This window comes from Phyllobates terribilis, unplaced genomic scaffold (genome assembly GCF_046119375.1).
Source record: "Phyllobates terribilis strain yellow unplaced genomic scaffold, ASM4611937v1 Scaffold_4__5_contigs__length_816908805, whole genome shotgun sequence".
Lineage (NCBI taxonomy): Eukaryota > Metazoa > Chordata > Amphibia > Anura > Dendrobatidae > Phyllobates > Phyllobates terribilis.
In genome coordinates this window covers 264376489-264520667 of record NW_027362764.1, presented here as the reverse complement: position 1 = coordinate 264520667, position 144179 = coordinate 264376489, and positions in this window count along the sequence as shown.

Genomic DNA, 144179 nt, shown 5'->3' with positions numbered 1-144179 from the left:
GGGAGTATAAAAGGTGGGCACCATCTTAGTTCAGTGCAGAGAAGTCTGAGCAGAAGTGGCAGGGAGCAGGGGCTCTGCATGAGCTCTGCTCCGGAGGCGGGCCTAGTAACAGAGGCCCAGGCCTGCAAGAGGGAGAAGGAAGGAAGAGGAGCGGAGAAGGCTCCAGGAACGAGGAATGAAGGGATCCCAGGGGTGCGGACGGGCGAGTCGCCACCGCACGCCCGAATCCACCTGCGTGGAGGGGTCAGGCCAAAGGGGGAGACCGGTCCCCGAACTAGTGGAGGCAGGAAACGACCCTCAGCTAGAAACCGGAGGCTCTGACATTTTATGTGGCGCAGCCCCTTGCTCCACCCGCTAGGAAGGCACCACATAGGGTCAGGGAAACTGGCGCTAAGTTTACCAAGAGGAGGCCCGAGGCAGCCGGACAGAAGTGTTGGTAAGAAAGGCCAGACAAAGGACACACAAAGGGGGTCCTGTGAAGCGCTCCAAAGTTATCTGGGAGTTGTCTGAGCCCCTCACCTGGTGAGCACAGTACGACGTGGGCAGCCGTTACCTGCAGACGTGGTCTGGATAATAAGAACTGTGAGTAAAGGCCCTGAACTGCATCACTGACTCCGTGTCGTTACTGCTGCTGCCCTGCACCATCACCCCCATCCTCCGCATACACTGCCCTGAGGCTATACTCCTCCTGTGGGGAGTTATGCTACGCTCTGCTGCACCCACAACACCAGCCTTAGCGGTCTGCCCTGTAGCGGCGGTTCACTCTGACCGCAATCCACGGGTGGCGTAGTCGGACATTTAAACATCAAAACCACATAAATAGTTCCGCCACTGGTTTGACCGCCCTGAGCCACGGAACCGGATCGCCGCCACGAAGACTACAACCACCAGCATCCACCAAAAAGGGTCCGGCTCCGGGTGTCCCAAGGCCCAGGGGGTGCGTCAGAACATTTTCATCACCTTTCACAATCACCAATGGGACAAGGCAGGGATGTCCTCTGTCCCCTCTCTTATACATCCTAGTGACGGAGCACCTGCTCTCATCAATTCGCCATAACCCCAATATTAGGTGGATTGAGGTGGGAGGCACCGAGTACAAGTGCTCTCTATTTGCTGATGATGTCCTAGTATATATCACTCAATCACATATATCCATCCCTGCTGTTATGGCTGAAATAGATCACTTTGTTACATGGTAAAATTTTAAAATCAATGCAGCGAAGTCTGAGGCCCTCGATGTCTCCCTCCCTAAATCCATATAGGATTCCATCCAGTCCAACTTTCCCTTTGCCTGGCCCTCACAGGGTATCAAATACTTAGGATTTCCTATTCATAGAGACCTCTCCCATCTATGTTATCTTAATTTTGGGCCCTTTATTGAACAATTCCATACAGACCACGGTTGGCAAGTTAGAACTGTAAGATTCACTACGTGAACCACTGGTGTTTTGTGGAAAAGCACATGTACACCGCGTTCCAAATTATTATGCAAAAAGTGTTTAGGAGTGATAAGGGAAGAATTTGTTTGTTTGTCAGTTAAACTCATTGATGGTGATGTGTGTCAGGGCTCTTTATATCACTGTAAGCAATTGCAGACACCTGTGCTAATTAGTTTGGCAGGTGTGTCCAATGAAAGGCAAGACTACTTAAGAAGGCTCTCTCACATTATTAAGCAGCCTACATTTTCTGCCAAAATGGGAAAGAAAAAGGATGTGTCGGCTGCTGAGAAGCAACAAATTGTGGAGTGTTTAGGTCAAGGCATGACTACAATCAACATTGTGCGATGATCAGGATGAAGTGTCTTGGCAATCAAGAAGTATGTAGCTGATTCACAGTACACACGTGTGCGTGCTGATAAGGACAAATTGAGGACTCTTTCCTACAGGCAATTACGTCAGGTTGAAAGAGCAGCGGCAAAAAAGCCTTGTCATAGCAGCAGACAAGTTTTTGAAGTTGCTTGTGCCTCCAACGTCCCCCGAACAACAAGATGCAGGGTCCTTCAGAGGTTTGCAGCTGTGCATACGCCATCCTGTCGACCTCCTCTATCCACTTCACACAAGCAGAAACGGCTCCAGTGGGCCAAACATTACATGAAGACTGATTTCAAAACTGTTTTGTTCACGGATGAGTGCCGTGCAGCGCTCGATGGTCCAGATGAATGGAGTGGAGGATGGCTGGTTGATGGACACCCCACGCAAACACGGCTACAGCGCCAACAAGGAGGAGGTGGAGTAATGTTTTGGGCTGGAATCATGGGGAGAGAGATTGTCGGCCCCTTTAGGATCCCTGAAGGCGCTAAAGATGAACTCCATAATGTATGTGGATTTTCTCAAACAGCACTTCCTGCCATGGTTCAAGAAGAAGAACCGTGTATTTCACAGCAAGATCATTTTTCTGCATGATAATGCACCATCTCATGCTGCACATAAAACATCTGCATCTCTGGCTGATATGGGCATAAAAGGGGACAAACTTATGGTGTGACCCCCATGCTCCCCTGACCTCTACCCCATTCAGAACCTTTGGAGCATCATTAAAAGGAGTGTCTATGATGGCGGGAGGCAGTTCACATCTAAGCAACAGCTCTGGGAGGGTATTCTGTCCTCATGCAAAACAATTGAAGCAGAAACCATCCAAAACCTGACAAATTCAATGGACGAGAGAGTTCAGAAGCTCCTTTCGAACAAGGGGTCCTATGTGAAAATGTAACATCACCTAGAATAAAGTTTTGAGTTGAAAACTGTTTGATTTCAGTTTCTAACAACCTGCTAATGCTTATAATTTCAAAAATGACCATTTTTTTGGTCTTTATTAAAATGAAAAGGTTGATCGAAAAGTTTGGGGGATCTAAGAGTGTGGCAACCCAGTAGTCATGATTACTTCGAATTCTGACAATATGAGGGTCATGCTGCAGGTAGTGCAGCAAGAAGGCACTTATGTGTCTTGCGCATCTCGGAGCCCCAAAATTATTTTCCGGGCTAGATGCAGCTAAAAATTATTTTTAATTTTAAATCTGGTGAAGCTTATTATAGATGGCCTAATAGGATCAGTGCTGCACACTGCTACAAAGCCCAAATTATTTTCCAGTCAAGATACAGATAAACACGATTAGTAATTTGAAAGCTTAAAACGGTTGGTAGGGTGATTTTAACCAATCATCAAGCTTTTACTCTCCCCAGGATGACACAGGGGTAGAAAAGTCGTTTCGGATCCATGATTTGTTCATCTTTATGAACGTGAGTCTGTCTACATTATCAGTGGAGAGCCGCGTGCGCTTATCTGTCAGCACACCACCAGCAGCGCTGAACACACGTTCAGACAGAACGCTGGCTGCGGGGCATGACAAGATCTCCAAGGCGTAAGTGGCTAGCTCCGGCCATTTATCCAGATTGGAAGCCCAAAAAGAGCAAGGGTCCAGTGACACAGTCGTGGCTTCAATGTTTACTTGGAGATACTCCTGTACCATCGTCTCTAGGCGTTGACTATGTGTCAGACTTCTTGTCTCCTGTGGCCTTGCAAAGGATGGGCTAAAAAAGTGGTGAAATGATTCCGCAAAATTGATGTTACCAGCAGATACTGTGGTTCTGTTACGGTTTGAGTGCTGAACACTTGACGGTCCCACGGTTGGCAAGTTGGAACTGTGAGATTCACTACGTGCACCACTGGTATTTTGTGGAAAAGCACATGTAAGATTCTGCAACAGTCTCTGCTGATACTCCTGCATGCGTGCATCCCTTTCTATGGCAGGAATAATTTCTGCAAATTTACTTTTGTACCGGGGATCTAACAGTGTGGCAACCCAGTAGTCAGGATTATTTCTAATTCTCACAATTCGAGGGTCATGTTGCAGGTAGTGCAGCAAGAAGGCACTCATGTGTGTTGCGCATCCAGGAGCACCAAGTCCCTGTTGTGTTGGTGGCGAGGTAACAATCATGCTTCCTTCCTCTGTCCTCTCCCCCCAACCTCGCACAACAGAAATGTGATCAAGGTCTCCCTCATCTGATGAGTCTTCCATCAGTTCGTCCTCCACTTCTTCCTGGGCTCCTGCACCTTCCTCACTAGTTTGGCTGCTACCATGCGCCCTGGTAAAATCATCTCCCCCACCCTCACATGCCTGCCGCCTTGGTGCTGCCGACCGTCTGGACCTTGCAGATGTTAGCCCTTCCGCATACAACTCCTCCTCCTCTACTTCCTCCACCTCCTCTTGTGCCACCACCTGACTCCGAATTCTGTTTAACATGTGCTCCAGCATGTAAATCACCGGAATAGTCATGCCGATAATGGCATCGTCAGCACTAAACATCTTCGTCGCCATTTCAAAACTGTGCAGAAGGGTGCATAGGTCCCTGATCTGAGACCACTCCTCCAGCGTGATTTGCCCCACCTCTGAATCTCGTTGGCCCAGGCTATACGTCAGAACGTATTGCACCAGGGCTTGTCGGTGCTGCCACAGTCGCTGCAACATGTGCAGAGTTGAATTCCACCGGGTAGGCACATCGCATTTTAGCCGGTGAAGTGGCAGGCCCAACGACTTCTGTAGAGATGTAAGTCGCTGAGCTGCGGGATGCGAACGGCGGAAGTGAGCACACAGCGACCGTGCCCTCTGCAGAAGGCCATCTAGTCTGGGATAGTGGGCTAAAAATTGCTGGACAACCAGGTTCAACACGTGAGCCATACAAGGCACGTGTGTGACATTGCCCCGGCGAAGGGCCGCACCCAGGTTTGCAGCATTGTCGCACACGGCCTTCCCTGGTTTCAGGTCCAGTGGAGACAACCATTCATGAAATTGGTTCTCCAGAGCTGACCACAACTCCTCAGCTGTGTGACTCACATTTCCCAGACATTTCAATGTAAAAACCGCCTGATGACGTTGAGCCCTACTGCCAGCATAGTAAGGAGGTGTGCAGGATCCCTTCTGCGCAGTTAGAAAGCTTGTGGCATGACCAGACAGGCTTTGAGTGCAGGTGGAAGACCGAGAGAAGGTTGAGGAGGCAGAAGCAGTGGAGGAACTTTGACATAAAGAGGATTGACGCACAACTCGTGGGGACGGCAAGACTTGGACAGCAGCCCCTTGTCCTGCTGTCACCATAGTTACCCAGTGCCCAGTCAGCGACATGTAACGCCCCTGTCCATGCCTACTCGTCCAAGTATCTGTGGTGAAATGCACCCTGTCACACACAGAGTTTCTCAAAGAAGCGGTGATGTTGTGTGCGACATGCTGGTGGAGCGCAGGCACACCTTTCTTTGAGAAGTAGTGCCGACTGGGCATCTGGTACTGGGGCACTGCGACGGACATAAGGTCTCGAAAATCCTCTGTGTCCACCAGGCGGAAAGGCAGCATTTCTGTAGCCAAGAGCTTGCAGATGGTGAAATTCAACCTCTTAGCTTTCTCATGGTTAGGAGGAAATGGTCTTTTACTTGTACACATCTGAGGGACCGAGGGCTGGCTATTGTGCTTAGACGGGGTTGATAAGGGTGTTCCCGGCAAACTGCCGGTCTGTGAGGAAGATGCAGGCGGACATGTTAGGTTGCCTTGATCCAAAGGTGGTGCTATCGATGTCGGACAGCGCTCAAGACCAGCTGGTGTTACCACCTCCAAAGAAAATGATGACCTGCCAATCACGCTGGCTGTTGCGGGTAAAGAGGTGGCAGGTCTGCGCCCCAAAACAGGTGTGACTGCTGTCCCCCCAGTCACAGAGGATGAAGAGGCCGCGGATGCACAAGATATGGCAGACGGTGGTTGGCCCGGCCGGCTAAGCCGCATTGTAGCACAGTGAGCTTCCCACTGCAACTTATGCTTCATGTCCATGTGCCGGTTCATGCATGAAGTACTCAAACTATGTATTTTTTGGCCTCTACTTAGCTTTTGCTGACAAATGTTACAGATAACACGAGTTGGGTCATCTTTATCGATCTGAAAAAATGCCCAGGCTATGCAAGGCTTAGCACCCATGCGACCTGAAGAGCCACCACGACTTGTGGTGAGAGGCAGAGTTGTGTTTGAGGATGCAGTTGTTGACGTGCTTCCAGTACTACGTCTCTGTCCAGGAAGGCGCAACCTGACCTCGTCGTCACTAGCATCTTCCTCCACCTCCTCTGCTGACCTCATCTCTTGGCTGACTGTGGGTTGACAGTAAGTGGGATCTCCGACCTCATCATCATCACCCTGTGCGTTATCACACCCGTCGTCCTCAGAGCCAACCTGTTCCTGCCCTGACAAAAAACTAAAGTTGTCGCTCCAATCAGGTATTTGAGTCTTATCATCGTCTTCCTCATTCTCTCCACCAACAGGAGTTACAGTTTGGGAATGAGGGTCTACATTATGGTCAGAACCTTCTGCGTCTGGTCCTGGATCCGACTCATAAAGATTCTGGGCATCAGTGCAGATCATTTCCTCGTCTGGATTCACAGAAGCGCTGGAGTCGACCTCTGATTCCCAGGCTATAGTATGAGTAAACAGCTCTGCAGACTCAACCATCTGTTCTACCTCATACTCAGACAGGCAGCTGGAGATTTGGGAGCTGTGAGGAAGCAAGTGCGATTTGGGTGACACCTTTGAGGACTGGAGTATTTGTGATGTTGAAGTTGATGTGGAGGAGAGCCCACTTAAAGGAGCACTTGATATCCGTTGAAGCACCTGCTGTTTTTGTGCCTCATCTGGAATTTGTAGCGATTGGCGTGGCCGTAAGAAAGGGATCTTATCACATTGTCCGCTAAAAGAAGTAGACATTTTAGTTTGGCTGGAAGATGGTCTTTCTTCTGCACCTACCCCACGGACACAACCTTTTTTCCCCTTCCCAACACGCCTATTCCCCTTTCCACCAGCAGCAGGCCTTTTTCCACTCATTTTGGTGGTTAACTAATTCACAACTCTGGAGTTGTTTGCACAAAAAAACAATGGATGGTAACCGAGCAGAGCTGAGTGGCCAAACTGTGGTATTAGGCCAAAACTATTGGCTGGGTTAGATGCAGAAAAAAATTATTTTTAATTTGCAACCTGATGGAGGTCAGTATAGATGGACTAATAGACCAAGTCCCACACACCGCTAGAAGCCCAAATATTTTTTCAGAGCTAGATGCAGAAAATTTTTTTATTCAATTTGCAACCTGATGGAGGTCAGTATAGATGGACTAATAGACCAAGTCCCACACACTGCTAGAAGCCCAAATATTTTTTCAGAGCTAGATGCAGAAAATTTTTTTATTCAATTTGCAACCTGATGGAGGTCAGTATAGAAGGACTAATAGACCAAGTCCCACACACTGCTAGAAGCCCAAATATTTTTTCAGAGCTAGATGCAGAAAAAAATTATTTTTAATTTGCAACCTGATGGAGGTCAGTATAGATGGACTAATAGACCAAGTCCCACACACCGCTAGAAGCCCAAATATTTTTTCAGAGCTAGATGCAGAAAAAAATTATATTCAATTTGCAACCTGCTGGAGGTCAGTATAGAAGGACTAATAGAACAAGTCCCACACACTGCTAGAAGCCCAAATATTTTTTCAGAGCTAAATGAAGAAAAAAATTATTTTTAATTTGCAACCTGATGGAGGTCAGTATAGATGAACTAATAGACCAAGTCCCACACACTGCTAGAAGCCCAAATATTTTTTCAGAGCTAGATGCAGAAAAAAATTATTTTTAATTTGCAACCTGATGGAGGTCAGTATAGATGGACTAATAGAACAAGTCCCACACGCTGCTAGAAGCCCAAATATTTTTTCAGAGATAAATGAAGAAAAAAATTATTTTTAATTTGCAACCTGATGGAGGTCAGTATAGATGGACTAATAGACCAAGTCCCACACACTGCTAGAAGCCCAAATATTTTTTCAGAGCTAGATGCAGAAAAAAATTATTTTTAATTTGCAACCTGATGGAGGTCAGTATAGATGGACTAATAGACCAAGTCCCACACACCGCTAGAAGCCCAAATATTTTTTCAGAGCTAGATGCAGAAAATTTTTTTATTCAATTTGCAACCTGATGGAGGTCAGTATAGATGGACTAATAGACCAAGTCCCACACACTGCTAGAAGCCCAAATATTTTTTCAGAGCTAGATGCAGAAAAAAATTATTTTTAATTTGCAACCTGATGGAGGTCAGTATAGATGGACTAATAGACCAAGTCCCACACACTGCTAGAAGCCCAAATATTTTTTCAGAGCTAGATGCAGAAAAAAATTATTTTTAATTTGCAACCTGATGGAGGTCAGTATAGATGGACTAATAGACCAAGTCCCACACACCGCTAGAAGCCCAAATATTTTTTCAGAGCTAGATGCAGAAAAAAATTATATTCAATTTGCAACCTGCTGGAGGTCAGTATAGAAGGACTAATAGAACAAGTCCCACACACTGCTAGAAGCCCAAATATTTTTTCAGAGCTAAATGAAGAAAAAAATTATTTTTAATTTGCAACCTGATGGAGGTCAGTATAGATGGACTAATAGACCAAGTCCCACACACTGCTAGAAGCCCAAATATTTTTTCAGAGCTAGATGCAGAAAAAAATTATTTTTAATTTGCAACCTGATGGAGGTCAGTATAGATGGACTAATAGAACAAGTCCCACACGCTGCTAGAAGCCCAAATATTTTTTCAGAGATAAATGAAGAAAAAAATTATTTTTAATTTGCAACCTGATGGAGGTCAGTATAGATGGACTAATAGACCAAGTCCCACACACTGCTAGAAGCCCAAATATTTTTTCAGAGCTAGATGCAGAAAAAAATTATTTTTAATTTGCAACCTGATGGAGGTCAGTATAGATGGACTAATAGACCAAGTCCCACACACCGCTAGAAGCCCAAATATTTTTTCAGAGCTAGATGCAGAAATTTTTTTTATTCAATTTGCAACCTGATGGAGGTCAGTATAGATGGACTAATAGACCAAGTCCCACACACTGCTAGAAGCCCAAATATTTTTTCAGAGCTAGATGCAGAAAAAAAATATTTTTAATTTGCAACCTGATGGAGGTCAGTATAGATGGACTAATAGACCAAGTCCCACACACTGCTAGAAGCCCAAATATTTTTTCAGAGCTAGATGCAGAAAAAAAATATTTTTAATTTGCAACCTGATGGAGGTCAGTATAGATGGACTAATAGACCAAGTCCCACACACCGCTAGAAGCCCAAATATTTTTTCAGAGCTAGATGCAGAAAAAAATTATATTCAATTTGCAACCTGCTGGAGGTCAGTATAGAAGGACTAATAGAACAAGTCCCACACACTGCTAGAAGCCCAAATATTTTTTCAGAGCTAAATGAAGAAAAAAATTATTTTTAATTTGCAACCTGATGGAGGTCAGTATAGATGAACTAATAGACCAAGTCCCACACACTGCTAGAAGCCCAAATATTTTTTCAGAGCTAGATGCAGAAAAAAATTATTTTTAATTTGCAACCTGATGGAGGTCAGTATAGATGGACTAATAGAACAAGTCCCACACGCTGCTAGAAGCCCAAATATTTTTTCAGAGATAAATGAAGAAAAAAATTATTTTTAATTTGCAACCTGATGGAGGTCAGTATAGATGGACTAATAGACCAAGTCCCACACACTGCTAGAAGCCCAAATATTTTTTCAGAGCTAGATGCAGAAAAAAATTATTTTTAATTTGCAACCTGATGGAGGTCAGTATAGATGGACTAATAGACCAAGTCCCACACACTGCTAGAAGCCCAAATATTTTTTCAGAGCTAGATGCAGAAAAAAAATATTTTTAATTTGCAACCTGATGGAGGTCAGTATAGATGGACTAATAGACCAAGTCCCACACACTGCTAGAAGCCCAAATATTTTTTCAGAGCTAGATGCAGAAAAAAATTATATTCAATTTGCAACCTGCTGGAGGTCAGTATAGAAGGACTAATAGAACAAGTCCCACACACTGCTAGAAGCCCAAATATTTTTTCAGAGCTAAATGAAGGAAAAAATTATTTTTAATTTGCAACCTGATGGAGGTCAGTATAGATGGACTAATAGACCAAGTCCCACACACTGCTAGAAGCCCAAATATTTTTTCAGAGCTAGATGCAGAAAAAAATTATATTCAGTTTGCAACCTGATGGAGGTCAGTATAGATGGACTAATAGAATGATGCTATGCCCAAAAGATTTTACTTCACTAGGTGCAGTAAAAAAATTGGTATTCTATACACAGGTGGTATATCTTGCAACACAGATAGGCTACTCCACTGACTAACACACTCTGCAATAGGCCAAAAAGGATTAGCTTTGCTAGATTCAGCCAAATGCTGTGAAAAAAACTTGCACAGCACTGGCACAGACCTGCCTGGCAAAAACTGATAGGAACTGATGTAACCTAGTCCTGAAAAGGACTCCAATTACAATTAGTCTTTACTCCCACAATATATCTATTTAAGAGCACAGACCTGCTTGATAAAAGTCGTAGGAAATGCTGTAACCTAGTCCTTAAAAGGACTGCAATCACAACTATTCCCTACTCCCAAGCTATCTGTATATTTGTGCGAAAATTGGCTTGAAATTAACAAGGTATAGCGCACACAGCAACAGCGGTGCCGTCTAACACGCAGCTGCAGCAGTGAGAAAATGGTGGCGACGGGGAAAATGGCTTGGTCTTATAGGGCAAGGACATGTGACATACACTGCCAATCACACATGCCCTTGCTTGTGTGAAAAAAAGCACTTCGCTCCGTGTGTGCGCTGCTGATAGGCTGACAGATTGCACCTCCCCACTGCAAATGCGGGAAAGAGAAAAAAAAATGGAGATCTTCATTGTTCCTGCAGAGATCCATCCCCTGCCCCTCCCCCCGCCCCGCTGTACACTCAAACTGCGTATTAACATTAATTTTCATCATTACTGAGAAAAAATCCAGTTATGATTTTGGTGCACGAACAGTTATCGAACATAACCTCGAACAGCCGAATTTTTCTCAAATTGTTCGTGTTCGCCGACCGGCTCGAACACCGCCCAAAACAGCTCGAATTTGAGATTGGCGAACAGTTCGAGTAGAACAACGCTCATCTCTAGTGCATTCCTCATGCCAAAGGGCATGATGAGGGATTCATACAGCCTGAACGTTGTAATGAAGGTGGACCTCTCCTGGGCCCCCTGGGCCAGAGGAATCTGCCAGTATCCTCAACTCAGGTCCATAATTGTCAAGTACCGAGCCCTAGCTAAGCAATCCGGCAGCTCATCGATTGGGTACGCATCGGGAGCTGTGATGGCATTTAGACTCCTGTTGTCCATGCAGAACTGGGTGGTCCAGTCCTTTTTTGGGACCAGGATGACAGGCGAGGCCTACGCACTTTTTGACCTTTGGATCACCCCCAGGAACAGCATCTCATCTATCTCCACCTTAATGTCTTTCTGCACCTCTAGAGGGACACGGTAAGCGGATTGACGGACTGGGGGGTGACTCCCTGTGTCCACCTGGTGGGTGGCTAGCTGCATCCTCCCTGGTACACCCGTGAAGAGGGTCAGGTAATGCCAGAACACCTCTCGCAGCTGGGACTTCTGGTCCATAGATAGCTGCTGGTTGAATTCCGGGTCCTCAATAGACCCTCCGTCCCGGACTGCGGCCTGTAAATCCACCAGGACTTCTGTTTCACCTTCTTCGGGGACACTACACACAGGAAGGGCACAGGCCTCCCGGTCATGATGAGCTTTCATCATGTTGACGTGGAAGACCTTCTGCCTCTTCTTGGCATGGTCAATGGTGACCATGTAGTTCACATCACTGAGGCGCTGGCATATGGGGTATGGGCCTTCCCAGTCTGCTTGAAGCTTCTTTTGGATCATTGGGACTAAGACCCACATCTTCTGACCCACAGTGTACACCTGTTCCCGGGCTTTCTGGTCGTACCAAAGCTTCTGGCTGGCCTGGACCTGCACCATATTCAGTAAAGACTCCTGTAATGTCAGGTCCCAGTCCCCAGAAAATCTGCTCAGATGGCGGAGAACCGATGGAGGTTGGGGCGATGTCACTCCGCTCTCAGGAAAGAGACCGGAGGTTCGCTGAGGGATTGTGTCTTTATTGTGGTAAAGATGACCATTTGATTAAGTATTGTGAGCTTCGTTTAAGTAAATTAAAAAAAAGGTCAAGTACTCCCGTATTGCTTGTTTACGCTCTGCAGGAGTATTTCTTTCTGGGAGTACTACTTTGCAGGGAGATTTGATTGAATTTCAGGTATTTGTGGATTGTGGTTCAACACTTAATGTGACTGATAAAGGGTTTTTCCCTCCACTTGTACTGAACCTTATGTTGTTTTAATACATCTGCTCAGGTTTGACAATGTATCTATGTGCTAGATGGATAATAATCATATGTACCTACAGTACAGACCAAAAGTTTGGACACACCTTCTCATTTAAAGATTTTTCTGTATTTTCATGACTTTGAAAATTGTACATTCACACTGCAGGCATCAAAACTATGAATTAACACATGTGGAATTATATACTTAACAAAAAAGTGTGAAACAACTGAAAATATGTCTGATATTCTAGGTTCTTCAAAGTAGCCACCTTTTGCTTTGATGACTGCTTTGCACACTCTTGGCATTCTCTTGATGAGCTTCAAGAGGTAGTCACCAGAAATGGTTTTCACTTCACAGGTGTGCCCTATCAGGTTTAATAAGTGGGATTTCTTGCCTTATAAATGGGGTTGGGACCATCAGTTGTGTTGTGCAGAAGTCAGGTGGATACACAGCTGATAGTCCTACAGAATAGACTGTTAGAATTTGTATTATGGCAAGAAAAAAGCAGCTAAGTAAAGAAAAACGAGTGGCCATCATTACTTTAAGAAATGAAGGTCAGTCAGTCCAAAAAATTGGGAAAACTTTGAAAGTGTCCCCAAGTGCAATTGCAAAAACCATCAAGCGCTACAAAGAAACTGGCTCACATGAGGACCGCCACAGGAAAGGAAGATTAAGAGTCACCTCTGCTTCTGAAGATAAGTTTATCCGAGTCACCAGCCTCAGAAATGGCAGGTTAACAGCAGCTCAGATTAGAGACCAAGTCAATGCCACACAGAGTTCTAGCAGCAGACACATCTCTTCAACAACTGTTAAGAGGAGACTTTGTGCAGCAGGCCTTCATGGTAAAATAGCTGCTAGGAAACAACTGCTAAGGACAGGCAACAAGCAGAAGAGACTTGTTTGGGCTAAAGAACACAAGGAATGGACATTAGATCAGTGGAAATCTGTGCTTTGGTCTGATGAGTCCAAATTTGAGATCTTTGGTTCCAACCACCGTGTCTTTGTGCGATGCAGAAAAGGTGAACGGATGGACTCTACATGCCTGGTTCCCACCGTGAAGCATGGAGGAGGAGGTGTGATTGACTAGCCCAGGGGATGGGGATGACTCGGTACCCGGGCCTTTAGCCTTAAGGATGTCGCGGTGGTCGGCTCCCGGGCCCGTACCCTGGGGTCCCTCTTTAAAAGCGTTAATAGTTGTTTATTTTTATAATAGTTTGTGACGCCACCTATGGCTTCTGGTGAGGATCACCAGCGCTGCGCAGTCCACTGAGGCCGGTGATAAGGCAGCTCGATGATATAGCTCCCCACAGGTGGAGCTAGGCCTCAGGGCTGTGTATGATGGGGTATGCAGGACAGGCGAGACCCAGCCGGGTCAGAGCAAGAACAGGGACAGACACGATAGTCACTTCAGTACCTTTTACTGATGGAAATTCAGGCACGTCCCGGAGCACTGTAGGGTGAAGGGTGCATGTCAGGATCATCCCCAATGAGCGGGTTTTGGGCCTCCTGTTTCTTGCTTCTGCGTAGTAAGTTTCTGACCTGCCTGGAGCTAGGCCTAACTTTGTCTCTGTCCTGCGCTGGCTGACCTTGTGGTAGGGCCTTTTCTTGGAGTACACGCACCTTAGCTGCGGGCCTATGTGTCTCCTGGCTCTGTTACGTATCAGCACTTTAGCGATCCTGGAACTTGTAGTTCTCCAGAGATTCCGGTTATATCTTACTGGGTCGTGGAGATCCTGGTAAGCTTCGGACCCGGTGTCCGGTATATTCTTCGGGGTGAGCCAGTTAAGCTCCTCTGCCCCCTACGTACTAACTCTCCATTCGCCTTCGGCCTACTCGGGCCCTCACTAGGCTATACATACTAATGACAGCTTGCCACGCTTCACCGATCTTATGGCACCGGCACACCTAAAGCTCACTAAAGCTACGACTCAACTTAACTCAACTCTGTATTCAGATTTGCACTAACTGAACTCTCCAGAGGAACTGCTGAATCACTGAGCTCCACTGCAGACTGACCTGTTTCTGTGTCTCACTCTGCAGGAACTGAACTGCCTGGCTCCAACTTCCCTATTTATCTATCCCTAACGGGCTACCTCTGCTGGTCTGAGGTGGAAGGTGGAGATGTGAATGGTTATGGGGACCTCTTGTGGAGGAATCCATCAATACACCCTTTTAGGATCTGTGATACCAAGCGCAGCTGGGCGTCACATGATGGTGTGGGGGTGCTTTTCTGGTGACACTGTTGGGGATTTATTCAAAATTGAAGGCATACTGAACCAGCAAGGCTACCACAGCATCTTGCAGCGGCATGTTATTCCATCCGGTTTGTGTTTAGTTGGACCATCATTTATTTTTCAACAGGACAATGACCCCAAACACACCTCCAGGCTGTGTAAGGGCTATTTGACCAAGAAGGAGAGTGATGGGGTGCTACGCCAGATGACCTGGCCTCCACAGTCACCAGACCTGAACCCAATCGAGATGGTTTGGGGTGAGCTGGACCGCAGAGTGAAGGCAAAAAGGCCAACAAGTGCTAAGCATCTTTGGGAACTCCTTCAAGATTGGTGGAAGACCATTTCCAGTGACTACCTCTTGAAGCTCATCAAGAGAATGCCAAGAGTGTGCAAAGCAGTCATCAAAGCAAAAGGTGGCTACTTTGAAGAACCTAGAATATAAGACATATTTTAAGTTGTTTCACATTTTTTTGTTAAGTATATAATTCCACATGTGTTAATTCATAATTTTGATGCCTTCAGTGTGAATGTATAATTTTCATAGTTATGAAAATACAGAAAAATCTTTAAATGAGAAGTTGTGTCCAAACTTTTGGTCTCTACTGTATATATGCCTATTATCAGTCTAAATGATCATATTTCTTATATCATTCTTCAGATAATCTGTATTTAACATTCTAACAAGGAATATGTTGGCATTGAAATTTTCATTATACATATGCCTATTATGGGTCTAAATGATCATATTTCTTATATCATTCTTCAGTAATCTGTACTTAACCCATTATCTACCAATGTCCTTTTTTGGGACGCCTAATTTTTTGCTTCTAGCAACTAAGATTTTCTAATTAGGTCCAATCAGGTCCAAAAAAGAAAATTGCTACTTTGGCAAGTAATGGGTTAACACTATAACAAGGAATTGTCATTGGTTATATACTTGGGATATAAAGTATTCTCAGCATAGATTTCTTCAATCTCCTTTTTTTCTGCTGCTAAATTGGACTGATCAGAGCAGCTTATATTTTTTTCCCTACCATTTGCCAATGGTTCTGAAATATTTCTACCTCTAGTTTTTGCACCTTGCACTTTAATTTTTTGTCACTATAGGGTAATATAGGGAAAGCAGGGTGAGTCCTCGGTGAGCGGGGGCGCCATTGCGCAGGATACAGGGTGCCAACCTCCGCAGCAAGGTAGAGTAAGGTAGTGCCATAATAAGGAAAGGCACTCCCCTTCTTTTATTCATTTGCACTGATAATGTGGTTTGTTGTTTTTATGGTATCTAATGGTGTCTAATTTTAAGATATACAGTACAGACCAAAAGTTTGGACACACCTTCTCATTTAGAGATTTTTCTGTATTTTCATGACTTTGAAAATTGTACATTCACACTGAAGACATCAAAACTATGAATTAACACATGTGGATTTATATACTGAACAAAAAAGTGTGAAACAACTGAAAATATGTCTTATATTCTAGGTTCTTCAAAGTAGCCACCTTTTGCTTTGATGACTGCTTTGCACACTCTTGGCATTCTCTTGATGAGCTTCAAGAGGTAGTCACCGGAAATGGTTTTCACTTTACAGGTGTGCCCTGTCAGGTTTAATAAGTGGGATTTATTGCCTTATAAATGGGGTTGGGACCATCAGTTGTGTTGTGCAGAAGTCAGGTGGATACACAGCTGATAGTCCTACTGAATAGACTGTTAGAATTTGTATCATGGCAAGAAAAAATCAGCTAAGTAAAGAAACATGAGTGGCCATCATTACTTTAAGAAATGAAGGTCAGTCAGTCCAAAAAATTGGGCAAACTTTGAATGTGTCCCCAAGTGCAGTTGCAAAAATCATCAAGTGCTACAAAGAAACTGGCTCACATGAGGACCGCCCCAGGAAAGGAAGACCAAGAGTCACCTCTGCTTCTGAGGATAAGTTTATCCAAGTCACCAGCCTCAGAAATCGCAGGTTAACAGCAGCTCAGATTAGAGACCAGGTCAATGCCACACAGAGTTCTAGCAGCAGACACATCTCTACAACAACTGTTTAGAGGAGACTTTGTGCAGCAAGCCTTCATGGTAAAATAGCTGCTAGGAAACCACTGCTAAGGACAGGCAACAAGAAGAAGAGACTTGTTTGGGCTAAAGAACACAAGGAATGGACATTAGACCAGTGGAAATCTGTGCTTTGGTCTGATGAGTCCAAATTTGAGATCTTTGGTTCCAACCACCGTGTCTTTGTGCGACGAAGAAAAGGTGAACGGATGGATGCTACATGCCTGGTTCCCACCGTGGAGCATGGAGGAGGAGGTGTAATGGTGTGGGGGTGCTTTGCTGGTGACACTGTTGGGGATTTATTCAAAATTGAAGGCATACTGAACCAGCATGGCTACCACAGCATCTTGCAGCGGCATGCTATTCCATGCGGTTTGCGTTTCGTTGGACCATCATTTATTTTTCAACAGGACAATGACCCCAAACACACCTCCAGGCTGTGTAAGGGCTATTTGACCAAGAAGGAGAGTGATGGGGTGCTATGCCAGATGACCTGGCCTCTATTCACCAGACCTGAACCCAATCGAGATGGTTTGGGGTGAGCTGGACTGCAGAGTGAAGGCAAAAGGGCCAACAAGTGCTAAGCATCTCTGGGAACTCCTTCAAGATTGTTGGAAGACCATTTCCGGTGACTACCTCTTGAAGCTCATCAAGAGAATTCCAAGAGTGTGCAAAGCAGTCATCAAAGCAAAAGGTGGCTACTTTGAAGAACCTAGAATATAAGACATATTTTCAGTTGTTTGACACTTTTTTGTTAAGTATATAATTCCACATGTGTTAATTCATAGTTTTTATGCCTTCAGTGTGAATGTACAATTTTCAAAGTCATGAAAATACAGAAAAATCTTTAAATGAGAAGGTGTGTCCAAACTTTTGGTCTGTACTGTACATATTAAAGGTTAATTTTTAAATATAAGTATAGGGCACCAAATCGGTGAGTTCTCATACATTAGCACCAACCATATTCGTGCATGTCGCCCCTGCCTCCGGGTCCCGCTTTCATCTGGATTCGGCACTCATTTCCGGCGTGCGTTGAGGGAAATGCCCCCATGACGTCATTGCACACGTTGGAAATAATAAGAGGCCTTCTCTGATGTCCGGCCCACGGGCGCAGTGCGCATGCGCGAATCGGCGCCATTTTCATGTAGTCCACTAAGCAGCGCCATTAAAGCGGGTACCGGAACAAGGTTAGTGACAATTCAATAATCATCAATACCATCAGCTCTGTGTATACGATTACCCCCCACACTTAATAGAAACAACAAAAAAATAACAACAGAATACATAATATGCACGAGGGAAAGGGGAAAGGCAAGGGCAAATTAATTCTACATATTACATATATATAGAATAAAAGTACATTTCTTTAGACCATGAACTAGATCCCATTCATCAAAAGTATTTACCCCACATTATAGTAACTATTCAAGAAGGATCCTGCACTCATACAGACTGCACGCATCCTATGTCACTCAAAATGTGGACCAAGTCATGGTCTTAAATAAATTCTCATTCCCATCCCACTGGGAAGTATAAATATAATTCACACTAAATCAAGTATTCATTTCATGCAGATTTCTTGAATTCAATGCTTCACTCAGTTATTATACTTTAATTAGTCCAATTCATGAGCCGTATTGATGGGGTATCCTGGATTCAAAGTGATGGAAAAGCAATAGGTGGATTACTGCAATCCAAGTGAAAAAGGAAAAAATGAAAAACACACAAACATCACATAAAAATTAAAATACCGAGCACAGAGTATTTCTATAAAAAAGGAGCAAAGCTTATCTTTTCATTCAAGCCATCAGGGGACATTGTTCCCAGGTCTATAATCCACCTTAACTCTAACTGGGCGAAGGTCTTCTTTATGTCCCCACCTCTGATACCACTGTGGACCCTGTCTATACCCCTCACCTGAAAACCTTGTGAGTCAGATTTATGATAAATTTTATAATGTTTGAGCAAGGTTTTTAATACGGAAAGGTCATCCACCTCCCCTGCCGCAACAAATCCTGTAGATTATGAGCCCTCGCTGGCAGGGTCCTCTCTCCTCCTGTACCAGTCGCTGACTCATTTTGTTCAGATTATTGTAAGTGTTTTTTGCTATGTACAGCATACCCCCTTTTTCACATATAAAGTGTCATGGACTAAATGGCGCTATAATAATAAATAATAATAATAATAATGTCACTCACATGCTCCCTTGTCCTAATTCTTAATTCCTGGGAAGTAAGCCCAACATATATTTTGTTACAAGGACATACCACGTAGTATGTAACATACAATGTACTGCACGATATGTGGTTGGTGATAGTGAACTGCTGAGTCCCATCAGCCGACGAGAAGGATTTTGTCCTAATGATGTTCTTCCTGTTACAGGCTAAACAACTACCGCAAAGGAAGCATCCCCATCTCTGTTTTGTATTACCCAAAAAAGTTTTAGATTTTGCAACATAATGACTCTTGACTAAATGGTCTTTGAGATTTTTACATCATCTAGCTGTCATCAACGGGACCGTAGAAATCTCTTTCCTAAGTACTGGTCGGTCATCAGTATAGGCCAATGTTTGCTTAGAATCATGCGTATAGATTGCCATTCGCAATTAAAGGTGGAGATAAATCTTGTTTTGAGGTCTCCATCCTTCTTTTTCTTGGAAGGGATGAGGAGCTTCTCCCACGGTGTTGTACTAGCCCTATTGTATCCATGTTTGATCACTGGATGGCTATAACCCCTCTCAAGAAATCTATCCCTCAAATCCCTAACCTGTTGCTCAAAGCGCACTTCGGTTGAGCATGTGCATTTGTCCCTCAAAAACTGGCCTGTGGGGATAGCTTTAATTGTAGAATATATACAGTACAGACCAAAAGTTTGGACACACCTTCTCATTTAAAGATTTTTCTGTATTTTCATGACTTTTAAAATTGTACATTCACACTGAAGGCATCAAAACTATGAATTAACACATGTGGAATTATATACTTAACAAAAAAGTGTGAAACAACTGAAAATATGTCTTATATTCTAGGTTCTTCAAAGTAGCCACCTTTTACTTTGATGACTGCTTTGCACACTCTTGGCATTCTCTTGATGAGCTTCAAGAGGTAGTCACCGGAAATGGTTTTCATTTCACAGGTGTGCCCTGTCAGGTTTAATAAGTGGGATTTCTTGCCTTATAAATGGGGTTGGGACCATCAGTTGTGTTGTGCAGTAGTCTGGTGGATACACAGCTGATAGTCCTACTAAATAGACTATTAGAATTTGTATTATGGCAAGAAAAAAGCAGCTAAGTAAAGAAAAACGAGTGGCCATCATTACTTTAAGAAATGAAGGTCAGTCAGTGCGAAAAGTTGGGAAAACTTTGAAAGTTTCCCCAAGTGCAGTTGCAAAAACCATCAAGCGCTACAAAGAAACTGGCTCACATGAGGACCGCCCCAGGAAAGGAAGACCAAGAGTCACCTCTGCTTCTGAGGATAAGTTTATCCGAGTCACCAGCCTCAGAAATCACAGGTTAACAGCAGCTCAGATTAGAGACCAGGTCAATGCCACACAGAGTTCTAGCAGCAGACACATCTCTACAAGAACTGTTAAGAGGAGACTTTGTGCAGCAGGCCTTCATGGTAAAATAGCTGCTAGGAAACCACTGCTAAGGACAGGCAACAAGCAGAAGAGACTTGTTTGGGCTAAAGAACGCAAGGAATGGACATTAGACCAGTGGAAATCTGTGCTTTGGCCTGATGAGTCCAAATTTGAGATCCTTGGTTCCAACCACCGTGTCTTTGTGCGACGCAGAAAAGGTGAACGGATGGACTCTACATGCCTGATTCCCACCGTGTAGCATGGAGGAGGAGGTGTGATGGTGTGGGGGAACTTTGCTGGTGACACTTGGGGATTTATTCAAAATTGAAGGCATACTGAACCAGCATGGCTACCATAGCATCTTCCAGCGGCATGCTATTCCATCGGGTTTGCGTTTAGTTGGATCATCATTTATTTTTCAACAGGACAATGACCCCAAACACACCTCCAGGCTGTGTAAGGGCTATTTGACCAAGAAGTAGAGTGATGGGTTGCTACACCAGATGACCTGGCCTCCACAGTCACCAGACATGAACCCAATCGAGATGGTTTGGGGTGAGCTGGACCGCAGAGTGAAGGCAAAAGGGCCAACAAGTGCTAAGCATCTCTGGGAACTTCTTCAAGATTGTTGGAAGACCATTTCCGGTGACTACCTCTTGAAGCTCATCAAGAGAATGCCAAGAGTGTGCAAAGCAGTCATCAAAGCAAAAGGTGGCTACTTTGAAGAACCTAGAATATAAGACATATTTTCAGGTGTTTCACACTTTTTTGGTAAGTATATAATTCAACATGTGTTAATTCATAGTTTTGATGCCTTCAGTGTGAATGTGCAATTTTAAAAGTCATGAAAATGCAGAAAAATCTTTAAATGAGAAGGTGTGTCCAAACTTTTGGTCTGTACTGTATGTGCTGATGAGTGCAGCAGGAATTAACCAAGGTCTCCTTTCGGAAGATGTCAGTCTGGATGGCCCCCCCAACAGATATAGCAATATCCAAAAAAATCAATAGCTTGTTTGCTATATTTATGAGTGAGTCTGATGTAAGGATTGTTGTTAAGACCATGCATGAACTCATTCAGCAACTCCTCCGACCCTTGCCAGATGATCAGCAGGTCATCAATATAGCGAAACCAGCACTGCACATGGTCGGCAGGCGCCCGCCCCATCGCCATGGAAAATCTTCCTCTCCCAAAGTCAGAGAAAAAGATTTGCATAAGACGGGGCGCACGCTGCCCCCATGCCAGTGCCACGCTTTTGGATGAAAAATCTATCTTTAAAAGTAAAAAAATTATGTCTCAAAATAAATTCCATTAAATCCAAGATCATTTCAATCATGGGACCATCCAGACCACCCATCCCCAGAAAAAAACAACCTCATGTCCAATGCACGTATACAAGGACTCGACGTCCGCCGTTACCAACCACATATCGGCCTCAAGAATGATACCATCAATTCTCACCTGGACGTCTGAAGAGTCCCTGACATAGGAGGGCAGCGTCTCCACCAAACACTTCAAGTAATGGTCAATAAATTTGCAAATAGGGTCGCATAGCCCTTCCATGCCAGAGACTATCGGACGCCCCAGGGGGTTCACAGGGTCTTTGTGAATTTTTGGGAACAGGTAAAAGGTGAGAATTTTGAGGTACTTGACAGTCAGACCATCAAACACCTTTTTGGGAATCAGATCTTCTTCAAAAGGAGCACATAAAATAGACTGCAATTCACCTGTAAAGGTGTGTACTGGTTTACCTGATAGAGCAAGATAGATTTTGTGATTACATAGCAGTCCTTCAAAAGTAAGTTAACTTGTGAGAGTTATTTGATTACCCTTTAATTCTGACCAGATTGGGAGACCCCCCATGGATCACTCAAAAAACCCTTTAGAAGTGCACAGCCCAGGACATGAGTTTATAGCCTCTGCCTGAGCTCATACACAGTAGAATACAGATGTAGTAGAAAGTCTATGACTTTCTATAACATCTGTACTCTGCTGGGGGCGCAGTCAGGCAGGAACTGTGGGCTCCTGTCTGGTGAGCTGCGCACTTATAAAAGGTCTTTTGAGCAATTGATGAGGGTCTCTGAACCCACACCTCCGCCAACCTACAGGAATTTAAAAACCTAAAATATATTAAAAACTATCAAAGTTTATGCTTTCAATTGTGACATGTCATGCTACATGGCTATGTTCTTAAGATATTTTTGACTCACCAAGTGGGGTATGGGGGACTCGGTACCCGGGCCTTTACCTTCTTGGGAGGTCACGGCAGTCGGCTCCCGGGCCCGTACTCTGGGGTCACTCTTTAAAAGGGGCTTGTTACTTGAAGGGATGAATAACAGTTTTGTCTCGTGACGCCACTTGTGGTTCCTGGTAATGGGTACCAGCGCTGCTGCAGACCTCCGGGGATAATCGGACGGCAGCTGGGATGCTTCGGCTCCCCACAGGCGGAGCGGGCCCCCCGGGGCAGGGTTGATGGAAGGGATGCAGGTGAGAGGTGGCCCGGTCGGGTCAGGGGGAATGATGGACACGCACACAAGGGATTTGCTTCAGTACCTTTACTGGTGTAACAGCAGGTATGGTCCAGGGTACTCAGTAGGAAGGGTGCACTTCTGGACTCTCCCCAGTGAGCGGGTAGTAGGCCTTCTGATCCGTTTCTTCCTCTCTCTAAAGCTCCTGGCCAGCCTGGAACTAGGCCTAGCTTCTGTACTGTTTCACTCTCTCACCTGTCTGCTTGGTAGTAGAACTTTTCTCTGGCAACCACTATCCCTGGACGCTGGGGACTTCGTGGTTCCTAGTTCTGTAAATGATTATAGCTTCAGGTTGACCTGGGGTCTGTAATCCTCCTTGTATTCCGGTTATCCCTACTGGGTGCAGAGGACCCAAAGGCGCGGACCCGGTGTCTGGCTTGTGTTCTGGGGTGAGCTTAAGGTGCTCCTGTGCCCCCTTAGCTCCTCTCTCCTCTCCTTGCCTCCGGCCACACTCTAGGCCCTCAGGCTTCAGCACGTGCTTTGGGCCCTGGCTTGCCCTCAGCACAGCAGCACAACAGGTGCTGCCTCTTCACTGATCTCTAGTGCCAGCACACTCTGCCTACCTAACTCCACCCTCCAGTATATATATCCTGAACAGACTCCCTCTGGTGGTATGAGGTGGAAGGGTGGAGGTGTCTGTGTGTACTAAGGGCCTCTTGTGGAGAAGTCCGTCCATGCACCCTTTTGGGTCCTGTGGTACCTGTAGGTAGCAGGGTGCCACATTCCCCCCTAGTACAACTCAGTACTCCTGGACTGAAGCATTTCTGTAAACAGATAACAACAACAATTACAATTATATTAACAATAACACATATCAAAGTTACAGTGAGTCCCATAACCAGGTGTCCATCTCATTGGTGAAGGTACAACATGAGTAGCATGAGGGACCCGTCCGAAAACCCTCAACGTAGGCCCTGGGCGTGGCTACAGGGCATAAGTTATCCAGGTGTTGGACCACGTCTTCGGCCATGCCAAACGGGTTTTGTTCAGTGGTCTCTTAATATAAAACCAATAGGGGGCACTTTAATAAGTGCAACTATTTACAATGGACAGTTTTTGGCTGCTCACAGTCCTCAGCCTGCAAGTCTTTATACCCTTTATGGGTAACTAAATGCACACATATAACTTTTTCAGTTCACACAAACAATGTTATACCCTCCCGGGTAGCTATTTACTCTGTAGGCATTTTGTACCTTATTCCCTATACCTGGTAGGGATTTGGCTTTGTGTGCTTCGTGCGGATCTACAGTACAGACCAAAAGTTTGGACACACCTTCTCATTTAAAGATTTTTCTGTATTTTCATGACTATGAAAATTGTACATTCACACTGAAGGCATCAAAACTATGAAATAACACATGTGGAATTATATACTTAACAAAAAAGTGTGAAACAACTGAAAATATGTCTTATTTTCTACGTTCTTCAAAGTAGCCACCTTTTGCTTTAATGACTGCTTAGCACACTCTTGGCATTCTCTTGATGAGCTTCAAGAGGTAGTCACCGGAAATGGTTTTCACTTCACAGGTGTGCCCTGCCAGGTTTAATAAGTGGGAATTCTTGCCTTATAAATGGGGTTGGGACCATCAGTTGTGTTGTGCGGAAGTCTGGTGGATACAGAGCTGATAGTCCTACAGAATAGACTGTTAGAATTTGTATTATGGCAAGAAAAAAGCAGCTAAGTAAAGAAAAACGAGTGGCCATCATTACTTTAGGAAATGATGGTCAGTCAGTGCGAAAAATTGGGAAAACTTTGAAAGTGTCCCCAAGTGCAGTTGCAAAAACCATCAAGCGCTACAAAGAAACTGGCTCACATGAGGACCGCCCCAGGAAAGGAAGACCAAGAGTCACCTCTGCTTCTGAGGATAAGTTTATCCGAGTCACCAGCCTCAGAAATTGCAGGTTAACAGCAGCTCAGATTAGAGACCAGGTCAATGCCACACAGAGTTCTAGCAGCAGACACATCTCTTCAACAACTGTTAAGAGGAGACTTTGTGCAGCAGGCCTTCATGGTAAAATAGCTGCTAGGAAACCACTGCTAAGGACAGGCAACAAGCAGAAGAGACTTGTTTGGGTTAAAGAACACAAAGAATGGACATTAGACCAGTGGAAATCTGTGCTTTGCTCTGATGAGTCCAAATTTGAGATCTTTGGTTCCAACCACCGTGTCTATGTGCGATGCAGAAAAGGTGAACGGATGGACTCTACATGCCTGGTTCCCACCGTGAAGCATGGAGGAGGAGGTGTGATGGTGTTGGGGTGCTTTGCTGGTAACACTGTTGTGGATTTATTCAAAATTGAAGGCATACTGAACCAGCATGGCTACCACAGCATCTTGCAGCGGCATGCTATTCCATCCGGTTTACGTTTAGTTGGACCATCATTTATTTTTCAACAGGACAATGACCCCAAACACACCTCCAGGCTGTGTAAGGGCTATTTGACCAAGAAGGAGGGTGTTGGAGTGCTACGTCAGATGACCTGGCCTCCAGAGTCACCAGACCTGAACCCAATCGAGATGGTTTGGGGTGAGCTGGACCGCACAGTGAAGGCAAAAGGGCCAACAAGTGCTAAGCATCTCTGGGAACTCCTTCAAGATTGTTGGAAGACCATTTCCGGTGACTACCTCTTGAAGCTCATCAAGAGAATGCCAAGAGTGTGCAAAGCAGTCATCAAAGCAAAAGGTGGCTACTTTGAAGAACCTAGAATATAAGACATATTTTCAGTTGTCTCACACTTTTTTGTTAAGTATATAATTCCACATGTGTTAATTCATAGTTTTGATGCCTTCAGTGTGAATGTACAATTTTCATAGTCATGAAAATACAGAAAAATCTTTAAATGAGAAGGTGTGTCCAAACTTTTGGTCTGTACTGTACGTAGCACTGGGGTGGCATTGTCCTCCTTCTTCTCCTCATCCAGGGGACATCCTCAGCACTGTCAGCGAGTAGGATCCTTCCATCCGGTTCTGGCTCCGTCTGTAGCTGTAGGGCTCGCAGGACAGTGGTCAGGGTTTTACTTAGCTGACGCACTTCAGAGCGCAGGCTGTCCATCTCGCTAGGGGACGCTGTTTGCACTTTTGCCTCACCCGCTAATGAAGGGGCACTGAGTGCTGTGGGCATTGGGGTGGCCCCACCCTGGTAATGCTGGATAGCAGTGTCTGATGTTTCCAGGGGCTGAAGGCCCTTAATAGCCATGTCCTTCAGGGCGTCAAAGGTGGCATTTGGATGATCTAAGGCCCACCACCGTACAGTTCTGCTCTCCTCCTGGGACCTTAACCCCCGGATGAATTGTTCTATCACCATTTTGTCCTCATCATGTATGCTGGCTGGACTAACCTGTTTCAGGGCCCGCAGGGCCTCTTGTAAATGCCAGGCGTAGTCCCGGATACTGTCCTCAGGTTTCTGGGTACAGTGCTAGAACCTCATCCGAAGATCTGTCTCAGTGCGATTTTCAAAGACAGTTTGCAGTCTCTTAAATATAATAGATATTGATACCTGGTCTGCGGCTGGCCAGGTTTTAACTTCCCGCTCTGCGGCACCAGCCAATTGTCCCAGCACAACAGCGGCTCTCTGTTTACCAGTCATTGAGTAGATGTCCAATACACCACATATTTTTCTTTTGAACCCAGACAGGGTGTCTGGTTTGTCGTCATACTGGGGAAGCCATTTCGCTCCGGGGACGTACGGCAGGGTCATGGGTATCACTGGAGTCACGACCCCTGCTGGTGGGGCGGCCGCTCTGGCCTGAGCATCGCCTGGCGCGAGTTGAGCATCGGGAGCGTTAACCGGTGCTCTAGCGTTTTGCTGGTCGTCGGTCATGGTTGCGCCCCCCTAGTAAACCATAGCCTACATTCTTTACTTTTATCAGGTAGGCCGCAGCTCCGCAGATCACGGTCTCCTTCCAGGACCTGATGCTTCCTAGTGCTGCGTCAGAGCGCGAGGCGGGCTTGGGTGTCTCGCGCTACCAACGGTCACGCCTCTCTTGTTCCCGCGGTTACGCCCCTCTTCTTCCCGCGCGGCGACGCGGTAATGGCGGCGATGTTAACCACAGTTCAAACATAGTTCAAATACGGCACACAGTACCCGGTGGCAACGGGCACGAAATCCTGTTTGTGATGCCAGCAAGAGATGACTCGCCCAGGGGGATATGGGGGACTCGGTACCCGGGCCTTTACCTTCTTGGGAGGTCACGGCAGTCGGCTCCCGGGCCCGTACTTGTTATTACTTGAAGGGATGAATAACAGTTTTGTCTCGTGACGCCACCTGTGGTTTTTGGTAATGGGTACCAGCACTGCTGCAGACCTCCGGGGGTGATGGGACAGCAGCTGGGATGCTTCGGCTCCCCACAGGCGGAGCGGGCCCCCCGGGGCAGGGTTGATGGAAGAGATGCAGGTGAGAGGTGGCCCGGTCGGGTCAGGGGGAATGATGGACACGCACACAGGGGATTCGCTTCAGTACTTTTACTGGTGTAACAGCAGGTATGGTCCAGGGTACTCAGTAGGAAGGGTGCACTTCTGGACTCTCCTCAGTGAGTGGGTAGTAGGCCTCCTGATCCATTTATTCCTCTCTCTAAAGCTCCTGGCCAGCCTGGAACTAGGCCTAGCTTCTGTACTGTTTCATTCTCTCACCTGTTTGCTTGGTAGTAGAAATTTTCTCTGGCAACCACTATCCCTGGACGCTGGGGCCTTCATAGTTCCTAGTTCTGTAAATATTTATAGCTTCAGGTTGACCAGGGGTCTGTAATCCTCCTGGTATGCCGGTTATCCCTACTGGGTGTAGAGGACCCTGTAGGCACGGACACGGTGTCCGGCTTGTGTTCTGGGGTGAGCTTAAGGTGCTCCTCTGCCCCCTTAACTCCTCTCTCCTCTCCTTGCCTCCGGCCACACTCTAGGCCCTCAGGCTTCAGCACGTGCTTTGGGCCCTGGCTTGCCCTCAGCACAGCAGCACAACAGGTGCTGCCTCTTCACTTATCTCTAGTGCCAGCACACTCTGCCTATCTAACTCCACCTTCCAGTATATATATCCCTAACAGACTCCCTCTGGTGGTATGAGGTGGAAGGGTGGAGGTGTCTGTGTGTACTAAGGGCCTCTTGTGGAGAAATCCGTCCATGCACCCTTTTGGGTCCTGTGGTACCTGTAGGTAGCAGGGTGCCACATTGTTCCATCTGACAAGTTAAGAATTGCACTTTCTGCATTTCTGTTAGGAACAATAAACTTTTGTACTGGCAAGCATGATGGCAGAAAGATGGCTGTGCTGCGCACATCCCACAAGTCTACTCTTTACAAGGTGCACAATCAAACACACGCCTGCGGTGCTCAATGTAAACAATATAGATTTATCAGTTTAGAGTAATCATAATGGAGTTGGGGTGTATGGGTTTGAATACATTTTTGGAAATTAATGTTACATAAAATAATATTTATTAATGTTGTCATGACAGAAGGGAACCTGAATTTGAATATCTTCCGTGGATACATTTGAAAGGGTGAATGTTAATTTTCTTTGGCAGCGAGTCCAGCAATCACATTCATGTACATTAATTCAGAGCGCATAAACCTAGCTTCAGATATGTAATGTGTGCGTGTCAGTAAGCATCAAATGCCTGACATCCCAATGATGCAATAAATACCACTGCTGGCTGAGTATTACTTGAAGAGAGCACCTTCATGCTGTCAGCTAAATAGTGTAAACATATCCAGCCTTCCAGGGTTGCTTGAAGATATTTAAAGAATAGTTTGAACCAGGGTCGGACTGGGACTGAATTTCAGCCCTGGCATTTGAAAGCACACAGGGCTAGTGAATGTGATATATGTTTGTCGATTTTGTGGATCGCTCGAGATGTATATCACATTAACAGAATACAAACTGCTGTGAAGCCAGAATAACTCTATGGGAAATTTAAAGGGAGCCTCTCATGTCAGATAACTCTATTTACCTGGAGATATAGGGTTAATCTGCAGGTTAATAGCATTATGAATGTGCCCAGCTGCTGTACTGAAAGTGCAACACCTGGAACAAAATAAACTTGATTTCTCCCAGGAGCCACCAGCTTTCAGTCATGCAGGCGTGCCCGAAGCAATTACAGCTGCAAACACGCCCGAGCACTTTGACTGACAGCCGGCTGTGCACTGATGCACAGCCGGTATTCAGTCAAGGAAGGAATGCAGCAATCAAGGACCAGCCCCACCCACGAAAGTGACCTCACTATCTGGGGCAGGGACAGTCTCTGCTCTACCCATTCTCTACTTACAGTGCGCAATAATAGTGCGCTCTCTTTCCAGTTTGTCACTTCTCATTAGAGCCGGCAAGATTGCGCACTGTCACTGTGAATAAGAAGAATATTGCACAGTGACAAGATCCTACTGAGCATACGTTGGAATTGTCAACCGACTCACGCTCAGTAGAGCAGGGACTAGCCCAGCTCCTGAAATGGACACCATTGATGATGCCCTTTGAAGTCCAATAGCTCATCATAATGCATAATTTCAACTGTTTTGTAGATGGCAATGAGTCCCCATACCTCTTAGGCCCCTGTGCGGCCCAAGGACAACGTCAGCACCCGGCACACCCGGGCAAGTGCTGGGGCCATAGGGCCCGGGCCGCTCTGCCAGCATCTTTGCAGGGCCGCAGCTGCTGTTTGATTGCTGTCACTTTACCAGACATGACCGCGTGCAGTGCGCTGTGCAGCTGTGTCTGGTAGTAATGACACGGCAGGGTCGGCACTGAGCCTTTAATTTTGATTGTGTGTTGCCCCTGCCCCGTCATTACTAGCAGACACAGCCGCACAGCGCACTGCGTGCGGCCATGTCTGGTAAAGTGACAGCACTCAAACAGCGCCAGTGGTCCTGCACAGATGCTGGAGGAGCGGCCCGGGCCCTGACGGCGAGTGGGCCCCCCCTGATGGTCCATGGCTATGTTTGTGACGCCCATCAAACACATGCCGGCGGCCCTGCAAAGCCACATGCCTGAGGAGCTGAACGGAAGACAGGCTGGGGGCAGGTGAACAAGGCTTGTTGCCCGCTTCCCCAATCCCCATATTAAAAATATTTCTAATGTGTCTGTGTGTGTGTGCATGTATGATGTGAATGTCTGTGTATGTCAGTGTGTATGACTGTGTATATATATAGTTATGTCTGTAATATTGGTTTTTAAGAATTTGTGTTCAAATATGTACAGTATGTATGTCTGTATGTGTACGTATCTGTATATATGTTTGCGTATGTGCGTGTCTGTGTATTGTAAGTGTGCATATCTGTGTACCATGTGCATGTGTGTGTATGTGTGTGACGCGCCCCTGGGCCTGTGTCGCGCTGCGCTGCGCATGCGGGAGCTTACCCGGAGCCGGATCTGTGGAGGGTTGTAGTCTCGTGGCGGTGACCCGGTCCGTGCCCAGGGAGTCAAACTAGACGGCAGTCCATTAGTAGTAAATGGTTGATGACTACGCCACCCGTTGAGTGCAGCCAGGGGGCTGCTGCTGCAGGGCAGACCGCTGAGGCCGATGGTGGGATTGTGCAGCGTGATAGTATAACCCCCAACGGGAGGGGTATGGCCTCAGGGCAGCCGACGTGGATGATGGGGGTAGCAGGAACCACTCAGAGACGGTACGGTGTAGTTCAGGGTCTTTACTGGTAACAACAAAAGACCCTCCCGGAGTACTTGCTAGCGGATGGGGCCTGGTCAGTCCTTGAGCAGATGGGATCTCCCCTGGCCAGGCGTAGTTGTAGGCCTCCCAAACTGACTGTACTCTTCTGGCTACCTTGCTAGGAGCTGATGTAAGTAGCCCACGTCCCTGAGTGTACCGTGTGGTGCTCACCCGTATGGCCGGTGACTCGGGGCCTTCTAATGGCTTCCGCTCCACGATGGCGGTGCTGGTCCCACGCGTGTGACCGTGCCTTCGGGCTTCTGGGCCAGAGGACCTGAAATCCCCTGCCTGACGGATTCTGCTGCTGGGCAGGAATTAGTCCCCACAGCCTCGGACTCCGGGTCCGGTAAAAAGTCTTCTTAGTCAGGGCGAACTCTGCAGCTGCCAGCCCCTGACTCCTTGTAACTGCTGTTTCTTCCTATGCTGTCTCTACTTCTTCTCTTCTTCTACTCACTCACCCTGCCTCAGCCCCAGGTTTATATAGGGGAAGTTCTTCCCCTCCCAAGACTGGGCAGGAGGTGTGGCATGCACAGGATCCCTGACTAAAGGACCTCCCACCTGCTCTCAGACATAACATTACGTTACTGTGACAACCAGACCCCTGGGGTGTCACATTCCCCCCTAGTAAAATTTAGTACTCCGGGACTAAACACATTTAGAAAACATAACAAGGCAAAACATTAATAATACAATAAGAAAACACATAAAGATGGTTACGGCGTGTCCGCAACCGGGTGCAGTCTCTGAAGAAAGCAAGGTGTCCATTTCACCAACACAGGGAGACGTAACCAGGTAGGGGTCTGTTCTACCCCGAGTCCTTGACAGTCTTTAGTCCATCCTGGGTTACGCTCCAACTATATACAAGGATTCCCGGTAAATCCACCAAGGATTCCTAAAAACAACTAGAAATACAAAATTACACACAAGCAACTATAGACAGGTAAACATTATAAAATAGCTTAAACATTTAGATCCTCCAACGTGCGGGTAACTGGCCTCTAGTGGCCCTAGTGGACCTACGGAGCTGACTGTCTGGCCCTGAACTACAGGGTGTAGGAGCTGTCAAGGGTAAACTGGGCAGCTGTCTACCGGCTCTTTGTCTCACTAGGGGTACGGCAGGCTCACTATAAGCAGAGGGTTGATTCTCCTGTTCTACTTGTGTGGAGTCTTCTGCCTCCTGGACCGGCTGTTCTTCCAGCTCTACCCGTTGCTCCGTAGGTTCTTGGGATGATGGTTGGAGGAAGGTGAGTACGGGTACCACAACTGCACCATTGACTTGAGTCCAAGACCGAGGGAAGTCCCCGAGCACGGTACTAACCATATCTTCCCTTTCTCCCACGGGTCGATGGTCTTCTTGTTCCTCTTCAGGGTTCCTCAGTTGTTCGGGACACTTCTTCAGGTGGTCCCGGGATACAATGGCTGTGGTTTCCCCTCCGTCTTTACTGATGGTACAGACCTTCGGGTTCTCGTGGCTTGAGGGCAGTACGGTGTACGGGTCCTCCTCCCACTGGTCATCCAACTTGTGGAGCCGTCTTTTCCTCTTCAAGACCTGCTCTCCGGGTACCAGGGGAACAGCGGGAGCATACTGGTTGTAAGTCTTCTCTTGTCTTTCCCTAGCCTGACAGAGACTTCGCTCCACGCTCTCTTGTACTCTCCGGTACTGCTGCTGCCTCTCTGTGTCCCAGTCTGTTTCTGGTGAAGTGTCCTCAGGTGTCAGGACTCCCATTTCCAGGTCAACAGGTAACTTACCAGGTCTCGCCCTCATTAGGTAAGCCGGGGTACAGTTGGTGGAACCTACCGGGATGTGGTTGTATAGGTCCACCAGATCGGGCAACTTCTCAGGCCACAGACTGCGTTCTTCCAGGGGCAATGTTTTTAGAAGATCCATTACCACCTGGTTCATTTTTTCACAAAGTCCATTAGTTTGCGGATGGTAGGGTGTCGTCCTTATCTTCCGGCAGCCATACAGATTGCAGAATTCCTGGAAGACCTCCGCTTCAAAGGCAGGTCCCTGGTCCGTCAGCACTTGGTCCGGGTACCCGTGTGGACGGCAGAAGTGCTGCTGGAAGGCTCTAGCTGCTGTTTGAGCCGTTAAGTCCTTGACGGGGACGACAACCAAGAACCGGGAGTAATGATCCACGATGGTTAACGCGTAGACGTAGCCACTTCTGCTTGGGGTCAGTTTTACATGATCCAAGGCTACCAGTTCCAACGGTTGCCGGGTGACGATGGACTGCAGGGGAGTCTTCTGGCTGGCCCGGTCCTTCCTTCTCAGATTGCACGGGCCACAGTCTCTGCACCACTTCTCGATGGTTCCCCTCATGCCTACCCAGTGGAACCGCTCGCGCAGCAGGAACTCCAGCTTTTTCCACCCAAAGTGTCCAGCTCCGTCGTGGTATGCCTCCATCACCATGGCTGCGTCTCTTCGTGGCACCACTACTTGCCAGAGTAGTTCATGCGTCCGGGAGTTGACCATTCTGCGGCACAACTTCCCCTTGTAAAGGAATAGTCGACTCTTATCCGCCCATAGTTGTTTGGCTTCCTCCGGAGCGTCTGGTTCAAGTCGGGCCTCCGGCCGAGTCAGCATCTCCTTCACCAGTCGGACGGCAGGGTCGCTGTCTTGCGTTTCCGCCCAGTTGTAGTGGGGTAAGGGGTTCAACGTAGCAGCCTGTTTACCCCTTACCCGGTGGGAATACTGGATAGTCCCATGACGGTGGAACGCAGGGAGTTCAACTTCTTCCAGTCCCTCCGGATCTTCTCCTTCGTCCGGCAGGTTGGGCATCCTGGACAGGGCATCCGCGTTAGTATTGGAGCGTCCTGCCCGGTATTTGATTGTGAACTCGTAGTTGGACAGACGGGCCATCCACCTCTGCTCCAGGGCACCGAGTCTTGCCGTGTCCAGGTGTATCAACGGGTTGTTATCCGTGTATACGGTGAACCGGGAAGAAGCGAGGTAATGCCTAAAGCGCTCGGTGACTGCCCATACCACGGCCAGGAACTCTAGCTTAAATGAGCTGTAATTCTCGGGGTTCCTTTCGGTGGGTCGCAGTTTTCGGCTGGCATAGGAGATCACTCGTTCTCTCCCCTGCTGAATCTGGGACAGTACGGCTCCTAGCCCGATGTTACTGGCGTCGGTGTAGAGGATGAAGGGCTGGCTATAGTCTGGGTACGCCAAGATTTCATCCCCCGTGAGGGCCATCTTCAGCTGGCGGAAGGACTCTTCTTCTAGCTCTTCCCATTTGAAGGGCGGCTTCTGGTTCTTGGCCTTCCGGGACTGGCCTATCAGGAGGTCCTGCATAGGCGCTGCCTTTTTGGTGAAACCGGGAATAAACCTTCGGTAGTAGCCTACCAACCCTAGGAACTGCCGCACTTCTTTTACGCTGGAGGGGCTTGGCCATCCCTTAATTGCGGTGATCTTATCGGGGTCGGGAGCCACTCCGTCAGCGCTCACCACGTGTCCCAGGTATTGCACCTTTGGTTTCAGGAGGTGACACTTGGAGGGTTTCACCTTTAGGCCGTAACTCGCCAGAGCTTCGAACACCTCCGCCAGGTGTTTCAGGTGGTCCTCATAAGTTTTGGAGTATACGATGACATCGTCCAGGTACAACAGGACCGTCTCGAAGTTTCTGTGGCCCAGACAGCACTCCATTAATCGTTGGAAGGTTCCTGGGGCGTTGCAGAGTCCGAACGGCATGCAGGTGAACTCGCTAAGTCCCATCGGGGTGGTGAATGCGGTCTTCTCCCGGTCCGCCTCTGCTACAGGAACCTGCCAGTACCCGCTAGTGAGATCCAAGGTAGAGAAGAAGTTAGCAGATCTTAAAGCAGCCAATGACTCCTCTATCCTTGGTAAGGGGTACGCATCCTTGTGTGTGATACGGTTGATTTTCCGGTAATCTACACACATCCTCATGGTGTTGTCTTTCTTTTTGACTAAAACTAGTGGGGCTGCCCAGGGGCTACAGCTATCCCGGATTACCCCAGCCTCCTTCATGTCTCTAAGCATCCCCTTGGCGTGTTGGTAATGTGCAGGGGGTACGGGTCGATACCTCTCTTTTATGGGAGGATGATCTCCCGTGGGGATGCGGTGTTCTACCCCCTTGACTCGCCCGAAGTCTAACGGGTGTTTACTAAACACTCTCTCATACTCTTGAACCACCCGATAGACTCCTTGTTTCTGATGTGAGGGAGTGGAATCAGTACCCAAATGTAGTTGCTGACACCAGTCCTCCACGTCTTTCTTAGAGCCGTTACCTTCCTCCGGGTGAGATGGAGGCAAGGGTTCCACAGATTGTATAGAATTTTGATTAGTGGTATATAATTTGGCTAGCGTGGCATACCGGGGCAGGTACACTTCCCTCTCCCCGATATTTATTATGCGAATGGGCACCCTCCCATGGCGTACATTGACCACCCCCCGTGCTGTCAAAATGGTGGGCCTACTGTCTGAGTAAACTGGTTCTACCATTGCCTGGTAATCTCTTCCTCTCAGACCAATAGCTGCCCGGCACCAAATCATTATTTCACTTTTTGGGGGCATGGCAATAGGAAAAGGGTCACACATTCTTACGCTACCAATCTCACCGCCGGAGAGTTCCACTTGTTGCCGTTGCATCAGTGCCCGGATCTCTTTCTGGAGCACCCGCTGCTCGCCGGAGCTGGCGTTCTTGGCAACCTGCTGTAAAAGGAAAATCACCTCTGCAAGACAATTTTCAATTACGTTAGTTCCTAGAGTTATTTTTGGGTGACTCTCATGTTTATCAATATCTACAATGATCAGTCCCTGTGCGGCCAGTTCGACTCTACCGATTTTGAGGGCCACCTCCTTAAATCCGATCTGTGGCACGGGCTGGCCATTGCTGGCGATGATACTCAAGTCGTCGTCAGGGTAGTGGGTAATATCCGAGTCATTCCAGTACTGCTTGAAGAGCACGTACGGGATGGTGGTGACCTGTGACCCGGTATCCAGTAGGGCACTCATGGGAATGCCATCCAGTACCACAGGCAAGACTGGACGTCCTCCCACATATCTGTCGCGCCAGTTCGATGGGCCTGGTGATCTTTTTCCTGGGGGTTGGCCCTCTACCCCAGGTTGTGCCCGTTTAAAGAACAGTACCTTTCCATATGTCCGGGTTGATTGCAGCGGCGGCAGATGGGTCGTCCGTCCTCGCTGTATCGGTCACTGGGTCTTCCTCTGGCCGGTGGGGTCCTCCTTGGTCGACGCCACGGGATGTCCTCCGGTCCGGATGCCAGCTGGATCTTCCCTGGGGTGGAAACCTGTAAAGACTGCACAGTTCGGGTTAGCGCAGCAACGCTCTTAGCTAGCTCTTGGACCTGATGGTGTAGGTCTGGAGCCGGGTCATTGTCCAAAGCCTGCGCATCAGCTCCCACAGGCCCGGCTGACAAGGGCGCCGCCTCCTGGTAGTAAGTGGTAGTGGGGCGTCTGTGGGTTACAGCGCCACCTGGTGCCGGTTCTCGGAGCACCCGGATGGCTCTGTCCTTGAACTGTGCAAAGTCCAGATGGGGATCCTGTAAGGCCATTGCCCGCAACTGGGTTCGGTGGGCATTGCAATATAAACCCTCTATAAATTGTTCAGTCAACAGCCTGTCCTCGTTTCCCACCCCATCAGGGTCGGTCTGCTTTATGGCCCTCAGGGCCTCTTGTAGGTTTAGTGCATAGTCCCTTATACTCTCATGCGCTCGCTGCTTGCACCCGTAGAATCTAAGCTTAATCTCGGCTGAGGTGCGGGTATCAAAGGTGTCCTTCAACCGGGTTAGTATCCCTGCGACAGTCTTCCTCCCAGGTGGCCAGGATTTTACTTCCCTTTTGGCTGCCCCGGTTAGTTGGGCCACCAGGATGCTCACTTTTTGCTCTTCTGTGAGGGGGTACACCTGGAAGAGGCTATCCAGCTTTTCTCTAAAGTCATGCAGGGTATGTGACTCCCCTGAGTACTGGGGTAGCCAAGCTGCTCCCGGGATATAGGGCATGGTGAAGGGCATAACTGCAGCAGCGGTAGCGCTGGCGGGGGTTGGGGCAGTGAAGCTCTCCTCCGTATCCGACATCTTCCTCCCCCCTAGTGGACCGTGGCCTACCTTGCGATGATCCTCTTCCGTAGGCCGCGGCTCCGCAGTGGATCGTCAGGGTTGAGGACCTTCCGTCGCGCTCCTGTGACGTCGGCGTCTGCTGGGCTCCTTCCAGGACCTTACGCAACGTCCGGACGTGAGGCGGGGCTTCAGTTCTCGCGCGCTTTCGGAGTCCACGCCCCTCTTCTTCCCGCGCGGCGTCCTCAAGATGGCGTCCAATGGCGGGAAAACTCCACGGATGGCGGGAAGAAGGTCGAAGATGGCGCCGGATGGCGGGAAAACTTCGCGGATGGCGGGAAGAAGGTAGAAGATGGCGCCGGATGGCGGGAAACCTTCACCACTGGTAAGTTTGAACAGTCTTTGCTTTTCAGGCACGCAGTACCCGGTGGTTGCGGGCACGAAATCCTGCCGACTACGCCAAAGTTGACGCGCCCCTGGGCCTGTGTCGCGCTGCGCTGCGCATGCGGGAGCTTACCCGGAGCCGGATCTGTGGAGGGTTGTAGTCTCGTGGCGGTGACCCGGTCCGTGCCCAGGGAGTCAAACTAGACGGCAGTCCATTAGTAGTAAATGGTTGATGACTACGCCACCCGTTGAGTGCAGCCAGGGGGCTGCTGCTGCAGGGCAGACCGCTGAGGCCGATGGTGGGATTGTGCAGCGTGATAGTATAACCCCCAACGGGAGGGGTATGGCCTCAGGGCAGCCGACGTGGATGATGGGGGTAGCAGGAACCACTCAGAGACGGTACGGTGTAGTTCAGGGTCTTTACTGGTAACAACAAAAGACCCTCCCGGAGTACTTGCTAGCGGATGGGGCCTGGTCAGTCCTTGAGCAGATGGGATCTCCCCTGGCCAGGCGTAGTTGTAGGCCTCCCAAACTGACTGTACTCTTCTGGCTACCTTGCTAGGAGCTGATGTAAGTAGCCCACGTCCCTGAGTGTACCGTGTGGTGCTCACCCGTATGGCCGGTGACTCGGGGCCTTCTAATGGCTTCCGCTCCACGATGGCGGTGCTGGTCCCACGCGTGTGACCGTGCCTTCGGGCTTCTGGGCCAGAGGACCTGAAATCCCCTGCCTGACGGATTCTGCTGCTGGGCAGGAATTAGTCCCCACAGCCTCGGACTCCGGGTCCGGTAAAAAGTCTTCTTAGTCAGGGCGAACTCTGCAGCTGCCAGCCCCTGACTCCTTGTAACTGCTGTTTCTTCCTATGCTGTCTCTACTTCTTCTCTTCTTCTACTCACTCACCCTGCCTCAGCCCCAGGTTTATATAGGGGAAGTTCTTCCCCTCCCAAGACTGGGCAGGAGGTGTGGCATGCACAGGATCCCTGACTAAAGGACCTCCCACCTGCTCTCAGACATAACATTACGTTACTGTGACAACCAGACCCCTGGGGTGTCACATGTGCGCATAGCTGCATGTATGCGCATGTCTACATAATGTGTGTGTGCATGTCTGTGTACTGTGTACATGTCTGCTTACTGTATGTGTGTGTGCATGTGTGCATACTGTACTGTAAGTGTGCATGTCTGCATATCATGTGTGTGCGCATGTCTGCATATCGTGTGTGAGTGCATGTCTGCATACTGTGTGTGCATGTCTGCGCACTGTGTGTATACGTGTGCATGTTGGCGTACTGTGTGTGTGCATGTCTGTGTACCGTGTGTGCGTGCATGTCTGCGCACTGTGTGTGCATGTGAATTTCTGCGTACTGTGTGTGTGCATGTCTACATACCGTGTGTGCATGTCTGCGTACTGTGTATGCATGTGCATGTCAGCTTACTGTGTGTGTGCGTGTGCATGTCTGCATACTGTATATGTGTGTGCATGTCTGCGTACTGTATGTGTGTGCATGTCTGCGTACTGTATGCGTGTGCATGTCTGCATACTGTTTGCATGCGTGTGCAAGTCTGAGTACTGTGTGTATGTGTGTGCATGTCTGCGTACTGTGTGTCTGCATGTCTGCGTACTGTGTGTGTGCATGTCTGCATACTGTGTGTGTGCATGAGCATGTCTGCGTACTGCATGTGTGTGCATGTCTGCGTACTGTGTGTGTATGCGCATGTATGTGTATCATGTGCATGTGTGTATGTGTGCTCATGCCTGCATACTGTGTGTGTATGTCTGCGTACTGTATGTGTGTGTGCATGTCTGCATACTGTGTGTGCATGTCTGCGCACTGTGTGTATGAGTGTGCATGTCTGCATACTGTGTGTGCGTTACTGCATACTGTGTGTGCATGTCTGTGCATCGTTTGTGCGTGCATGTCTGCATACCGTGTGCGTGTGCATGTCTGCATACTGTGTGTATGCTTGTGCATGTCTGCATACCATGTATACATGTCTGCGTACTGTGAATGCATCTGCATACTGTGTGTGCGTGTGCATGTCTGCGTTCTGCATGTGTGTGTGCATGTCTGCATACTGTGTGTAGGTGTATGTCTGCGTACTGTGTATGCGGTGCATTTCTGCGTACCATGTGTGCATGTCTGCATACTGTGTATGAGTGTGTATGGCTGCATACTGTGTGTATTCGTGCGCATGTTTGCGTACTGTGTGTGTGTGCATGTCTGCGTACTGTATGTGTATGTGCATGTCTGCGTACTGTGTGTGTGTGCATGTCTGCATACTGTGTGTGTGTGCATGTCTGCGTACTGTATGTATGGGTGCATGTCTGTGTACTGTATGTGTGTGTGCATGTCTGCGTACTGTGTGTGTGTGCATGTCTGCGTACTGTATGTGTGTGTGCATGTGACGCACCCCCTGGGCCATGGGGTACTCGGCAGCCGGGCTTCTGTGGATGCCAGTGGGGGTTATCACAGTGGCTGGCCCGGTCCGTGACCCAGGGCGGTCAGTAAAAAGGGAAATATTTATAAGGGATTTAAAGTGTTTGTGATGCCACCTGTGGATTGCGGCTAAAGGGTGCCACCACTGCGGAGCAGTCCTCTGGAGCTGGTGTTATGGCAGCAGGGATGGTGTGGTTCTCCACAGGTAGAGCTACCTCCAGGGCAGTGTAGGATGTGAAAGTTGCGCTGGGCGTGGTAGTGCCTGGATGGAGAGATGGCGCAGATGAAAGAATGGACGGAGGCAGTGCGGTGCAGTCATCCGAGTTTTTACTCACAGCTCTTATGACAGTTCCACTGGTGCACTGTACAGGTGTCAGCCTCCCACGTCGCGCTGCATTCACCAAGCAGGGGTTCAACACTTCCTCAGGCAGATTAGGAGTACCTGGCAGAACCCCACTTTCTTGTGTTCCTAGCTAGACCGTCTTCACGCTGGGTCTTTCTCCCTCCTGCCCTGCGCTTCCCACTCTCAATTCCGCTCGGGTGCTCTGAAGTCCCTCCTGTCTCGTCGGAGTTCCCGGACCTGCTTGACCCTCACGGAGATTAGAATGAGGCTTCGGCAACTGACTATATAAGCCAGAAGGTTTTCCCAGCCGGGACGTACAGTAACACGGCTGGACCAGGGGCCTGTCCCCTTCTTGCGGCCTACGATCCCTCTGTCTTCTGACAGATGCGGGGCGTACGGGTGCCTTCCTGCACTCGCCGTACCCCCTAGGATCCCTTCCTTAGAACAGAGCCTACTCCTCTGCTCCCCACCTGGACCTCTAGGACTGGGCCCTGCTTGTGGAGCAGAGCTCCTAAAGAGACTCTGCTCCCAGACTGTCCTCACTCACTCACTCCTCTTACTCCACTGAACTGCCACCCTAAGATGGCTTCCCATTATATACCTACTACTATGGTGCTCCCCTAAACTGCTTCCTCCACACACACCTACTACTGGTTCCCCCTACCTCTGGGTTCCCCCCACTCCAGCCAGGGACAGAGCTCAGCAGGAAAACACATTGCATCTTGCCCTTCCAGCCGGCCTGGAGCAGTGTAATGTTGAATGTGGGTGTTGGGGTTCCGGGCAGCACTCCCTCCTTACCTGAGAGAAGGAGACACCACACCTCTGGGTGAGGTGCAGTACATCTGTGGCGACTGAACCCTCAGGGGCGCCACACATGTCTTCATACTGTTTATGCGTGTGCATGTCTGCATACTATGTGTGCATGTCTGCATACTGTGTATGCGTGTGCATGTCTGCGTACTGTGTGTATGCATGTGCATGTCTGCATACTGTGTGTATGCCTGTGCAAGTCTATATACTGTCTATGTGTGTGCATGTCTGCGTACTGTGTGTATGCGTGTGCATGTCAGCATACTGTGTGTATGCCTGTGCAAGTCTATATACTATCTATGTGTGTGCATGTCTGCATACTGTGTGTGTGCATGTGCATTTCTGCATACTGTGTGTGTATGCGTGTGCATATCTGCGTACTGTGTGTGTGTGCGTGTGTGGTGCCCCCTGAGGGTTTGGTCGCCACAGAGGTACTGCATCTCACCCAGAGGTGTGGTATCTCACTCTCAGGTAAGGAAGGAGTACAGCTCGGGACTCTAACACCTGCATCCAACACATACCCGCAGTGGGGGTAGGGCGATATTGCTCCTAAGGGAGAGCACAGTCCCAAGTCCCTAGCTGTGGGAGGGACTATGTAGTGGGTGTGGGTAGAGAAAGTAGCTTAGGGGTGCACATGAGAGGAAGGTATAAATAGAAAATCCATCTTGTTTAGTTCAGTTCAGTCTGAGGAGAGAGTGAGAATGGTCAGTCTACAGTGAGAGGAGTTGGGAGCAGGAGCTCTGCTCAGGCAGAGGGCCTGAGGAGAGGCCCAGGACTGAAGAAAGAGGAGAGGGAGCAGGAAGGGCTCCAGGAATGAAGGAAGGGACCCCAGGGGTACGGGCAGTGCTGGAGGCCATCCGTATGCCCGAATCTACCAGGAGGTGGAGGGGTCAAGCCACACAAAGGGGATCGGTCCCTCAACTACCAGAGCACTCTATGTCTCAACTAGAAACCGGAGGCTGCAGTATTTCAAGTCCTGCAGCCAACAGTCCATATCAGTCTCACCAAGAAGGTAGCTATAGAGGACCCAGGGGACGGAACAGACATCGCCCGACAAGGCCCGCAGGTACCGGATTGGGACACTTGGTATGAGGTGCAGGGAGACGGCCAGAGAAAGGACACAGAAGGGGGTCCCGTTAAGTATAGAGATGAGCGTTGTTCTACTCGAACTGTTCGCCAATCTCAAATTCGAGCTGTTTTGGGCAGTGTTCGAGCCGTTCGGCGAACACGAACAATTTGAGAAAAATTCGGCTGTTCGAGGTTATGTTCGATAACTGTTCGTGCACCAAAATCATAACTGGATTTTTTCTCAGTAATGATGAAAATTAATGTTAATACGCAGTTTGAGTGTACAGCGGGGTGGGGGGAGGGGCAGGGGATGGATCTCTGCAGGAACAATGAAGATCTCCATTTTTTTTTTCTCTTTCCCGCATTTACAGTGGGGAGGTGCAATCTGTCAGCCTATCAGCAGCGCACACACGGAGCGAAGTGCTTTTTTTCACACAAGCAAGGGCATGTGTCATTGGCTGTGTATGTCACATGTCCTTGCCCTATAAGACCAAGCCATTTTCCCCGTCGCCACCATTTTCTCACTGCTGCAGCTGCGTGTTAGACGGCACCGCTGTTGCTGTGTGCGCTATACCTTGTTAATTTCAAGCCAATTTTCGCACAAATCTACAGATAGCTTGGGAGTAGGGAATAGTTGTGATTGCAGTCATTTTAAGGACTAGGTTACAGCATTTCCTACGACTTTTATCAGGCAGGTCTGTGCTCTTAAATAGATAGATTGTGGGAGTAAAGACTAATTGTAATTGGAGTCCTTTTCAGGACTAGGTTACATCAGTTCCTATCAGTTTTTGCCAGGCAGGTCTGTGCCAGTGCTGTGCAAGTTTTTTTCACAGCATTTGGCTGAATCTAGCAAAGCTAATCCTTTTTGGCCTATTGCAGAGTGTGTTAGTCAGTGGAGTAGCTTATCTGTGTTGCAAGATATACCACCTGTGTATAGAATACCAATTTTTTTACTGCACCTAGTGAAGTAAAATCTTTTGGGCATAGCATCATTCTATTAGTCCATCTATACTGACCTCCATCAGGTTGCAAATTGAATATAATTTTTTTCTGCATCTAGCTCTGAAAAAATATTGGGCTTCTAGCTGTGTGTGGGACTTGTTGTATTAGTCCATCTATACTGACCTCCATCAGGTTGCAAACTGAATATATTTTTTTCTGCATCTACCTCTGAAAAAATATTGGGCTTCTAGCTGTGTGTGGGACTTGTTCTATTAATCCATCTATACAGACCTCCATCAGGTTGCAAACTGAATATATTTTTTTCTGCATCTACCTCTGAAAAAATATTGGGCTTCTAGCTGGGTGTGGGACTTGTTGTATTAGTCCATCTATACTGACCTCCATCAGGTTGCAAACTGAATATATTTTTTTCTGCATCTACCTCTGAAAAAATATTGGGCTTCTAGCTGTGTGTGGGACTTGTTCTATTAATCCATCTATACAGACCTCCATCAGGTTGCAAACTGAATATATTTTTTTCTGCATCTACCTCTGAAAAAATATTGGGCTTCTAGCTGTGTGTGGGACTTGTTGTATTAGTCCATCTATACTGACCTCCATCAGGTTGCAAATTGAATATAATTTTTATCTGCATCTAGCTCTGAAAAAATATTTGGCCTTCTAGCAGTGTGTGGGACTTTCCCTATTAGTCCATCTATACTGACCTCCATCAGGTTGCAAATTGAATATAATTTTTATCTGCATCTAGCTCTGAAAAAATATTTGGCCTTCTAGCAGTGTGTGGGACTTTCTCTATTAGTCCATCTATACTGACCTCCATCAGGTTGCAAATTAAAAATAATTTTTATCTGCATCTACCTCTGAAAAAATATTTGGGCTTCTAGCTGTGTGTGGGACTTGTTCTATTACTCCATCTATACTGACCTCCATCAGGTTGCAAACTGAATATATTTTTTCTGCATCTACCTCTGAAAAAATATTGGGCTTCTAGCTGTGTGTGGGACTTGTTGTATTAGTCCATCTATACTGACCTCCATCAGGTTGCAAATTAAAAATAATTTTTATCTGCATCTACAGTACCTCTGAAAAAATATTTGGGCTTCTAGCTGTGTGTGGGACTTGTTCTATTAGTCCATCTATACTGACCTCCATCAGGTTGCAAATTGAATATAATTTTTATCTGCATCTAGCTCTGAAAAAATATTTGGCCTTCTAGCAGTGTGTGGGACTTTCTCTATTAGTCCATCTATACTGACCTCCATCAGGTTGCAAATTAAAAATAATTTTTATCTGCATCTAGCTCTGAAAAAATATTTGGCCTTCTAGCAGTGTGTGGGACTTTCTCTATTAGTCCATCTATACTGACCTCCATCAGGTTGCAAATTAAAAATAATTTTTATCTGCATCTACCTCTGAAAAAATATTTGGGCTTCTAGCTGTGTGTGGGACTTGTTCTATTAATCCATCTATACAGACCTCCATCAGGTTGCAAACTGAATATAATTTTTTTCTGCATCTAGCTCTGAAAAAATATTTGGCCTTCTAGCAGTGTGTGGGACTTGTTCTATTAGTCCACCTATACTGACCTCCATCAGGTTGCAAATTCAAAATAATTTTTTGTCTGCATCTAGCTCTGAAAAAATATTTGGCCTTCTAGCAGTGTGTGGGACTTTCTCTATTAGTCCATCTATACTGACCTCCATCAGGTTGCAAATTGAATATAATTTTTTTCTGCATCTAACCCAGCCAATAGTTTTGGCCTAATACCACAGTTTGGCCACTCAGCTCTGCTCGGTTCCCATCCATTGTTTTTTTGTGCAAACAACTCCAGAGTGTGAATTAGTTAACCACCAAAATGAGTGGAAAAAGGCCTGCTGCTGGTGGAAAGGGGAATAGGCGTGTTGGGAAGGGGAAAAAAGGTTGTGTCCGTGGGGTAGGTGTTAAAGCAACAGTAACATCTGCAGAAGAAAGACCATCTTCCAGCCAAACTAAAATGTCTACTTCTTTTAGCGGACAATGTGATAAGATCCCTTTCTTACGGCCACGCCAATCGCTACAAATTCCAGATGAGGCACAAAAACAGCAGGTGCTTCAACGGATATCAAGTGCTCCTTTAAGTGGGCTCTCCTCCACATCAACTTCAACATCACAAATACTCCAGTCCTCAAAGGTGTCACCCCAATCGCACTTGCTTCCTCACAGCTCCCAAATCTCCAGCTGCCCGTCTGAGTATGAGGTAGAACAGATGGTTGAGTCTGCAGAGCTGTTTACTCATACTATAGCCTGGGAATCAGAGGTCGACTCCAGCGCTTCTGTGAATCCAGACGAGGAAATGATATGCACTGATGCCCAGAATCTTTATGAGTCGGATCCAGGACCAGACGCAGAAGGTTCTGACCATAATGTAGACCCTCATTCCCAAACTGTAACTCCTGTTGGTGGAGACAATGAGGAAGACGATGATAAGACTCAAATACCTGATTGGAGCGACAACTTTCGTTTTTTGTCAGGGCAGGAACAGGTTGGCTCTGAGGACGACGGGTGTGATAACGCACAGGGTGATGATGATGAGGTTGGAGATCCCACTTACTGTCAACCCACAGTCAGCCAAGAGATGAGGTCAGCAGAGGAGGTGGAGGAAGATGCTAGTGACGACGAGGTCAGGTTGCGCCTTCCTGGACAGAGACGTAGTACTGGAAGCACGTCAACAACTGCATCCTCAAACACAACTCTGCCTCTCACCACAAGTCGTGGTGGCTCTTCAGGTCGCATGGGTGCTAAGCCTTGCATAGCCTGGGCATTTTTTCAGATCGATAAAGATGACCCAACTCGTGTTATCTGTAACATTTGTCAGCAAAAGCTAAGTAGAGGCCAAAAAATACATAGTTTGAGTACTTCATGCATGAACCGGCACATGGACATGAAGCATAAGTTGCAGTGGGAAGCTCAGTGTGCTACAATGCGGCCTAGCCGGCCGGGCCAACCACCGTCTGCCATATCTTGTGCATCTGCGGCCTCTTCATCCTCTGTGACTGGGGGGACAGCAGTCACACCTGTTTTGGGGCGCAGACCTGCCACCTCTTTACCCGCAACAGCCAGCGTGATTGGCAGGTCATCATTTTCTTTGGAGGTGGTAACACCAGCTGGTGTTGAGCGCTGTCCGACATCGATAGCACCACCTTTGGATCAAGGCAACCTAACATGTCCGCCTGCATCTTCCTCACAGACCGGCAGTTTGCCGGGGACACCCTTATCAACCCCGTCTAAGCACAATAGCCAGCCCTCGGTCCCTCAGATGTGGACAAGTAAAAGACCATTTCCTCCTAGCCATGAGAAAGCTAAGAGGTTGAATTTCACCATCTGCAAGCTCTTGGCTACAGAAATGCTGCCTTTCCGCCTGGTGGACACAGAGGATTTTCGAGACCTTATGTCCGTCGCAGTGCCCCAGTACCAGATGCCCAGTCGGCACTACTTCTCAAAGAAAGGTGTGCCTGCGCTCCACCAGCATGTCGCACACAACATCACCGCTTCTTTGAGAAACTCTGTGTGTGACAGGGTGCATTTCACCACAGACACTTGGATGAGTAGGCATGGACAGGGGCGTTACATGTCGCTGACTGGGCACTGGGTAACTATGGTGACAGCAGGACAAGGGGCTGCTGTCCAAGTCTTGCCGTCCCCACGAGTTGTGCGTCATTCCTCTTTATGTCAAAGTTCCTCCACTGCTTCTGCCTCCTCAACCTCCTCTCGGTCTTCCACCTGCACCCAAAGCCTGTCTGGTCATGCCACAAGCTTTCTAACTGCGCAGAAGGGATCCTGCACACCTCCTTACTATGCTGGCAGTAGGGCTCAACGTCATCAGGCGGTTTTTACATTGAAATGTCTGGGAAATGTGAGTCACACAGCTGAGGAGTTGTGGTCAGCTCTGGAGAACCAATTTCATGAATGGTTGTCTCCACTGGACCTGAAACCAGGGAAGGCCGTGTGCGACAATGCTGCAAACCTGGGTGCGGCCCTTCACCGGTGCAATGTCACACACGTGCCTTGTATGGCTCACGTGTTGAACCTGGTTGTCCAGCAATTTTTAGCCCACTATCCCAGACTAGATGGTCTTCTGCAGAGGGCACGGTCGCTGTGTGCTCACATCCGCCGTTCGCATCCCGCAGCTCAGCGACTTACATCTCTACAGAAGTCGTTGGGCCTGCCACTTCACCGGCTAAAATGCGATGTGCCTACCCGGTGGAATTCAACTCTGCACATGTTGCAGCGACTGTGGCAGCACCGACAAGCCCTGGTGCAATACGTTCTGACGTATAGCCTGGGCCAACGAGATCCAGAGTTGGGGCAAATCACGCTGGAGGAGTGGTCTCAGATCAGGGACCTATGCAGCCTTCTGCACAGTTTTGAAATGGCGACGAAGATGTTTAGTGCTGACGATGCCATTATCAGCATAACTATTCCGGTGATTTACATGCTGGAGCACATGTTAAACAGAATTCGGAGTCAGGTGGTGGCACAAGAGGAGGTGGAGGAAGTAGAGGAGGAGGCGTTGTATGCGGAAGGGCTAACATCTGCAACGTCCAGACGGTCGGCAGCACCAAGGCGGCAGGCATGTGAGGGTGGGGGAGATGGTTTTACCAGGGCGCATGGTAGCAGCCAAACTAGTGAGGAAGGTGCAGGAGCCCAGGAAGAAGTGGAGGACGAACTGATGGAAGACTCATCAGATGAGGGAGACCTTGATCACATTTCTGTTGTGCGAGGTTGGGGGAAGAGGACAGAGGAAGGAAGCATGATTGTTACCTCGCCACCAACACAACAGGGACTTGGTGCTTCTGGATGCGCAACACACATGAGTGCCTTCTTGCTGCACTACCTGCAACATGACCCTCGAATTGTGAGAATTAGAAATAATCCTGACTACTGGGTTGCCACACTGTTAGATCCCCGGTACAAAAGTAAATTTGCAGAAATTATTCCTGCCATAGAAAGGGATGCACGCATGCAGGAGTATCAGCAGAGACTGTTGCAGAATCTTACATGTGCTTTTCCACAAAATACCAGTGGTGCACGTAGTGAATCTCACAGTTCCAACTTGCCAACCGTGGGACCGTCAAGTGTTCAGCACTCAAACCGTAACAGAACCACAGTATCTGCTGGTAACATCAATTTTGCGGAATCATTTCACCACTTTTTTAGCCCATCCTTTGCAAGCCCACAGGAGACAAGAAGTCTGACACATAGTCAACGCCTAGAGACGATGGTACAGGAGTATCTCCAAGTAAACATTGAAGCCATGACTGTGTCACTGGACCCTTGCTCTTTTTGGGCTTCCAATCTGGATAAATGGCCGGAGCTAGCCACTTACGCCTTGGAGATCTTGTCATGCCCCGCAGCCAGCGTTCTGTCTGAACGTGTGTTCAGCGCTGCTGGTGGTGTGCTGACAGATAAGCGCACGCGGCTCTCCACTGATAATGTAGACAGACTCACGTTCATAAAGATGAACAAATCATGGATCCAAAACGACTTTTCCACCCCTGTGTCATCCTGGGGAGAGTAAAAGCTTGATGATTGGTTAAAATCACCCTACCAACCGTTTTAAGCTTTCAAATTACTAATCATGTTTATCTGTATCTTGGCTGGAAAATAATTTGGGCTTTGTAGCAGTGTGCAGCACTGATCCTATTAGGCCATCTATACTAAAGCTTCACCAGATTTAAAATTAATAATAATTTTTAGCTGCATCTAGCCCGGAAAATAATTTTCGGGCTCCGAGATGCGCAAGACACATAAGTGCCTTCTTGCTGCACTACCTGCAGCATGACCCTCATATTGTCAGAATTCGAAGTAATCATGACTACTGGGTTGCCACACTCTTAGATCCCCCAAACTTTTCGATCAACCTTTTCATTTTAATAAAGACCAAAAAAATGGTCATTTTTGAAATTATAAGCATTAGCAGGTTGTTAGAAACTGAAATCAAACAGTTTTCAACTCAAAACTTTATTCTAGGTGATGTTACATTTTCACATAGGACCCCTTGTTCGAAAGGAGCTTCTGAACTCTCTCGTCCATTGAATTTGTCAGGTTTTGGATGGTTTCTGCTTCAATTGTTTTGCATGAGGACAGAATACCCTCCCAGAGCTGTTGCTTAGATGTGAACTGCCTCCCGCCATCATAGAGACTCCTTTTAATGATGCTCCAAAGGTTCTGAATGGGGTAGAGGTCAGGGGAGCATGGGGGTCACACCATAAGTTTGTCCCCTTTTATGCCCATATCAACCAGAGATGCAGATGTTTTATGTGCAGCATGAGATGGTGCATTATCATGCAAAAAAATGATCTTGCTGTGAAATACACGGTTCTTCTTCTTGAACCATGGCAGGAAGTGCTGTTTGAGAAAATCCACATACATTATGGAGTTCATCTTTAGCGCCTTCAGGGATCCTAAAGGGGCCGACAATCTCTCTCCCCATGATTCCAGCCCAAAACATTACTCCACCTCCTCCTTGTTGGCGCTGTAGCCGTGTTTGCGTGGGGTGTCCATCAACCAGCCATCCTCCACTCCATCCATCTGGACCATCGAGCGCTGCACGGCACTCATCCGTGAACAAAACAGTTTTGAAATCAGTCTTCATGTAATGCTTGGCCCACTGGAGCCGTTTCTGCTTGTGTGAAGTGGATAGAGGAGGTCGACAGGATGGCGTATGCACAGCTGCAAACCTCTGAAGGACCCTGCATCTTGTTGTTTGGGGGACGTTGGAGGCACCAGCAGCTTCAAAAACTTGTCTGCTGCTATGACAAGGCTTTTTTGCCGCTGCTCTTTCAACCTGACGTAATTGCCTGTAGGAAAGAGTCCTCAATTTGCCCTTATCAGCACGCACACGTGTGTACTGTGAATCAGCTACATACTTCTTGATTGCCAAGACACTTCATCCTGATCATCGCACAATGTTGATTGTAGTCATGCCTTGACCTAAACACTCCACAATTTGTTGCTTCTCAGCAGCCGACACATCCTTTTTCTTTCCCATTTTAGCAGAAAATGTAGGCTGCTTAATAATGTGAGACAGCCTTCTTAAGTAGTCTTGCCTTTCATTGGACACACCTGCCAAACTAATTAGCACAGGTGTCTGCAATTGCTTACAGTGATATAAAGAGCCCTGACACACATCACCATCAATGAGTTTAACTGACAAACAAACAAATTCTTCCCTTATCACTCCTAAACACTTTTTGCATAATAATTTGGAACACAGTGTACATGTGCTTTTCCACAAAACACCAGTGGTTCACGTAGTGAATCTTACAGTTCTAACTTGCCAACCGTGGTCTGTATGGAGTTGTTCAATAAAGGGCCCAAAATTAAGATAACATAGATGGGAGAGGTCTCTATGAATAGGAATTCCTAAGTATTTGATACCCTGTGAGGGCCAGGCAAAGGGAAAGTTGGACTGGATGGAATCCTATATGGATTTGGGGAGGGAGACATCGAGGGCCTCAGACTTCGCTGCATTGATTTTAAAATTTGACCATGTAACAAAGTGATCTATTTCAGCCATAACAGCATGGATGGATATATGTGATTGAGTGATATATACTAGGACATCATCAGCAAATAGAGAGCACTTGTACTCGGTGCCTCCCACCTCAATCCACCTAATATTGGGGTTATGGCGAATCGATGAGAGCAGGTGCTCCGTCACTAGGATGTATAAGAGAGGGGACAGAGAACATCCCTGCCTTGTCCCATTGGTGATTGTGAAAGGTGATGAAAATGTTCTGACGCGCCCCCTGGGCCTTGGGACACCCGGAGCCGGACCCTTTTTGGTGGATGCTGGTGGTTGTAGTCTCCGTGGCGGTGACCCGGTTCCGTGGCTCAGGGTGGTCAAACCAGTGGCGGAACTATTTATGTGGTTTTGATGTTTAAATGTCCGACTACGCCACCCGTGGATTGCGGTCAGAGTGAACCGCCGCTCCAGGGCAGACCGCTGAGGCTGGTGTTGTGGGTGCAGCAGAGCGTAGCATAACTCCCCACGGGAGGAGAATAGCCTCAGGGCAGTGTATGCGGAGGATGGGGGTGATAGTGCAGGGCAGCATCAGTAATGACACGGAGTCAGTGATGCAGTCCAGGGCCTTTACTCACAGTTCTTATTATCCAGACCACGTCTGCAGGTAACGGCTGCCCACGTCATACTGTGCTCACCAGGTGAGGGGCTCAGACAACTCCCAGATAACTTTGGAGCGCTTCACAGGACCCCCTTTGTGTGTCCTTTGTCTGGCCTTTCTTACCAACCCTTCTGTCCGGCTGCCTCGGGCCTCCTCTTGGTAAACTTGGCGCCAGTTTCCCTGACCCTATGTGGTGCCTTCCTAGCGGGTGTAGCGAGGGGTTGCGCCACATAAAATGTCACAGCCTCCTGTTTCTAGCTGAGGGTCGTTTCCTGCCTCCACTAGTTTCGGGGACCGGTCTCCCCCTTTGGCCTGACCCCTCCACGCAGGTGGATTCGGGCGTGCGGTGGCGACTCGCCCGTCCGCACCCCTGGGATCCCTTCGTTCCTCGTTCCTGGAGCCTTCTCCGCTCCTCTTCCTTCCTTCTCCCTCTTCCAGGCCTGGGCCTCTGTTACTAGGCCCGCCTCCGGAGCAGAGCTCATGCAGAGCCCCTGCTCCCTGCCACTTCTGCTCAGACTTCTCTGCACTGAACTAAGATGGTGCCCACCTTTTATACTCCCTTCTCAATGCACCCAGGAACTGCTTCCTCCCTGCTCCTGCACTACAGGGTTCCCCTTCCTCAGTGTTCCCTCCCCCCACTCCAGCCAGGGACAGGGACTGTCGTGCCCATCTCAGGGGCATATTGGTCGCCCTGCCCCACGGCAATGTGGTGTAATGCATGCAGGTGTCGGGTCCTGATCCACACTACATCCTTACCTGAGAGTGAGATATCACACCTCTGGGTGAGGTGCAATACCTCTGTAGCAACCGAGCCCTCAGGGTGCTACAGTTCCATTTATCTTCAGCCTAGGTGACGTATTGCGATACAGGGCCGTGATTTTGGCTATAAAAGGGTCCCCTAGACCCCTACCCCAAGCTTTTTAAGAGAATCATATATGGCGTGCCAGGAGACTCTATGGAATGCTTTCTCAGCATCCAACGAGAGTATCTAATTACAAATTTTTAACTGCATCTAGCCCAGGAAATACTTTGTGCCTGGTAGCAGTGTCTGCTAGTCAGCGGATTATCCCGGCTGTTAAGCAAGCTACACCACCTGTAGTTTGGACACTTAATTTTTTCAAAGGAAATGCTACGGGACCACGGGATACTCAGTGAAGAGCATCAGGAGGCACCCCAAGGCATAGGGGCTGGGACTGGCAGTAGGATGCCTTGCGGTGGACAGCCGAGCTCGATCCTTATAAAAGCGTTTTAACTGCAGCAGCTTTAGTGGACGCTACTGGAGCTGGAATTACGCGGCTGCTGGCATGAGACTTGCCCTCCAATAGATCCTTGTAAATGGATTTAAAGTGTATTCATTCAAATTAGAGAGACAATTTAAATTAAAAAGCTTAGAGTTGCCTCCACCACAGGGGGGCTCGCTCGACCCACCAGCGGACAGGCACCAGTATTGGGAGAGGGGGGCTGGCCGTCAGGGTTCACCGCGGCTCTGGCACAAACCCGGCGACGCGGAGGTGGCACGGGCAGGAGCGGACTGAACGTGTCGGCTTCTCACTTTTTGGATTTTAGAAGGGCATGACATGCCTATATCTGTGTCTCCCCCTCCTTTTACTCCTCCACCTCTTTTCTTTTCGCATGACTATATGTACTTGTCACTTTTCCATGTGTTAGTTGTGTCTTCTGAGCAGTTTGTCAGCTTTTGGACACCTTTGAAGGTGTTTTCTATGTGTTTCTATGTGTTTTTGTTTGCCTGCCATTGGTTTTAACGGTGTTCGAAGGTGTTCGACGAACAGTTCGACGAACAGTTCGGCGAACACACGGGTGTTCGACGAACCGAACCGAACTCGAACACTATGGGGGTGGCTCAACACTAGTTAAGTACTCCGGAGATATCTGAGGGTGGACTGAACCCCTCCCTGAGTAAGCGCAGCATGACAAGGGAAGCTATGCTGGTACCTGTAACTTGGACTGCAACAACCGTGAGTAAAGACCCTGAGGACTGCACACCATTGTCTCTGTGATTATTGCTGCGCCATCAAACCCTGCACTACAACGCCCAGCACAACCTATTCCATCTACACTGCCCTGGAGCTAAGCTCTACCTGTGGAGAGCTGAACCAACCCTGCTGCACTAATACCAGCTCCAGAGGTTCTGCACAGCAGCGGCGGCTCCACATAGCCGCATACCACAGGTGGCGTCACGAACTTTGTACACAAATCCGCCGGAAAAAATTTTCCCCTGTTGAATGACCGCCCTGGGTAATGGACCGGGTCACCGCCACTGTGACATATCCCCGAGTAACGACCGGCCCGGCACCGAGTGCCCCACGGCCCAGGGGGCGCGTCATCTTTGGCGTCACGAACAGGATATGAGCCCACCCGTTATCATCGGGTATTGTGCGCCTAGAGACTGTGTTTTATACTGAATGTGGCGCTCGCCCCAGAAGAACGGGCGCCATTATGTGCGAGCCAAAGGACAACAAGAAACCGCCTCCCATCGTGAGTCGGGTTCCAGAATGGCGCCAAAAGTGAGGCATGCCCCGAGCAACAGTGACTATGTATGTGGATGTGTCCATCAAGCTGGGGGGGCCGCCCCAAGATGTGTCCGACAGCAAGTTGCCATGGAGCCACCCCCGAAAGGGGAGAGGAGAGAAGAAACCTGGGAGACAGGGCAGAGTCTCCAGGAGTCCAGACAGACCACACCCGGAGGGCAAGATAGAGAGTCAGGAGCCAGCTCCCATCCGTGGTCTGCAACAAGCGGCAAGGCCTCTTACCTTGGAAGAGGCCATGGCAGAGTATCCCTGGAGGATACTGAATTCCTCAAGACGGAGATCCAGGAGCTGGGAAGGAGAATGGAGAGGGCCCAGCAGGACTCCATCACCGGCTGGAAAAAGAAGCTGCTGGAGAAGCTAATGATCCAGCAGCAGCCAGCTCTGCACTCTACCAGCAGCGCCCCAGCCCCGGAGGAACCTGAACGGAGCCAGGAGGCAGAGGACGGCACAAGCGCGGCCGCGGGAGCAGGTAAGGAGAGACTCCTTGTCCCGGGTGCTGAGAGTGCTAGCCTGCTCCTGGCCTACCCGGCGGAACCTCCGGTCCCGGGTGCCTGATCCACCGACCTACCCCTGGGCCCCCTGGCGGAACCTCCAACCCCGGGCGCCTGCTCTGCAAATCTGCTCCCCGGTCTCCAGGCGGAATCTCCCATCCCAGATACCTGCTTCTCAGACTGGCTCTCAGACCCCCTGGCGGAAATCCCGTACTCGGGCGCTTGCTCCGCCGATTTGATCCTGGGCCCCCTACCGGAGCCACCTGCCCCCGCACCCGAGTGGGCCTACGGAAACACTGTCTATAACTGGTCCGCCCGATATGAGGACCAGCAAGGACCCCCCACTAGCACTTGCGCCTGCACCCCCGGTTACCTGCCCAGGAGGAGATGAGTTCCTGTGGGATAACCGGGGAGAGGACCTCATGTGGTTCCCGTGGGAGATGCAGGCCCAGGCCCTCCGGAGGGAAGAGCACTGCAGGAGGGAGCTCCTGCAGCTGGAGTTTGAACGTCATGACCGACAGGTGCTCTGGGAAAGGATGGAGGCCCAGAACATGGCGGCCAAAACCTGGGCCCGCCAAGCAAGAGCTACCACCCCTAGTCCCCGTCTGGAGGGGATAGTTGTCAAGTTCGATCTGGACGCGGGGTGGGCTTTGTGAGGGAACCACACACCGACAGAGATGTGTTTGTGAACCGGCGGGATGTGGAACCCCACCTCCAACAGGGGCATCCCGGCCGAAATCTATATCCCGGTGACTACGTCACATTTACCCGGCACAAGGGCGAGCTTGGCTGGTATGCCCTTCAAGTATACCGCGTGGCAAAGAAAAGAGACCTGCCCCCGCAGCCCCAGGCTGAAGACACGGCTGGGTCAGCCTGCAAAAATCAGGAATATCCTCCCTAGAGGGAACCTCATTGCTAAACTGTTTGCTCTAAAAGCTTCTTGTATATAGTTACCTGGAAAAGTATGGCAGAGACACTGCAAGTTGACAGATTTATGTGTGTGTTCATTTAATTACCCGGTAAGGGTACCAGAACTTGTAGGCTGAGGACTGTGAGCAGCCCAAAACTCACCATTGTAAATAGCTGCGCTTCTTAAAGTGCCCCTTATTGGTTTTATATACACAAAGCTGACCTCAGAACAAAAACCCGTTTGGCGTGGCCGAAGACGTGGTCCAACACCTGGATCACCTATGCACTGCAGCCACGCCCAGGGCCTGCGTTGAGGGTTTTCAGACGGGTCCCTCTTACTCAAGTTGTTAGTTTGCACCTTAATAAAGAAAAGGGACACCCGGTTGCAGATCGTGCTGTAACCTGTTGAAGAATGTTTTATATGAAAAATGTTTTATAAGAAGAATGTTCTATAAGTATAAACAAAAATGTTATTTAAAAATTCTTATAATGTTTTGATGAAGAAACCAGTGGCGTTCAAGAAAGAGTGCCTCCCATAAAGGGAAGAAATGTTATGTTTATGATCTTCTATGTGATGCATCTAAAAATTGCATGTCTGTAACATACCCTGTTTTTACTCCGTGGACGTGCTGTGTTTTACCAGGGGGGTATGTGGCGCCCCTGAGGGTTCGGTCACCACAGAAGTACTGCATCTCACCCAGAGGTGTGGTATCTCACTCTCAGGTAAGGAAGGAGTACAGCTCGGGACCCTAACACCTGCATCCAACACATACCCGCAGTGGGGGTAGGGCGAGATTGCTCCTAAGGGAGAGCACAGTCCCAAGTCCCTAGCTGTGGGAGGGACTAAGTAGTGGGTGTGGGTGGAGAAAGTAGCTTAGGGGAGCACATGAGAGGAAGGTATAAATAGAGAAGCCATCTTGTTTAGTTCAGTTTAGTCTGAGGAGAGAGTGAGAATGGTCAGTCTACAGTGAGAGGAGTTGGGAGCAGGAGCTCTGCAGGAGCTCTGCTCAGGCAGAGGGCCTGAGGAGAGGCCCAGGACTGAAGAAAGAAGAGAGGGAGCAAGAAGGGCTCCAGGAACAAAGGAAGGGACCCCAGGGGTACGGGCAGTGCTGGAGGCCACCCGTATGCCCGAATCTACCAGGAGGTGGAGGGGTCAGGCTACACAAAGGGGACCGGTCCCTCAACTAGCAGAGCACTCTATGTCTCAACTAGAAACTGGAGGCTGCAGTATTTCAAGTCCTGCAGCCAACAGTCCATATCAGTCTCACCAAGAAGGTAGCTATAGAGGACCCAGGGGATGGAACAGACGTCGTCCGACAAGGCCCGCAGGTACCGGATTGGGACACTTGGTATGAGGTGCAGGGAGACGGCCAGAGAAAGGACACAGAAGGGGGTCCCGTTAAGTACTCCGGAGATAGCTGAGGTTGGACTGAACCCCTCCCTGAGTAAGCGCAGCACGACGAGGGAAGTTACGCTGGTACCTGTGACTTGGACTGCAACAACCGTGAGTAAAGACCCTGAGGACTGCACACCATTGTCTCTGTGATTATTGCTGTGCCATCAAACCCTGCCCTACTACGCCAAGCACAACCTATTCCATCTACACTGCCCTGGAGCTAAGCTCTACCTGTGGAGAGCTGAACCAACCCTGCTGCACTAATACCAGCTCCAGAGGTTCTGCACAGCAGCGGCGGCTCCACATAGCCACATACCACAGGTGGCGTCATGAACTTTGTACATAAATCCCCTGTAAATATTCCCCTGTTGAATGACCGCCCTGGGTCACGGACTGGGTGACCGCCACTGTGACATATCCCCGAGTAACGACCGGCCCGGCACTGTGTGCCCCCCTGCCCAGGGGGCGTGTCACGTACATGTCTGTGTACTATGTGTGTGTATATGTCTGAATACTGTGTGTGTGTGTGTGCATGTCTGCATACTGTGTATGTGTGCAGCGCCCCGAGGGTTCGGCCGCTACAGAGGTATTGCATCTCATCCAGATGTGCGATATCTCACTTCTAGGTAAGGATGGAGTGTGAATCAGGACCCCGAAACCTGCATGCATTACACCACATTTCCGGGGGGCAGGGCGACCGATATGCTCCAAGTAGAGTACGACAGTCCCTGTCGCTGGCTGGAGTGGGGGGAGGGAACACCGAGGAAGGGGGGACCCTGTAGTGCATAGGAGGGAGAGGGCAGTTCCTGGGTGCACCTAGAGGGAGGTATAAAAGGTGGGCACCATCTTAGATCAGGGTTCAGTTCAGTTCAGTGTGGGAGTCAGAGGAGGAGACTGGAAGCAGAGGCTCAGGCCGAGCTCTGCTCCGCAGGCAGGCCGGAGACAACGGCCCGGGCCTGGAGGAAGGAGAAGGAAGAAAGAGGAGCGGAGGAGGCTCCAGGAACAAGGAACGAAGGGACCCCAGGGGTGTGGACCGGCGAGTCGCCACCGCACGCCCGAATCTACCTGAGTAGGGGGGTCAGGCCAAAGGGGGAGACCGGTCCCCGAAACTAGTGGAGGCGGGAACTACCCTCAGCTAGAAACCGAAGGCTGTGACATTTCATGTGGCGCAGCCCCTCGCTACACCCGCTAGGCAGGCACCACATAGGGTCAGGGAAACGGCGCCAAGGTTTACCAGAGAAGGTCCGAGGCAACCGGACAGAAGCGTGCGCCCCCGGTCCCAACACTGCCACCCCTAGGGACTGACTTATATAGCCAGCTCGCTGGACCCGATGGAGAGCCGGTCCCCTTACCACATGGATGGGTTCACCCTCGTCATCGGAAGAAACTGTCCGCTGAAGCCGAAGCCCCGCTTGCTCAGCTCCTGCCCGCTCCACAGCCAGTCGCCATCCCCCAGCTCCCAGAGGAAGAGGTCCAAATAGAGTTGGACCAGAGCGGGGAGGACCTTATGGGGTTTTCCCAGGAGACGCGGGCGGCCGCAGCTCGCAAGAGGGAGTTCTGCCAGCGGGAGATAAGGCAGCTAGAGAAGGAGGAGCGGGCGCGACGCCAGAAGAGGGAGCAGCTGCAGGCCCGGAGCGCGGAGGAGAAGACGCGGAGCCGCCGAAACCCCCAAGTTGCACGCAGTCCTAAAATTACTGGGACCGTGGTAAAGTTCCATCAGGAGAAGGGGTGGGGGTTCATCCGGGACCCCACCACAGACACAGACCTCTTTGCAAACCTTATGGCTTGCCAAATCTTCATTCGCCGTGCGCCAATGAAGTTGGAGTATGTACACCAGATTTTATTGCAAGTTCCCAGGGAAGTAGAAAAATGTCTGCATGCACAAAATTTGCAAAGAGTCAGCAGTGACACCGGTTCAGGGTGCTAGGGTAGCAGTCAGGTTCTCTTTAATGACAAGCTGCATCGGCGTCATACCCTCCTGCACGAACTGAAAGCGATAGGAAGAAGCAGAGGTCAGGTCATCACTGGAGTTAATCTCTGCACAGCTCAGGAATCTAAACAGAACAAATAGGGCACTAAGGCTTGCATGTGGGTCCCTGGAGAGAAGGAACGGCTCACAGCTGGCCCCGCCCATCTAATATTTGCCAGAATTGCTTGATGGCCTCTTGCCAAATTCACTACAGCAATTAAAGGTTAATTTATCAATGATAATAAAAGAGATAAGATGATCATGTGTCTGATGTGATGGGTATCAGCTGACAGAAGAGTATGTGCTCTTTTAGATTTTTAACAGCAAACAAAAGAAAATATACAGACAGGACAGCATGGGATCACAGCTACTGATTTTTTTAGTTAAAACATTTCCCTGCCCGTTTAAAAACAAGCCGGGGAATGTTTTACCTCACAAATAGAATCAGCTGTGATCCCATGCTGTCCTGTCTGTATACTCTGTTGCTTCCTCCCCTGCACAGGAAAAAAATTTAAAAACATCCAATTGAACATATTTTTATTATCTATTGATTAATATGTACTTGGTTTATCGGACAACCCTTTTAAGTGCTTTGCAAATAGTGCACGCAAACTATTCCAGCCAAATCTGCATTCCAAAGATCAAATACCGCTCTTTCCCTTTTGACCAAACTGTATTTCAACCACATATGGGGTATTGCTACTTTCGGAAACAAATTATGTGGTTTGTTTTCCCTACTTCAATTGCGAAAAATGTAGCAACATTTCTGTGAAAAAAAATGTAATTTTTCATTTTTGAGCAGCACGGTGGCTCAGTGGTTAGTATTGTTGCTTGGCAGCGCTGGGGTCCTGCATTCAAATCCCACCAAGGACAACATCTGCAAGGAGTTTGTATGCTCTCCCCGTGTTTGTGAGCCCCAATGGGGACAGTGCTGATAATGTCTGTAAAGTGCTGTGGAATTAATAGTGCAATATAAGCCAATGAAATAAATAAATACATTTTCATGGCCCAATATTATAAAATTCTGTGAAGCACCTGTGAGTTCAAAATGCTTACCACACTCCAAGATGAATTCTTTGAGTGGTGAAGTTTTCAAAGATAACCTCACTTATGGGTAATTTCTGATGTTTTTATACCTCTAGTGTCCCACATATATGACTTGGCATCTGCAGTCTAACCTAGCCAAACTTGCTCTCCCAAAGTCAAATAACACTCCTTGCCATCTGAGCCTTGCTGACTACGAGAGTTGTTAAGAGTCCACAAATTGTACATTCTGTAAAAATAGTGCAATTTTTTTTCCTGCCCATAAATTTTTTTTTAAGGCATCCATGATTTAATATCAAAATTATGGCTTGTAGACATGTATCACTTATACTCATAGTGATTTATTATGGTTTTCCAATGTGTCCGTAAAAAATATTGTCTGTCCGTGATTTTTTGATAAGCTGTCCAGAAAAAATAAAAAAATGAAGTTAGCAATCCTGCTAAGTACCTAACCAATAGTTTTCTACCACATATGGGATATTGCTGCATTTGGGAGATATTACGTAACAAATTATGAGGTCCATTTTCTCCTCTATTAGCCACTGTTAAAATGAAAAATTTAGCAGAAAGAGAAAATATGGTGGTCTAGCACCAGCAATGCTACAAATAAATAAATAACAAATTCAATGTATATAAGTATAGTACAAAAAAAGTCTGTATTCAAAAAACCCATAGACATACAATTAAAAATCTATTAAAAACAGAGAAAAAATGACAGATTATGAAGATTGATATACATAGATAGATTATACATTTTTGCAATAATGTTTTTATATTATATGTTTATATTATTAGAAAGGTATCCCACAGACTGTGGTTAATTCATATAAGTCAAAACCTTGACTAAAACAAGTTCATAAAGTGTCACAGACAACACACTCAAATAAGAGGTATATATTGATTAAGAGATGAAATACTGAGCACTGAAGAACTAATAAAGACAATATTGCCCAATGAATGAGACACCAATGAACTCAGAGGCCAGGGATACCAAACCCCTACGCGTTACGCCACCATTGTGGCTTCTTCATAGTGTGCTAAAAACATGCAAGGATCCTTATAAATGTGTATGGGACAGGTGTGTTAAATAGAGCCATAATAGGTTAACTCCATAGAGCCCACAATACTCCTACCCACCATATAAGAGGCAATAGAGGTAAGTCCAATATAACTTTAATGAAGTCCCACTGTAGAGGGATGTAGGAAGCAAGGACGCACACCTGAGTACGGCGGGCAGTTCAGCCTGGAACGCAAGATCCTGACCAGTGTCCGCCAGAGGTGACGAGCAACCAAAAGTGACGCGCAAAATATGGGCGGAGTCAGCATGCATTCCACAGTGGAACCTGGAACGCAAGATCCCCACCAGTGTCCGCCAAAGGTGACGCGCATTTGGAAGTGACGTGCAAAATATGGGCGGAGTCAGCATGCGTTCCACAGTGGAGTGCACAGCCGGCAACAGCCGGCAATAGAATGCCATAGCCCAGGTGCGGTTTGTTTGAATCTGTAGCCGAAGAAAACGCATACCCTGGCATCCTATATATCCAAAGGCAGACTACACCCCACAAGAAGTATGTTACCAAGGACAACTAAAACTCACCAGAATGAGATATATTATTGTACGTATTAAGGAATGTCAATAGAAACCACTTTTTTGAATTTACAGATTGCAAGATATCAAGAGGGAAAGTTAATCATACTAAACTGTAACAAATATTAGAATAATCATTTATGATATTTGGATAAAGTGTCAAAAGACACCAATGGCAATCAGTACTGATTCCACATACAAAAAATCTATATATTTTCATATTGTTTTATTTTTTATAAAATCCTGTGAACAAGAGATTTTTGTTAATGCCAGATGGTGATACACAGTTTAGATTAAATATCCAGCAAGATTCGGATCTGAGTATGGCTGGGGCAATATCCCCACCACGCATATTACTTGAAATGAGCTCCAAGCCCACCACAGTCGTGTCCACTGACTTACAGTGATGATGTTGCTTATAATGAAGGGCAACTATAGACAACATCTTGCCCTTTTCAAAATGAATGTCGTTCAAAGCAATGTTGGAAAAATGTTGCTGGATCCTTTTACGCAGCTCCTGCGTTGTTTGTCCCACATAAATTAGTGGACATGGGCATATCAGTGCATACACCACATTCCTTGAACGGCAATTAATATATTGCTTTAGAGCAAATTCCTTATTGTCCATTGGATTGGTGAGCACATAAGTAGATGGCAAAGATGGACAAATGGAGCAGTTACCACAAGGATGCGAGCCTCTCATCGTAATTCCTCGTGCCAACTTGATGGTTGGGCGAGTAAAATGACTCCGCACAAGATTGTCCCATAGATTCCTTGCTCTCTTGGGCACCAGAGATGTTTTTTTTAGGAATGATATGTTTCAATCTAGGTTCTGATGTAAGAATAGACCAATTTTTTCGTAAGATGCCATAGATATCATTACATTGATTATTGTAATTTGTAATCACCCGGATGGCCGAATCCACAGTTTTCAGTTTTGGTCTTAATTAGTGTTGAGCGAACATGCTCGACACTGCTCGGTACTCGCCCGAGCATCACGCTACTCAGGATGTTCGGCGAGCACCGAGAACAGGGCCGGCTCCAGGTTTTTCTGGGCCCCGGGCGAAAGAGTCTCAGTGGACCCTTTTAACACATACACGATTCATGATGCACAGATACGGTGGAGAAATATATATATATATATAGTACACAGGGCCCAGCCTGCCACCTCATCCTTCACATATGCAGACATGCGCACGCACACACGGTACGCAGACACATGCACGCACACACGGTACGCAGACATGCACACACGGTACGCAGACACACGCACACACACGGTACGCAGACACACACGGTACGCAGACACACGCACACGGTACGCAGACACACGCACACACGGTACGCAGACATGCACACACGGTACGCAGACACACGCACGCACACACGGTACACAGATATGTACACATACAGACAAACACATATTTTTACACAAATTCTTAAAGACATATATAAAACAGACAAATATATATACACAGTCATACACACTGACATTCACATACATGCACTCACACAGACCCATTACAAGTATTTTTAATATGGGGATTGGGGAAGCCTCACTCACCTGTCCCCGGTCCAGTGTCCTGTCCAGCAGCTCCTCAGGTATGGGGCAGTGCAGGGCCCCCGGCGTGTCACAGACTTCATGGCCCTGGACCATCAGAGGGGCCCACTTGCGGTCGGGTCCGGGCTGCTCCCCCCCCATCTGTGTAGGACCTCCGCTCCGACGGTGTTTGATAGCACTCCCCCAGACATGGCTGCGCGCTGTGCGACTGTGTCTGCTAGTAATGACGCGGCAGGGGCGACACACAAGCAAAATTAAAGGTGCAGTGCCGTCGACCCTGCCGTGTCATTACTAGCAGACACAGCCTGACAGCGCGCGGCCATTTCTGGGACTGGGGGAGTGCCAGCAATCAAGCAGCGCCTGCATCACTGAACAGGTGCCGAAGATGCGGCCATGGCCCCGACAGTGAGTGGGCGGGCGGGTGTGTGAGCCCGGCCCCGACAGTGAGTGGGCGGGTGGGTGTGTGGGCCCGGCCCCGACAGTGAGTGAGTGGGCGGGCACTTGCCCGGGTACGCCGGGTGCTGACGCCGGCCCTGACCGAGAATTTCCGGGTTACTCGGGTGGGAGCTCGAGTCTCCGCCCTGCATGTTTGGCGCTCTTTACAGAGCCAATGAACATGCAGGGATTGCCAGACAGTCACTGGAATGCCGTAGCCATGTTGGTTGTGGGCATTACATTGATTGGCTGGCCGCACAGCGTCACCTCGAGTATTTAAAACCGGGCGCCGCCATCTTGGACACAGACGGCTGGGATCAGACAGTGGAGGGATAGCGCTGCTGATTTAGGGAGAGATATATACTGTGAAATAGTTAGTGTAGGGTCTGTAAAGGCTGCCAGATCAAACAAACAGTCCTTCTCAGGACTAATATCCATCCCAGATATCAGGCAGGCAGGCAGGCTGTATAGGAGATGCAGTGGTTATACCAGCAAACGCTGCATTACAGTCCTGTGTGCTCTTGTTGCTGAAATTGCTGGACTTAGCTCCAGGTCTCGGGGGCCAGCAAAAATCCTTGTTTCTTTCATCTAAATCCTCTTTTGTTTGTCCTCCTTCACACTGTACAAATACCAGTCTTATTAACGTTTTGGTGTCCCCCCCACCCCACCCCAAAAAAGTGTGTCTGTGACAGTTCAGACACAAATATATCTGTTGAAAATAGTCTGGTGTAGGCTAGAGAAACAGAAGTGTGGTTTTGCAGTTCCACGGTTCAAACCTCTGTATTATCCACTTTTGGGCCATTTGTATCTAAAAAAAAACTGTTTGAGTGTGTCGCCACTGTTCAGCCGCAAATATATATATTTAAAAAAGTCTGGTATACACCAGTAAATTATAACTGTGGTTTTGCTGTTCCACGGTAAAAAATCTCTATTATCCTGCTTTTGGCATTTTTTGCCGTAACTAAAAACCTAATAGTGTCTCCCTGCATGGGCGTACCCACCGTGGAGCAGGGGGGGGCAGCTGCCCCCCTTAGAAGTAGGCACGCAAGCCGCACACCAGGGCCGGCGTCAGCACCCGGGGCCCTGAGCAGGCGGGGGGGGGCCCTCACCGTCAGCGCCCGCTCCCCCTCGCTTGCTCAGGCCCCCTGCACCCGGCACAATACTTACCCCTCCCCGTGCCTCCGCAGCAGCTCCTGCATCCTCCGCGGCTGCTGCACTGTGACGTCTCAGGTCAGAGGGTGCGGTGATGTCTTTACACCGCGCTCTCTCCTGAGCAGTCACAGCGCAGAGCGGGATGAGGCCGGCGACACTGGAGTCTGGAGCAGCGGCAGCAGGTGTGATGTGAGGTGAGTATTTGATTTTTTTTATTATTATAATATGGAGGCCTGTGGCAATATAAGGGAGGGGGGTGAGGTGGGTGTGTGTGACATCCTGCATGGGGCATTATAAGGGGGGTGACATCCTGCATGGGGCATTATAAGTGTGGGGTGACATCCTGCATGGGGCATTATAAGGGGTGTGTGACATCCTGCATGGGGCATTATAAGGGAGGGGGGGTGACATCCTGCATGGGGCATTATAAGGGAGGGGGGGGTGACATCCTGCATGGGGCATTATAAGGGAGGGGGGTGACCCTGCATGGGACATTATAAGGGAGGGGGGGTGACCCTGCATGGGGCATTATAAGGGAAGGGGGGTTGTGACATCCTGCATGGGGCATTATAAGGAAGGGGGGGTGTCATCCTGCATGGGGAATTATAAGGTGGGGTGACATCCTACATGGGGCATTATATGGGGGGGAACAGCCTGCATGGTGCATTATATGGGGGGGGACAGCCAGCATGGGGCATTATGTGGGGGGAACAGGCTGCGTGGGTCATTATGTGGGGGGAACAGCCTGCATGGGGCATTATGTGGGGTGGAACAGCCTGCATAAGGCATTATGTGTGGGGAACAGCCTGCATGGAGCATTATATGGGGGCCAGTATTCTGTATGGAGTGTTATATGGGGGCCAGTATTCTGTATGGAGCGTTATATGGGGGCCAGTATTCTGTATGGAGTGTTATATGGGGGCCAGTATCTTGCATGGAGCGTTATATGGGGGCCAGTATCCTGTATGGAGTGCATATGTAGCGCCCCGAGGGTTCGTTCGCTACAGAGGTATTGCATCTCACCCAGGGGTGTGATATCTCACTTCCAGGTAAGGATGGAGTGTGGTTCAGGACCCTAACACCCACATGCACTACACCACATTTCCGGGGGACAGGGCGACAATGCTCCCAAGGGTGAGCACAACTGCTCCTGTCCCTGGCTGGAGTGGGGGGAGGGAACACCAAGAAAGGGGGAACCCGGTAGTGTGTGGGTGGGGAGAGTAGATTCTGGGTGCACTGAAAGTAGGAGTACATAAGGGGGCACCATCTTAGAGTCAGAGAGAAGAAAGAGAGCAGAGAGAGAAGGAGGCTGGGAGCAGAGGTTCTGTATGGGCTCTGCTCCACAGGCAGGCCAAGTCTCAAGGCCTGGTCCTGGAGGGGAAGAAAGGAGAGGAACGGAGGAGGCTCCAGGAGTGGAGTGAAGGGACCTCAGGGGTGCGGACCGGCCAGTCGCCACCGTACACCCGCCGCTACCAGAGTAGGGGGGGTCAGGCCAAGAAAGGGAACGGGATCCCTCATCTAGTGGAGGAGAGCAACTACCCTCAGTTAGTAACCGGAGGCCGTGGCATTGCACGTATTACAGCGCCTCACTACACCCGTTAGGAAGGCACCAAATAGGGCCCAGGGAAACGGAACATACGTTTGCCCGCCAAGACCCGAGGCAGCTGGACAGAAACGTGGTCAATTGTGGGGTATGAGGGCCAGAGAAAGGACACACGAAGGGGGTCCTGAAAAGCATTCCAAAGGTACCTGGGAGTTGGCCGAGCCCCTCACCTGGTGAGCACAGTATGACGTGGGCAGCCATTACCTGCAGAAGTGGCTTGGAGTGTAAAACTGTGAGTAAAGACCCTGGACTGCATCACTGGACTCTGAGTCATTACTGTTGCTCCCGCGCACCATCACCCCCACCATCTGCATTCACTGCCCTGAGGCTATACTCCTGCCGTGGGGAGTTCTACTGCCCTCTGCTGTGCACACAACATCAGCCTCAGCGGTCTGCCCCGCAGCGGTGGTTCTCAGTGACCGCAATCCACGGGTGGCGTAGTCGGACATTTCAACATTAAAAATCAAGTAAACAGATCTGCCACTGGTTTGACCACCCTGAGCCACGGGATCGGGTCGCCACCACGGAGACTACAACCCCTGACATTACACAGAGACCCGGCTCCGGGTATTCCCCCACACACGGCCCAGGGGGCGCGTCATATATGGGGGCCAGTATTCCGTATGGAGCGTTATATGGGGGCCGGTATCCTGTATGAAGCGTTGCATGGGGGCCAGTATTCTGTATGGAGCGTTATATGGTGGCCAGTATTCTGTTTGGAGCATTATATGGGGGCCAGTATCCTGTATGGAGCGTTATATGGGAGCCAGTATTCTGTATGGAGCGTTATATGGGGGCCAGTATTCTGTATGGAGCATTATATGGGGGCCAGTATCTGGCATGGAGCATTATATGGGGGCCAGTATTCTGTATGGAGCGTTATATGGGGGCCAGTATCCTGTATGGAGCATTATATGGGAGCCAGTATTCTGTATGGAGCGTTATATGGGGGCCAGTATTCTGTATGGAGCGTTATATGGGGACCAAGAAAAACAGTATGGGGCATTTTATGGCGGCCAGTATACTGTGTGGAGCGATTCGCCGGTTTCTGAGCTATTATGGAATTTACAATAGATATCACTCATGTAATGTAAGAAGTGAAATCTTTGCATTGTACTATATATATATTTCTCATCAGTATCTATGACCATTGCTTGCCCCCCCCCTAGTTTTGATCCTGGGTACGCCCCTGTCTCCCTGATTTTTCAGACACAAATATATCTGTTGAAAATAGTCTGGTGTAGGCCAGAGAAACAGAACTGTGGTTTTGCAGTTCCATGGTTCAAACATCTGTATTACCCACTTTTGGGCCATTTGTATCTAAAAAAAAAACTGTTTGAGTGTGTCGCTCACTGTTCAGCCCCAAATATATATATTTAAAAAAGTCTGGTATACACCAGTAAATTATAACTGTGGTTTTGCTGTTCCACAGTAAAAAATCTCTATTATCCTGCTTTTGACATTTTTTACCGTAAAAAAAAAACTAATAGTGTCTCGCTGATTTTTCAGACACAAATATATCTGTTGAAAATAGTTTGGTGTAGGCCAGAGAAACAGAAGTGTGGTTTCGCAGTTCCACGGTTCAAACCTTTGTATTATCCACTTTTGGGCCATTTGTACCTAAAAAAAACAGTTTGAGTGTGTCGCTCACTGTTCAGCCGCAAATATATATATTTAAAAAAGTCTGGTATACACCAGTAAAATATAACTGTGGTTTTGCCGTTCCACAGTAAAAAATCTCTATTATCCAGCTTTTGTTATTTTTTCCGTAAAGAAAAACAGTAATAGTTTCTCCCTGATTGTTCAGATTGTTTAAAAGAGTCGGGTGTAAGCCAGAGAAATAGAATTGTGGTTTTCCTCTTCCACGGTTCTAATCTACTTTTTATTACCCTTTTTCCATTGATAGTGCGAGTGTAAGCTATTTTACTTCCTTTACAATGGGCAAGGCGCGTGGCAAGGGATGTGGAACTGGACGTTCTGGTGATGGTGCGTGCAGAGGACGGGGCCGTGGCCAAGGTGAAAATGTGCCACAACCAACAGCCACATTTTCTCGCTCCCACTTCTTGACCGAATTACTAGGGAAGCACAGAACAACACCAGTATTGCGAACTGATCAGTGTGAACAGGTTATTAATTGGATAGCAGATAATACTTCCAGTTACCTGGGCACCACCACCTCCGGTCTGTCTTCTACACGGTAAAATCTTAGTAGCCGCGAGTCTCGACTGCATACTCCTCCTCACCCTGATGCTCCTTCCTCCCACCATGCCGAGTGTCTTCAGACAGCAACTGAAGAGCTGTTCACTGGTCCATTTCCAGATTTGTGCCCCTCGCCTGCTCCGCTTGAAGTGGTGGAAGAGGAGATCCCATGCAGCGATGCCCAAATATTTGAACAGCCACGGCCACAGGAAGTTGACGCTGGCAATTTGTCACAAGAGGTGGACGATGACGAGACACAATTGCCAGGAAGTGAGGAGGAGGATCGTAGTGCGCAAGTGGAAGAGGAGGAGGTGGTGGATGATCTAGTAACTGACCCAACGTGGCAGGAGGACATGCAGAGCGAGGCCAGCAGCACACAGGGTGAGGGAGGCAGAGTACCCCAACAGGCAGGAAGAAGCAGTGTGGTGGCCGCACACAGAAGGCAGGCAACAGTTCCCCGTTACACCAACACAAGGGACGTTGCCAGTACAACCTGTAGGTCTTCCAGAGTCTGGAATTTTTTTAAAGACTCTGCTGATAACCCCAAAAAGGCCATTTGTACCACCTGCCATGCCAGCATCAGCAGGGGTGACAAAACTACCAGCCTGACCACCACCAGCATGATCAGGCACATGGCAGCAAAGCACTTGACTTTGTGGGGCGAACCACAGGGTCCACGACCAGTGTCAGCGGGTGTCACCACTGCTTCTTCCGCTATTGTGCATGCAATAGAACCCCCTGTTGTGTGTGCAAGGCAATCCCCTGTCCATACTGCATGCAAAGATGCCCCCTCCTCTCAGTCTTCACTTGTTATGGCAGTTTCTCAAGAAACAGCATCAACGTCCACGTACCACCGCAGCGTTCAATTGTCCATATCCCAGACCTTTGAACGAAAGCGGAAAATCACAGCTAACGCCCCACAGGCCACAGTCCTAAATTCACACATTTCACGACTGCTTGCGTTGGAAATGCTGCCTTTTAGGCTGGTGGAGACGGAATCCTTCCGCAACCTTATGGCGGCGGCCGTCCCTCGGTACTCGGTCCCCAGCCGACACTATTTTGCCCGGTGTGCCATCCCCGCACTACACAAGCACGTGTCCCAAAACATCTGCCGTGCCCTCAACAACGCAGTTACTGGGAGAGTCCACCTGACAACGGACACGTGGACAAGTGCTTGTGGCCAGGGATGGTACATCTCCCTGACGGCACACTGGGTAAACATAGTGGAAGCCGGGACCCAGTCAGACCTTGGGACGGAACACACCCTCCCCACACCGAGGATTGCGGGCCCTATGTCAGTCAGAGTTACCCCCACAGTGTACAGCTCCTGCACATCATCCTCCTCCTCCTCCTCATGTTCAGCCTCCATCTCAGATATCACCACATCAGTTACAAGCTAGAAGCACTGCAGTACTGCCTCTGCCAAGCGGCAACAGGCTGTGCTGAAACTCATAAGCTTAGGTGAGAAACCTCACACTGCTTGTGAGTTGTGGACAGCTGTGAAAGAGCAGGCATAAGTGTGACAATCGCCATAACCTGGTGGCGACTCTGAAGCGAGGCGAGATCACACATGTACCATGCCTGGCTCGTGTGCTTACCCACGTGGTTCAGCGGTTTCTTAAATCGTACCCCGAGTTGCCAGATCTGCTCGTCAAAGTACGCCGCCTGTCAGCTCATTTTTGCAAGTCGGCTACAGCTTCCGCCGCCCTTGCTGTGTTGCTGCAGCGTTTGCAGCTTCCGTCACACCGACTGGTGTGTGATGTCCCCACATGTTGGAACCCTATCCTCCACATGTTGCAAAGGATTTGTGAGCAGAAGAGAGCAGTTGTGGATTACCAGCTGCAACAAGGCCGTCGATATTCAGGTCAGACTCCACACATAAGACCTCAGCAGTGGACCTGGATGTCTGACATATGTACCATCCTGACAAACTTTGAGGAGTCCACCAAGATGGTGAGTGGCGATGACGCCATCATTAGCGTCAGCATTCCACTTGTCTGTCTTTTGCAACGCTCTCTGCAGAGAATTAAAGAGGAGGCATTGCAGCCTGAGTATGATGAGTTGGATCAAGAAGCCGTAGCGGTCGATTACACACAGCCCAGCCTCATCTCATCCCAACGTGCACTGTGGGACAGTGAGGGAAAGGAGGAGGAGGAAGAGGAAGAACAGGAGCTTGTATCATGCGCTGTAGACGGTAGTACCTGTACAACTGTCATACCGTCGGTTCAGCGTGGGTGGCCTGAGGACAGGGGGGAGGAGGAGGAGGAGAGCATGGTCAGTCGTCATCTTGGTGAGGACACGGAAGTCTTGCCCGTTACCAGTCTGGCACGCATGGCTGACTTTATGTTACGCTGCCTTAACCGTGACCCTCGCGTTGTCAAAATGTTGGGTGACAGTCATTACTGGTTGGTGACACTTTTAGACCCCCGCTACAAGGAGAACCTTCACTCCCTTATTCCTGAGGTGGAGAGGTCTACAAAATGGGGCAGTACCAGAAGGCCCTTGCTGCAGAACTGTTAAAAAAATTCCCATCTGAACACGCTAGCGGCAGAGGTCACAGTTCGTTGCCCAACCAAGGCGTACAGAGAGGCGCAACTCCAATCCAGCAGAGGCAGTGGAACACTGTCAATGTTCTGGACAGTTTTCTCAGACCCTCCCTTTGGACAGACCCTGAGGTGCGGGGTACTCTCACAAAGAGTGGAAAGTATCAAAAGATGGTGAGGGAGTACCTTGCCGACCGTACCAGCGTCCTCCGTGATTCCTCTGTGCCTTTTAATTATTGGGTATCCAAGCTGGACACTTGGAATGAACTTGCTCTGTACGCCTTGGAGGTGCTGGCCTGCCCTGTCGCTAGCGTGTTATTGAAGCGTGTTTTTAGTGCTGCTGGGGGAATTATAACTGATAAGCGCACTCGCTTGTCAACTGACAATGCTGACAAGCTGACACTTATCAAAATGAACAAGGGCTGGATTGGGCCAGACTTCTCATTACCACCAAATGACAGCAGCGTAACATAAAGTCAAAACCACTGTGTTATTTCGGGAGGTGTATTCACATGCACCGCTTCACACCCACACATGGGTATACGCTTCCACATTTCGGCTGTTTTATGTTCTTCTCCTTATCCTCAGCCTCCACCACCACTATACCACCAGGGTGACCGTGGTCCGTGTTGCCATTATTGAAAGTTCATCCATCCTTATTTTTGTCAGCTTTTGCTTGGAAGGCATAAGCAAAGACTGTGGGAGACCCACTCCCCAATAATGGGAATAATATTTTTAATATGCTGTACTGTATGGCTCTTGTAGGGGGCATTAAAACCGTCTTGTTAAGTTACTGTGACCTCCACCACTTTTCCAAGGGGCATTAAAACTGTCTTGTTAAGCTACTGCGACCTCCTCGTCTCTTCCGAGGGGCATTAAAACCGTCTTGTTAAGCTACTGTGACTTCCACCACTTTTCCAAGGAGCATTAAAACCATCTTGTTAAGCTACTGCAACCTCCACGTCTCTTCCGAGGGGCATTAAAACCGTATTGTTAAGCTACTGTGACCTCCACCACTTTTCCAAGGGGCATTAAAACCATCTTGTTAAGCTACTGTGACCTCCACCACTTTTCAAAGGGGCATTAAAACCATCTTGTTAAGCTACTGCGACCTCCACCACTTTTCCAAGGGGCATTAAAACCGACTTGTTAAGCTACTGGGACCTCCACGTCTCTTCTGAGGGGCATTAAAACCGTCTTATTAAGCTACTGGGACCTCCATGTCTCTTCCGAGGGGCATTAAAACCATCTTGTTAAGCTACTGTGACCTCCACGTCTCTTCGGAGGGGCATTAAAACCGTCTTGTTAAGCTACTGTGACCTCCACGTCTCTTCCGAGGGGCATTAAAACCGTCTTGTTAAGCTACTGTGTCCTCCACGTCTCTTCCGAGGGGCAGTAAAACCATCTTGTTAAGCTACTGTGACCTCCACCACTTTTGAAGGGGCATTAAAACCGTCTTGTTAAGCTACTATGACCTCCACGTCTCTTCCGAGGGGCATTAAAACCGTCTTGTTAAGCTACTGTGACCTCCACCACTCTTCCAAGGGGCATTAAAACCGTCTTGTTAAGCTACTGTGACCTCCACCATTTTTCCAAGGGGCATTAACACAGTCTTGTTAAGCTACTGCGACCTCCATCACTTTTCAAGGGGCAATAAAACCATCTTGTTAAGCTACTGGGACCTCCACGTCTCTTCCGAGGGGCATTAAAAGCATCTTGTTAAACCACTCTGAACTCCACCGCTCTTCCAAGGGGCATTGAAATGTTGTTTTTAATTAACTCTAACCTCCACGACTCTTCAAACGGGCATTGCATTTCCTCCTAATTTTTGGCAGCTTTTGCTTGGAAGGCATAAGCAAAGACTTTGGGAGACCCACTCCCCAATAATGGGAATAATGTTTGTAATATGCTGTACTGCATGGCTCTTGTAAGGGGCATTGAAAGTTCTTCCGTCCTAATTTTTGTCAGCTTTTGCTTGGAAGGCATAAGCAAAGACTATGGGAGACCCACTCCCCAATAATGGGAATAATGTTTGTAATATGCTGTACTGCATGGCTCTTGTAAGGGGCATTGCAAGTTCCTCCGTCCTACATTTTGGCAGCTTTTGCTTGGAAGGTATAAGCAAAGACTATGGGAGACCCACTCCCCAATAATGGGAATAATGTTTGTAATATGCTGTACTGCATGGCTCTTGTAAGGGGCATTGCAAGTTCCTCCGTCCTAATTTTTGGCAGCTTTTGCTTGGAAGGCATAAGCAAAGACTATGTGAGACCCATTCCCCAATAATGAGAATAATGTTTGTAATATGCCGTACTGCATGGCTCTTGTAAGGGGCATTGCAAGTTCCTCCGTCCTAATTTTTGGCAGCTTTTGCTTGGAAGGCATAAGCAAAGACTATGGGAGACCCACTCCCCAATAATGGGAATCATGTTTTTAAGATGCTGTAATATATGGCTCCTGTAAGGGGCATTAAAACCGTCTTGTTAAGCTACTGTGACTTCCACGTCTCTTCCGAGGGACATTAAAACTGTGTGGTAAGCTACTGTGACCTCCACGTCTCTTCCGAGGAGCATTAAAACCGTCTTGTTAAGCTACTGTGACCTCCACGTCTCTTCAAAGGGGCATTAAAAGCATCTTCTTAAACCACTCTGAACTCCACAGCTCTTCCAAGGGGCATTGAAATGTTGTTTTTAATTACCTCTAACCTCCACGACTCTTCCAACGGGCATTGCATTTCCTCCTAATTTTAGTCAGCTTTTGCTTTTCAATGCAAAGGCGAAAACTAAGGGAGACCCACTCCCCAATAATAGGTAGAAGGTTTTCAGTACGCTGTAATCCACATCTGTTTCAAGGGGCATTGCAGTTCCTCATAATTTTTGGAAAGCCTTCCATTCACTGCTTAGGCCAACAGTGTACAGGAGACCCAGTTGCTATAATTCTAAAAAACGGGTTAGTTAAGGACTTCTGACCTCCATGTCATTTCCAAGGGGCATTGGAGTGCCTCGAAATTTTTGGTAGGCATTGTACAAACTGTATGCCCTATAACTGTGAAGCCGAACCGCTCCTTTTGTTACAGAAACATATCCTACAAGACATATGTGGTTGACTGGCCTGATATTGATGTGAATGGTCCCTGTTCCTCCTGCTCTTTCTCCTTTGCCACCACCTCATCCATCATTTATCACCTGAAGCTTTGTTTTAACGGGAGTCATAGAACTGGGATAGTAGCAGGAAAACATCCAGCAATCCTGGGAGGAGGTAGGATATGCGCCAAAACGCTGACCACCTCAGGCCTAGCCGCTACTACATACATGCGCTTGCATTCTGTAGCGTCGGCGTCCCTGCCCTCTGCTAGGCAGGGACGCTGTTCCCCTCACCTCTCTGCTCCGTGCCCGGCGTCCTCCTCCCGCTCTGCTGGCAGCGCGCGCTCCTTCCCGGCCACTGTGCTTAGGGCGCGCGCGCGCGCTCTCCCTCCCTCTTAAAGGGGCCGCGTGCGCCGTCCTAAGGAGTCCCCGGCCAATGGCCGGAGGACTTCACCATATATAAGGCACCTCCTCCAAAATGGAGGTGCCCGAGCATTGTTGTTGCACTGTTCACTACTCTGCTTCAGCCCTCAGGTCCCGTTGCCAGTTACCTGCCAGATACCTGCCAGATTCCTGCCAGCTTGCTGTCTTATTCCTGCCTGATATTCTGCTACCTGCCTGCTAGCCTGAGGTCCGACGGTCTGCCTTACTACTCCTGTCAGTCTGTCTAAGGACCAGCTTGCCCGCTCACCTGGGAGCGCACATCAACTACCTGCCTGCTTGCCTGAGGTCCGACGGTCTGCCTTCCAACTCTTGTCAGTCTGTCTATGGACCAGCTTGCCCGCTCACCTAGGAGCGCACATCTGCTACCTGCCTGCTAGCCTACCTGGAGGCTCTGCCGTCACGTGCTGTGACCACCTGCCTGTCCAGTGACTCCTGCCCGCTCACCTGGGAGCGCTCATCTGCTGCCTGTCTGCTAGCCTACCTGGAGGCTCTGCCGTCACGTGCTGTGACCACCCGCCTGTCCAGAGACTTCTGCCCGCTCACCTGGGAGCGCTCATCTGCCGCCTGTCTGTTGGTCTTCCTGGAGGCTCCGCCGTCACATGCTGTGACCACCCGTTTATCCAGAGACTCTCGCCTGCTCACCTGGGAGCTCACGTCTACCATCAGCCGCCACAGGTCGTACCAACCCTTTACCCAGAGACTGCCCCGGTCACTTGCCGTGACCATCTGCCCGTTCACCCAGAGACTGCCCCGGTCACTTGCCGTGACCATCTGCCCGTTCACCCAGAGACTGCCCCAGTCACTTGCCGTGACCTCCTGCCCGTTCTTCTAGAGACTGTCCCGGTCACCTGCTGTGACTGCCTGCCTGGTCGCCACCCGCTCCCTTACAAGGACCGCCCCCTTGTATAGTAGCTCAGAGGTTCCGCCTCCCAGACCCGTTACAGTTTGCTCGGGCCATGGAACCCGGTGGCACCCATGCTCCCTCGCTCTCGGACCTGTGTCATGAACTGTCCCGTCAGAGGTCCCAACAGGAGTCCATCCTGGGTCACCTGCGGAATGTCAATTCTCGCCTGGACACTCTGACTGCTCCGCCAGCAACCTCCGCCAGTGCCATGACTCGCAATCCGGCAGCTCCGCTGTCCACTAATACCATGGTATCCTACCCCGGACCCCGGCTTTCTGCACCTCCTCGCTTCGGAGGCGACTCCGCCCAGGCTCGGGGCTTCATAAATCAGTGCACCCTGCACTTTGAACTCCTGTCCCACCAGTTTAACTCCGACCGGGCCAAAATTGCCTTCATCATGTCCCATCTCACCGGGGAGGCCCTGGCCTGGCTAAATCCTCTATGGGAGAGAGGAGACCCCCTGGTGTCCGACTTGCCTGCCTTTCTCATGGCTTTCCGGAAAGTCTTCGACGAACCCGGACGGAAGACCTCATCCGCATCATCACTGCTACGCCTCCGTCAGGGAAGTCTCACCGTGGGCCAATATGCCATACGGTTCCGTACCCTTGCCTCGGAGCTGGCCTGGGATAACGACGCTCTGGTATCCGTCTTCTGGGAGGGTCTGTCCGGCCGTATTAAAGATGAACTTGCCGGTCGGGACATTCCTACCACTCTCGATGACCTAATAACTCTTGCCACCCGGATTGACCTACGGTTCCAGGAGCGTGCCAAAGAGGTCACCCGTGAGAGGAGGTTTCCACTTCTAGCTCCTACTTTTCAGAAATCCGTCTCTCCCCAGGTACACTCTCCTGAGCCTATGCAGGTCGACCAGACCAAGATGGTCAAAACCCGTCAGGACTTACGCCGTGCCGAGGGGAGCTGCTTCTACTGTGGCAGTAAGGAGCACCGGATCCGTGCCTGCCCGGAGAGGTCGGGAAACGCCTGTGTCTAGGTTCGCTCAGAGAGGTCGACCTAGACAAGAATAAATCCTCTCCATCTCTGCTGCTGTCAGTCTCAATTGTCTGCGGGGAGAACCGTTATTTTGAACTAGCCCAACTTGACTCTGGAGCAGCCGGGAATCTTATTTCACAGTCCCTGGTAGAGAAATACCGCATCCCCACCAAACCTCTGGCTGTACCCTTGTCTGTTGCTGCCGTGGATGGGGGTCTCTTACCACGCCCCATCCAACTCATCACCGAATCCATTACTCTGCAGGTGGGAATGCTGCATTCTGAGAGTATCTCCTTTCATGTTCTGCCTGGACTCTCTCACGCCCTCTTGCTAGGTCTACCTTGGCTTCAGAGACATGCACCCGTGCTTGACTGGCAGACCGGAGAAGTCCTTCGCTGGGGACAGGACTGCCATAAGACCTGTCTGGTTCCCGTTCATCCCGTCCGTCCTTCTCCTACCCCAGCTAATCTACCTGGACTTCCGATTCCTTATTGGTCTTATGCTGATGTCTTTAATAAAAAGGAGGCAGAGACACTACCCCCTCATAGACCATACGACTGCCCTATCGACCTGTTACCTGGTACTACTCCTCCCCGTGGGCGTATTTATCCATTATCCGCTGCTGAGACCCGGTCGATGTCCGAATATATTGAGGAGAATCTGGCCAGGGGATTCATCCGGAAATCTACCTCCCCGGCGGGAGCAGGCTTCTTTTTCGTCAAAAAGAAGGACGGCTCTCTCCGTCCCTGTATAGACTATAGAGGCCTTAACCAGATCACGGTGAAGAATAAGTACCCCCTTCCGCTCATTCCGGAGTTATTTGATCGTCTGAGGGGGGCTAGAATCTTCACCAAACTGGACCTCCGTGGGGCGTACAACCTGGTTCGTATCCGTCAGGGGGATGAATGGAAGACGGCATTCAACACCCGGGACGGCCACTATGAATATCTGGTAATGCCCTTTGGCCTCTGTAACGCTCCTGCCGTCTTTCAAGAGTTGGTCAATGACATCTTCCGGGACCTTCTCTACTCCTGCGTAGTGGTGTACCTGGACGACATCTTGGTCTTCTCTCCGGATCTCCAGACTCACCGGAGGGACGTTCGTCAGGTCCTGCTCAGGCTCAGTCAGAATCACCTCTTCGCTAAATACGAGAAGTGCCTCTTTGAGCAGACCTCGCTTCCGTTTTTGGGCTACATTATTTCTCAGACCGGCCTACGAATGGATCCAGAGAAACTGTCTGCCATCGAGAAATGGCCTCGACCGGAGGGGTTGAAGGCCATTCAGCGGTTCCTGGGCTTCGCCAACTACTACCGCCTCTTCATACCGCACTTCTCTTCCCGGACTGCCCCAATTTCCACGCTCACCCGTAAGGGTACTAATCCCAAAGACTGGCCGCCCGAAGCAGAGGAGGCCTTTCTTTCCTTAAAACAGGCCTTCTCTTCCGCCCCGGTACTGCATCGCCCGGACGGCAACAAGCAGTTCTTCCTGGAAGTTGACGCCTCCTCCTCTGGAGCCGGAGCGGTACTTACTCAAAAATCATCTTCCGGGAGGATGGTAACTTGCGGCTTCTTCTCTAAACTCTTCTCCTCCTCAGAGCGCAATTATTCCATAGGAGACCGAGAGTTATTGGCCATCAAACTGGCATTGGAGGAGTGGCGTTACCTGCTCGAGGGGGCTCTTCACCCGGTAATAATTTACACTGACCACAAGAACTTGGCTTACCTCCAGCATGCCCAGAGACTTAACCCGCGCCAAGCCCAGTGGTCCTTGTTTTTTGCTCGCTTTGATTTTGTTCTTCATTTTCGCCCGGCTGACAAAAACGTCAAGGCGGATGCCTTGTCTCGATCCTTTCTGGTGTCTGATCTCGAGGAAGATCCGAAACACATCATCGATCCCGCCAGAGTAATGCAGGTGGCTCCCGTGAGTCTAAATCGTCTCCCTCCCGGAAAGACGTTCGTATCAGTACCTGATCGGGAGAAGATCCTTCACTGGGGTCACTCGTCTAAACTGGCTGGCCACGCCGGTCAGAAAAAGACCCTCCAGCTTATTACCCGGCACTACTGGTGGCCTACCCTGCACAAGGACGTAATAGACTTTGTTTCTGCCTGTGTGTCCTGCGCCCGCAACAAGGTTCCGAGACATCTGCCAGCCGGTCGCCTCCTTCCGCTTTCTGTACCTGCTGCCCCCTGGCAGCATATAGCAATGGACTTTATAACTGACCTCCCAGTCTCTGCCGGTTGTACGGTCATTTGGGTGGTCGCTGACCGCTTCTCCAAGATGGCTCATTTCGTTCCCCTGCCAGGCCTCCCGTCTGCACCCGAGCTAGCGAAAGACTTTATTCGTCACATCTTTCGTCTTCATGGCCTGCCCCTCCACATCGTGTCGGATCGTGGGGTACAGTTCACCTCACGCTTCTGGAGAGCCACTTGTAAACTGCTAGACGTCACCCTGGACTTCTCTTCCGCTTACCATCCACAGTCCAATGGTCAAGTGGAGCGGATCAATCAGAACCTGACCAGTTACCTCCGGCACTTCGTTAATGCCCATCATTCAGACTGGGTGGATCTCCTACCATGGGCCGAGTTCTCTTATAACAATCACGAGAGCGAATCCTCCTCCAAATCCCCGTTTTTTGTAGTCTTCGGTCAGCATCCTCGGATTCCTTTTCCTGTCTCCACCTCTGTGGACAACCCGGCTGCGGAATCTGTCGTTAGCAAATTTTCCTCCATTTGGGAGAGTACCCGATCCGCACTCCTTCAGTCGTCCGAACGGATGAAAAGACACGCTGACAAAAAACGCCTGGATCCTCCACAATTTCGTCCTGGAGATAAAGTCTGGCTCTCATCTAAATATGTCCGACTCAAGATACCTTCTTACAAGTTAGGGCCTCGGTTCATCGGTCCTCTGGAGGTCATCAGTCAGATCAACCCGGTGGCCTATAAATTGAAACTCCCGGCCAATTTACGGATCCCTAACTCCTTCCATGTATCTCTCCTCAAACCTGTGGTACTTAACTCTTTTTCCAAGTCTACAGGTACGCCTCCTGCTCCGGTTTCTGCTGAGGACGAGTTTGAGGTAGAGAACATTCTTGCCACCAAAAGGGTAAGAGGAAAGACCTTTTTTCTAGTAGATTGGAAGGGGTTTGGTCCTGAGGAGAGAACGTGGGAGCCCCGGGAGAACATCCATGCCCCGCTCATCCTTGCTAAATTTCTGTCTGGCCTAAAAAAGGGGGGGCCTAAAGGGGGGGGTACTGTAGCGCCGGCGTCCCTGCCCTCTGCTAGGCAGGGACGCTGTTCCCCTCACCTCTCTGCTCCGTGCCCGGCGTCCTCCTCCCGCTCTGCTGGCAGCGCGCGCTCCTTCCCGGCCACTGTGCTTAGGGCGCGCGCGCGCGCTCTCCCTCCCTCTTAAAGGGGCCGCGTGCGCCGTCCTAAGGAGTCCCCGGCCAATGGCCGGAGGACTTCACCATATATAAGGCACCTCCTCCAAAATGGAGGTGCCCGAGCATTGTTGTTGCACTGTTCACTACTCTGCTTCAGCCCTCAGGTCCCGTTGCCAGTTACCTGCCAGATACCTGCCAGATTCCTGCCAGCTTGCTGTCTTATTCCTGCCTGATATTCTGCTACCTGCCTGCTAGCCTGAGGTCCGACGGTCTGCCTTACTACTCCTGTCAGTCTGTCTAAGGACCAGCTTGCCCGCTCACCTGGGAGCGCACATCAACTACCTGCCTGCTTGCCTGAGGTCCGACGGTCTGCCTTCCAACTCTTGTCAGTCTGTCTATGGACCAGCTTGCCCGCTCACCTGGGAGTGCACATCTGCTACCTGCCTGCTAGCCTACCTAGAGGCTCTGCCGTCACGTGCTGTGACCACCTGCCTGTCCAGTGACTCCTGCCCGCTCACCTGGGAGCGCTCATCTGCTGCCTGTCTGCTAGCCTACCTGGAGGCTCTGCCGTCACGTGCTGTGACCACCCGCCTGTCCAGAGACTTCTGCCCGCTCACCTGGGAGCGCTCATCTGCCGCCTGTCTGTTGGTCTTCCTGGAGGCTCCTCCGTCACTTGCTGTGACCACCCGTTTATCCAGAGACTCTCGCCTGCTCACCTGGGAGCTCACGTCTACCATCAGCCGCCACAGGTTGTACCAACCCTTTACCCAGAGACTGCCCCGGTCACTTGCCGTGACCATCTGCCCGTTCACCCAGAGACTGCCCCGGTCACTTGCCGTGACCATCTGCCCGTTCACCCAGAGACTGCCCCGGTCACTTGCCGTGACCATCTGCCCGTTCATCCAGAGACTGCCCCGGTCACTTGCCGTGACCTCCTGCCCGTTCTTCTAGAGACTGTCCCGGTCACCTGCTGTGACTGCCTGCCTGGCCGCCACCCGCTCCCTTACAAGGACCGCCCCCTTGTATAGTAGCTCAGAGGTTCCGCCTTCCAGACCCGTTACACATTCCAAGAAAACAAAGCAGATGCTAACTTCTATCATCATCATCATGCTCCTCACCTTGGCACTCTCAACTCCCCTGATGGAGAAGCCAGGGCCCACCGGAGGAGTCTGGTTCTCTGGTGGGCTCGTCCAATGCTGCCCTAAAGCAGGCCAGGCTAAGAAAAGTGTGTGGGAAGGTGACAGGAGAAATAGGGGCGGCTCTGGACCGTTTATGGACACCTGGTCGCCTCCAGGCGGTTGGGGAGCGTGTGTGGGCACCCGGCCGCGGGGCAGCTGGGGACCGAGTATGGACACACTGCCGCCCCCTGGCGGCTGGGGACCGAGCATGGAAACCAGGCCGCCGGGCGGCTGGGGACTGAGTATGGATACCTCGCTGCCGAAGCAGCCATGAGGTAGTGGCCAGCTTCGACCTCCTCCAAACTAAAAAGCCCCATTTCAAGTGCAAGCTAGCAGTATGGCATTGCAGCTTGGGGGTGAGTGGGTGGCAGGCTGCACACTTACGCTTGCATTAAAAGAAAACAAAGCAGATGCTAACTTCTATCATCATCATCATGTTCCTCACCTTGGCACTCTCAACTCCCCTGATGGAGAAGCCAGGGCCCACCGGAGGAGTCTGGTTCTCTGGTGGGCTCGTCCAATGCTGCCCTAAAGCAGGCCAGGCTATGAAAAGTGTGTGGGAAGGTGACAGGAGAAATAGGGGCGGCTGGGGACCGTTTATAGACACCCGGCCGCCCCCAGGCGGCTAGGGAGCGTGTGTGGACACCCGGCCGCGGGGCAGCTGGGGACCGAGTATGGATACCCGGCCGCCCCCTGGCGGCTGGGGACCGAGCATGGAAACCCGGCCGCCGGGCGGCTGGGGACTGAGTATGGATACCTTGCTGCCGAAGCAGCCATGAGGTAGTGGCCAGCTTCGACCTCCTCCAAACTAAAAAGCCCCATTTCAAGTGCAAGCTAGCAGTATGGCATTGCAGCTTGGGGGTGGGTGGGTGGCAGGCTGCACACTTACGCTTGCATTAAAAGAAAACAAAGCAGATCCTAACTTCTATCATCATCATCATGCTCCTCACCTTGGCACTCTCAACTCCCCTGATGGAGAAGCCAGGGCCCACCGGAGGAGTCTGGTTCTCTGGTGGGCTCATCCAATGCTACCCTAAAGCAGGCCAGGCTAAGAAAAGTGTGTGGGAAGGTGACAGGAGAAATAGGGGCGGCTGGGGACCGTTTATGGACACCCGGCCGCCCCCAGGTGGCTGGGGACCGTGTGTGGACACCCGGCCGCGGGGCGGCTGGGGAACGAGTATGGACACCCGGCCCCCCCTTGGCGGCTGGGGACCGAGCATGGACACCCGGCCGCCGGGCGGCTGGGGACTGAGTATGGATACTTCGCTGCCGAAGCAGCCATGAGGTAGTGGCCAGCTTCGGCCTCCTCCAAACTAAAAGGCCCCATTTCAAGTGCAAGCTAGCAGTATAGTAATGCAGCCTGCGAGTGGGTGGGTGGGTGGTTGGCTGCATATTTGCGCTTGCATTGCAAGGAATGGGGGAGGTACAATTCAAGACTGCCCTGGGACAAGGACGTGCACGGGGATAGTTGCAAGTCTGCATCTTCTGATGCAGCAAGGATCACTTCTGATGGGCACACTTTTAGGCAGTGACCTGGGTGTCAGAGATGCTTCCAGGGGTCTTCCCCATGCTGTTCCCATGTCTTTTCAGCACTGTATGCATGTGTCACACAGCAGATGGCCAGATAAGGTTGTAAAATGTTAAAATTACATTTCCCAGTGAATGCATTTGTCACGGTTGAAAGCAATACAAAAGTGCAAAAACGCATAAAAAATGCTACTTGTGAACATAGCCCAAGGTGTGGAGGAGTATTTTATTTTTTTGGTTATTTATTTTACCTTATACACAAGTCTTTACCCTGGAAAGGAACTTCCTTAACATATTTCACAGGAAAGCAGTTTCAGTTTAGTTTTTGAACGTTTTATTGTGAGCCCTTAAAAGTGGCTTAATACCTCTGACCATGTTGTTGACAGCAGTGACCTGGGGGTCAGAAATGCTTCCTGGGGCGATCCCCATGCTGTCCCCATGTCATTTGAGCACTGTCGCTATCGTTTTGGGAACTTGTTAGGCTTTTAAAAGACTGCCGGGGGTGCCGCCGCAAAAATGATCGGGTCTCCCATAGACTAACATTGGGCTCGTTGCTCGGGTCGAGTATCACGGCGAGCTTGGCCCGAGCTTCGAGCACTGGAGCATTTTAGTGCTCGCTCAACACTAGTCTTAATAAATCAGCAAGGTCTAAACGTGTAGCCCGATCTTGAGTGTGGCGCCCCTGAGGGGTCGACCGCCACAGGGATGCTGCACTTCTTTAATGAAGTGTAGTGTAGTGTTCCTCCTCTGAGGTAAGAATAGTGTGATGGTCAGGACCCAACCTCCACTTCCAACACCACACTTCTCCCACCAGAGGGGGCTAGAAGGCACTAGGTGCTGCCCCTACTGGAGTTGGGAGAGAGTGGAACCAAGAGATAGGGGAACCAATTAGTGGGTGAGGGTGGAGGATTCACATGTTAGTTACACTTAATATTTCATATTTAATACACAGCCATCTTGGTCTCAAGGTTCTTTGACTGTTCTTTATCGTGACCTCCCTCCCTGAGCGTGGATCCTGTGTGGACCTGCAGAGGATGGAGGCGCGGCCCTCGTACCCTGGCCTTGGGTCGAAGTGCAGGTTGCAGATAATGAATGTCTCAGCCCGGTCAAGGACCATGACCAAGAAGGCCCGGAGCTTAGGAGTGTAGCTCCACCATAAATGGATCCCGGGGAGGATGCAGACGGAGCGGTATACGCCACCTGTCCTCTCCTTCCTGATCTATTCAGAGGGATTCCGGCTACAAGAGGGGTACCAGCCCCCGACACCTGACCTTGCTACTCTACGTCCTGGTCAGGAAAGCCCGGTAGGCCCTGAGGATCCCATCGGGTAATAGAAGGAGCGGAGCTGCTACCCGTACCCTTTGTCTGAGTGAAGTTCAGAGGAAGACCCGGCCTATCTACACACACACAGACAGGAAAGGACTCGGTCTGAAGTCTAGGAACACTCCTTTGTGGGGTCCTGATTGAACACTTGACTTACTCGGAGGTTGTCGGACCCCCGTTCCTGGTGACCGCTGAACTCCGCGAGGAGCAGGGAGAAGCCTTGCAGCTGTACTCTCCACCGTGAGTAAAAACCCTGGAAGTCAACCCCTATGGCCTCCGGACTCTTTATTCTGTACTACACCGCACTACGCAGCACCAGACCCCCTAGACTACAACCCCCTTCCTTCCTGGCCTCTCTGCCCTGAGGCCCTGCTCCACCTGTGGGGAGTAGTAACAATGACGGCTGCGATAACACCATGCCTCAGCGGACTGCAGGTCCGGGCCACGGCTGCACCCCATCTACCACACAGGACCCGGCTCCGAGTCCCCCATCTCCCAGGGTAGGGCTTCCATCGAGTGAGCGTCACAACTTGGCGTAGTCGGCAGGATCGCGTGCCCGCAGCAAAGGAAGGAATTACCCATTGCTACCGGGCACTGTGTGCCTTACACCTTGAACTGTCGTTTCCACTTAAAATGGCGCCCGCGCAAGAAGAACAGGCGCCATAGTGCATCGGAAAGACTGTCTTCTAACACCTCCTATCATGGGCCAGGCTCCCATTTGGCGCCAAAAGTTCGGACCGCCCCTTCCATCAGAGACTGTCCGCGGGGTAATGCCTGTCAAAATGGATGGGCTGAATGAAGGCGTGCCTGTCAGCATACCGCCCCGGGGCCGCCCCGAAAGAGGAGGAAGAAGAAAAACAACAAGCTGCGGCCATTGCAGTTGGAGTTTGGCGGCCTTCAGGAGCGGACATTGACGCTGCTGGAGCGCAACAAACGGAGCCTTCCGAACCCGGTCCAGGTCCTTCCACCGGCAGGGAGCGAAGCGGCACCAGACTTACAGCGGGAGATATTGCATTTCTCCACCAGGAAGCCCCGTGTCTTGCACGGAGACTGGATGAGGCCCAGAAGGCGGCGTCTGCTGTGTGGCGGGAAGAAATGCTGCTGCGCATCCGGACTCGCCGCCAAGGAGCCGAAGCTCAGGGAGAAGTGGTGACAGAGGTCATGAGCAGCACAGAGGTGGGTGAGTGTGCTACCCCTGCCCCGGCTGCTGAACTTACCGTACCCGTACTGGACCTCATGGCCGAGTATCTCCTGCCCGTCGCGGTCACCTGGGAACAGGTCTTTGCCCCGGAGCTGCAAGATTCAGCTATAGGCGTAGATCTGCACTGCCGCCGAACTCCCGAATCGGAAGCGCCTGAGGCTGCTGGGGTATCCAATGACCCCAACCCGGACTGGTCCGCACTTGCAGAGGACCCACAGCAACCCCTGCTGACACCACTGCCCGCACCGACAGTCACCTGGCCGGAGGCTGAGGAATGGGCCTGGGACAACCAAGGGGGGACCTGATGGGCTTCCCCCGGGAGACCCGGGCTGAAGAGCACAGGAGGAGCGAGTGGTGCTGTGAGTAGATTCTCCAACTCAGCCGGGAGCAACGCCAGAGGGAGATCCGCTGCGAGCGCTTCGAGGTGCGCGCCAAGGCTGCAAAGTCCCGGGCCCGACAGGAGGAAGCTACCTGTCCAAGCCCCCGTGTGGAAGGGCAAGTTGTCTGCTTCCACCATGAGGCGGGGTGGGGGTTCATAAGGAGTCCCCAGTATCAGGACGACGTCTTTGTCAGCAGGCGGGATGTCGAACCGCGTCTGAAAAAGGGACACCCTGGCTGGAACCTCTTCCCTGGCGACGTAGTTACTTACACCTGCCACCATGGGGTGTGGGGTGGTATGCCCTGGATGTCCACAAGGTGTCTGGGAGCGACGCCCCTTCGCGCTCAGCTTCAGAGGACCGGTCAGCCTCCGTCGGGAGGAATGAGCCTTTTCCCAGGAGGGAACCCGAGAGTTAAGCAGCCCCGGCGGCTGTAACCTGTTTAAAGTTGTACTGCTTATGTTATGTTCTAATTTAAATCCCCGGTTTCTAGAGACATTGGTCCCTGCGGACTTACAGCAGACAGACTCTTACCCTGTAAATAGTTTGCATCTCTTTAGGTGCTTCTTATTGGTTTTATGTAAAACCGCGGCTATTTCTACCTCAGACCTCAGAAGAAAAACCTGTCTGGAGTGGCTCTCCTGGCGGTCCAACTCAGGATCTTCATGCCCTGCAGACACCCCAGGGCCCACGTTGGGGGTTTGGGACAGATCCCTCGCGCTTCTGAACTGCCTTTTCGTCCTTGCACCTTAACCCGTCTGTCTGTGCATAAATGCCTCTAGATAATTCTAGCACTTTTATATTTTTATACCTTTGTACTTTTATATTGTTATATTTTGTTTGAAACGTTTAAGAAGAAGTGCCTCCCATAAAGGGAAGATGGTTTATTGTTATATATAAAAGAAAACTTTACCAGGTATTGCTCTTTTGCAGCCCGCAGATGTGCTGTGTTTCACCAAGGGAGAATGTGGCGCCCCTGAGGGTTCGACCGCCACAGGGATGTGTGCACTTGTTATGATCTGCTACAAGCACTAAGGAAAGACAGGAGATCTGTCCCTACAATAGAACTAAGCTGGATCCCTACAATGTAACGGGGAACCTGATCCTGCGATCAGACACGCTAAAGTCCTTGGCTAGTCTGAACGAAGACCTATAGATGTGAGGAAGGGATCCCTACAAGAACTAGGGACTGGGAGAAAGATGGACACCTGACTGAGAAAGGTAACAGAGCACCAAGCCAGCTCAAGAGTAGAAATTACAATGAAGTCCAGCAAGGCCAGGAGGGCGGAGCAGGATTAAATAGGCAAAAAAGGTCATGTGACCAGCAAACAAGAAAAAAACTAAAAGGAGAGTTCTAACAGTACCCCCTCTTCTAAGAGGATCCTCCGGATCCCCTAGGCCCGGGCTTATCAGGAAACCTCCTGTGAAACGCTCTGACAAGTCTGGAAGCAGAAACATCATCCGCCCTCACCCATGAGTTATCCTCGGGTCCGAAACCCTTCCAAGCGACGAGATACTGCAAACTCCCTCTATACCGTCTAGAATTTAGGATGCGGGAAATTTCATATTCCCCGTCCTCCACCAACGGAGGAACAGTGGCAAAGGCGTCACCATCCGACACATCAGCTCTTTTCAACAGAGAAACATGAAACACCGGATTAATCTTCCAGGAGGTAGGAACCTCCAACCTAACAGCAGATTGGTTAACTATCTGAAGCACCTTAAAGGGCCCTACAAACTTGGGACCCAATTTTTTAGAAGGAATCCTCAATCGCAGATTCTTAGAGGACAACCAAACCATGTCACCAATAACAAACAAAACCTCTTGCCGCTTCCTATCAAAGTACTTCTTAGATTTTTTGTTAGCCTCCTGAAGATTACCACGCACATCCGTCCAAACTCTCTCCAAATCACCGGAAAAACTCTCCTCCTCAGGCACAGCCGATACCAATTTGGAGAATGACCCAAAAGACGGATGTCTCCCAGAACAACAAAAAAAAGGTGAACACCCAGCAGAAGAGGATGTATGGTTGTTAAGAGCAAATTCAGCAAGTGGCAGAAACTCAGACCACCCCTCTTGATTGTCTGCCACAAAACAACGCAAGAACTGCTCAACATCCTGGTTCTTTCTTTCTGTCTGGCCATTAGACTCAGGATGATATCCGGATGAAAACGACAAATGAACTCCCAACCTGTCACAAAAGGCACGCCAAAAACGAGCCACGAACTGAGGTCCCCTATCTAAAACAATGTCAGTAGGAACGCCATGTAGTCTGACAATTTCCTTGACAAAGTCCTTAGCGAGTGTCTTAGCGCAGGGCAGTTTGATGAAGGGAACCAAGTGACACATCTTGCTAAAACGGTCCACGACCACCCAGATGACCGTGAAACCCTCAGAGGGGGGAAGGTCAGTAATAAAGTCCATAGCAAGATGTGTCCAAGGTGCACTAGGAACCTCCAGAGGGCAAAGCAACCCCGCAGCAGGAGCATGCGAAGACTTAGATCTAGCACACACAGTACATTGACGCACCCACTTAATGACTTCCTTCTGCGATCCAGGCCACCAAAAACTGCGACCCACAAGTCTCTTGGTCTCAGAAATTTCTGGATGACCTGCCAACCGAGACTCATGACACTCAACAAACAAATCTCTCCTAAAGGTCCTAGGCACAAACAACCTCCCATGGGGAGTGTTAGATGGGGCATTCTCCTGCGCTTTAAGAATCTCATCCTCCAAAACGGAGTCCAAAGCAGCAATCACAACACCTTCTTGTAAAATGCTCTCCTCCTCCTTGGCAGCATCAAGATAGATCAGATTTTTATGATCAGTGAAAACCTGAATGGGAAATTCAGCACCTTCCAAGAGATGACGCCAGTGTTCAAATGCGAGTTTAATAGCCAGCAATTCCTGATTACCAATATCGTAATTAAGTTCAGTCTTAGAAAATTTTTTTGAAAAAAAGGCACAGGGATGTACTCCATCCTTGTTTTCCTGAGACAACACCGCACCGACCCCCACAGAAGAAGCATCAACCTCAACCAAAAACGGCTTAGTCACATCAGGCTGCATAAGGATGGGAGCAGAGGTGAACCTCTCCTTTAGAAACACAAAAGCTTCAATGGCCTCAGAAGTCCACTGAACCGTATTAGCACCTTTCCTGGTGAGATGGGTCAGTGGTTTGACAATAATAGAAATTTTTTTTATGAATTTTCTGTAATAATTGGCGAAACCCAAAAACCTCTGTATCAATTTCAAACCAATAGGCCTAGGCCATTCCTGCACAGCTTGAACTTTCACCAGGTCCATCTCAAAGCCCTCGCTGCAGATAATGTAGCCCAAAAAACTAATTCTCTGAACAGCGAATTCACATTTCTCCAGCTTAGCAAAAAGCGAATTGTCAATCAATAACTGCAATACCTCACGTACGCTCCGCCAATGAGACTCCAGATCCGGCGAATAAATCAAAATATCATCCAAATACACAACCACATTTTTGCCGATCAAAGGTCTAAGGATGTCATTAATAAGATTCTGAAAAAATGCTGGAGCATTGGTAAGACCAAAAGGCATAACCAGATTCTCAAAATGACCCACAGGAGTGTTAACCACTTCGCACCAGAGCCTGTTTTTGCCTTCGTGACCGGGCCAATTTTTTCAATTCTGACCACTCTCACTTTATGAAGTAATTACTCTGGAACGCTTCAACGTATTCCCCTGATTCTGAGATTGTTTTTTTGTGACATATTGTACTTCATGATACTGGTAAAATTTCTTCGATATAACTTACGTTTATTTGTGAAAAAATCGGAAATTTGGCGAAAATTATGAAAATTTAGCAATTTTCTAACTTTGAATTTTCATGCCCTTAAATCAGAGAGATGTATCACACAAAATAGTTAATAAATAACATTTCCCACATGTCTACTTTACATCAGCACAATTTTGGAACCAAAATTTTTTTTTGTTAGGGAGCTATAAGGGTTAAAAGTTGACCAGCGATTTCTCATTTTTCCAACAAAATTTACAAAAACATTTTTTTAGGGACCACATCATATTTGAAGTCACTTTGAGGGGTCTTTATGACAGAAAATACCAAAAAGTGACACCATTCTAAAAACTGCACCCCTCAAGGTGCTCAAAACCACATTCAAGAACTTTATTAACCCTTCAGGTGCTTCACAGGAATTTTTGGAATGTGGATTAACATTTAACTTTTTTCAAAAAAATGTTATTTAGACCCAATTTTTTCTATTTTCACAGGGGTAACAGGAAAAAATGGACCCCAAATTTTTTGTGCAATTTCTCTTGAGCGTGCTGATACCCCATATGTGAGGGAAAACCACTGTTTGGGCGCACTGCAGGGTTCGGAAGGGAAGGAGCGCCATTAGACTTTTTGAATATAAAATTTGTCTGAATAATTAGCAGACGCCATGTTGCGTTTGGAGAGCTCCTGATGTGCCTAAACAGTGGAAACCCCCCACAAGTGACACTATTTTGGATACTAGACCCCTTAGGGAACTTATCTAGATGTGTGGTGAGCACCTTGAACCCCAAGGTGCTTCACAGAAGTTTATAATATTGAGCTGTAAAAATAAAATTTTCACATTTTTTCCACAAAAACGTTTTTCATCCCTTAATTTTGCATTATCATAAGGGTAATAGGAAAAATTGCACCATGAAATTTGTTGTGCAATTTCTCCTGAACACGCTGATACCCCATATGTGGAGGCAAACCACTGTTTGGGCGCACGGCAGGGTTTGAAAAGGAAGGAGCGCCATTTGACTTTTTGAATGTAAAATTTGTCTGAATAATTAGCGGACGCCATGTTGCGTTTGGAGAGCTCCTGAAGTGCCTAAACAGTGGAAACCCCCCACAAGTGACACCATTTTGGAAACTAGACCCCTTAGGGAACTTATCTAGATGTGTGGTGAGCACCTTGAACCCCAAGGTGCTTCACAGAAGTTTATAATATTGAGCTGTAAAAATAAAATTTTCACATTTTTCCCACAAAAACGTTTTTCATCCCTTAATTTTGCATTATCATAAGGGTAATAGGAAAAATTGCACCATGAAATTTGTTGTGCAATTTCTCCTGAACACGCTGATAGCCCATATGTGGAGGCAAGCCACTGTTTGGGCGCACGGCAGGGTTTGAAAGGGAAGGAGCGCCATTTGACTTTTTGAATGTAAAATTTGTCTGAATAATTAGCGGACGCCATGTTGCGTTTGGAGAGCTTCTGAAGTGCCTAAACAGTGGAAACCCCCACAAGTGACACCATTTTGGAAACTAGACCCCTTAGGGAACTTATCTAGATGTGTGGTGAGCACCTTGAACCCCAAGGTGCTTCACAGAAGTTTATAATATTGAGCTGTAAAAATAAAATTTTCACATTTTTTCCACAAAAACGTTTTTCATCCCTTAATTTTGCATTATCATAAGGGTAATAGAAAAAATTGCACCATGAAATTTGGTGTGCAATTTCTCCTGAACACGCTGATACCACATATGTAGAGGCAAACCACTGTTTAGGCGCACGGCAGGGTTTGAAAGGGAAGGAGCGCCATTTGACTTTTTGAATGTAAAATTTGTTTGAATAATTAGCGGACGCCATGTTGCATTTGGGGAGCCCCTGATGTGCCTAAACAGTGGAAACCGCCCACAAGTGACACCATTTTGGAAACTAGACCCCTTAGGGAACTTATCTAGATGTGTGGTGAGCACCTTGAACCCCAAGGTGCTTCACAGAAGATTATAATATTGAGCTGTAAAAATAAAATTTTCTAATTTTTCCCACAAAACCGTTTTTCATCCCTTAATTTTGCATTATCATAAGGGTAATAGGATAAATTGCACCATGAAATTTGTTGTGCAATTTCTCCTGAGTATGCTGATACCCCATATGTGGGGGAAAACCACTGCTTTGGTGTACGGCAGGGTTCGGAAGAGAAAGGAGCGCTATGTTGGCTGGGATAGGTGGCAGACACCATGTCACATTTGAAGAGTCGCTGACATGCCGAAACAGCAGAAACCCCCACAAGTGACCCCATTTTGTAAACTACACCTCTCAAAGAATTCATCTAGGGAAGTAGTGAGTATTTTTTTAATTTTTAAATTTATACCATTGGGCAGTGAAAAAAGCATAATTATATTTTTACAACAAAAAAATGTTTTACCCTCAGATTTTACATTTTCACACAGGGCAATGGGTAAAAATGGTGCCGAAATGTGTCACACAATTTCTTCTAAAAGTGGCAATACCCCATATGTGGCTGTATCGTACCGCTCAGCCATACGGCGAGGTCTGGGGGGGACGGAGTGCTATTTGACAATTGGAGATCAAATTATTGTAGAATAGGCATTTGGATTTGGGAGCACAAAATTTTCTGAATTTCTTTTGGGGGGCAAGGGCCATTTCGCTTTTCCAGAGCCTTTCTGCTACCAGTAACTTGGAAGTGCCTTATATTTTTAACAGATGACAGACCTGAGTGGGGACTTGCTTTTTTTGAGGACTGAGTTGAAGCTTTTATTGAGAACATTTTATGTAACATTTATCCGGCGCTCTAGGCTGAGCACTTACATCGGGGTTTCCATCTAAATTTCCAAGTGATGTAATTCAGATGAAACCCCTGCGGGATCCATTCACTGTAATGAGGCAGCAGAGTTACTCTGGACTCCGTCTGGCCTCTGTTTAGCGGTGTCCTTTTTTTCAGAAGTGCACAAAACTGGCCAACTGCACTTTTATGCACGCCTAAAACAAATGACACCGTGGGATCCCAGGCTAGACGGCGTCCACAGTGGTCTATATCAGCCTCATTACAGGTAATCTTCCGTCATGGGTTCTGGCTGAATCACGTATTTCAGAGATTTACACGGAAACTCTGGTGTAAGTGCTCAGCGCAGAGCGCAGGATAAATGTGAGCAGAGCCTTACTGCGATCTTTCGGAGACATAATAAACAAATCAGTAGCAGGTGAAGAATTGGTTTTATTTATTTTTTACGCCGCTCCTCGTGCGGTATAAGTGATGAGATTACTTTATTCTTCGGGTCGGTGCGATTACAGAGATACCAGATTTATATCGGGTTTTTATGACTGACAGCTGTCACTCACTAAAAGACGCTTTTTTTTGCAAAATCTAGTTTTTGCATCACCATATTTTGAGAGCTATAATTTTTCCATATTTCGGCCGACAATCATGTGATGGCTTGTTTTTTGCGGGACGAGTTGACATTTTTATTGGTACCATTTTTGGGTACGTGACATTTTTTGATCGCTTTCTATTCCGTTTTTTGGGAGGTAAAATTAACAAAAACCAATTCAGGAATTGTTCTTTGAGGTTTTTTTTTATGCCGTTCTGCGTGTGGTAAAAGTGATCAGGCAGCGTTATTCTTCGGGTCAGAACATTTACAGCGATACTACACTTACTGTATATTTTTTTATGTTTTGGCGCTTTTACACAATAAAACAAATTTATAGAAAAAAATATTTTTTTGCATTGCTTTATTCTGAGCACTATAACTTTTTTATTTTTCGACTGATGGAGCTGTATGGTGGCTTGTTTTTTGCGGAACAAGATGACGTTTTCAGCGGTACCATTTTTATTTCTATTTTGCTTTTTGATCGCATTTTTTTCCACTTTTTGTTTGGCGATATGATGAAAAAGCATATTTTTTTGCTCCGTTTTTTATTTATTTTTATTACGGTGTGCACAGAAGGAGTTAATTAGTGTAACAGTTTTATAGCTCGGGTTGTTTTGGATGCGGCGATACCAAATATGTGTTCTTTTTTTGGTTTTGTAAAAATATACGGATTTATTGGTTTAATATTTTATTTATTTATTTTTATTTATTTTGTGATTTTTTTTTAACAGTTTAAAAACTTTTTTTTTTTACTTTTTTTTACATTTTTACCTAGTCCCTGTATGGGACATTAATTTTTATTTTTCTGATCACTGATCTCATGTAATGTAATAGACATATATTACATTACATTACATGAGATCTTCCCTGTTTCAGTCAGAGTCTCCTGTCTGGCTCAGCTTGCAGGCTGAGCCAGACAGGACACCATATATGTGAAAAGAAAAGAAAGGGCGCATGTATAGACTCACAGGGCTATTTGCTTAATTTAAAAAGTGCCAGTACACTCACCTGTGAAGGTTGTGTACGTCTACACAACCAAGATTAAGCGTGTAATTAATGAGGCTCCGGGTCACCTCTATTTGTAGTACCGTCCTGTCGGTGTTTGCCTCGCAACTCCGTGCTCCTCAAGTGGTCACACGATCCTGCTGGACCAGATACCACGTCACCGCAGGTCCTCAGTAGTTTAACCCGGTGGTTGGATACCGCAGGTCCTCAAACATCCAAATGAGTTTAATTACTACATTTTGCCAATCCAGGTCGGTAGTACGGGAGTTATTACAAAAACATTGGTTTATTTTAAAAGGTGACCCCATTCTCTCCAAAAGTATCCCAGAGAAACCAAATATTATCTTTAGGAAGAATAGAAGTTTAAAAACCTTGCTTGCTCCTAGCAACACGAATAGAAAAAAGAAAAAAATAAGGGATGTGACGACTAATCCTAACACAGGAGGCTGCTTCACATGCAATACACCTAAATGTATGTGTTGTGGCGTTATAATCAATAATGCAAAAACCTTTAAATCTAATACCACTAATGAGGTTTTCCAGATCAAGCAGAGATTAACATGCCAATCCACCTATGTAGTGTACTTGCTGGAGTGCCCTTGTGGCTTGCAATACATTGGCCGGACAATTCAGACCGCCCATGCCCGATTAAATAAACATAGATCTAATATAAGGGCAGGATATCAATTACATAGTGTCTCCAGACACTATGCAAACCATCACCACAAAGACCCGAGTAAGATGAAAATAACCATTATTGACCACATTGTGGATAATGGACCAGAACGATTGAGTACACTTATAAAGAAAGAAAGTTTTTGGATATACAAAATGGGCACTTTGTACCCTGAGGGTTTGAACCTTACGATTGAAAACACATCAAACCATTAAATCTGAGAAGGTTTAATGTTGTCCCTCTCATATCTTTCTCGGGTTGTCATCAGCCGTTTAATGATGGCTTGCGGGGCTACCTGCACAGGATTAAAGGTATGGTATGACGTAGCATAGCAGGAGATTTGCTTGCCCTTTCGGGCTGGTATTTAGTTCTTTTTTCATGTTGTCGTCAGTTACTTAGTTTACTGGAAGCATAGGTTCCGATCATGATAATGGATAGCATTGGGTTTTATGAGTTTTATTATAGCAGTGGACAATTGTACAAGGTTATTTTCGGCTATTTTATATGAAAGTGTACTGTCTCTTTAAGAAACTTAACTTTAGAATTGGGGGTTGACAATCGTAGTATAGCATTGTCAGGACACTCTGGTAAGGTTCCCAGGGTGTTTTTAAACATTCATGGGGTTTATAATCGCAGTGGGCAAGGGTACAAGGTTATTTTCGGCCATTTTTATGAAAGTGTACTGTCTCTTTAAGAAATCCAACTTTTGAATTGGGGGCTGGAAGCTGCAGTATAGCATTGTCAGGACACTCTGGTAAGGTTCCCAGGGTGTTTTTAAACATTTATGGGGTTTATAATCGTAGCGGGTAATTGTACAGGGTTATTTTCGGCCATTTTATATGAAAGTGCACTGTCTCTTTAAGAAATTCAACTTTTGAATTGGGGGCTGGAAACTGCAGTATAACACTGTCAAGACACCCCAAGAAGGTCCCCAGGATGATTTTAATAATTTTTAATAGTTGGTAATAAATATATTTTTAAAAAAAAAAAAAAAAAACTTATTTATTTTTTTACAAATAGGAAGTTTTTACTAAGAATTGTGATTTTAAGAATCCATGTAGGGATTTTTTAGTGCACAATGCTGTTTCCATGGGAAATAAGAGGTTAATTGGTTAAGAATGTATTATATGGAGTTTTTCAATGAAAGGGTTAATTGATTACAACACGTGGTCTAAATTTTGTAAAATACCACCCCTTTATAAAGCTGTCATTGTAACATTCCCCGTTACCCCACCTGATGAAGACGGCTTAGACCGTTGAAACGCGTTGTGGCAGTGGTATTGGAGGAAGAATAAAAGTCGGTTGACATCTACTAAATTGTCCAGTATTCCTTTGGCGCTCCCTGAGACCGCTGCACCATTGTTTACTTAGGACACCATATATGGCAGAGCTGGAGGCGGTCATGTGACCTCCAGCTGCCATAGCAACCCCAGGTCCTGGAAGGAATCTGAGGTCTTCGGAGGTAAGTAAGACGACCCCCTCTCCTCCTGCTATCTCCTATATGCCGCGATCACTATAGATCGCAGCATATAGAAGACAGCAAAGGGTTAACATCACTGGGACCTGATCCAATCAGGTCCCGATGATCTTCCCTGTCAGAGCTACCGCTCTGCATCGGAATCGTAGCGCTTGCAGGACCCTGGGGGTCCTGAGCGCTGCGAGACCACCCACCGTTTTTAAACGTCCGCGCTGCACAGAGCCCAGTCAGCCCGTACGTTTATGTACAGTGGGCGGTCGGGAACCGGTTAAAAGCAGTCTTCCATTCATCACCCTCCTTCATACGCAACAAATTGTATGCCCCCCGGAGATCAATTTTAGAGAACCACTTGGCCCCCACTAACTGGTTAAACAAATCAGGAATCAATGGCAGTGGGTAAGGATTGCGTACAGTAATTCTATTAATCTCACAAAAGTCCAGACAAGGACGTAAACCGCCGTCCTTTTTTTAACAAAAAAAAATCCAACAGCCACAGGAGACTTGGAAGGCCTAATGTGACCGGCGGCCAAGCTTGTCTGTATGTATTCCTCCAAAGCCTTTCTCTCAGGAATAGTAAGATTAAATAAACGACTTTTAGGAAGAGTCGCTCCAGGGACAAATTCAATGGTACAATCATAGTCTCTATGGGGAGGCAAAATTTGCGATTCCTTCTCAGAAAAAAATTTCCAAAAATCCTGAGGTAATTCCCCTTTATCCACAGCAGCAATGCGACCGTTACACTTGTCATAACACTTAGGGCTCCAGGACTTAATTTCATTGGTAGACTAATCCAGTACAGGATTGTGCAATTTTAACCAGGGTAACCCCAACACTACTGGAGAAGGCAAATTATTTAATACTACCAAATCCAAATTCTCTTGGTGAATACCATTAATAGTGAGGGGAAATTCACAGACCTTGTGAGTAACACTCTTTAAAGGAGAGCCATCGACAGAAACCGCGGCAATAGGGGATGACAAAGGTTTGGGTTTTAATTTAAGTTTTTCCAAGAATCCCCCATCAATCACATTCAGAGTAGAACCACAATCCACAAATACCTGAAATTAAATTAATTCTTCCTGAGCAGTGGTAGTAGCAGAAAGAAGTACACCCTTAGTATTTAAACAGGCTATACGGGCGTAACTGACCTTTTTTTTTCTTTGTTCATACGAAGCACACAGTTCTTAATGAAATGGTCAGATCCACCGCAATAAAAGCACAAACCATCAGAAAATCTGCAGTATTTTTCCTGAGAGCGGGGTGACATCGCCCCAATCTCCATTGGCTCTCCAATGTCAGTACAGACCCTCTCAAGACTCGGAGCTGACATGGCAGAGGATTTACTCTCATTAACCCTTGCACGCAGTCACCTGTCCACCCGTATAGCTAATTGCATTGCCTCCTGCAAGTTTCCAGGTGAAGGATAAGCAATCAGCAGATCCTTAACCCTTTCACCTAGCCCCGCAAGAAACAAACTTTTCAAAGCTGAATCGTTCCACCCCCCTGAGCAGACCACCGACGGAAGTGAGTACAATAATTTTCCACATTACCTGATCCCTGCCTCAAACGTCTTAATTCAGACTCAGCAGATGAGACACGATCAGGATCATCATACAACAACCCCAAAGCAGAAAAAAACTATCCACTGATCTAAAGCACGGATCACTAGGTTGGAGAGAAAAGGCCCATCCCTGAGGTTCTTTGCGCAAAAGAGACATTATGAACCTTATGCGCTGTGATTCATCACCAGAGGATCTGGGCCTCAAACGAAAATACAGCAAACAAGCATTTTTAAAGGAAAAAAAATCTTGTTGTTCACCAAAAAATAGATCAGGCAGACATACCTTTGGCTCCACAAAATGCGCTCCAGAACAGCTACTCACGTGTTGTTGGAGCTCGGCCACCTCCAGAGAGAGTCCCTGCAAGCGTTGAGCCAAATCCTGAACCAAGACCATGATGGAAACTGGAGGTCTTTCCTTAGAGAAATTTTTTGGGCTGGACTTACTGTTATGATCTTCTACAAGCACTAAGGAAAGACAGGAGATCTGTCCCTACAATAGGACTAAGCTGGATCCCTACGATGTAACGGGGAACCTGATCCTGCGATCAGACCCGCTAAAGTCCTCAGCTAGTCTGAACGAAGACCTATAGATGTGAGGAAGGGATCCCTACAAGAACTAGGGACTGGGAGAAAGATGGACACCTCCTAGCAGAAATTGTAGCAGAAATAAGACAAACAAACAATATAGAATATAGAGGTCCGAAGACCTAGCAAAACTGACTGAGAAAGGTAACAGAGCACCAAGCTAGCTCAAGAGTAGAAATTACAATGAAGTCCAGCAAGGCCAGGAGGGCGGAGCAGGATTAAATAGGCAAAAAAGGTCATGTGACCAGCAAACAAGAAAAAACCTAACAGGAGAGTTCTAACAGCACTTCTTTAATGAAGTGTAGTGTTCCTCCTCTGAGGTAAGAATAGTGTGATGGTCAGGACCCAACCTCCACATCCAACACCACACTTCTCCCACGAGAGGGTGCTAGGAGGCACTAGGTGCTGCCCCTACTGGAGTTGGGAGAGAGGGGAACCAAGAGATAGGGGAACCAATTAGTGGGTGAGGGTGGAGGATTCAGATGTTAGTTACACTTAATATTTCATATTTAATACACAGCCATCTTGGGCTCAAGGTTCTTTAACTGTTCTTTATCGTGACCTCCCTCCCTGAGCGTGGATCCTGTGTGGACCTGCAGAGGATGGAGGCACGGCCCTCGTACCCTGGCTTTGGGTCGAAGGGCAGGTTGCAGATAATGAATTTCTCAGCCCGGTCAAGGACCATGACCAAGAAGGCCCGGAGCTTAGGAGTGTAGCTCCACCGCAAATGGATCCCAGGGAGGATGCAGACGGAGCGGTATACGCCACCTGTCCTCGCCTACCTGATCTATTCAGACGGATTCCGGCTGCAAGAGGGGTACCGGCCCCTGACACCTGACCTTGCTACTCTACGTCCTGGTCAGGGAAGCCCGGTAGGCCCTGAGGATCCCATCGGGTAATAGAAGGAGCGGAGCTGCCACCCGTACCCTTTTTCTGAGTGAAGTTCAGAGGGAGACCCGGCCTATCTACACACACAGACAGGAAAGGACCCGGTCTGAAGTCTAGGAACACTCTGGTGCGGGGTCCTGATTGAACGCTTTACTTACTCAGAGGTTGTCGGACCCCCGTTCCTGGTGACCGCAGAACTCCGTGAGGAGCAGGGAGAAGACTTGCAGCTGTACTCTCCACCGTGAGTAAAAATCCTGGAAGTTAACCCCTATGGCCTCCGGACTCTTTATTCTGCATTGCACAGCACTACACAGCACCAGACCTCCTAGACTACAACCCCCTTCCTTCCTGGCCTCTCTGCCCTGATGCCCTGCTCCGCCTGTGGGGAGTAGTAACAACGACGGCTGCGATAACACCATGCCTCAGCGGACTGCAGCAGCCCTGGTGGCCTTCACCTGGTGCCACAGGTGGCGTAGTCGAGATCAGCCACTCAACCCGGATAAGCCCATACCATCGTTTTTAATGTGTCGGCCCTGGGCATGGAGCGGGTCCGGGCCACGGCTGCACCCCATCTACCACACAGGACCCGAGTGGTAGATGTGAGCGTCACATGAGCATAACCAAGTAATCTTTTAGGATATCCCCTGGCTATAAATTGGCTAAATGGAAAACCCTCTTCTGATGTAATGGATGGAAACTATCAAAGTGTAAAACAATATTGGTAGAAGTACTCTTCCTATACAGATTAGTATTCAATCGGCCATCTCTCAAAGTCAGTTCCATCTCTCAAAGTCGAGGAAACTGATAGAGGTGAACGAGATACATGATGTGAAACGAATATTAAACGTGTTGGAGTTTAATAGAGTAATAAACTCCAAACACTGCTCATGTGTACCTGTCCACAGAAGAAGCACATCATCAATGTATCTATACCATCTAAATGCATATCTGTGAAACAGGTCCCGTGAGTACACGTCTGCCCCCTCCCATCAACCCAAAAAAAGGTTGGCGTAGGAGGGGGCGCACCGCACACCCATTGCCGTACCAGAGACCTGCTTGTAATATCTGCGATCAAACGTGAAGTAGTTACTTCTGAGGACAGCAGAAGGAAGTTCCACGATGAAGGAAGAGTGCACAGGATCAAATTTCTCTGAAGAACTAAGAAAGGATGCGACCGCCAACAATCCCAAATCATGAGAGATACTGGTATAGAGGGACTCCACATCCAGGGAAACCAATAAGGCATCCCTCGGAATGTGGAGCCCCTCCAGGTTATTCAAAATATGCATGGTATCTCTAACAAAGGACTCCAAATTAGTCACAAAGTTTGCAAGTGAAAATCAATGTATTCACATGGTTTTTCCAACAAGCGACCGATACCCGCCACAATTGGTCTGCAAGGTGGTGTAGACTTCTTTTTGTGAACTTTGGGGAGTAAATATAACGTTGGTATCACTGGCTTGCTGGTAGTTATAAAGTCCCTCTCTCCCTTTTCAATAATGCCCTGTTCATATGCATTCTCCAGGAGCGAATCAAGTTTCTTCTTTAAGATTGTGGTGGGATCTGAGGGTAAGAGTACATATACACCGGAGTCACTCAATTGCCTCCTTGCCTCGGATACATACAAATCTGTAGATCATAACACAACGTTACCCCCCTTATCCCACTCTTTGATAATAACGGCGTCATTGTTTTTAATGGAGGCAATCGCTTGCTTTTGTGAAACAGATTTTGAAATTTGTTTTTATCCAATTGCAGGGACCCTATGTCATGCACCATTACTTTGAATAAAGTTTGAATGGCTGTAGATAGGCCTAAAGAAGGTGTAGCCTGAGATGGAGTGCGTGAATTAAAAAGTCGCCTACCTTCAGATGTTTAATTTTCTTTCAATAGTTCTAATAGATCACGGAAGGTCTGGCGCTCATCAGGTGGCAGATCATCAACCATTGATGGTTGAGAATACAGGAATTTAAAAGTCAAATTTCTGGAAAAAAGATAGATGTCCTTTCTAAGTGTAAATTTATCTAAGGTCTACATAGGAGAAAACGTAAGGCCCTTATCTAATATTCTAATACTGACCTTTCTGAATTAATTAGTTCATACGTGGATAGATTGATGATCTGCAAACCCGATGATCGACCTGCCCCCGTATCTATAGTTGATGTCTGTTCCTTTTCCTCAGACGTTGTCGAACTGGTGAGAGATTCCTGTACCTGATCTTTTTGGAGTTTTTTCGCTCTCTGCCTCCTACCCCCGCGTCTGACCCGCCTTCCGGATCGTGGTCGCTCGTGTCCGAGGATAAAAAAATCGCTACTAATAGCTCCTCCTTCCGCAGTGTTACTATCCACAGTGGTGGACAATATTCTCTGTCTTTTGTTGCCAAAATGGGACCATTTATAGGCCCTCTGGGAATCAAAGTCTAATTTGTCCCTTAAAAATTTTCGTTGTTCTTTCTCGTATTTATCTAATATCTCCTTTAACTTGACAAAAAAAGGTTGCATCAATGTGGATTTATCAAAATTATTGAGCTTTGTCTCACAAGCACCAATTTGCTCCTTAAGCTGTACTAGTATAGCTCTATCGTGTTCAATGAGCATCCTAAGTAAAATCTGGGAGCACTGTCCTAAGCAGCCTGCTTCCAATGTTGTCCGAAACAATCCATCACATTCCCATGCAGGAAAGATCCGGACCCGAAGTCCCCTTCATATAATGTTCAGTTTGCTGTATTCATCCAAACTCTGAACATTCCACCACAGCCGTATGTATGATTTGTGTAATTTGAGCAACTCATCCGAAACATCCGGCGTAACAATGGTGTGGAACACCGAAGAGACCTGGTTCCTCCAAGCTTGTTCCCTTGCCTCCAGGTCTAGAGCCATATTGAAGACACACCTGAATCTCTAATGAACAAAGACACAAAAATATATCAACACAAAATATATGATATAATCGATAATAACAAGGGACATATGTCCCAAAAGACTAATAAGTAGTGTTGAGCGATACCTTCCGATATCGGGAAATATCGGATCGGATTGGATCGGACCGATACCGAAAAAGTATCGGATATCGCCGATTCCGATACCGGAAACCAATGCAAGTCAATGGGACAGAAATATCGGAATGAAAATAAACCCTTTCTTTCCTTGTAGGTTAATTCTACATGAAGGAAAACAACTAAGAATAATGTAGAATGTATTGGGGGAGGTGGGGGAGACAATAAAGGCATAGAGGTTTAGCCCAATCAAATGGAATAGCAGGAATTAATTTTTTTTTTTAAGACGTTCAGAGTTACGGAAATATTGACTATGTTAAGTATTTTTATATTTTGTCAGATATTTATGTTTCACTACTTCCATGCTCTTCACCTTCTTTTTTACTTCTCCCACACTTTCTCCTTCATCATCCTCAGCATCTTTTTTATCCACTTCTTCTTCACCTTCTTCATCTTCTTCTTCACCTTCTTCGTATTATTCTTTTTTTTTACATTCTTCATATTCTACTTCTTCATCTTCTTCTTCTTCATCATATTCTTATTTGTGGCAGGCATTCCTGTAGTTGTTATCTATAAAAGGTTGGACATTACACCTTTCGTTCTGCCCGTCACAAAAGATTTACAACAGGATTTGTCCGCGTTCAGTTTGGCCTGCAGCAGCAGGTCTTTTCCAGGGGCACCACGAGGAGTAACGGACTCACTCCCATACACTGCTTAGTCATCTTCTGCTTATAATTTAGATATTATCTTTTGCTCTGATTTTTAGTCTTATGCTTAATGTTCTTCCGCTTTTTGTTCTGCAGCTTCTTGTATTTCTGCTTCTTGGTTTTCTGTCTCTTGTTCTTCTGTATCTTGGTGCTTGTCTTCTCTTCTTTGTCCTCTTGGTCAACTTCTTCAGGGTCATCTTCTTGGTCTTCTTCGGGGTGGTCTTCAGGGTCGTCGTCTTCGGGGGTCCTCGTTTTCGGGGTCCTCGTCTTCTTCGGGTTGGTCTTCTGGGTCCTCGTCTTCGGGGTCCTCGTCTTCTTCGGGGTGGTCTTCAGGGTCCTCGTCTTCTTCGGGGTGGTCTTCAGGGTCCTCGTCTTCTTCGGGGTGGTCTTCAGAGTCCTCGTCTTCAGGGTCGTCGTCTTCGGGGTCCTCGTCTTCTTAGGGTTGGTCTTCAGGGTCCTCGTCTTCAGGGTCCTCGTCAGGGAGATCTAGAGTGATTACCAAGAACCATTTCAAAAAGCTTGAACTTGGAAATGTAGCAGAAGGTACAAGAAAGCTGAGGAACTACCGAGGACCAGCTGACGGTACTGGAACCCGGATGGGTAGCAGAAGGTACAAGAGCCAATGGAACTGCCGAAGACCAGCTGACGGTACTGGAACTCGGTTACTAAGCAGGAGGTACCTGTGCCAGAAAGCACTACCAAGGACCAGCAGACGTTGGTGGAACTTGGATACCGAGAAGGAGGCACCTAATCCAAAGGCACTGCCGAGAACCAGCTGACGGTACTGGAACCCGGATGGGTAGCAGAAGGTACCCATGTAAAAAAAAGTTCAAGGCCGCGAGCCGGCCGCAGTTACCGAAACCCACAGTCCTACAGGGGGTGCTTGTCCTATTGGCACTATGGAACCAGCCTTCATTGCCAGATCCCGCAGCCCACATAGGAGTCACCTAAACTGCAGGCACCATAGAGTCGGCTAACCCGACCGCAACACGACAGGACAACGCATTGGAGGCAAAGTGACGTTGACACTACCCGGAAACAGCTAGCGTGCTGGAACCAGGCTGGGCAGGAGGGAGTACCCGTGCCAAAGTCACTGCCGAGAACCAGCTGACGGTACTGGAACCCGGATGGGTAGTAGAAGGTACAAGAGCAAATGGAACTACCGAGGACCAGCTGACGGTACTGGAACCCGGATGGGTAGCAGAAGGTACAAGAGCCAATGGAACTGCCGAAGACCAGCTGACGGTACTGGAACTCGGTTACTAAGCAGGAGGTACCTGTGCCAGAAAGCACTACCAAGGACCAGCAGACGTTGGTGGAACTTGGATACCGAGAAGGAGGCACCTAATCCAAAGGCACTGCCGAGAACCAGCTGACGGTACTAGAACCCAGATGGGTAGCAGAAGGTACCCATGTAAAAAAAAGTTCAAGGCCGCGAGCCGGCCGCAGTTACCAAAACCCACAGTCCTACAGGGGGTGCTTGTCCTATTGGCACTATGGAACCAGCCTTCATTGCCAGATAGCGCAGCCCACATAGGAGTCACCTAAACTGCAGGTGACGCGCCCCTGAGCCTGTGTCGCGCTGCGGTGCGCATGCGGGAGCTTACCCGGAGCCGGATCCGTGGAGGGTTGTAATCTCGTGGCGGTGACCCGGTCCGTGCCCAGGGAGTCAAACTAGACGGCAGTCTATTAGTAGTAAATAGTTGATGACTACGCCACCCGTTGAGTGCAGCCAGGAAGCTGCTGCTGCAGGGCAGACCGCTGAGGCCGGTGGTAGGATTGTGCAGCGTGATAGTATAACCCCCAACGGGAGGGGTATGGCCTCAGGGCAGCCGACGTGGATGATGGGGGTAGCAGGAACCACTCAGAGACGGTACGGTGTAGTTCAGGGTCTTTACTGGTAACAACGACAGACCCTCCCGGAGTACTTGCTAGCAAACGGGGCCTGGTCAGTCTTTGAGCAGATGGGATCTCCCCTGGCCAGGCGTAGTTGTAGGCCTCCCAAACTGACTGTACTCTTCTGGCTACCTTGCTAGAAGCTGATGTAAGTAGCCCACGTCCCTGAGTGTACCGTGTGGTGCTCACCCGTATGGCCGGTGACTCGGGGCCTTCTAATGGCTTCCGCTCCACGATGGCGGTGCTGGTCCCATGCGTGTGACCGTGCCTTCGGGCTTCTGGGCCAGAGGACCTGAAATCCCCTGCCCGACGGATTCTGCTGCTGGGTAGGAGTTAGTCCCCACAGCCTCGGACTCCGGGTCCGGTAAAGAATCTTCTTAGTCAGGGCGAGCTCTGTAGCTGCCAGCCCCTGACTCCTTGTAACTCTGCTGTTTCCTATGCTGCTTCTCTTCTCCACTCTCCTTGTCTGACTCACCCTGCCTCAGCCCCGGGTTTATACAGGGGAAGTTCTTCCCCTCCCAAGACTGGGCAGGAGGTGTGGCATGCACAGGATCCCTGACCAAAGGACCTCCCACCTGCTCTCAGACATAATATCTCTATCACTGTGGCAACCAGACCCCTGGGGTGTCACATTCCCCCCTAGTGAAATTTAGTACTCCGGGACTAAACACATTTAGAAAAACATAACAAAGTATAACAATAACAATACTATAAGAAAAACACATAAGATGGTTACGGCGTGTCCGCAACCGGATGCAGTCTTTGAAGAAAAGCAAAGGTGTCCATTTCACCAACACAGGGAGACGTAACCAGGTAGGGGTCTGTCCTACCCCGAGTCCTTAACAGTCTCTAGTCCATCCTGGGTTACGCTCCAACTATATACAAGGATTCCCGGTAAATCCACCAAGGTTTCCTAAAAATAACTAGAAACACAAAATTATACACAAGCAACAAGACACAGAAAAACATAAATAAAACAATTTATACACTTTAAATTCTCCAGCGTGCGGGTAACTGGCCTCTAGTGGCCCGAGTGGACCTACGGAGCTGACTGTCTGGCCCTGAACTACAGGGTGTAGGAGCTGTCAAGGGTAAACTGGGCAGCTGTCTACCGGCTCTTTGTCTCACTAGGGGTACGGCAGGCTCACTATAAGCAGAGGGTTGATTCTCCTGTTCTGCTTGTGTGGAGTCTTCTGCCTCCTGGACCGGCTGTTCTTCCAGCTCTACCCGTTGCTCCGTAGGTTCTTGGGATGATGGTTGGAGGAAGGTGAGTACGGGTACCACAACTGCACCATTGACTTGAGTCCAAGACTGAGGAAAGTCCCCGAGCACGGTACTAACCATATCTTCCCTTTCTTCCACGGGTCGATGGTCTTCTTGTTCCTCTTCAGGGTTCCTCAGTTGTTCGGGACACTTCTTCAGGTGGTCCCGGGATACAATGGCTGTGGTTTCCCCTCCGTCTTTACTGATGGTACAGACCTTCGGGTTCTCGTGGCTTGAGGGCAGTATGGTGTACGGGTCCTTCTCCCACTGGTCGTCCAACTTGTGGAGCCGTCTCTTCCTCTTCAAGACCTGCTCTCCGGGTACCAGGGGAACAGCGGGAGCATACTGGTTGTAAGTTTTCTCTTGTCTTTCCCTAGCCTGACAGAGACTTCGCTCCACGCTCTCCTGTACTCTCCGGTACTGCTGCTGCCTCTCTGTGTCCCAGTCTGTTTCTGGTGAAGTGTCCTCGGGGGTCAGGACTCCCATTTCCAGGTCAACAGGTAACTTACCAGGTCTTGCCCTCATTAGGTAAGCCGGGGTACAGTTGGTGGAACCTACCGGGATGTGGTTGTATAGGTCCACCAGATCGGGCAACTTTTCAGGCCACAGACTGCGTTCTTCCAGGGGCAACGTTTTTAGAAGATCCATTACCACCTGGTTCATTTTTTCACAAAGTCCATTAGTCTGCGGATGGTAGGGTGTCGTCCTTATCTTCCGGCAGCCATATAGATTGCAGAATTCCTGAAAGACCTCCGCTTCAAAGGCAGGTACCTGGTCCGTCAGCACTTGGTCCGGGTACCCGTGTGGACGGCAGAAGTGCTGCTGGAAGGCTCTAGCTGCTGTTTGAGCCGTTAAGTCCTTGACGGGGACGACAACCAAGAACCGGGAGTAATGATCCACGATGGTTAACGCGTAGACGTAGCCACTTCTGCTTGGGGTCAGTTTTACATGATCCAAGGCTACCAGTTCCAACGGTTGCCGGGTGACGATGGACTGCAGGGGAGTCTTCTGGCTGGCTCGGTCCTTCCTTCTCAGGTTGCACGGGCCACAATCTCTGCACCACTTCTCGATGGTTCCCCTCATGCCTACCCAGTGGAACCGCTCGCGCAGCAGGAACTCCAGCTTTTTCCACCCAAAGTGTCCAGCTCCGTCGTGGTATGCCTCCATCACCATGGCTGCGTCTCTTCGTGGCACCACTACTTGCCAGAGTAATTCATGCGTCCGGGAGTTAACCATTCTGCGGCACAACTTCCCTTTGTAAAGGAACAGTCGACTCTTCTCTGCCCATAGTTGTTTGGCTTCCTCCGGAGCGTCTGGTTCAAGGCGAGCCTCCGGCCGAGTCAGCATCTCCTTCACCAGTCGGACGGCAGGGTCGCTGTCTTGCGTTTCCGCCCAGTTGTAGTGGGGTAAGGGGTTCAACGTAGCAGCCTGCTTACTCCTTACCCGGTGGGAATACTGAATAGTCCCATGACGGTGGAACGCAGGGAGTTCAACTTCTTCCAGTCCCTCCGGATCTTCTCCTCCGTCCGGCAGGTTGGGCATCCTGGACAGGGCGTCCGCGTTGGTATTGGAGCGTCCTGCCCGGTATTTAATTGTGAACTCGTAGTTGGACAGACGGGCCATCCACCTCTGCTCCAGGGCACCGAGTCTTGCCGTGTCCAGGTGTGTCAGCGGGTTGTTATCCGTGTACACGGTGAACCGGGAAGAAGCGAGGTAATGCTTAAAGCGCTCAGTGATTGCCCATACTACGGCCAGGAACTCTAACTTAAATGAGCTGTAATTCTCGGGGTTCCTTTCGGTGGGTCGCAGTTTTCGGCTGGCGTAGGCGATTACTCGTTCCTTCCCCTGCTGGATCTGGGACAGTACGGCTCCTAGCCCGATGTTACTGGCGTCGGTGTAGAGGATAAAGGGCTGGCTATAATCCGGGTACGCCAGGATTTCGTCCCCCGTGAGGGCCATCTTCAGCTGGCGGAAGGACTCTTCTTCCAGCTCTTCCCATTTGAAGGGCGGCTTCTGGTTCTTGGCCTTCCGGGACTGGCCTATCAGGAGGTCCTGCATAGGTGCTGCCTTTTTGGTGAAACCGGGAATAAACCTTCGGTAGTAGCCTACCAACCCGAGGAACTGCCGCACTTCTTTTACGCTGGAGGGGCTTGGCCATCCCTTAATTGCGGTGATCTTATCGGGGTCGGGAGCCACTCCGTCAGCGCTCACCACGTGTCCCAGGTACTGCACCTTTGGTTTCAGGAGGTGACACTTGGAGGGTTTCACCTTTAAGCCGTAACTCGCCAGAGCCTCGAACACTTCCGCCAGGTGTTTCAGGTGGTCCTCATACGTCTTGGAATATACGATGACATCGTCCAGGTACAACAGGACCGTCTCGAAGTTTCTGTGGCCCAGACAACACTCCATTAGGCGTTGGAAGGTTCCTGGTGCGTTGCAGAGTCCGAACGGCATGCAGGTGAACTCGCTAAGTCCCATCGGGGTGGTGAATGCGGTCTTCTCCCGGTCCGCCTCTGCTACAGGAACCTGCCAGTACCCGCTAGTGAGATCCAAGGTAGAGAAGAAGTTAGCAGATCTTAAAGCAGCCAATGACTCCTCTATCCTTGGTAAGGGGTACGCATCCTTGTGTGTGATACGGTTGATTTTCCGGTAATCTACACACATCCTCATGGTGTTGTCTTTCTTTTTGACTAAAACTAATGGGGCTGCCCAGGGGCTACAACTATCCCGGATTACCCCAGCCTCCTTCATATCTCTAAGCATCCCCTTGGCGTGTTGGTAATGTGCAGGGGGTACGGGTCGATACCTCTCTTTTATGGGAGGATGATCTCCCGTGGGGATGCGATGTTCTACCCCCTTGACACGCCCGAAGTCTAACGGGTGTTTACTAAACACTCTCTCATACTCTTGAACCACCCGATAGACTCCTTGTTTCTGATGTGAGGGAGTGGAGTCAGTACCCAAATGTAGTTGCTGACACCAGTCCTCCATGTCTTTCTTAGAGCCGTTACCTTCCTCCGGGTGAGATGGAGGCAAGGGTTCCACAGATTGTATAGAACTTTGATTAGTGGTATATAATTTGGCTAGCGTGGCATACCGGGGCAGGTACACTTCCCTCTCCCCGATATTTATTATGCGAATGGGCACCCTCCCATGGCGTACATTGACCACCCCCCGTGCTGTCAAAATGGTGGGCCTACTGTCTGAGTAAACTGGTTCTACCATTGCCTGGTAATCTCTACCTCTCAGACCAATAGCTGCCCGGCACCAAATCATCATTTCACTTTTTGGGGGCATGGCAATAGGAAAAGGGTCACACATTCTTACGCTACCAATCTCACCGCCGGAGAGTTCCACTTGTTGCCGTTGCATCAGTGCCCGGATCTCTTTCTGGAGCACCCGCTGCTCGCCGGAGCTGGCATTCTTGGCAACCTGCTGTAAAAGGAAAATCACCTCTGCAAGACAATTTTCAATTACATTAGTTCCTAGAGTTATTTTTGGGTGACTCTCATGTTTATCGATATCTACAATGATCAGTCCCTGTGCGGCCAGTTCGACTCTACCAATTTTGATGGTCACCTCTTTAAATCCGATCTGTGGCACGGGCTGACCATTGCTGGCGATGATACTCAAGTCGTCGTCGGGGTAGCGGGTAATATCCGAGTCATTCCAGTACTGCTTGAAGAGCACGTACGGGATGGTGGTGACCTGTGACCCGGTGTCCAGTAGGGCACTCATGGGAATGCCATCCAGTACCACAGGCAAGACTGGACGTCCTCCCACATATCTGTCGCGCCAGTTCGATGGGCCTGGTGATCTTTTTCCTGGGGGTTGGCCCTCTACCCCAGGTTGTGCCCGTTTAAAGAACAGTACCTTGCCATATGTCCGGGTTGATTGCAGCGGCGGCAGATGGGTCGTCCGTCCTCACTGTATCGGTCACTGGGTCTTCCTCTGGCCGGTGGGGTCCTCCTTGGTCGACGCCACGGGATGTCCTCCGGTCCGGATGCCAGCTGGATCTTCCCTGGGGTGGAAACCTGTAAAGACTGCACAGTTCGGGTTAGCGCAGCAACGCTCTTAGCTAGCTCTTGGACCTGATGGTGTAGGTCTGGAGCCGGGTCATTGTCCAAAGCCTGCGCATCAGCTCCCACAGGCCCTGCTGACAAGGGCGCCGCCTCCTGGTAGTAAGTGGTAGTGGGGCGTCTGTGGGTCACAACGCCACCTGGTGCCGGTTCTCGGAGCACCCGGATGGCTCTGTCCTTGAACTGTGCAAAGTCCAGATGGGGATCCTGTAAGGCCATTGCCCGCAACTGGGTTCGGTGGGCATTGCAATATAAACCCCCTATAAACTGTTCAGTCAACAGCCTGTCCTCGTTTCCCACCCCATCAGGGTCGGTCTGCTTTATGGCCCTCAGGGCCTCTTGTAGGTTTAGTGCATAGTCCCTTATACTCTCATGCGCTCGCTGCTTGCACCCGTAGAATCTAAGCTTAATCTCGGCTGAGGTGCGGGTATCAAAGGTGTCCTTCAGCCGGGTTAGTATCCCTGCGACAGTCTTCCTCCCAGGTGGCCAGGATTTTACTTCCCTTTTGGCTGCCCCGGTTAGTTGGGCCACCAGGATGCTCACTTTTTGCTCTTCTGTGAGGGGGTACACCTGGAAGAGGCTATCCAGCTTTTCTCTAAAGTCATGCAGGGTATGTGACTCCCCTGAGTACTGGGGTAGCCAAGCTGCTCCCGGGATATAGGGCATGGTGAAGGGCATAACTGCAGCAGCGGTAGCGCTGGCGGGGGTTGAGGCAGTGAAGCTCTCCTCCGTATCCGACATCTTCCTCCCCCCTAGTGGACCGTGGCCTACCTTGCGATGATCCTCTTCCGTAGGCCGCGGCTCCGCAGTGGATCGTCAGGGTTGAGGACCTTCCGTCGCGCTCCTGTGACGTCGGCGTCTGCTGGGCTCCTTCCAGGACCTTACGCAACGTCCGGACGTGAGGCGGGGCTTCAGTTCTCGCGCGCTTTCGGAGTCCACGCCCCTCTTCTTCCCGCGCGGCGTCCTCAAGATGGCGTCCAATGGCGGGAAAACTCCACGGATGGCGGGAAGAAGGTAGAAGATGGCGCCGGATGGCGGGAAACCTTCACCACTGGTAAGTTTGAACAGTCTTTGCTTTTCAGGCACGCAGTACCCGGTGGTTGCGGGCACGAAATCCTGCCGACTACGCCAACGTTGACGCGCCCCTGAGCCTGTGTCGCGCTGCGGTGCGCACGCGGGAGCTTACCCGGAGCCGGATCCGTGGAGGGTTGTAATCCCGTGGCGGTGACCCGGTCCGTGCCCAGGGAGTCAAACTAGACGGCAGTCTATTAGTAGTAAATAGTTGATGACTACGCCACCCGTTGAGTGCAGCCAGGAAGCTGCTGCTGCAGGGCAGACCGCTGAGGCCGGTGGTAGGATTGTGCAGCGTGATAGTATAACCCCCAACGGGAGGGGTATGGCCTCAGGGCAGCCGACGTGGATGATGGGGGTAGCAGGAACCACTCAGAGATGGTACGGTGTAGTTCAGGGTCTTTACTGGTAACAACGACAGACCCTCCCGGAGTACTTGCTAGCAAACGGGGCCTGGTCAGTCTTTGAGCAGATGGGATCTCCCCTGGCCAGGCGTAGTTGTAGGCCTCCCAAACTGACTGTACTCTTCTGGCTACCTTGCTAGAAGCTGATGTAAGTAGCCCACGTCCCTGAGTGTACCGTGTGGTGCTCACCCGTATGGCCGGTGACTCGGGGCCTTCTAATGGCTTCCGCTCCACGATGGGGGTGCTGGTCCCACGCGTGTGACCGTGCCTTCGGGCTTCTGGGCCAGAGGACCTGAAATCCCCTGCCCGACGGATTCTGCTGCTGGGTAGGAGTTAGTCCCCACAGCCTCGGACTCCGGGTCCGGTAAAGAATCTTCTTAGTCAGGGCGAGCTCTGTAGCTGCCAGCCCCTGACTCCTTGTAACTCTGCTGTTTCCTATGCTGCTTCTCTTCTCCACTCTCCTTGTCTGACTCACCCTGCCTCAGCCCCGGGTTTATACAGGGGAAGTTCTTCCCCTCCCAAGACTGGGCAGGAGGTGTGGCATGCACAGGATCCCTGACCAAAGGACCTCCCACCTGCTCTCAGACATAATATCTCTATCACTGTGGCAACCAGACCCCTGGGGTGTCACACAGGCACCATAGAGTCGGCTAGCCCGACCGCAACACGACAGGACAACGCATTGGAGGCAAAGTGACGTTGACACTACCCGGAAACAGCTGGCGTGCTGGAACCAGGCTGGGCAGGAGGGAGTACCCGTGCCAAAGTCACTGCCGAGAACCAGCTGACGGTACTGGAACCCGGATGGGTAGTAGAAGGTACAAGAGCAAATGGAACTACCGAGGACCAGCTGACGGTACTGGAACCCGGATGGGTAGCAGAAGGTACAAGAGCCAATGGAACTGCCGAAGACCAGCTGACGGTACTGGAACTCGGTTACTAAGCAGGAGATACCTGTGCCAGAAAGCACTACCAAGGACCAGCAGACCTTGGTGGAACTTGGATACCGAGAAGGAGGCACCTAATCCAAAGGCACTGCCGAGAACCAGCTGACGGTACTGGAACCCGGATGGGTAGCAGAAGGTACCCATGTAAAAAAAAGTTCAAGGCCGCGAGTCGGCCGCAGTTACCAAAACCCACAGTCCTACAGGGGGTGCTTGTCCTATTGGCACTATGGAACCAGCCTTCATTGCCAGATCCCGCAGCCCACATAGGAGTCACCTAAACTGCAGGCACCATAGAGTCGGCTAACCCGACCGCAACACGACAGGACAACGCATTGGAGGCAAAGTGACGTTGACACTACCCGGAAACAGCTGGCGTGCTGGAACCAGGCTGGGCAGGAGGAAGTACCCGTGCCAAAGTCACTGCCGAGAACCAGCTGACGGTACTGGAACCCGGATGGGTAGTAGAAGGTACAAGAGCAAATGGAACTACCGAGAACCAGCTGGCGGTGCTGGAACCCAGGGTGAATACTAAAAACAGAGTGGAGCCAGAGGTGTAATTGGAGCAAGTTTTAAATCCGCAGTACAGTGGATGTGGACAAAGCAGGAGAATTTGCCGGACACACAGCTGGGGATCAGCTGACGTTACTGAACCCCAATAACACTGGAGCAAGCGTTGACTGCAGACGGCACTTCTGAGCAGCAACTAGCGGTATTGGAGCCCAGGGTAAATACTAAAAACAGAGGAGCCAGAGGTGTATTTGGAGGAGGTTTTAAATCCGTAGTACAGTGGATGTGGACAAAGCAGGAGAATTAGCCGGACACACAGCTGGGGATCAGCTGACGTTACTGAACCCCAATAACACGGCAGCAAGTGTTGACTGTGCAGACGGCACTTCCGAGCGCCAACTGGCGGTGTTGGAGCTCAGGGATAATACTGAAAACAGAGGAGCCAGAGGTGTAATTGGAGCAACTTTAAAATCTGTAGTAGTGAGAATGTGGACAGAGCAGGAGAAATTGCCGTCCGCACAGCAGGGGAACAGCTGACGTTACTGAACCCCAATAACACGGCAGCAAGTGTTGACTGTGCAGACGGCACTTCCGAGCGCAAACTGGCGGTGTTGGAGCTCAGGGATAATACTGAAAACAGAGGAGCCAGAGGTGTAATTGGAGCAACTTTAAAATCTGTAGTAGTGAGAATGTGGACAGAGCAGGAGAAATTGCTGTCCGCACAGCAGGGGAACAGCTGACGTTACTGAACCCCAATAACACGGCAGCAAGTGTTGACTGTGCAGACGGCACTTCCGAGCGCCAACTGGCGGTGTTGGAGCTCAGGGATCATACTGAAAACAGAGGAGCCAGAGGTGTAATTGGAGCAACTTTAAAATCTGTAGTAGTGAGAATGTGGACAGAGCAGGAGAAATTGCCATCCACACAGCAGGGGAACAGCTGACGTTACTGAACCCCAATAACACGGCAGCAAGTGTTGACTGTGCAGACGGCACTTCCGAGCGCCAACTGGCGGTGTTGGAGCTCAGGGATAATACTGAAAACAGAGGAGCCAGAGGTGTAATTGGAGCAACTTTAAAATCTGTAGTAGTGAGAATGTGGACAGAGCAGGAGAAATTGCCGTCCGCACAGCAGGGGAACAGCTGACGTTACTGAACCCCAATAACACGGCAGCAAGTGTTGACTGTGCAGACGGCACTTCCGAGCGCCAACTGGCGGTGTTGGAGCTCAGGGATAATACTGAAAACAGAGGAGCCAGAGGTGTAATTGGAGCAACTTTAAAATCTGTAGTAGTTAGAATGTGGACAGAGCAGGAGAAATTGCCGTTCGCACAGCAGGGGAACAGCTGACGTTACTGAACCCCAATAACACGGCAGCAAGTGTTGACTGTGCAGACGGCACTTCCGAGCGCCAACTGGCGGTGTTGGAGCTCAGGGATAATACTGAAAACAGAGGAGCCAGAGGTGTAATTGGAGCAACTTTAAAATCTGTAGTAGTGAGAATGTGAACAGAGCAGGAGAAATTGCCGTCCGCACAGCAGGGGAACAGCTGACGTTACTGAACCCCAATAACACGGCAGCAAGTGTTGACTGTGCAGACGGCACTTCCGAGCGCCAACTGGCGGTGTTGGAGCTCAGGGATAATACTGAAAACAGAGGAGTCAGAGGTGTAATTGGAGCAACTTTAAAATCTGTAGTAGTGGGAATGTGGACAGAGCAGGAGAAATTGCCGTCCGCACAGCAGGGGAACAGCTGACGTTACTGAACCCCAATAACACGGCAGCAAGTGTTGACTGTGCAGACGGCACTTCCGAGCGCCAACTGGCGGTGTTGGAGCTCAGGGATAATACTGAAAACAGAGGAGCCAGAGGTGTAATTGGAGCAACTTTAAAATCTGTAGTAGTGAGAATGTGGACAGAGCAGGAGAAATTGCCGTCCGCACAGCAGGGGAACAGCTGACGTTACTGAACCCCAATAACACGGCAGCAAGTGTTGACTGTGCAGACGGCACTTCCGAGCGCCAACTGGCGGTGTTGGAGCTCAGGGATAATACTGAAAACAGAGGAGCCAGAGGTGTAGTTGGAGCAACTTTAAAATCTGTAGTAGTGAGAATGTGGACAGAGCAGGAGAAATTGCCGTCCGCACAGCAGGGGAACAGCTGACGTTACTGAACCCCAATAACACGGCAGCAAGTGTTGACTATGCAGACGGCACTTCCGAGCGCCAACTGGCGGTGTTGGAGCTCAGGGATAATACTGAAAACAGAGGAGCCAGAGGTGTAATTGGAGCAATTTTAAAATCTGTAGTAGTGAGAATGTGGACAGAGCAGGAGAAATTGCCGTCCGCACAGCAGGGGAACAGCTGACGTTACTGAACCCCAATAACACGGCAGCAAGTGTTGACTGTGCAGACGGCACTTCCGAGTGCCAACTGGCGGTGTTGGAGCTCAGGGATAATACTGAAAACAGAGGAGCCAGAGGTGTAATTGGAGCAACTTTAAAATCTGTAGTAGTGAGAATGTGGACAGAGCAGGAGAAATTGCCGTCCGCACAGCAGGGGAACAGCTGACGTTACTGAACCCCAATAACACGGCAGCAAGTGTTGACTGTGCAGACGGCATTTCCAAGCGCCAACTGGCGGTGTTGGAGCTCAGGGATTACAGTTCAGGTGGTAGAAACATGAACACAACAGGAGACCTGGATACTGTTGCCAACCAATTATTTATTCTGGAAGAGGACTGGCAAATTCATGAGAGATCCAGGCCTTGTTCATTTTGAGAAAAGTAAGCCTGTCAACGTTATCGGAGGATAGTCGCATGCGACGGTCTGTTAGTACACCACCTGCGGCACTAAAGACGCGTTCCGATAATACACTAGCAGCAGGGCAAGCTAGCACCTCCAATGCATACTAAGCTCTGGCCATGTATCCAGCTTACAGACCCAAAACTTGAAGGGAGAAGAGCCGTCTGGGAGTACACTAAGAGGGCAAGACATGTAGTCTGTCACCATCTGACGGAAACGTTGCCTCCTGCTGACTGGAGCCATCTGTGATGGTGTAGACATTTGTGGCGGCGGGGACACAAAACTTTGCCACATTTCGGCCATACAGGTCTTGCCTTGTGCTGAGGCACTGCTTCTGCTCCCTCTTTGTGCAGAGCTTCCTCCACTGCCTCGACGCACTGAGCTGCTTTGTAAAGCACTAGCAGCACTGCTCTCGGTTGGAATGGAGAACATAATGGAATGCACCAGTGCGTCTTGGTACTCCCGCATTTTACGCTCCCTGGTCAACGGTGTTATGAGGCTTTGTAAGTTGTCCCGGTAGCGAGGATCTAGGAGGGTGGACACCCAATAATCAGCCGTGTTGAGAATGTGGGCGATGCGGCGGTCGTTTCTCAGGCACTGCAGCATGAAATCAACCATGTGCTGCAGACTGCCAACTTACCAAGAAACGCTGTCCCCTGCTTGAGGCGTGATCTCTGCCTGCTCTGCATCACCCCACCCTCGCTCTAGATACTGACTACTAGAGCATTGTGTACCTCCCTCCTCTGGACAGATGTCTTCCTCATCCATTGACTCCTCCTCATCCTCCTCACAAAGTGTCCCCTGCCTAGGCCTTTGTGAGGAACCACGTTGCGCAGACTGTAGAGAAGCAGATGGCATTTGTGACTCCTCATCCTCCACCTCTTCCAAAACCTCGTCCCTTAGTGCTTGCAGTGTTTTTTCAAGCAGGCAGATAAGGGGGATAGTCATGCTGACTAGTGCATCATCTGCACTCTCCATCCGCGTGGAATAATCGAAGGCACGCAAAACGTGGCAAATGTCCTTCATAGAGGCCCACTCAGTGGTGGTGAAGTGTGAACGGCGCGCACTGCAACTTGTTTGCGCCTGCTGCTGCTGGTACTCCATTACTGCTGCCTGCTGCTCACACAACCTCTCCAACATATGTAATGTTGAATTCCACCTGGTGGGTAGGTCACATATGATGCGATGTTCCGGAAGACGTAATCGGCGCTGCAGAGCTGCAATGCATGATCTTGCATTGCTGGAACGCCGCAAGTGAGCGCACTCTATGCGGACCTTGTGAAGCAGTGCATCAAGATCCGGATAGTCCCTCAAAAAACTCTGCATGACCAAGTTGAGCACATGTGCCAGACATGGGATGTGAGTGAGGTTGCCTAGGCCCAGAGCTGCCACCAGATTTCGGCCATTGTCACACACTACCATGCCTGGCTGGAGATTCGCTGGCACAAACCACACGTCGCTCTGCTGCTTGATGGCATTCCAGAGCTCCTGCGCTGTATGGCTTCGATTCCCCAAAGAAATTAATTTTAATACGGCCTGTTGACGTTTGGCCACGGCTGTGCTCATATTGGTCACCATAACAGGTAACCGTTCACGGGTCGATGTGGAGGTAGACCGTGACGGCTCCTGCAGCGCTGATTCAGAGGAACTGGAGTATGAGGAGGAGTCAATGTGTACAGACTGGATTCCTGCAATCCTTGGAGTTGGCAGAACACGTACAGCGCCACTCTCAAGATCTGTACCCGGCTCCACAACATTTACCCAATGGGCAGTGAGGGAAAGGTATCGTCCCTGTCCATGCTTACTGGTCCACGCATCGGTGGTCAGGTGGACCTTGCTACTGACGGCGTTTTGTAGCGCATGTTTAATTTTTCCCTCCACATGATGTTGCAGGGCAGGGACGGCTTGCCTGCTGAAATTAAATCGGCTGGGCACGTTGTATTGTGGGACTGCCAATGCCATAAAGTTACGGAATGTGTCAGTCTCCACCAGCCTGAATGATAGCATTTCAAGGGCCAGTAGTTTAGCAATGCCAGCATTCAGAGCCTGTGCTCGGGGGTGGTTTGCCGAGTATGGGCGCCTTTTCTCCCATGCCTGTGCTAACGATGGCTGTAGACTGGCCTGGGAGTGTGAGGATGACTGGGAAAGTGGTGCTGTGGGTGGAATTACTCTGTGTCTCTGTACAACAGTGCCAGAGATTCTTCCATGGCGATCCTGTGAGGAAGCCGAACCAGCTGTGTGTGAGCTGGAGGAAGAGGCTACAACACGAGCTGAAGAGGTGGTAGGTGGCGCTGTAGGTTGGCCTAGGTCTTCAGTGTGTTTTTGTAACTCCACCACGTGCTTGGTCCGCACATGTTTCCACATATTTGTGGTATTGAGGTTGCTGACAATTTTCCCTCTTTTCACCTTCTGATTACACAGCTTGCATTTGACAAAGCAAATGTCATCTGCAACTGTGTCAAAAAAGGACCAGGCACTGCAAATCTTGGCAGCGCCTGCTTTGGATTTTGGAAGAGCCATGCTCCTAATGGGTGCCGAAGTGGAGGCTACAGGCAACCAAGTCTGCCCCCTCCCTCTCCCTCCTTTTTGGGCTGTTCGGGGAATCTCTTCCTCAGAGCTGCTCCCACCACCTTCCTGTCCCTCACGCCATGATGGGTCAAGGACCTCATCATCTACACCACCCTCTTCAAACAACTGCTTCTCCTGGGTAGTCTCGACAGCACAGTACGCACCAGAAAGTGGCACCTGAGTCTCATCATCAGATGTGTACTGAGGTGTGCTGCTGACCATAGGCACTGGCCCACCCGCCTCTTCAGATTCAGAGAGACAAAACGGTTGCGCATCACTGCATACTACCTCTTCTTCAAATTCTCGAATTCTGCTTGGCTGGCCCCCTCTTTCCAAGCCAAGAGATTCAGAGAACAGAAGTAGAGATGGCTCCTGTCCAGGGCTCTCTGACTGCCTGGGCAATTTGGCAGGTGGTGAAGAGACAGATGGGTGCTCTTCAGTGCTCAGGACCTGAGAGGATCTGGAACTAATTGAAGTCGATGCGTTAGCTGCCATCCATCCGACATCGGCTTCAATTTGGTCCTCGCGCAGCAGTGGGGTACGGCTAGCTCCTACAAAGCTGCGCATAAAGGACTGTTCCCTGGTAAAACTGGGGGATGCTGAGTCACTGGTGCCCGCAGCAGGCACAGAATCCCCACGTCCTCTCCCTGCAGGCACAGAATCCTCACGTCCTCTCCCTGCAGAAACTCCACGCCCACGCCCACGACCACATGCCTTACTCCCTGCCTTCTGCATCTTGGTAGACTGATAAAGATAGGCAGAAAAGTACTAAGGGCTTAGTGTGCTTATTCCTGAACAGCTGCTAACAGGTATAAGAAACACTAATTTTATAAAGTGTGGACTAGACTTTAATATGAGCTAATGTGGCCTACACAACTGTAAAGTGGAGTGTTTGGTGAACTTTATTTAGTTTTTTTTTTGTCACAAAAAGACACTGGATGTGCCTAAAGATGTAATAACGATAGTATCACAAACTTTTTGTAGCTATTACAATGTAGGAAGGTAACCTACAATGCAATAGATGAGGCTGCAAAAAATAGGCTAATACTAATCTGGCTGGGGCTGCAGGGCCCAATGCTGCAGAAAGGCTCCTCTAACTACTCCTATATAGTGTGTTTGGAACCAATTTAGCTGAATACGGATGGAACCACCACACTAATAGGAGAAATCAGGAAAAATTATGAATTGGCAAAAAAGGACAATGTATGAGGCTGTGACACACACTGAGTGCACTACAACCAGACGTGGTTGAAGCACACACTACAGGGTGAGCTGCACTCACACACCAGACCTTGCAGACAGCGGTGAACAGTACAGATGCAGAGCACTGTGCACTAGCGCTGCAAGACCAAAAAAATTTCTCTATCTACTCCTATATAGTGTGTTTGGAACCAATTTAGCTGAATACGGATGGAGCCACCACACTAATAGGAGATATCAGGAAAAATTATGAATTGGCAAAAAAGGACAATGTATGAGGCAGTGACACACACTGAGTGCACTACAACCAGACGTGGCTGAAGCACACACTACAGGGTGAGCTGCACTCACACACACAGACCTTGCAGACAGCGGTGAACAGCACAGAGAACTGTGCACTAGCGCTGCAAGGCACAGCGATTTATAAAGTAGCTTGGGTAAAGCAGAATAGACCAAATATGTAGCTAAAACTGTCCCTCAGAACAACAGCGTCCTATCCCTAACTGAATTCACAGCAGAGTGAGCTCAAAATGGCGGCGGCGGCTTTTATAGTGCATCATGACATCATTTCAGCAGCCAATCACAGCCATGCCATTAGTTAAGATGCCTACATGCCTAACAGGATGTGCCCACACTTCTTAGGATCCTCATTGGCTGAATAAAATGAAAATGGCTCATTGCATTATGGGAACTTCCGATTCCGGTATACGATATTGCAAAAGTATCGGAATTAAGTATCGGAATTCCGATACCGCGAATATCGGCCGATACCCGATATTTCAGTATCGGAATGCTCAACACTACTAATAAGCCGACGTGTGCTAGGGTAAGAGAGAAAAATAACCTTCTCCCCAAAGAAAGGCAAACAATACAAAAGAATCCCAGTACCATGTTCTAATATATGTCCAGCAATTACTGTGCCTACACACGCAGGCAGACCAATTGTGGCGAGTATCGGTGGCTTGTTGAAAAAAACATGTGAATACATTGATTTTCACTTGCAACCTTTTGTGACTAATTTGGAGTCCTATGTTAGAGACACCATGCATATTTTGAATAACCTGGAGGGGCTCCACATTCCGAGGGATACATTATTGGTTTCCCTGGATGTGGAGTCCCTCTATGCCCTCTATATCTCTCATGATTTGGGATTGTCGGCGGTCGCGTCCTTTCTTAGCTCTTCAGAGACATTTGATCCTATGCACTCTTCCTTCATCGTGGAACTTCTTTCTGTTGTCCTCAGAAGTAACTACTTCACATTTGATCGCAGATATTACAAGCAGGTCTCTGGTACGGCAATGGGTGTGCGGTGCGCCCCCTCCTACGCCAACCTTTTTTTGGGTTGATGGGAGGGGCCCACGTGTACCCACAGGACCTGTTTCATAGATATGTATTTAGATGGTATAGATACAGTACATTGATGATGTGCTTCTTCTGTGGACAGGTACACATGAGCAGTGTTTGGAGATTATTTCTCTATTAAACTCCAACACGTTTAATATTCATTTCACATCATGTATCTCGTCCACCTCTATCAGTTTCCTTGACTTGGAACTGACTTTGAGAGATGGCCGATTGAATACTAATCTGTATAGGAAGAGTACTTCTACCAATATTGTTTTACACTTTGATAGTTTCCATCCATTACATCAGAAGAGGGGTGTTCCATTTAGTCAATTTATAAGAGCTAGACGTAATTGCAATAATGACCATGATTTTTCATTGCAGATCAGTGATTTGACATCTCGTTTTAAAGCCAGGGGATACCCTAAAAGGCTACTTGGTTATGCTCGGGATCGGGCTACATGTTTAGTCTGTGCTGATTTATTAAGACCAAAACCGAAAACTGTGGATTCGGCCATCCGGGTGATTACAAATTACAATAATCAATGTAATAATATCTATGGCATCTTACGAAAAAATTGGTCTATTCTTACATCAGAACCTAGATTGAAACATATCATTCCTAAAAAAACATCTCTGGTGCCCAGGAGAGCAAGGAATCTACGGGACAATCTTGTGCGGAACCATTTTACTCGCCCAACCATCAAGTTGGCACGAGGAATTACGATGAGAGGCTCGCATACTTGTGGTAACTGCTCCATTTGTCCGTCTTTGCCATCTACTTATGTGCTCAAATCTCGCTGGATATTTAATCTAAACTGTGTATCACCATCTGGCATTAACAAAAATCTATTGTTCACAGGATTTTATAAAAAATAAAAAACAATATGAAAATATATCGATTTTTTGTATGTGGAATCAGTACTGATTGCCATTGGTGAGGGTGTCTTTTGACACTTTATCCAAATATCATCAATGATTATTCTAATATTTGTTACAGTTTAGTATGATTAACTTTCCCTCATGATATCTTACAATCTCTAAATTTAAAAAAGTGGTTCTATGGACATTCCTTAATACATACAATAATATATCTCATTCTGGTGAGTTTTAGTTGCCCTTAGCAACATACTTCTTGTGGGGTGTAGTTTGCCTTTGCATATATAGGATGCCAGGGTATGCGTTTTCTTCGGCTACAGATTCAAACAAACCGCACCTGGGCTATGGCATTCTATTGCCGGCCGTCGCCGGCTGTGCTCTCCACTGTGGAACGCATGCTGACTCCGCCCATATTTTGCATGTCACCTTTGGCGGACACTGGTGGGGATCTTGCGTTCCAGGTTCCACTGTGGAACGCATGCTGATTCCGCCCATATTTTGCGTGTCACTTTCGGTTGCGTGTCACCTCTGGCGGACACTGGTCGAGATCTTGCGTTCCAGGCTGAACTGCCCGCCGTATTCAGGTGTGCGTCCTTGCTTCCTACATCTCTCTACAGCGGAGCTATCACAGACTTCATTAAAGTTATATTGGACTTACCACTATTGCCTCTACTGGTGCTAGTGAAGTGCCCCCAGGGCCGTAGGGTACTCGGCAGCCAGGCCTCTGGTTGCCGGGGGATATCACGGTGGCTGGCCCGGTCCGTGGCCCAGGGCGGTCACTTAAAAGGGGGGAATGTTTATAGGGGATTTGTCGTGACGCCACCTGTGGATTCTGGTAAGAGGTTACCAGCGCTGCGGCAGTCCTCTGAGGCTGATGTTAGGGGCAGCTATGATGGGACAGCTCCCCACAGGTGAAGCAGGCCTCAGGGCAGTGTAGAGGTGTAGAAAGATGGTGGAAGCAGGAGGGAGACGGCAGGACGGTCCCAGAGGAAGTACAGGCACACACACAAGGGCAAACTTCAATACCTTTACTGGTGGTGATGCAGGTACTGTCCAGGGCACTCAGGGCGAAGGGTACACTTCTGGACTCTCCCCAGTGAGCGGGCGCAAGGCCTCCTGATCTGTGTCTTTTACTCTCTAAGCTTCGGGCCTGCCTGGAGCTAGGCCTGGCTTGCTTACTGCTTCCTTCTTGTACCTACTGACCTGGCGGTAGGGTTTTCTCCTGGTTCCCACTATTCCTGGTCGCTGGGGCCTTAGTGGTACCTAACCCTGTTGCTATGGTCAGCGGTTGGTTAACCTGGGACTTGTAGTTCTCCAGGGATTCCGGTTGTTCTTACTGGTCATAAAGATCCCTGTAGGCGCGGACCCGGTGTCCGGTATATGGTTCGGGGTGAGCCTGTTATGCTCCTCTGCCCCCTATGCATTTCTCCTTCTTCTCCTCAGTCTGCAGACTCTCTCATGCAGACTGCCTAAGCAGACTCTCTGAGTTCTGTCCCTGTTTGTGCCTGACGGAAACTCTCACTTGCCTTCTAGCCCGCTCCAGGCTCTCACTGGCCAGACTAGCCCGAAGCTTGGGCCTAGCCTGGCCTTCAGCCACACAGACTTCAGCTTGTCTGGAGCGGCAGCATGGTGTCACACTGTCTGCTTCCCACTGACTAACTTCCTGAACTCCACTCCCCAGTATTTATATACCTGACAGGACTCCATCTAGTGGACTTGGGTGGAGGTGTCTATATGAATTGAGGCCACTGGGGAGAATTCCATCCATGCACCCATCTGGGATCTGTGGCACCAGTGCACAGCAGGTGCGCCACACTAGACCACCATATGTTCTCTTTCTGCTAGTATCTATTTTGGGTGTTTAGGCACAGTAATTGCTGGACATATATTACAGCGTGGTGCTGGGATTCTTTTGTATTAAAATGAAACATTTACCACTAATATAAAGTACAATGTGTCATAAAAACATTCTCAGAATCACTGGGATATGTAAAGGCATTCCATACTTGTATATATCTAAAGTGACATGCCAGTTTGAAAAACAGGGCTTGGTCGCAAACAACAAAACTGGTTGCATCATTAGGGGTTAATCTATGACTGATTGATACAATGTGAAGAGAGCAAAAAACCTCACTAAGGATATGTTGATACATTGCATTTTTCCCCATGTTTTTTTGCCACAAAAAAAAGGCAGCATTTTACAGTCTCAACAAAGTGAATGAGATTCCTGAAATCTCATGCATATGTTGCTTATTTTTTCCTTGCAAATTTGAAGCAGTTTCAGTTCTTTCAGTGTTTTTGCACCATTTTCTACCCATTCAAATGAGTAGGGGAAAAAACGGAGCAAAAACATGGCAAAAAAGAGTGAGGTCTAAGGATTAACATTTCTCCTTGTGGAGAGTGACATACCCGCTCTGGCATGCCAAGGTAAGGAGGCTTATTCGCCATGCAATGCTCCTCTGGGAAGGTGCTCCTCACCTATTGGAAGCAGCCTACAAGTCACAATCAACCCTTTAACGAGTCGTTCAATATGACTTAGGATAAAAGCCAAATCAGAATCTCAATTTGCAGACACGGTGTTTCGGGCTGTTGGCCCTTATCAGTGCAAAGTATGAGAGCTGATTTGGCTAGATGAGAGGCTCTGGACTGAGGTCTAAGGGGTAACGTTTCTCCTTGTGGAGAGTAACATACCGTCTCTGGCATGCCAAGATATGAAGGCTTATTCACCGTGCAATGCTCCTCTAGGAAATTTAATATGCAAATTGGCTCTTCAGAGAGCAAGAGGGCTTGAACTCTATAGCGCCCCCTATTGAAAGCAGCAATCCTACAAGTCACAATCGACCCTTTAATGAGTCATGCAATATGACTTAGGATAAAAACCGAATCAGAGTCTCAATTTGCAGACACAGTGTTTCAGGCTGTTGGCCCTCATCAGTGTAAAGTATGAGCTCTGATTTGGCTAGGTGAGAGGCTCTGGACTGAGGTCTAAGGGTAACGTTTCTCCTTGTGGAGAGTGACATACCGGCTCTGGCATGCCAAGGTAAAGAGGCTTATTCACCGTGCAATGGTCCTCTGGAAAATATAAAATGCAAATTGTATCTTCAGAGAGAAAGAGGACTTGCTGCTTCCAATAGGTGCAGCTGCAAATACTGAACATGTACACATAAACCTTGTTGCGTTTTTGCTGATTTTTTTTTGCAGGTTTTTAGGCAAATTAAAAGCTTCATTTTACAGTACCAGCAAAATCTATGAGATTACAAAAATCTCATGCACACTCTTTTTTTCCTCACTGAACAGGAAAACTGCATCAATTTTGAAATCTGCAGCATGTCAATTCATGCATTGTTTATGCAGCATTATTGTAACATTTTTCCACCTATAGAAATTAATGAAAAAGTGCAAAAATGCTGCAAAAACGCAACTTAGCATTTTTGCTGCATTTTTGGTCTGTAAGGCTATGTTCACACATTGCATTTTTTCAGCGTTTTTTTATGCAAATTTTCAGCTGCATTTTACATTACCAGCAAAGTCTGAGATTCCAGAAATCTCATGCACACACCTTGGTTTTTGTTTGAGCAGTATTTTGTGCTTTGCATGTTTTTTTGCAGAATACCAGAAATGAGTTTCTGGTCTTGGCTTTTATCCTAAGTCATGTGATAAGGCTCGTTAAAGGGTCACTATTGACTTTTAGGGTTGCTACTTCCTGTAGGTGGCACTAGAGTTCTAGTCCTCCTCCTCTCTGAAGAGACAATTTGTAGAATAGAGCATGTCACTTCTTTCAGCGTTTTTCCAGCGTTTTTCACCCATTGGAAGTAATGGGTGGTGAAAAAACGCAACAAAAACGCAGGTGTCAGGTTTTTCAGCGTTTTTTGTGCCAAAATAGAATGAGATTTTCTCTTTTCACTGAACTTTATGTACATGCAAAAAGATACAAAAGGACAGTGAAAAAAACTCAGCAAAAACACACCAAAAATGCAGCAAAAAAGCAAGAAAAATCCTGAACAAACCTCCAGGCAAAAGATCAGATTTTGCTGCAGAAAAAAACACTGAAAAAATGCAATATGTGAACATATTAAACTAACTCTATTAAACATGTACTGTAAACAATTAACACAAGTAATTCACACTAAAAAAGTGTAAAAAAACAGTGCAAAAAAATAAAGTAAAATGTCACAAAAAAGTTGAAAACCGGGTATTTTGAACACAACATTTTACTGCCAAGAGAGAAGGTTTTGGCTGTTAAAAAAAGCACTGCAAAAACGCAAAATGTGAACGTAGCCTAAAAGAGTTTTCTTCACTGTTATGCACACTGGGTATTTGAAGTGTTTTTACAGTAGAATTACATCTGGATCATCATTGTGGTCCACACTTTAGCCAACAATCTGATTAATAGTGCTTCACTTTATCCCATTACCGTGAGCCATTCCAATTTTGGCAAAAATAAAGTACAGATAGTAAGACTAACATTTGATAAAAGATCCTTTCGAGCAGAGGATTGCAGAACTGAAGTTGTTTTGATCAAACCATCAGAGATTAATTAAACTGACATCAATCATCGCTCGCTGCTCTGTCACTGTAACAATATCTTGCCTGAATAATTTATTGTACAGATTGCAGGGGCTGATGAGGCATCTTGCCATGTCTTCCCCTATATTTACTTCTAGTACAGATGGCTAAAAGAGATACTTTGGTATCTATTACCTAAAACTTGGCAATGAGCATAAGAATATTAAGTTCTCATCCAAGACTTGCTGGGTAAATGGCACCCTGTATATCCCAGTACTGGATACATCACAGACTCCAGAATATAAAACAACCATTCCTTCAGTTAATGGACAATATGTTTAATGTACACGTATATTTATTAATTTGGTAAAGAATATCAATCTTAGTAGATATCTTGTTGCGTGTAACCCCTTTGGAGACCGGCATCACCTTATTAGAGACCTGTGACTCCAGGGTAGCGGGCGGGGAGAAGCCGCCGGGGACCCGCCTGTCTGACTAGTCAAAAGTGCAGCTCAGTCCCTGGCGGATATTAAAGTGTGTTTTTCTCTGAAACACCGCAGCATTTCAGATTTACATATACCTGGTTTTGTTAGTGCAGTCAGTGCCTGATACATCCTGCCCCTGAATCGGGCATGTATCAGCTGTCAGGTTCTCTTTAACAATATTGGATCTGCTTAGATCAGAGGCTAGCACTGGTTTTTGATCATCTTTTCTCTGTAGAAGAGATATACCGAAAATAAATGGATATAAATTATCAATGGCATTAGCCTTGAACAGTGACATCCCAGGCTGCACGGCCAGTACGTCTGCCCCTGCCTTAGTACATTACTGTATGTATCACTACTAATTTACTATGTTATATAATCAGTAGTGTTGAGCGAGCATGCTCAACACTGCTCGGTACTCGCCCGAGCATCACGCTACTCGGGATGTTCGGCGAGCACCGAGCATTTCCGGGTTACTCGGGCGGGAGCTCGGGTCTCCGCCCTGCATGTTTGGCGCTCTTTATAGAGCCAATGAACATGCAGGGATTGCCAGCATGTCACTGTAATGCCGCAGCCATGTTGTTTGTGGGCATTACAGTGATTGGCTGGCCGCACAGCGTCACCTCAAGTATTTAAAACCGGGCGCCGCAATCTTGGACACAGTAGCTCCGGATCAGACAGTGTAGGGACAGCGCTGCTGATTTAGGGAGAGATATATCCTGCAAAATAGTTAGTGTAGGGTCTGTAAAGGCTGCCAGATCAAACAGTCCTTCTCAGGACTAATATCCATCCCAGATATCAGGCAGGCAGGCTGTATAGGAGACGCAGTGGTTATACCAGCAAACGCTGCATTACAGTCCTGTGTGCTGCTCCTGTTGCTGAAATAGCTGGACTTAGCTCCAGGTCTCGGGGGCCAGGAAAAAACTTTTTTTTTCATCTAAATCCTCTTTTTTTTTTCCTCCTTCACACTGTACAAATACCCGTCTTATTAACCTTTTGGTGTCCCCCCCCCCCCCCCAAAAAAAAAAGTGTGTCTCTGATTTTTCAGACACAAATATATCTGTTGAAAATAGTCTGGTGTAGGCTAGAGAAACAGAAGTGTGGTTTTGCAGTTCCACAGTTCAAACCTCTGTATTATCCAGTTTGGGCCATTTGTATCTAAAAAAAACAGTTTGAGTGTGTCGCTCACTGTTCAGCCGCAAATATATATATTTAAAAAAGTCTGGTATACATCAGTAAATTATAACTGTGGTTCTGTTGTTCCACGGTAAAAAATCTCTATTATCCTGCTTTTGCCATTTTTTGCCGTAAAGAAAAACCGTAGTAGTGTCTCCTGATTGTTCAGACACAAATATATCTGTTGAAAATAGTCTGGTATACACCAGTAAATTATAACTGTGGTTTTGCTGTTCCACGGTAAAAAATCTCTATTATCCTGCTTTTGGCATTTTTTGCCGTAAAAAAAAACTAATAGTGTCTCCCTGATTTTTCAGACACAAATTTATCTGTTGAAAATAGTCTGGTGTAGGCCTGAGAAATAGAAGTGTGGTTTTGCAATTCCACAGGTCAAATCTCTGTATTATCCTGATTTTTTGCATTTTTTGCTGTAAAGAAAAACAGTAGTGTCTCCTGATTTTTCAGACACAAATATATCTGTTGAAAATAGTCTGGTATAGGCCAGATTACTAGAACTGTGGTTTTGCAGTTCCACGGGTCAAATCTCTGTATTAGCCTGCTTTTTTGCATTTTTTGCCGTAAAGAAAAACAGTAGTAGCGTCTCCTGATTGTTCAGACACAAATATATCTGTTGAAAATAGTCTGGTATACACCAGTAAATTATAACTGTGGTTTTGCTGTTCCACGGTAAAAAATCTCTATTATCTGCTTTTGGCCTTTTTTGCCGTAAAAAAAAAACTAATAGTGTCTCCCTGATTTTTCAGACACAAATAAATCTGTTGAAAATAGTCTGGTGTAGGCCAGATTACTAGAACTGTGGTTTTGCAGTTCCACGGGTCAAATATCTGTATTATCCTTCTTTTGGCATTTTTTGCCGTAAAGAAAAACAGTAGTGTCTCCTGATTGTTCAGTGTTCAGACACAAATATATCTGTTGAAAATAGTCTGGTGTAGGTCCGAGAAATGCAAGTGTGGTTTTGCAGTTCCACGGGTCAAATCTCTGTATTATCCTGCTTTTTTGCATTTTTTGCTGTAAAGAAAAACAGTAGTGTCTCCTGATTTTTCAGACACAAATATATCTGTTGAAAATAGTCTGGTGTAGGCCAGATTACTAGAACTGTGGTTTTGCAGTTCCACGGGTCAAATCTCTGTATTATCCTTCTTTTGGCATTTTTTGCCGTAAAGAAAAACAGTAGTGTCTCCTGATTGTTCAGTGTTCAGACACAAATATATCTGTTGAAAATAGTCTGGTGTAGGTCCGAGAAATACAAGTGTGGTTTTGCAGTTCCACGGGTCAAATCTCTGTATTATCCTGCTTTTTTGCATTTTTTGCCGTAAAGAAAAACAGTAGTGTCTCCTGATTGTTCAGACACAAATATATCTGTTGAAAATAATCTGGTGTAGGCCTGAAAAATACAAGTGTGGTTTTGCAGTTCAACGGGTCAAATCTCTGTATTATCCTGCTTTTTTGCATTTTTTGCTGTAAAGAAAAACAGTAGTGTCTCCTGATTGTTGAGACACAAATATATCTGTTGAAAATAGTCTGGTGTAGGCCCGAGAAATACAAGTGTGGTTTTGCAGTTCCACGGGTCAAATCTCTGTATTATCCTGCTTTTTTGCATTTTTTGCCGTAAAGAAAAACAGTAGTGTCTCCTACTTTTTCAGACACAAATATATCTGTTGAAAATAGTCTGGTGTAGGCCCGAGAAATAGAAGTGTGGTTTTGCAATTCCACGGGTCAAATCTCTGTATTATCCTGATTTTTTGCAGTTTTTGCTGTAAAGAAAAACAGTAGTGTCTCCTGATTTTTCAGACACAAATATATCTGTTGAAAATAGTCTGGTATACACCAGTAAATTATAACTGTGGTTTTGCTGTTCCACGGTAAAAAATCTCTATTATCTGCTTTTGGCCTTTTTTGCCGTAAAAAAAAACTAATAGTGTCTCCCTGATTTTTCAGACACAAATAAATCTGTTGAAAATAGTCTGGTGTAGGCCAGATTACTAGAACTGTGGTTTTGCAGTTCCACGGGTCAAATCTCTGTATTATCCTTCTTTTGGCATTTTTTGCCGTAAAGAAAAACAGTAGTGTCTCCTGATTGTTCAGTGTTCAGACACAAATATATCTGTTGAAAATAGTCTGGTGTAGGTCCGAGAAATGCAAGTGTGGTTTTGCAGTTCCACGGGTCAAATCTCTGTATTATCCTGCTTTTTTGCATTTTTTGCTGTAAAGAAAAACAGTAGTGTCTCCTGATTTTTCAGACACAAATATATCTGTTGAAAATAGTCTGGTGTAGGCCAGATTACTAGAACTGTGGTTTTGCAGTTCCACGGGTCAAATCTCTGTATTATCCTTCTTTTGGCATTTTTTGCCGTAAAGAAAAACAGTAGTGTCTCCTGATTGTTCAGTGTTCAGACACAAATATATCTGTTGAAAATAGTCAGGTGTAGGTCCGAGAAATACAAGTGTGGTTTTGCAGTTCCACGGGTCAAATCTCTGTATTATCCTGCTTTTTTGCATTTTTTGCCGTAAAGAAAAACAGTAGTGTCTCCTGATTGTTCAGACACAAATATATCTGTTGAAAATAATCTGGTGTAGGCCCGAAAAATACAAGTGTGGTTTTGCAGTTCAACGGGTCAAATCTCTGTATTATCCTGCTTTTTTGCATTTTTTGCTGTAAAGAAAAACAGTAGTGTCTCCTGATTGTTGAGACACAAATATATCTGTTGAAAATAGTCTGGTGTAGGCCCGAGAAATACAAGTGTGGTTTTGCAGTTCCACGGGTCAAATCTCTGTATTATCCTGCTTTTTTTCATTTTTTGCCGTAAAGAAAAACAGTAGTGTCTCCTACTTTTTCAGACACAAATATATCTGTTGAAAATAGTCTGGTGTAGGCCCGAGAAATACAAGTGTGGTTGCAGTTCCATGGGTCAAATCTCTGTATTATCCACTTTTGGGTCATTTTTGCCTAAAAAAAAACAGTTTGAGTGTGTCGCTCACTGTTCAGCTGCAAATATATCTATTTAAAATTTTCTGGTATACCCCAGTAAACAATATCTGTAGTTTTGCCATTCCACGGTAAAAAATCTCTATTATTCAGCTTTTGGTATTTTTTCCGTAAAGAAAAACAGTAATAGTTTCTCCCTGATTGTTCAGATTATTTAAAAGAGTCGGGTGTAGGCCAGAGAGATAGAACTGTGGTTTTACTCTTCCATGGTTCTAATCTACTTTTTATTACCCTTTTTTCCATTGATAGTGCGAGTGTAAGCTATTTTACTTCCTTTACAATGGGCAAGGCGCGTGGCAAGGGACGTGGAACTGGACGTTCTAGTGATGGTGCGTGCAGAGGACGGGGCCGTGGCCAAGGTGAAAATGTGCCACAACCAACAGCCACATCTTCTCACTCCCACTTCTTGACCGAATTACTAGGGAAGCACAGAACAACACAACTATTGCGAACTGATCAGTGTGAACAGGTTATTAATTGGATAGCAGATAATACTTCCAGTTACCTGGGCACCACCATCTCCGGTCTGTCTTCCACACGGTCAACTCTTAGTAGCCGTGATTCTTGACCGCATACTCTTCTTCACCCTGATGCTCCTTCCTCCCAACATGCCGAGTGTCATCAGACAGCAACTGATCCCACTTGGACACTCTGAAGAGCTGTTCACTGGTCCATTTCCAGATTTGTGCACCTCGCCTGCTCTGCTTGAAGTGGTGGAAGAGGAGATCCCATGCAGCGATGCCCAAATATTTGAACAGCCACGGCCACAGGAAGTCGACGCTGGCAATTTGTCACAAGAGGTGGACGATGACGAGACACAATTGCCAGGAAGTGAGGAGGAGGATCGTGGTGCGCAAGTGGAAGAGGAGGAGGTGGTGGATGATCTAGTAACAGACCCAACGTGGCAGGAGGACATGCAGAGCGAGGCCAGCAGCACACAGGGTGAGGGAGGCAGAGTACCCCAACAGGCAGGAAGAAGCAGTGTGGTGACCGCACACAGAAGGCGGGCCACAGTTCCCAGGTAACACCAACACGAGGGACGCTGCCAGTGCAAACTGTAGGTCTTCCAGAGTCTGGAATTTTTTTAAAGACTCTGCTGATAACCCCAAAAAGGCCATTTGTACCACCTGCCATGCCAGCATCAGCAGGGGTGACAAAACTACCAGCCTGACCACCACCAGCATGATCAGGCACATGGCAGCAAAGCACCCGACTTTGTGGGGCGAACCCCAGGGTCCACGACCAGTGTCAGCGGGTGTCACCACTGCTTCTTCCACTGTTGTGCGTGCAACAGAACCCCCTGTTGTGTGTGCAAGGCAATCCCCTGTCCATACTGCATGCAAAGATGCTCCCTCCTCTCAGTCTTCACTTGTTATGGCAGTTTCTCAAGATACAGCATCAACGTCCACGTCCACGTCCCACCGCCGCGTTCAATTGTCCATATCCCAGAACTTTGAACGAAAGCGGAAATTCGCAGCTAACGCCCCACAGGCCACAGTCCTAAATTCGCACATTTCACGACTGTTTACATTGGAAATGCTGCCTTTTAGGCTGGTGGAGACGGAATCCTTCCGCAACCTTATGGCGGTGGCCGTCCCTCAGTACTCGGTCCCCAGCTGACACTATTTTGTCCGGTGTGCCATCCCCGCACTACACAAGCACGTGTCCCAAAACATCTGCCGTGCCCTCAACAACGCAGTTACTGGGAGAGTCCACCTGACAACGGACACGTGGACAAGTGCTTGTGGCTTGGGACGGTACATCTCCCTGACGGCTCACTGGGTAAACATAGTGGAAGCCGGGACCCAGTCGGACCTTGGGATGGAACACATCCTCCCCACACCGAGGATTGCGGGCCCTATGTCAATCAGAGTTGCCCCCACAGAGTAAAGCTCCTGCGCATCATCCTCCTCCTCCTCCTCATGTTCAGCCTCCATCTCAGATATCACCACATCAGTTACAAGCTGGAAGCACTGCAGTACTGCCTCCGCCAAGCAGCAACAGGCTGTGCTGAAACTCATAAGCTTAGGTGAGAAACCTCACACTGCTTGTGAGTTGTGGACAGCTGTGAAAGAGCAGGCAGATCTGTGGCTGAGACCGCTGAACCTACATCCAGGCATGGGTCGTGTGTGACAATGGCCATAACCTGGTGGCGGCTCTGAGGCGAGGCGAGATCACACACGTACCATGCCTGGCTCATGTGCTTAACCTCGTGGTTCAGCGGTTTCTTAAATCATACCCCGAGTTGCCAGATCTGCTCGTCAAAGTACGCCGCCTGTCAGCTCATTTTTGCAAGTCGGCTACAGCTTCCGCCGCCCTTGCTGTTATGGTGAGTGGCGATGACGCCATCATTAGCATCAGCATTCCACTTGTCTGTCTTTTGCAACGCTTTCTGCAGAGAATTGAAGAGGAGGCATTGCAGCCAGAGTATGATGAGATGAATGAAGAAGCCGTAGCGGTCGATTACACACAGCCCAGCCTCATCTCATACCAACATGCATTGGGGGACAATGAGGGAGAGGAGGAGGAGGAAGAACAGGAGCTTGTATGATGCACTGTAGACGGTAGTACCTGTTCAACTGTCATACCGTCGGTTCAACGTGGGTGGCCTGAAGACAGGGGGGAGGAGGAGGAGGAGGAGGAGAGCATGGTCAGTCGTCATCTTGGTGAGGACACGGAAGTCTTGCCCGTTACCAGTCTGGCACGCATGGCTGACTTTATGTTACGCTGCCTTAACCGTGACCCTCGCGTTGTCAAAATGTTGGGTGACAGTCATTACTGGTTGGTGACACTTTTAGACCCCCGCTACAAGGAGAACTTTCACTCTCTTATTCCTGAGGTGGAGAGGTCTACAAAAATGGGGCAGTACCTGAAGGCCCTTGCTGCAGAACTGTTAAAAAAATTCCCATCTGAACACGCTAGCGGCAGATGTCACAGTTCGTTGACCAACCAAGGTGTACAAGCGAGAGAGAGGCAACTACAATCTAGCAGAGGCAGGGGAACACTGTCAAGGTTCTGGGACAGTTTGCTCAGACCCTCCCTTCGGACAGACCCTGAGGCGCGGGGTACTCTCATAAGGAGTGGAAAATTTCAAATGATGGTGAGGGAGTACCTTGCCGACCATACCAGCGTCCTCCGTGATTCCTCTGTGCCTTTTAATTATTGGGTATCCAAGCTGGACACTTGGAATGAACTCGCTCTGTACGCCTTGGAGGTCCTGGCCTGCCCTGCCGCTAGCGTGTTATCGGAGCGTGTTTTTAGTGCCGCTGGGGGAATTATAACTGATAAGCGCATTCGCCTGTCAACTGACAATGCTGACAAGCTGACCCTTATCAAAATGAACAAGGGCTGTATTTGGCCAGACTTCTCATCACCACCAAATGACAGCAGAGTAACATAAAGTCAAATCCACTGTTTCGGGAGGTGAATTCACATGCACCGCTTCACCCCCACACATGGGTATAAGCTTCCTCATTTCGGCTGTTTTATGTTCTTTTCCTTATCCTCAGCCTCCACCACCACTATACCACCAGGGTGGCCGTGGTCCGTGTTGCCATTATTGAAAGTTCCTCCGTCCTTATTTTTGTCAGATTTTGCTTGGAAGGCATAAGCAAAGACTGTGGGAGACCCACTCCCCAATAATGGGAATAATATTTTTAAGATGCTGTACTGTATGGCTTTTGGAAGGGGCATTAAAAGCGTCTAGCTAAGCTACTGTGACCTCCACCACTTTTCCGAGGGGCATTAAAACCATCTTGTTAAGCTACTGGGACCTCCACGTCTCTCCCAAGGGGCATTCAAACCGTCTTGTTAAGCTACTGCGACCTCCACCACTTTTCCAAGGGGCATTAAAACCGTCTTGTTAAGCTACTGGGACCTCCACGTTTCTTCTGAGGGGCATTAAAAGCGTCCTGTTAAGCCACTGTGACCTCCACCACTTTTCCGAGGGGCATTAAAACCATCCTGTTAAGCTGCTGGGACCTCCACGTCTCTTCCAAGGGGCATTAAAACCGTCTTGTTAAGCTACTGGAACCTTCACGTCTTGTGTGAGGGGCATTAAAAGCGTTTTGTTAAGCTACTGTGACCTCCACCACTTTTCCGAGGGGCATTATAACCGTCTTGTTAAGCTACTGGGACCTCCACGTCTCTTCTGAGGGGCATGAAAAGCGTCTTATTAAGCTACTGTGACCTCCACCACTTTTCCGAGGGGCATTAAAACCGTCTTGTTAAGCTACTGCGACCTCCACCACTATTCCAAGGGGCATTAAAAGCGTCTTGTTAAACCACTCTGAACTCCACAGCTCTTCCAAGGGGCATTGAAATGTTGTTTTTAATTAACTCTAACCTCCACGACTCTTCGAACGGGCCTTGCATTTCATCCTAATTTTTGGCAGCTTTTGCTTGGAAGGCATAAGCAAAGACTATGGGAGACACACTCCCCAATAATGGGAATAATGTTTGTAATATGCTGTACTGTACGGCTCTTGGAAGGGGCATTAAAAGCGTCTTGTCAAGCTACTTCGACCTCCACCACTTTTCCGAGGGGCATTAAAACCGTCTTGTTAAGCTACTGGGACCTCCACGTCTCTTCTGAGGGGCATTAAAAGGGTTTTGTTAAGCTACTGTGACCTCCACCACTTTTCCGAGGGGCATTAAAACCATTTTGTTAAGCTACTGGGACCTCCACGTCTCTTCCAAGGGGCATTCAAACCGTCTTGTTAAGCTACTGCGACCTCCACCACTTTTCCAAGGGGCATTAAAACCGTTTGTTAAGCTACTGGGACCTCCACGTTTCTTCTTAGGGGCATTAAAAGTGTCTTGTTAAGCGACTGTGACTTCCACCACTTTTCTGAGGGGCATTAAAACCGTCCTGTTAAGCTACTGGGACCTCCACGTCTCTTCCAAGGGGCATTCAAACTGTCTTTTTAAGCTACTGCGACCTCCACCACTTTTCCAAGGGGCATTAAAACCATCTTGTTAAGCCACTGGGACCTTCACGTCTCTTCTGAGGGGCGTTAAAAGGGTCTTGTTAAGCTTCTGTGACCTCCACCACTTTTCCGAGGGGCATTAAAACTGTCTTGTTAAGCTTCTGGGACCTCCACGTCTCTTCTGAGGGGCATTAAAAGCGTCTTATTAAGCTACTCTGACCTCCACCACTATTCCAAGGGGCATTAAAAGCGTCTTGTTAAACCACTCTGAACTCCACAGCTTTTCCAAGAGGCATTGAAATGTTGTTTTTAATTAACTCTAACCTCCATGACTCTTCGAACGGGCATTGCATTTCCTCCTAATTTTTGGCAGCTTTTGCTTGGAAGGCATAAGCAAAGACTATGGGAGACACACGCCCCAATAATGGGAATAATGTTTGTAATATGGTGTACTGCATGGCTCTTTTAAGGGGCATTGCAAGTTCCTCCATCCTAATTTTTGGCAGCTTTTGCTTGGAAGGCATAAGAAAATACTATGGGAGACCCACTCCCCATTAATGGGAATAATGTTTGTAATATGCTGTACTGCATGATTCTTTTAAGGGGCATTGCAAGTTCCTCTGTCCTAATTTTTGGCAGCTTTTGCTTAGAATGCATAAGCAAAGACTATGGGAGACACACTCCCCAATAATGGGAATAATGTTTGTAATATGCTGTACTGTATGGCTCTTGGAAGGGGCATTAAAAGCGTCTTGTTAAGCTACTGCGACCTCCACCACTTTTCTGAGGGGCATTAATACCGTCTTGTTAAGCTACTGGGACCTCCACGTCTCTTCTGAGGGGCATTAAAAGGGTTTTGTTAAACTACTGTGACCTCCACCACTTTTCCCAGGGGCATTAAAACCATCTTGTTAAGCTACTGGGACCTCCACATCTCTTCCAAGGGGCATTCAAACCGTCTTGTTAAGCTACTGCGACCTCCACCACTTTTCCAAGGGGCATTAAAACCGTCTTGTTAAGCTACTGGGACCTCCACGTTTCTTCTGAGGGGCATTAAAAGCGTCTTGTCAAGCCACTGTGACCTCCACCACTTTTCTGAGGGGCATTAAAACCGTCCTGTTAAGCTACTGGGACCTCCACGTCTCTTCCTAGGGGCATTCAAACCGTCTTGTTAAGCTACTGCGACCTCCACCACTTTTCCAAGGGGCATTAAAACAGTCTTGTTAAGCTACTGAGACCTTCACGTCTCTTCTGAGGGGCATTAAAAGCGCCTTGTTAAGCTACTGTGACCTCCACCACTTTTCCGAGGGGCATTAAAACCGTCTTGTTAAGTTACTGGGACCTCCACGTCTCTTCTGAGGGGCATTAAAAGCGTCTTATTAAGCTACTGTGACCTCCACCACTATTCCAAGGGGCATTAAAAGCGTCTTGTTAAACCTCTCTGAACTCCACAGCTCTTCCAAGGGGCATTGAAATGTTGTTTTTAATTAACTCTAACCTCCACGACTCTTCAAACGGGCATTGCATTTCATCCTAATTTTTGGCAGCTTTTGCTTGGAAAGCATAAGCAAAGACTATGGGAGACACACTCCCCAATAATGGGAATAATGTTTGTAATATGCTGTACTGCATGGCTCTTTTAAGGGGAATTGCAAGTTCCTCCGTCCTAATTTTTGGCAGCTTTTGCTTGGAAGGCATAAGAAAATACTATGGGAGACCCACTCCCCAATAATGGGAATAATGTTTGTAATATGCTGTACTGCATGGCTCTTTTAAGGGGAATTGCAAGTTCCTCCGTCCTAATTTTTGGCAGCTTTTGCTTGGAAGGCATAAGAAAATACTATGGGAGACCCACTCCCCAATAATGGGAATAATGTTTGTAATATGCTGTACTGCATGGCTCTTGTAAGGGGCATTGCAAGTTCCTCCGTCCTAATTTTTGGCAGCTTTTGCTTGGAAGGCATAAGCTAAGACTATGGGAGACCCACTCCCCAATAAAGGGAATAATGTTTGTAATATGCTGCACTGCATGGCTCTTGTAAGGGGCATTGCAAGTTCCTCCTGTAGCGTCGGCGTCCCTGCCTCCTGCTAGGCAGGGACGCTGTTCCCCTCACCTCTCCACTCCGTGCCCGGCGTCCTCCTCCCGCTCTGCTGGCAGCGCGCGCTGCTTCCCGGCCACTGTGCTTAGGGTACGCGCGCGCTCCCCCTCTCTTAAAGGGGCCGTGCGCGCCGTCCTAAGGAGTCCCCGGCCAATGGCCGGAGGACCTCACCATATATAAGGCACCTCCTCCAAAATGGAGGTGCCCGAGCAATGTTGTTGCAAAGCCTTCACTCTGCTTCAGCCCTCAGGTCCCGTTACCAGTTACCTGCCAGTCACCTGTCAGATTCATGCTTGATACCTGCCTGATATCCGTTTACCTGCTTGCAAGCCTGCGGTCCGACGGTCTGCCTTCCGACACCTGTCAGTCTGTCTACGGACCAGCCTGCCCGCTCACCTGGGAGCGCTCATCTGCTACCTGCCTGCTAGCCTACCTGTAGGCTCCGCCGTCACTTGCCGTGACCACCTGCCTGTCCAGAGACTCTTGCCTGCTCACCTGGGAGCGCTCACCTGCTACCTGCCTGCTAGCCTACCTGGAGGCTCCGCCGTCACTTGCCGTGACCACCTGCCTGTCCAGAGACTCTTGCCTGCTCACCTGGGAGCGCACACCTGCTACCTGCCTGCTAGCCTACCTGGAGGCTCTGCCGTCACTTGCCGTGACCACCTGCCTGTCCAAAGACTCTCGTCCGCTCACCTGGGAGCGCTCACCAGCCACCTGCCTACTGTCCTTCTACCCAGAGACTGTCCCTGTCACTTGCCGTGAGTATCCATCCTTCTACCCAGAGACTGTCCCTGTCACTTACCGTGACTACCTGCCCTTCTACCCAGAGACTGTCCCTGTCACTTACCGTGACTACCTGCCCTTCTTCCCTGGGAGCCACCCGCTTCCTTACAAGGACCGCCCCCTTGTATAGTTGCTCAGAGGTTCCGCCTCCCAGACCCGTTACAGTTTGCTCGGGCCATGGAACCCGGTGGCACCCAAGCTACCTCGCTCTCGGACCTTTGTCATGAACTGTCCCGTCAGAGGTCCCAACAGGAGTCCATCCTGAGTCATCTGCGGAATGTCAACTCTCGCCTGGACACTCTGACTGCTCCACCAGCAACCACCGCTAGTGTCATGACTCGCAGCCCGGCAGCGCCGCTGCCCACCAATACCATGGCATCCTGCCCCGGACCCCGGCTTTCTGCACCTCCTCGCTTCGGAGGCGACCCCGCTCAAGCTCGGGGCTTCATAAACCAGTGCACCCTGCACTTTGAACTCCTGTCCCACCAGTTTATCTCCGGCCGGGCCAAAGTAGCCTTCATCATGTCCCATCTCACGGGGGAGGCACTGGCTTGGCTAAATCCTCTATGGGAGAGAGGAGACCCCCTGGTGTCCAACCTGCCAGCCTTTCTCACGGCTTTCCGGAAAGTCTTCAACGAACCCGGACGGAAGACCTCATCCTCATCATCTCTGCTACGTCTCCATCAAGGAGATCTCACCGTGGGCCAATATGCCATACGGTTCCGTACCCTTGCTTCGGAGCTGGCCTGGGATAATGACGCCCTGGTGTCTGTCTTTTGGGAGGGTCTGTCCGGCCGCATTAAAGATGAACTCGCCGGTCGGGACATACCTACCACTCTCGACGACTTAACTCTTGCCACCCGGATTGACATCCGGTTCCAGGAACGCGCCAAAGAGGTCACCCGTGAGAGGAGGTTTCCACGTCTAGCCCCTACCTTTCAGAAACCTGTCCCTTCTCCTGCTACTCCCCAGGCGCACTCACCCGAGCCTATGCAGGTCGACCAGACCAAGATGGTCAAAACCCGTCAAGAGTTACGCCGTGCCGAGGGGAGCTGCTTCTACTGTGGCAGTAAGGAGCACCGGATCCGTTCCTGCCCGGAGAGGTCGGGAAACGCCTGTGTCTAGGATCGCTCAGAGAGGTCGTCCTAGACAAGAGTAAACCCTCTCCATCTCTGTTGCTGTCAGTCTCTATCATCTGCGGGGAGAACCGTTATTTTGAACTAGCCCAACTTGACTCTGGAGCTGCTGGAAATCTCATTTCTCAGTCTCTGGTAGAGAAATACCGCATTCCCACCAAACCTCTAGCTGTACCCTTATCTGTCGCTGCCGTGGATGGGGGCCTCTTACCCCATCCCATCCAACTCATCACCGAATCCATAACCCTGCAGGTGGGAATGCTGCACTCTGAGAGCATCTTCTTTCATGTTCTGCCTGGACTCTCTCACGCCCTATTAGGCCTACCTTGGCTTCAGAAACATGCACCCGTGCTTGATTGGCAGACCGGAGAAGTCCTTCGCTGGGGACAGGACTGCCATAAGACTTGTTTAGTTCCCGTCCATCCTGTCCGTCCTTCTCCTACTCCAGCCAATCTACCTGGTCTTCCGGCTCCTTATTGGTCGTATGCGGACGTCTTTAATAAAAAGGAGGCAGAGACATTACCCCCTCATAGACCATATGACTGCCCAATCGACCTGATGCCCGGCGCTACTCCTCCCCGTGGGCGCATTTACCCTTTGTCCGCTGCTGAGACCCGATCCATGTCAGAATATATTGAGGAGAATCTGGCCCGGGGATTCATTCGGAAATCTACTTCCCTGGCGGGAGCAGGCTTCTTCTTCGTCAAAAAGAAGGATGGCTCACTCCGTCCCTGTATAGACTGTAGAGGCCTTAACCAGATCACGGTGAAGAATAAATGCCCCCTTCCGCTCATTCTGGAATTATTTGACCGTCTGAGGGGGGCTAGAATCTTCACCAAGCTGGACCTCCGTGGGGCGTATAACCTGGTCCGTATCCGTCAGGGGGATGAATGGAAGACGGCATTCAACACCCAGGACGGTCACTATGAATACCTGGTAATGCCCTTCGGTCTCTGTAACGCTCCCGCCGTCTTTCAAGAGTTGGTCAATGACATCTTCCAGGACCTTCTCTACTCCTGCGTAGTGGTGTACCTGGACGACATCTTGGTCTTCTTTCTGGATCTCCCCACACACTGGAGGGATGTTCGTCAGGTTCTGCTCAGGCTCAGGCAGAACCACCTCTACGCTAAATATGAGAAGTGCCTCTTTGAGCAGACCTCGCTTCCGTTTTTGGGCTACATAATTTCTCAGAACGGCCTACGAATGGATCCTGAGAAACTGTCTGCCATCGAGAAGTGGCCACGACCAGAGGGGTTGAAGGCTATTCAGCGGTTCCTGGGCTTCGCCAACTACTACCGCCTCTTCATACCGCACTTCTCTTCCCGGACTGCCCCAATCTCTGCGCTCACCCGTAAGGGCACTAATCCCAGAGAATGGCCGCCCGAAGCTGAGGAAGCCTTTCTTTCCTTAAAACAGGCTTTCTCTTCAGCCCCGGTGCTGCATTGCCCGGACGGCAACAAGCAATTCTTCCTGGAAGTTGACGCCTCCTCCTCTGGAGCCGGAGCGGTACTTACCCAAAAATCGTCTTCCGGGAGAATGGTAACTTGCGGCTTCTTCTCCAAACTCTTCTCCTCTTCCGAGCGCAACTATTCTATAGGAGACCGAGAATTATTGGCCATTAAGCTGGCATTGAAGGAGTGGTGTTACCTGCTCGAGGGGGCTCTTCACCCGGTAATAATTTACACGGACCACAAGAACTTGGCTTACCTCCAGAGTGCCCAGAGACTTAACCCGCGCCAAGCCCGGTGGTCCTTGTTTTTTGCTCGCTTTGATTTTGTTCTTCATTTTCGCCCGGCTGACAAAAACATCAAAGCTGACGCCTTGTCCCGATCCTTCCTGGTGTCTGATCTTGAGGAGGAACCTAAACACATCAACCAAACCCAGCCAGAGTAATGCAGGTGGCCCCCGTGAGTCTAAATCGTCTCCCTCCCGGTAAGACGTTCGTAACGGTACCTGATCCGGAGAAGATCCTACACTGGGGTCACTGGTCTAAGCTTGCTGGTTATGCCGGTCAGAAAAAGACCCTCCAGCTTATCACCCGGCACTACTGGGGGCCTACCCTGCACAAGAACGTAATAGACTTTGCTTCTGCCTGTGTGTCCTGCGCCCGCAATAAGGTTCCGAGACACCTGCCAGCCGGTCGCCTCCTTCCTCTTCCAGTACCTGCTGCCCCCTGGCAGCATATAGCTATGGACTTCATAACAGATCTCCCTGTCTCTGCCGGTTGTACGGTCATTTGGGTGGTCGCTGACCGCTTTTCCAAAATGGCTCATTTCATTCCCCTGCCAGGCCGCCCGTCTGCACCCGAGCTGGCTAAAGACTTTATCCGCCACATCTTCCGTCTCCATGGCCTGCCCCTCCACATCGTGTCGGATCGTGGGGTTCAGTTCACCTCACGCTTCTGGAGAGCCACATGTAAGCTGCTAGACGTCACCCTGGACTTCTCCTCCGCATACCACCCACAGTCCAATGGTCAAGTGGAGCAGATCAATCAGATCCTGACCAGTTACCTCCGGCACTTCGTTAATGTCCACCATTCAGACTGGGTGGATCTCCTGCCATGGGCCGAATTCTCTTACAATAATCACGAGAGCGAATCTTCCTCCAGATCCCCGTTTTATGTAGTCTTCGGTCAGCATCCTCGGATCCCATTTCCCGTCTCCACCTCGGTGGACAATCCGGCTGCGGAATCTCTCGTTAGCAAATTTTCCTCCATTTGGGAGAGTACCCGATCCGCACTCCTTCAGTTGTCCGAGCGGATGAAAAAACACGCTGACAAAAAAACGCCTGGATCCTCCACAATTCCGTCCTGGAGATAAAGTCTGGCTCTCTTCCAAGTATGTCCGGCTCAAGATTCCTTCCTACAAGTTAGGGCCTTGGTTCATCGGCCCACTAGGTGTTTCAGGTGGTCCTCGTAGGTCTTGGAGTAGACGATGACATCGTCCAGGTATAACAGGACCGTCTCAAAGTTCCGGTGTCCCAGACAGCACTCCATCAGTCGCTGGAAGGTTCCTGGTGCGTTGCAGAGTCCAAACGGCATGCAGGTAAACTCGCTAAGTCCCATCGGGGTGGTGAATGCGGTCTTCTCCCGATCCGCCTCTGCTACAGGAACCTGCCAGTACCCGCTAGTGAGATCCAAGGTGGAGAAGAAGTTAGCAGATTTTAAAACAGCCAAAGACTCCTCTATTCTTGGTAAGGGGTACGCATCTTTGTGTGTGATACGGTTAATTTTCCGGTAATCTACACACATTCTCATGGTGTTGTCTTTCTTTTTGACTAAGACTAGTGGAGCTGCCCAGGGGCTACAGCTATCCCTGATTACCCCAGCCTCCTTCATGTCTCTAAGCATCCCCTTGGCGTGTTGGTAGTGTGCAGGGGGTACGGGTCGATACCTCTCTTTTATGGGAGGATGGTCTCCCGTGGGGATGTGGTGTTCTACCCCCTTGACTCGCCCGAAGTCTAACGGGTGTTTACTAAACACTCTCTCGTACTCTTGAACCACCCGGTAGACTCCCTGTTTCTGGTGGGAGGGAGTGGAGTCAGTACCCAAATGTAGTTGCTGACACCAATCCTCCATTATTTTCGTAGAGCCGTTACCTTCCTCCGGGTGAGATGGAGGCAAGGGTTCCACAGACTGTATAGAATTTTGGTTGATAGTATATAATTTGGCTAGCGTAGCATACCGGGGCAGGTATACTTCCCTTTTCCCGATATTTATTATGCGAACGGGTACCCTCCCATGGCGTACATCAACTACCCCCCGGGCTGTCAAAATGGTGGGCCTACTGTCTGAGTAGACTGGCTCTACCATGGCCTGGTAATCTCTACCTCTCAGACCAATAGCTGCCCGGCACCAAATCATCATTTCACTTTTCGGGGGTATGGCAATAGGGAAAGGGTCACACATTCTTACGCTACCAATCTCACCGCCGGAGAGTTCCACTTGTTGCCGTCGCATCAGTGCCCGGATCTCTTTCTGGAGCACTCGCTGCTGGCCGGAGCTGGCGTTCTTGACAACCTGCTGTAAAATGAAAATCACCTCTGCAAGACAATTTTCAATCACATTAGTTCCTAGAGTTATCTTTGGGTGACTCTCGCGCTTGTCAATGTCTACAATGATCAGTCCCTGTGCTGCCAGTTCGACTCTACCGATTTTAATGGTCATTTCTTTAAATCCAATCTGTGGCACGGGCTGACCATTACTGGCGATGATACTCAAGTCGTCGTCTGGATAGCGGGTTATATCCGAGTCATTCCAGTACTGCTTGAAGAGCACGTACGGGATGGTGGTGACCTGTGACCCGGTGTCCAGTAGGGCACTCATAGGGATGCCATCCAGTACCACAGGCAAGACTGGACGTCCTCCCACATATTTGTCGCGCCAGCTCGATGGGCCTGGTGATCTTTTTCCTGGGGGTTGGCCCTCTACCCCAGGTTGTGCCAGTTTAAAGGACAGTACCTTGCCATATGTCCGGGTTGATTGCAGCGGCGGCAGATGGGTTGTCCGTCCTCGTTGTATCGGTCGCTGGGTCTTCCTCTGGCCGGTGGGGTCCTCCTTGGTCGACGCCACGGGATGTCCTCCGGTCCGGATGCCAGCTGGATCTTCCCTGGAGTGGAAACCTGTAAAGACTGCACAGTTCGGGTTAGCGCAGCAACGCTTTTAGCTAGCTCTTGGACCTGATGGTGCAGGTCTGGAGCCGGGTCATTGTTCAAAGTCTGCGCATCAGCCCCCACAGGCCCTGCCGACAAGGGCGCCGCCTCCTGGTGGTAAACGGTAGTAGGGCGCCTGTGGGTCACAACGCCACCCGGTGCCGGTTCTCGGAGCACCCGGATGGCTCTGTCCTTGAACTGTGCAAAGTCCAGATGAGGATCCTGTAAGGCTATGGCCCGCAACTGGGTTCGGTGGACATTGCAATATAGTCCCTCTATAAATTGCTCGGTCAACAGCCTGTCCTCGTTTCCCACGCTGTCAGGGTCGGTCTGCTTAATGGCTCTCAGGGCCTCTTGTAGGTTTAGCGCATAGTCCCTTATACTCTCATGTGCTCGCTGCTTGCACCCATAGAATTTAAGCTTAATCTCGGCTGAGGTGCGGGTATCAAAGGTGTCCCTCAGCCGGGTTAGTATCCCCGCGACAGTCCTCCTCCCAGGTGGCCAGGACTTTACCTCCCTTTGGGCTGCCCCGGTTAGTTGGGCCACCAGGATGCTCACTTTTTGCTCCTCTGTGAGGGGGTACACCTGGAAGAGGCTATCCAGCTTTTCTTTAAAGTCATTCAGGGTATGTGACTCCCCTGAGTACTGGGGTAGCCAGGCTGCTCCCGGGATATAGGGCATGGTGAAAGGCATGACTGCAGCAGCGCTGGCGCTGGCGGGGGTTGAGGCAGTGAAGCTCTCCTCCGTATCCGACATCTTTCTCCCCCCTAGTGGACCGTGGCCTACCTTGCGATGATCCTCTTCCGTAGGCCGCGGCTCCGCAGTGGATCGTCAGGGTTGAGGACCTTCCGTCGCGCTCCTGTGACGTCGGCGTCTGCTGGGCTCCTTCCAGGACCTTACGCAACGTCCGGACGTGAGGCGGGGCTTCAGTTCTCGCGCGCTTTCGGAGTCCACGCCCCTCTTCTTCCCGCGCGGCGTCTTCAAGATGGCGTCCAACGGCGGGAAAACTCCACGGAAGGCGGGAAGAAGGCTGAAAATGGCGCCGGATGGCGGGAATCTTCACGGATGGCGGGAAT